This window comes from Leptodactylus fuscus, chromosome 3, assembly GCF_031893055.1.
Source record: "Leptodactylus fuscus isolate aLepFus1 chromosome 3, aLepFus1.hap2, whole genome shotgun sequence".
Taxonomy (NCBI): domain Eukaryota; kingdom Metazoa; phylum Chordata; class Amphibia; order Anura; family Leptodactylidae; genus Leptodactylus; species Leptodactylus fuscus.
In genome coordinates this window covers 104,225,607-104,369,785 of record NC_134267.1, presented here as the reverse complement: position 1 = coordinate 104,369,785, position 144,179 = coordinate 104,225,607, and positions in this window count along the sequence as shown.

The window sequence follows — 144,179 nt, the reverse complement described above, 5'->3', positions numbered from 1 at the left end:
GATGCTAACATTATATTTATAGCTTTTCTTAAGATTTGTGCTATCAGTTTTTCTGTTTGGCTTCGTCCTTCCAAATGGTTTCAACTGAAGTTTTTCCCCCGTTTATAAACACCGACAAACTTGATCACAACAATCACATATAAAATATGGTAAAATAGTAGTAAGGCATTTATATCTGAAAACTAAACTATGCTTTAGAAAAATAATAGCACAGGACGTAGAGTACAGGACAGGAGCTTATTATAGAAAATGTATATTTAGCAGGAGCACAATAGGGAAGGACAGAAGCTCCTTTACATCTTTTGGCTTGGATAGTGGTCCGCTATTGAGAGGCAACATTTCCATAGTTGTAAGAGAGAACATTGAGCTATTAGGCAAATTTAGGTAAATTTTAGCAACTCAGTACCCTCTTGGTCATAAGTAAAAGTAATTTCAGGTAATGAACTATAAATCTACTGAAAGTAACATACATAACAACATTTAGCATCAGTTGCTGCTACAAAACAAAAGTCTATACAAAAATATATCAAAGGATATACATATGCACGATGTAGCCTATGTTACAGGGGTGATATACAGTCCATGGTCATGTAATTTATAGAGATGAGCGAACACTAAAATGTCCGAGGTTCTAAATCCAATTCGAACAGCCGCACAATGTTTGACTGTTCGAACGGATTTCGAACCCCATTATAGTCTATGGGGAAATGCTTGTTTCAGGGGTACGCAAAATTCGATAAAATTATACTTGCCAAGTCCACGAGTGACGGTCGGGCTGGATTCTCCTTGAAGTCTTCTCCTGGCGCAGCGCCCCCGCGGCGTCTTCCGGCTGGAATTCACTCTGCCTAGGCATCGGGGCCTAGGCAGAGCCGACTGCGCATGCGCGGTCTGCTCTGCCCCGCCCGACGCCTGAGCAGAGCCGACTGCGCATGCGAGGGCATGCCCGCGCATGCGCAGTTGGCTCTGCCTAGGCCGGATGCCTAGGCAGAGTGAATTCCAGCCGGAAGATGCCGCGGAGAAGACTTCTAAAGGTAAGAGAAGAACCAGCGTTGATTGGCAGAATGCATCGAACCTTAAACTTCGAACAGCTAGTAGTGTTCGATCGGGTACAAGTATTTTGAATACCGTAGTATTCGATTGAACACCTACTCGATCGAACACTACTCGCTCATCTCTAGTAATTTACAGTCCATGGTTATGTGATGTCCACTGTTAGTCAGCTTTCTAGCTGAATATAATACTGCAGGTGCCATAGGACATGAAAGGTTCTATTTAACTTGGCATATTGTTTCTGACCTTGCATCTAACAGTAGGTCACATGATCAGAACCAGGACCTGGCACCTGGCTCTCTCCTCCTCCCCCTGTATTCAATTGTATTAAATTTATATGGGGACTGGCTTTACTGCCAGCTTTCCCCCATAAATGCATAATACCACTGAAAACAGTGAAGAGAGAGAAGGAATCTAGACAGGAAGCAAGTAAAAAATAGTCTCCAGGTAGCCCTTTTAAACATATTCATAAATGTTTTATTACATGTTTTATTACATTATGTTTTACTAACGTCCCCACAACTGGGCAGCACAAAAAGTGATATTCAATAAAATCAGTGGTCACCGCTGATCATTTAGCAGCGGTCCTGCCGACGGTCAGTTCACCCACCGCTGATTATATTGAATATCAGTTTTTGTGCTGCCCAGTTGTGGGGACGTTAGTAATAGACCCCTGATGAATCTCTCCATTTAGGGAAGAAACGCGTAGGGTCAATAGTAAAAGTTATTTATGTGATGCTCACTCGCTGACAATTTGGACAAGACCCTGGCCAGTGGTACCTTCCCTCTCTGTTGGCGTGGCGTTAGGCCAGTAACCTCGGAGGGGTGGGGGAGAAATCCACTGAGCCTTTTGTATATTGGTTCTGTCCAGAATTAAGTCTGCTGAGTTTGGCACACATTGAATGTTGTAATAGGGAGGTAGCAATAAGTACACTGTAGGGTCAGAACCTACAATAGTATCTCCCTTCCTCACAACAATTGTTTCTGTTAAAGGTGGTTTGGGTGTGGGACATGGTTTTACACTTTTTTTCATGTTTTTAATAATATACTAATAAAAGTGAAGTTTTATCAAAATGCTATTCCTTTGGTGGAATGGTCGATCCTCCTGCTGTAAATTGTGGAGAAGAGGATGGAGCTGAGGACAAAGCCATCCAAAATGGTTTCCCCCACATGAAAGTCCTTCATCAATCTCTGAGCAGCTCAGTTGGCAGGTATCTCAGAAGGGGCTTTCTTAAAGAGTTTTTTTTACTCATTGCTGTGGAAAAGATCAGCTGGTCCTAGAATATACTGCAGAGCAGGAATTCTGAACCACACATCCTATTTCTCAGAGATTCAGGCCACACCCTTTATTTTATTTCTTAAGAGTAACTTCTGATACAACGTTTTTGAGATTCTGCAGCAAAATGCGAATGTGAATTTTATACAACGAGAAAATGTCATAAACATCTATAGATAACCTGCAAGAATATGCTGTGGACTTAAAAATTGTTCTTATTTTTGACTACAGTGCATTCCCTACACTTTAGGTTGGGGCCATGGTGCTACATGCAACCTTTTTATTGGGGGATTTTCAAACTATAGTATAGAGTTGTGTAACTTATAGAATTATTCTAGACAGCAGCTGTAGCTGGATAGCTAAAATCATAAAGTCATATTACAAAAATCTATATGGATTGTAGCCCAGTCTTACCTTTACAGAGTAACAATCGTTGTACGTTTAGGGTCCAATAAGAATATTTACACATACTCCAATATGAAGAGGGTTCTGCACTGTACACTACATAACAGCCTGTCAGAACATGATTTGAATTCTGATGACCTATCCTAAGGATAGCCATTTACTCTTGGACATCCCCATTAAATAGTCGTCCATATCTACTGCATTCTCATAAGCCCATTCCTTCTTTCCAGCAGTATCTATGTAAACTAGTAAACTATGACAAACTAGGAATAAAATGCTAAGAAGATCGGATGAGACATTCCTTATTTAACCACAGCAAACTAATACATTATACTAAGAAAAATCCCCATATGATATTTTAGAACTGGAGTTCTGCTTTAAATCTTACACATAGCACAGTGTGAACAGCCATAGCTGATTGTGCAATCTAATTTCACCCAAGAAGCAGAATTATTCTTGTTATTCTATTAAACATTCTCACATTGTTAAAGCATTTAATTCTTTACAAAAAGCAAATATTTTGTTTTGTCACGTCTACATTTTTATTAGCTTTGGTGTTGTCAGCCTTTGGGAGCGAAGTCCGTTTATGCTGATAACCAGCTTAGCTGATGATATTTGCAAGATTTTAACTTGATAACATCTGCTTTCTTTCTTGAGAATTATTTAATTTTTAAACACATTGCTCCCAACCTTTAATTTTCTGCAAAGCAACCTCATTAATTATTGATTTATCTTTATTTCCTGAAGGCTAACCAGACATAAGGTTTCTTATAAATATTTAACAGTGTTTCTAGAAAATAACCGAAACTTTGACTAAACTTTTAATTGCAGTCCCAACATACAACAATGGCCAAAATGTGAAAATAATAGAATTTTGCATACTATAAAAGCTAAAAGCCTTCTCTTTGTCCTTTTCGTTCCAATCTCTACAGCAAGTTCCTCATTCGTTTTATTCATGTAATTTGATTTTTGGTACATTTCTTTGTAATATAGGATAAATGCAGCCATTATTGCTCCAGATATGTCTATTATGGCTCATTTGGCACAGCACAATAGCCTTGAATATCTTGCTAAATTGTCCTAAGGCTAAAACAAGAAATGCATAGATACAGAAGCAAGAAGCATACAGTAGCTCATTTTGTTTCTCATTTTATTTTGTGCAAATGAGCAAGCATTTTACCAGCTGCAAAAGATCAAAATGATTTTGTCGCATTCATATGCTCTTGGAATCCCTATTAAGATCAAATTGAAGAAATAACACAATTCCTAAAGTCATATGGAGTACATTATGGCACTAATCAATAAGGAAGAGATGGGGGAACACTCGTCGTCTAGTAAAATGTTGTGCTTTTATATACATAAGAATAAATCTCATTTTCTATTTCCTTAAATAATTAATGATATTGCACAACATGTAATTTGATTGTGTTTAGCGGATATGTTATAATTTCTATTAATCAGCTCTATACAGGTTATAAATTGGTCATTGTTCTCAGATCAAAAGTCAAAGCGTCTCTTTTATTCTATAAAAGCCATTCAGCTGTAATAGAATTGAATATGGGAAACTGAAGAAAGCCATTGCAAATAAAGAGGAGGGTGCAGCTCACAACATACCAGATGTTTGTAGATTTTTCATTTCTAAATGAAAAACAAAAAATGTTATGGATTGCTATAGGCAACAGATTATTTTTCATTTTGTTGCTTCCTCTAAAATTGCATCCTACAGAAATGGTATAGTGAGATGATATCATGTTATATACATTCAATGTCTGCTAAATTTATGTATTTAAAGGGATTTTCCCATCTCAAGGATTCTATGTATACTGGTAGCTTATGTGAATTTAAGAGTTTTCCTAAATATATTGCTTTAGAAATGCTGCTTCATTTGCCTGGTATGTGAAATTATTCCTTTCATTCTTTACATATCGTTGTCAAGACACCCAACCTGCTATCTGATATCGGGTTGGAGGACATGACTCTCTGCTCCATTGAGGAGAGAGGGGCTGATTTCTCTGCATTCGTTTCAGAGCTGTTTACATTCTTTGTGGACTGGACAGGTCAGATAATTGCAGTATAGACAGTATCTTTATCTCTTTAAGTAAACGTAAAGATAAGTTTGAGTTTACTGCAAGTTATTTGTCTGTCTTGGTAACATGTTAGTGTTTACCAACCCTGTGTAATGTAATATACATTTACTGTGCACATTTGATCTGCAGTTAGATTTCTATCAATAATAAAGAATAATCCCTCATTGTCCTATCCATCAACAAGTCAAAGCCCACCTAAAAGCTTGTTGTAGAATATAGTATGCGAGAAGAAGAGAAAGCAAGCAAAGCTGATAAGAGAGTGAGATGGGAAAACCTCTTCAAAGTAGTACTGAATCTAGAAATAGGAAATGGATAGAAGAAAAGAAAAAAAGAGATACACTATATGTCCATTTTATTACAGACACTTTTCGTTTCATGACTGGAGCTTCTATCTATGGAAAGTCCAAAATGTTGTCACTGTGTAGCCAGCATCCTAAAGGAGTCAAAGGGTAAAAAATAAAACTTAACATTTAATTAGAACATGAAAAATATACATAAAGAATCCATGGCAGAATCAGTTGTAAGAAATCTCTTATGCATTTCAGGGCAATGAGCCCCTTAGTCATAGCATGGAAATCTATCTATGGAAATCAAACATGATGTGAGCCAAGAGTGCAGCATAAAATGAAGTGAGCAAGTTTATTACTCAGTTTTAGTGTGAATCCACATTAGAATGGTAAAATCATGCTATATGAGGGACTTCCAATGAGACATGGTCATTGGTGGTGTTATTTTTCTTGTGCAAAAATGTTGAGGATATACTGAAAATGATGTAGTATCTAAACAAATAGGATCATATGGTTGTGTCATTTGAACTTGTCCAAGAAGTCAGAAGAGGATGTCAAGAAAAATGCTGCCAAATAGATCGCTCATGCTCTAACTTATTCAACTGCACAACTACATTGATATGGATATAAACCAGGTGACCAATGTGAGCGCCATTGTTGTCTAAGTGAAACTGAAAGGTTAAATTCCAGCAGGCAAAAGAGCAAATTAATTGAATAACTGAGGAGTGGAAAAACATCACTTGGTCAGATGAAACCAGATTTCAGAGAGGGTGTGACGTATCGCGCCGTTCCGCCCCGGCCTCCGGCCCCCAAGGCGCGAGGACTCTGGCCTCCACCTCAGCCACCCGGCCGCAGCCGCTGGCCCACCCGGCCTTTGCCGCAGGAGGAACCCGCGATCGCCTTCTTAACTATACTGTCTGCTCCCACAAACCCAGAGAGAGGACCGGGCCTTATAGGATAATACGAGAAGAGCCTTCTAAAGTTTTAAAGTTTTATTAACCCAAGATGGTCGATACTAGGTCAACCAGAAATATATATAAAAATATACCCTGGCGGTCACAAGCTTATATGGTTACAGAGAAGGTATGTTACAGTGCAGTGAGATAAAACAGATTAAAGAGATTAAAAGATTAGAAACAGAAACAGTCCTTAGGCACCCGGCGATTCCGCAGCCAACTCATGGTACCCACAAGGCAGGAGATACAGTCCATTAAAGACTCTGGTAGGGGCACCCGCAGCACCCCCCATAGCATATAGCAATAAAGAGAGTTTTTCCATACCGATGTAAAAAGTCCATAGTCCATAAGTCCATGATCAGATGGGAGTTACATCATATTCCTCATAAGTCCATTAGCGTTAAAGTAGTACATGGCTCTCTTTCAAAGTCCCTCAGCTGCATGGCATTCTTTGTCTCTCAGCACATGGTCGCTTCTGCCTCGCCCTTCCCCCCAGCAAGGGGGAGGGGGCCACACACAGAGCCTACTTGCTCACATGTGTCCAGATGCAGGGTCAGAGGAGAAGAACAAGAAGAACTAGCTCCGCCCCAGGTCAATCTTATATTGACCCTGGGCTCCACCCTGAAATGACATCATCAGGGCTTTCGGACCACCCTCTATCTTGGCAATCAAATAACTATAAATGGTCATAATTCCTCATCACATGATCATACAGTCAAACCAGTGGCATGATGAAGTTCACAGCGAGTTCCCCAACACATTGACACCAAACATGATAACTCAATTACCGATGAGTAACGAGGACTAGGCCTGGGCTTTTCCCAGGCCCGTAGGCTTAAAGTTTTTGGGTTAAAAACGTGCATCTCACTACTACGGACCAAAAGATATAATTGTCATAATGGTAGCATCTTCCCTCGGAGAGATTATTATCAAAAAACCTATAACTGTTTGAAGTTTTTACGGAGTCAAGCAGTCTACTACTAGGTGTTACTAGAACCCTCAGTGCACTGAGCCAAGATGGCCCCCTGCTAGGATTAACGAAGTTCGCACAGACATGCTAATGCCATGCCCAGGGTGAAACACAGGGATGATCAAAGCCACTTCCAGGGAGTAATCGTGGACACTATCTCTCACATCCTGCTAATCAGGTAGAGGGAACCCATCTGAGGCAAATGGGGAATTACAGACCAGCTAAGCCATCTTGCCCACCACCTCCAAGATATACAGCTCTGAGGGTCAGTCAATACAATACATAGATAATTATATATATACAGCTGAGAATCATGATTGTAGTCCGATTCATCACACTGATACAATACATAGATAGTTATAAATATAGCTGAGAATCATGAATGGTGTCCGATTCATCACAGAGGGTCAACATTTCATGCAGCATGAAGCTATCAACCCTTCCTGTCAATGTAAACAGTTCAGGATGGTGTTTGGTGGAATGTCTGGAATTTTTTGGGTACCTCTGATACCTGTGGATGATGTCTATGTATGCCATGCCAAATTGCTACAGTTCTGAAGACCGCATTACATCCAACGTGCTCTCTTATAAAGTGGCCATTCAACATACACAGATACAAACTATTACTGTTACTTGTATTGGCATGCCCTGATGTTTTTCTACTTCTGTCTCAATAAATCTAGGCCACTCAGTGCCAGACTTTCTGAGAAAAGTTGAGTCTGTCTAACATATTTTCTCATCTATGCTATTCTATATGTCCCTATAGTCTGTCACAGGGCCAGAAGAACAGAAAACCAGACAGCATGGACCCTGGAAATGGCAAACATGATCGCAAAGAATCCCACTGACTATAATGGGGTTTTTGAGGTGTCCATTTTTTTAAAGAAACTGCTGGACAAAAAAGTCAGACTTGCAGGACTCTTTCATCGTATGATGTACTTTGCAACAGAGATGCAGACATGAATGTAACCTTAGATGTTTCTTCTTTACGCTGCTGTTTTTCTTAATACCATTGTAATATTTATTTTCTCTACATGCTTGCTAAGTGGGTGGGCTCTTCTAGATGTAAATTCGGAGCTCTGATCAGTTTCTTTACTGTGGCCGCCCTCACCTCTCACAGCATGAGCCTCACGTATGAGCCAAGGCAAAGAGACTGTCACATCATTTCTCTCCCATTTTCTTCCCTAAGTTTTAAGTTGCTAGCTTTTTATTGACTGGAAAGGATTCTGAGAATTTATTATGCCACTTTCCCAAAACAATATATACAGTCCTATGAAAAAGTTTGGGCACCCCTATTAATCTTAATCATTTTTAGTTCTAAATATTTTGGTGTTTGCAACAGCCATTTCAGTTTGATATATCTAATAACTGATGGACACAGTAATATTTCAGGATTGAAATGAGGTTTATTGTACTAACAGAAAATGTGCAATATGCATTAAACCAAAATTTGACCAGTGCAAAAGTATGGGCACCTCAACAGAAAAGTGACATTAATATTTAGTAGATCCTCCTTTTGCCTCTAGTCGCTTCCTGTAGCTTTTAATCAGTTCCTAGATCCTGGATGAAGGGATTTTGGACCATTCCTCTTTACAAAACAATTCAAGTTCAGTTAAGTTTGATGGTCGCCGAGCATGGACAGCCCGCTTCAAATCATCCCACAGATGTTCAATGATATTCAGGTCTGGGGACTGGGATGGCCATTCCAGAACATTGTAATTGTTCCTCTGCATGAATGCCTGAGTCGATTTGGAGCGGTGTTTTGAATCATTGTCTTGCTGAAATATACATACCTGGTGTAACTTCAACTTCGTCACTGATTCTTGAACATTATTCTCAAGAATCTGCTGATACTGAGTGGAATCCATGTGACCCTCAACTTTAACAACATTCCCGGTGCCGGCATTGGCCACACAGCCCCAAAGCATGATGGAAACTCCACCAAATTTTACAGTGGGTAGCAAGTGTTTTTCTTGGAATGCTGTTTTTTTTTGGACGCCATGCATAACGCCTTTTTGTATGACCAAACAACTCAATCTTTATTTCATCAGTCCACAGGACCTTCTTCCAAAATGAAGCTGGCTTGTCCAAATGTGCTTTTGCATACCTCAGGCGACTCTGTTTGTGGTGTGCTTGCAGAAACGGCTTCTTTCTCATCACTCTCCCATACAGATTCTCCTTGTGCAAAGTGCGCTGTATTGTTGGCCGATGCACAGTGACACCATCTGCAGCAAGATGATGCTGCAGCTCTTTGGAGGTGGTCTGTGGATTGTCCTTGACTGTTCTCACCATTCTTCTTCTCTGCCTTTCTGATATTTTTCTTGGCCTGCCACTTCTGGGCTTAATAAGAACTGTCCCTGTGGTCTTCCATTTCCTTACTATGTTCCTCACAGTGGAAACTGACAGGTTAAATCTCTGAGACAACTTTTTGTATCCTTCCCCTGAACAACTATGTTGAACAATCTTTGTTTTCAGATCATTTGAGAGCGGGCTGTCCATGTTCGGCGACCATCAAACTTACCTGAACTTGAATTGTTTTGTAAGAGGAATGGTCCAAAATACCTTCATCCAGGATCCAGGAACTGATTAAAAGCTACAGGAAGCGACTAGAGGCTGTTATCTTTGCAAAAGGAGGATCTACTAAATATTAATGTCACTTTTCTGTTGAGGTGCCCATACTTTTGCACCGGTCAAATCTTGGTTTAATGCATATTGCACATTTTCTGTTAGTACAATAAACCTCATTTCAATCCTGAAATATTACTGTGTCCATCAGTTATTAGATATATCAAACTGACATGGCTGCTGCAAACACCAAAATATTTAGAACTAAAAATGATTAAGATTAATAGGGGTGCCCAAACTTTTTCATAGGACTGTATTACAAAGTTTTATATATGCCAAAAACATATTTCAAAAGATGACAGTGACTAAACTAACATGAAACACAGAGCACATGAAAATGCAGATGTATTTAACAAACAGCAAAAAGTTTTATTTCATTTTTAGTCTAATTTTTTCAGTAAGTTCATCTTTCAAACTTTTAAGAAAACATATTAAAGCCTCCCAATTTTCTAGCTAAACCGTCAATCAGTTATATCAGCGTCACACAGTAGGAAAACATTTAATGACCCATTCATTATTTTGTAAAGCTTTTCTGCATTATCTCCTTTCCTGATATAATTCCATAATATTTGATATATGTATATTTCTTTTTCACTGAAATCTTTATTGTTGTATTTTGGGGTATGATGAATTACAATTCTCTTCATGGTAATTGTATAATAAGGTATTAAAGGTGGATTATGGTCAATGTAATTTATTGTATTTTCACATTGAATATGGTACCATATGTTGTATGCAGAAGTGCTCATTTCGCAAAACTATTCATATGCATATTCATATCTGAAATATGGTCACACGGCTCGTAACATATCATTCAGAATTTGTTTTATATGCAATACTTTGCCCAAATCAGCTTTTTTTTTTTTTTTAAATACTGGCAAGATTGCAGTATCCCAGTGGATCTGGTGCACTGCTTGTTATGCATTTGTCTTATTTTTGTCTATTATATATATAGCATTTTATGTAACTTATGTATTGCCCCTTAAATGGTGTGGTCCACTGTGAATGGGAGAAACAGAGCTATTAGTAGCTATTGGAGTCCAGCCAGCAAGTGCTGAAAATGCTAGGAGACCTGAAGTTTTCTTCCAGCTTCCAAGGAGGAAGATCGTATAACCTATATTGTAAATAGAGATGATAAACCTCTCAAGATTTGTTTCATTTTGGGTTTGGGTGGTTTGGTCCCAAGATTCATTTCAGGTTCACATTTTAAATTGTTTAAAACATAGTGTAGAACACAGCCAAAGTTATGTCAAAATGAAGTGGAAAAACAAACAGTAAGGGAGCGTTCACACTACCGTCATTGTCCGACAGGTAGTGTCCGCTGCTAGTGTCCGTTCAAAATCTTGCACGGACATTAGCAGCGGACACTAGCTGTGTCCGTGACACTTTTCATTCATTTAACTGGCGATCGGGTGCATTCTTTTGCACTCCGTGCCTGTCCCTAAGTGTCTGTTCGTAAAGATGTCCGACTTTTCAAGCGGACAGCAAAACCCGACATGTAGGTTTTTTCTGTCTGCTTGAAAAGTCGGACATCTTTTGGAACAGACACTTAAGAACAGACACGGAGTGCAAAAGAACGCACCCGATCGCCATTTAAATGAATGAAAAATGTCACGGACACAGCTAGTGTCCGCTCCTAATGTCCGTGCAAGATTTTGAACAGACACTAGCAACGGACACTAGCTGTCGGACACTGACGGTAGTGTGAACGCCCCTTAAGCAGTGAATACAAACTCTGACTTTACCTATACACTGTGCTAAAACTTGCTTTTATGCATTTAGCATTTAAAACACTCCAAAAATTATCCTTTGTAGGTGGAAAAGTTGCTTATCTGTGGTTCTTTAGACACATATGGTGGGTATGTTGCCAAAAGCAATGGTTTTGTAGAAAAAATAGCCCATTTGATGGCTTGTAAGTGCTAGAGTAGTTTATTTTTATTTGGTACACAAATCTGTAGCCAAGTTGATAAGTGAAGAATTGAAGTGACGTGAAGTGAAGTGAAGAAATATAAAGTATAATATGATGTACCAGACCGCCCCTTGTCTACTGCTGCATAACCCTGCCCACCTGACAGTAGAGAATCTATGTAGCATATCAAGCATAATAAATTACTGCACTGATTGCTCTGGAGCAATGAGCGCTAGAGAGGAAAAAAAGTCCAGCTGCTCTGACATCAGTGGAGCAATGCCTATTAGCACATGCTAAGAACTGGAGTTGGTGGAGGCTTTAAGTTACTATTAAATCATAGAAAGTAATTTCTATCATTTTTCCAAATATAGTTTATAACTGATATTTATATATTTTTTTTTTATTTAGGTGTTTCCTACCATGGTTAATGTGGACAGATTACATGCTGGTATGGCTTCTTTGGGGGGATTTATATAGGCACCCTCATTTCAATGAACTTAAGTAAGCATAATGTAAATGACTACATCTATTATGTAACTACATTTATTAGCCTTGCTCACATACAGTCCTATGAAAAAGTTTGGGCACCCCTATTAATCTTAATCATTTTTAGTTCTAAATATTTTGGTGTTTGCAGCAGCCATTTCAGTTTGATATATCTAATAACTGATGGACACAGTAATATTTCAGGATAGAAATGAGGTTTATTGTACTAACAGAAAATGTGCAATATGCATTAAACCAAGATTTGACCAGTGCAAAAGTATGGGCACCTCAACAGAAAAGTGACATTAATATTTAGTAGATCCTCCTTTTGCAAAGATAACAGCCTCTAGTCGCTTCCTGTAGCTTTTAATCAGTTCCTGGATCCTGGATGAAGGTATTTTGGACCATTCCTCTTACAAAACAATTCAAGTTCAGTTAAGTTTGATGGTCGCCGAGCATGGACAGCCTGCTCTCAAATGATCTGAAAACAAAGATTGTTCAACATAGTTGTTCAGGGGAAGGATACAAAAAGTTGTCTCAGAGATTTAACCTGTCAGTTTCCACTGTGAGGAACATAGTAAGGAAATGGAAGACCACAGGGACAGTTCTTATTAAGCCCAGAAGTGGCAGGCCAAGAAAAATATCAGAAAGGCAGAGAAGAAGAATGGTGAGAACAGTCAAGGACAATCCACAGACCACCTCCAAAGAGCTGCAGCATCATCTTGCTGCAGATGGTGTCACTGTGCATCGGCCAACAATACAGCGCACTTTGCACAAGGAGAATCTGTATGGGAGAGTGATGAGAAAGAAGCCGTTTCTGCAAGCACACCACAAACAGAGTCGCCTGAGGTATGCAAAAGCACATTTGGACAAGCCAGCTTCATTTTGGAAGAAGGTCCTGTGGACTGATGAAATAAAGATTGAGTTGTTTGGTCATACAAAAAGGCGTTATGCATGGCGTCCAAAAAAAAACAGCATTCCAAGAAAAACACTTGCTACCCACTGTAAAATTTGGTGGAGTTTCCATCATGCTTTGGGGCTGTGTGGCCAATGCCGGCACCGGGAATGTTGTTAAAGTTGAGGGTCACATGGATTCCACTCAGTATCAGCAGATTCTTGAGAATAATGTTCAAGAATCAGTGACGAAGTTGAAGTTACACCAGGTATGTATATTTCAGCAAGACAATGATTCAAAACACCGCTCCAAATCGACTCAGGCATTCATGCAGAGGAACAATTACAATTTTCTGCAATGGCCATCCCAGTCCCCAGACCTGAATATCATTGAACATCTGTGGGATGATTTGAAGCGGGCTGTCCATGCTCGGCGACCATCAAACTTAACTGAACTTGAATTGTTTTGTAAAGAGGAATGGTCCAAAATCCCTTCATCCAGGATCTAGGAACTGATTAAAAAGCTACAGGAAGCGACTAGAGGCAAAAGGAGGATCTACTAAATATTAATGTCACTTTTCTGTTGAGGTGCCCATACTTTTGCACTGGTCAAATTTTGGTTTAATGCATATTGCACATTTTCTGTTAGTACAATAAACCTCATTTCAATCCTGAAATATTACTGTGTCCATCAGTTATTAGATATATCAAACTGAAATGGCTGCTGCAAACACCAAAATATTTAGAACTAAAAATGATTAAGATTAATAGGGGTGCCCAAACTTTTTCATAGGACTGTAGCTTCTCATCCACTGTATCTCAAATTAAATTCATAGACTCTGTTTGGATGGTGTATGGCCACTTTCTGGTGCCAGTAGACTGTACTTTGATCCATGTTGAGATTATATTTACTTTGTGCAGTGATCTCTACAACAAATATTTTACTCAGCCAATCATAATTTCCTGAATGCTTTGTAGACTAAATATAATATAGAGCGGGTCTGCCAACTTGCATCTGTGTTATTGTTTTCCATTGTACATTTAGATTGGTGGTCATTTTAGAATATTGAGGTTTTTATGTAATATTATAAATCACTTTTAAAGCGGTACTGCAGACTACAATTGAGAGGAAAAAACCAACACGTTTCTATGGACAGATGTTGAACCACCAGAGGACAGATAGTTGAGCAGAACTCTTCTAATTAAAGTAGACAGCTTTATGTAATAAAACATGTGATTCAAACAATAGGCATGCAATGTGACTTTGCTGCTGCCAACACATGATTCTCCAGATGTTCTGCAACAGAAATAGCTTCCTATTATTCCAAATGTTAAAAGTTGATGGAACAAGCCATGTACTGAACAAATATTATAATTCACTATAATTGTCCAGAGAGACAAATATTGTGATTGTAAGGATAATGAATGTAATTGGCTTCTTATACTGTGTGAATATTTTGATGGCATAAATGGATGGTCTGGACTTTTAGTATTTATTACTATTATATATTACATTAGATTCATTGAAGTATACGTCCACATTTTATCATTACATAATCATAATCATTTTTCTAAAACAGAGCTCCAAATTCATGATGACATAGCAACTCACTGGGCAGATTTACTAATACTGTGTAAGTCTAAGGCCCCATATAGAGAGCTGCAGCCAAAAAACACTGCAGAGAAGACAGTGGCGCAAACACATGATGTTATTTTCTGCACAAAATTAGTTTTGAGAGTTTTCTTCTGTGAACTTTCTGCCCCTATTATACCTATATGGAAAACTCCACCGTATCAGTAGGTAAAATTGACATGCTGTGATTTTCAAAAATTCTAGCGTTTTTGAAATTGCAGCATTTCCGCTGTGGATTTTTTTGCAATGTGTGTATGGGATTAGTCAGAATCCCATCTACTTTGCAGGTAATGTAAAACACAGTGGTTTTTTTTTTGCAACACGGGGCCCTAAACGTAACAATTTGAAATTGCACCAGATTTATCAATGTGTTTAATGCAATGCTGAGTAATAAATCTGGAATATCGTTAGATTGTTTAGTCTTCTTTATGCCACCTATTAGTTGGCTTTGTTTTTAACAAAACCAATTTGGGGAAAAAACTGTCCCCTTTTTTCAATAAGCCATGCTCACTTGTTGAGCAAAGCACAAAAAGAAGCTGAAAGTGACTATTGTGTCATATTTTCATTGTTATATTTGCCTTAGTGTTTTCTTATTGAGTTCATTGTGAAACAGTATGCAAGCAAACTTCAAAATATTTGAAGAATTTGAGGAAAATTTTAAAAGAGTGGGCATTGATTGTAAACTCTTCACCAAATAAAACATATGACGCTAGGTTCACACCTGAGTTCAGCAGTCTGGACACAGAGTACTGCATGTCCGACTCTGTGTCCGGATTAAAAAACCCGGTTTCGCGGCGGAGAGCATAAAACGCTCACCGTCGCTCACGGCTGGACGTCTTTCTCACCCATTCAAATAAATAGGTGAGAAAGAATCCTGCAGGTTTCCGTATCCTGCCTCTGTTTTATGCAGGAAACGGAAACCTGGATAACGGAGTGCCGGGTGCAGATGTGAACGAGCCCTAATGTGTATTTAAAGAGGATCTGTCACCTAGTACAAAATACTACGTGCAATATCACATTTGACTGCCCAGTGCTTATGATCAATGTGGCATTTTATTGTTAAAATCCACCCACCCATTCCAAAGCTTTAGTCCCAAATTGCTCAGGGGCTAACAAATAAGTTATGTAATATAGTATTTTGTTCTTGGGGACAGGTAATCTTTGACACATTAGTATCAAAGAAATAGTGAAAAATTCACAGCCCAAAATAAACAAAAAATATTAAAAAATAGCATGTATATCAAAAATGATGCACGAGAACAACTTCCCAATCAGAAGCCTAATGAAACAATTCACAAGTGAAAAAGTTCCAGCACCAAAAAAAATTTTCTTGTAAGAAAAAATACTGTATATTAAAACATAACTTTTAATTAGAAAACACATAAATGAATCATGAAAAACATCAAAAAAATACCAAACAGGGAAAGAAATAAAAACAAAAAACAAAAATTGACAAAAAAAATATGCACAAAAACACTACATACTGGATCTAGATAAGCTTACATGTTTTAGGATCAGTAGTCCCTTAATCATAGCACTAAGGAATACTGATCCCGATATATATATATATATATTGTTTTTTTTGTACAAAAGTTTCAAATCCTCCAATTTTCAGTTTGGGTGATAAGCCTAAAATTAAACTGAGACTAAGCAATTTTATAGGGGTTTTGCTTTGCAGCAGTCATATCATTTACAATATTGACAAGAGAAACAGGATTGAAATAGAAGACAGCACCTCTATAGATAACACCACTTATCTATATAGCTTATGTACTCCCCCTCTCTGCATAGAAACCTATCCTCAATAGACCTTTGTGAGCCGGTTCCAGTCTATTGCTGACCATGGTCAGGAGATTGCTGTTAAAGAAGCAGAGGGAAAGTTCAGGTACATAGTTGTAGTAAGATAGTAGCCTTCATAATCTTGTACATAACATAGAATTAAAGAATATATAGTCAGAGAAGAAACCAGATTCCAAAAGATTTATCTATCTGGTTTGAATAAGTAAAGGAATGGGTGATATATTCCCTTTAAGCCTGTTTTCTGTGTGAAACATCTTCTAGATAATTTGTTTCAATTTTTCTGAAGACAGTAATGTCTTTATGTATAGGACATATTAAATAAAGAGGAGTTTTAATTAGGCAAAAACATATTTACTCTGATATAAGTTGGATTATTGTTGTAATAGTTCATTATAATTAAGACTTAATTTAATTTTGTAGTACCATTTCACTATGGGAGTGTGGATGCATATCTTGTCTGCTTTATGCTTTATATCGTCTGCTTCCTTTGTGTTTCTATAACAAATCATTTCAGTTGTATAAGCCTGTTTAACAATTAATCATAACACTAATTATATTGTGTGAGCTTTATTTAGTATTCTTCATTATTTATTCTTTTATTAGTAATTAGATAAAATAACATTAAAAAGGGAACACTATCAGTACGAATCCAAATGTGCTGAATTAGAAGAAATCCCCTGCAGTTTCTTCCACCCTTTTACAGACTAGTTAGTTTGTAGAAGTTTGCAGGCAATTTAAGCAGTTTTTTTTTTTTTAGAATTATTAATATATATATATTTTTTTTAAAGTTCTGTCATTATCCGGGAATTTTCATGAATTACGCCCTATGTCAGTAGCAGCACTCCTAGCAGTATAGTTATCTACAGTATGGAACAGTAAGATTATGGTATGGGATAGTATGTCGCTAGATGGCAGAGACCAATAATTATTGCCAATACTGACAATGATATCACATGTTACCTACTTCTATTAGATGTAGAGAGGTTGTCTAGAATTAGAAGACTCTCCCAAAGATCTCAACAAGTCAAATCCAGTCTATTGCTGCTGGCCATGAGACTACTGTAAAGCATATCACTAAATTACCTGTAATAGAATAGAGAAAAGGCTCAGGCAATATGGAAGCCCCCATGACCATGTATAGAACATAGAATAAAGCACCACTACAATCAGAAAATAAAAACAGATTTAAAAAAGTTTTTCATTATCAGATTTTAATACATTTTTTTTTAAAAAACTGTCAGTACATTTCTTTTAAATTGTCAGCTTTCCTGACCCATCTGTTTTACTAAGTTCTTTTATAGCTGCTATAGAGGAGGCACTTGAAGACGTATGACACTTGCTATCAGGACACTTTAGCTCCCACATAATATGGCAGGTTCCACACACCTACTAATGCAAAGGTGAAAATGTTCACATTAGAAAACCTGCCTAATTGGGCAATGAAGACACGGATCTCACACCAATATCCTTAGGGCTAGTTCACATGGGGATTCCATATGTGCACATTCCACATTCTGCGACGGGATGCCGGTGGAGTGCACAGCATCCCGTCACAGCTTTCCGCTCTGGATTATGCCCAAATGAATGGGCCTAGTGAAGAGAGTGCTGTCGCGAGGCGGACGCCGGGGCTGAATCAGCTGCAGAATCCGCCTGAAGAAAGGTCAGCTCACTTCTTTTTTTCGATACCTTTTTTTTACAACTCTATGTTGTGCTGATCCTCTGTTATACTATGTTATAGAAATTTACAAATAAATTAACAAATGGTATTACCAACTAGACGTGGGTTCCTACACAAACTAACACTGTCAAATGAGCTTTGGTAGTGTACTTTGGAGAATATAAGTATGTTGTATTTATTACAACAGCCTATGGTGAAAAAACTGTTTTTTTTTTTTTTTTAAATAAAATTATTACCCTATAAAATAGTACATACAAATCCCTACATGCTGAAATTCATACATTGAATTGTTAGTATGGCTCCCCAAACATGCCCTGTTCTCCAATTATGAAACAACTTTTCATAAATGAATAGCACAGGTGAATATAAGAAGCTTTGTGATATATCTTATTTTAATCTAGGTAGAGGGGAGGGAGCAGAAAGAGGCTGCTGGAAAAGACATACAAACAACCTCAGCTGCAATACTCTTCTATGTTGTAAGATTAGAGTCTACCACTGAACAGAATGAGGCAATAGATCAATTATCAGTCTTCTTCTTCTCCTGTCCTCTCTATAAAGGTCTGTGTGCGGTGAATATGGAGGCAGAGTGTTATGTAAACACACAGCCGAAGTGAAGATAAGAAGGAGAAGGCAACCTAATAATTAGAGAACAGATTTTCTTAATAAGACATATTACAAAATGTATGCACTAATAATTTATAAATTGCCTTCTAATTGGGGGTATGCTTTACTATGCTTCCCAAATAGTATGTTTCCTATTAACATTCCATCATCGGCTCTTACTGATGGTGCCAGTGGCACTCCCCAATACAGCGGGAATGTCTATGGCACCTTTACTGTGAATATCAATTTCCAATGCGGTTGCTCTTTGATTACTCTTGTGGAAGATGAAAGCTTTGTGCTTTTATTTTTTCCAGCAGTAAAGAAAGGCTTAACTCTATTAATGTCATTGAAAGACTTAGATGGGTTACAGGATCTTCAAACAGCAATTACTCTCATAATATTTGGATAATGCTCTTATTGCTTGCTGACTTTATTCTTTACATTTCATAGAGTTTGATTTGCCGGAATCTAAACTAACATAAATTATTTAATGAAATATAAGACCTGAACTCCAGAAAGATCAATCTCTAAATATTACAATACTTAAGTTCTGATCTACTGAATTTACACATTTCAGTGAATGCGGTAATGTGCAACCTGTGTTCTCCTTCTGGTGGTGACTCATGGAACTGCAGCTTTATGGTACATGACAGAATGAAAATTTGCATGAGTGTACTGAGGTCCTCCTGTATGGTGCTTGAGATTGAAACACCCTGTTATTTTTGTGATGCAATCTTCCTTCAACTGCAGACTATCTTCAGTACAGGGCCTGCTATAGGTTTGGGTGGCCCTTTGGGCAACAGAGCTTTAGTGGGATCTTTGTGGTGCAACCCATGTGGCGGCAGCCTTTTTCATCCAAAAGCACCACAGCAAAGAACACCCCAAATTTTTTTTATTTTATTGTAATGCAAAGAATTAGAAGTAGATATAACTGTCTATAAGTGTAATACAGAGTCAGTATATAAGTGTTAGATGCGTTCAGCTGTCGGAAAAAGAAGAACTTCTCTTCATTTTCTGCCAGCTGGCTCTTCACCACTAATTAGGTCCAACTAAATGGGCCTAACCACAAGGGAATCTCAACAGACTCTGCGGCTGAATCTGCTGCTTATTTTTACAGTCTCCTTCTCTGATCTCTATCTCCTATTATAAACTATTGGAGGTAGAATGAGGGCTCAATTTGCCACTGACTTTGGGCAAAATCCGCCATGAAATCCGCATGAGATCCTGCAGTGTGAAAGGTGCCTGATACTGTTAACATGAAATGAATGCTCTTATGTATATACACTCACCGGCCACTTTATTAGGTACACCTGTCCAACTGCTCGTTAACACTTAATTTCTAATCAGCCAATCACATGGCGGCAATTCAGTGCATTTAGGCATGTAGACATGGTCAAGACAATCTCCTGCAGTTCAAACCGAGCATCAGTATGGGGAAGAAAGGTGATTTGAGTGCCTTTGAACGTGGCATGGTTGTTGGTGCCAGAAGGGCTGGTCTGAGTATTTCAGAAACTCCAAAGCAAAAACAAATTTCTCCGGCAACTCTCCGATGATAAAGTATAACTTTTAATCAGAAAACATCATAAAATGACAAAAAATTTGATGTCAATCACAAAATAAAGAAAAAAAAAAAGTAAACCCCCTAAAAAACGCAGACGCGTTGCGGAACCATCGTTCCTTCCTCAGTGCATGCTCTGAATAGAATGACCAGGTCATTCTCTTTACAATTTTTTTTTTCTTTATTTTGTGATTGACATCAAATTTTTTGTCATTTTATGATGTTTTCTGATTAAAAGTTATATTTTATCATCGGAGAGTTGCCGGAGAAATTTGTTTTTGCTGTGGAGATATTACACTCAAGGAATAGAGTGTGTTGCCGTGCACCCCGAAGAATTCAACCATTGAAAAGCCGATATCAACCTGTGGGTGAGCTGAACCTTTTTTTGCTATTTCAGAAACTGCTGATCTACTGGGATTTTCACGCACAACCATCTCTAGGGTTTACAGAGAATGGTCCGAAAAAGAAAAAACATCCAGTGAGCGGCAGTTCTGTGGGCGGAAATGCGTTGTTGATGCCAGAGGTCAGAGGAGTATGGCCAGACTGGTTCGAGCTGATAGAAAGGCAACAGTGACTCAAATAGCCACCCGTTACAACCAAGGTAGCCAGAAGAGCATCTCTGAACGCACAGTACGTCGAACTTTGAGGCAGATGGGCTACAGCAGCAGAAGACCACACCGGGTGCCACTCCTTTCAGCTAAGAACAGGAAACTGAGGCTACAATTTGCACAAGCTCATCGAAATTGGACAATTGAAGATTGGAAAAACATTGCCTGGTCTGATGAGTCTCGATTTCTGCTGCGACATTCGGATGGTAGGGTCAGAATTTGGCGTCAACAACATGAAAGCATGGATCCATCCTGCCTTGTATCAACGGTTCAGGCTGGTGGTGGTGGTGTCATGGTGTGGGGAATATTTTCTTGGCACACTTTGGGCCCCTTGAGCATCGTTGAGCATCGTTGCAACGCCAAAGCCTACCTGAGTATTGTTGCTGACCATGTCCATCCCTTTATGACCACAATGTACCTAACATCTGATGGCTACTTTCAGCAGGATAATGCACCATGTCATAAAGCTGGAATCATCTCAGACTGGTTTCTTGAACATGACAATGAGTTCACTGTACTCCAATGGCCTCCACAGTCACCAGATCTCAATCCAGTAGAGCATCTTTGGGATGTGGTGGAACGGGAGATTCGCATCATGGATGTGCAGCCGACAAATCTGCGGCAACTGTGTGATGCCATCATGTCAATATGGACCAAAATCTCTGAGGAATGCTTCCAGCACCTTGTTGAATCTATGCCACGAAGAATTGAGGCAGTTCTGAAGGCAAAAGGGGGTCCAACCCGTTACTAGCATGGTGTACCTAATAAAGTGGCCAGGGAGTGTAGGTGGAACATGAAAATGAGTCTCTGTCTGTCCTTTATACGCGACCAAACGACTGTACTGATCTTCACCAAATTTGGCATATGGATACATCAGGTGTCCGGGAAGGTTTTAGACCAGTTATCAGCTCATTTGGATGTACCATTCCTGAGATACTATATTTCCAAAACAATGGCCTGTATTAACCAATACAAATGTGCAAGTCTTTCATTCATATTACAATTTTCATACACACGGTCACTCTACATGCACACAGCTTTAATCCAGGTGTATCCAACACTGACGGCCGTACCTCTAATGAGGCGAGCTGAGGCGACGGCTCAGGCGGCACTTTGGAGGCAGTGGCAGCTGGGCCAATTTGATTTATCTGCTCCCGATCTAGTCCTGAGTGCCGCAGCACCAGAACTGGCCACATGCTGCTGTGTGATCTGGACACTTGCTTTTCTTGGATGGGACTGCGCTGCTGAGCCGCTGCCTCTTGTACCATAACCAGTTCCATCCAGGGCACACACTTGGTAAAGAAGCCATCACTGGCAGATGCAGGGGCTGCTGATCACTGCTTGTAAAATTTCCCCGGCACACAGCAACTTCCTGTGCCACCCCTCCCCCTTCTCCCCAGCATCAGAGTATGAGAGGAGATGTCCTGTCCTGCTATCTCCACTGCCAGGCAGAGCTGCAGATGAGTTTCCTCCCATGTCCTGTGCACCCAGCAATTCACCCAAAGGTAAGTATATGTTCTTGGGTAAAATATGTATAGATGTTTATATTTGTTTACATTATGTGTTTTATATACTGTGTGAGTCCTGTATGTGTGTATATGTGTGTGTGTGTCTATGTTGTATATGAATGTATGTGTGTGAATAAATGGGTATATGTGTAGGTATATACAGCATATCAATGTCTATCTATCTGTATTTGCTTCTATCCATGTCTACCATTATACATACTAGAATTGTATGTTATAATGTGATGTTTAGGCCCAATTCACATCTGCGTTCAGGTTTCAGTTCGGGGAGTCTGCTTGGGGACCCCCCAAACAGAAAACTATATGCTTTAAAAAGTGGTTACCTTCAGGAGACCCGCGGTCCCCATAGACTATAATGGGGTCCGTGGGGTTTCCGCACAAAAAATGTGGAGAGAAAAGAGCTGCTTGTAGGACCTCTCTTTCATGCAGATAGGGGAACAGAATAGCCCAATTGCAGATGTGAATCAGGCCTCTGTATATTGAGATGTTAAATGAGTTAGCTAGGAATTACAGTTCTCTTGAAGGAGGTTAGGGAAGGTGCAAAATAAGAAAAAGAAAACCCGTACTCACCTGTCCCTGATGTCTCCAGAGACGGGGGTTTTCTGACAGAAGTCCAATCAGGCCAACCAGTAGCTGTTTCGATCTGATTGGATCTCTTCAGCCTGGCATAGAGAAGACTGACTTGGCAGAGGTAAAAGGAGCGCCCTTTATTGGGCTGCATGACTGAGGCACTGTCTTCCTAATTACATCATGGAAGACAGATTTGCATATTCTTCCCATGTTCCTTTGCACAGTGGAGTGCAAATGGATTAAAGGGGTATTCCCACCTCACATACTCATCAGTCTTTACTGCTGTAAAATCTTCTTTCTTCCTGGTTTCTTACATCATTTGGTGGGCGGGGTTTCACATTCAACCTGCCGTTTAGCTCCACCCCCAAATTCACTTTTAGCTCCGCCCAACCATATTGGACTATGAAGTACAGGCAGCAGCAACTCCATTCTGTGTTACATACAGAGACTGCCTGTCTCTGCAATAATGAACACAATTGAATTAGCTAGCCTGATAACTGGGAGAAAAGAAGAAATGAAAGCAGCTCCCCTCTCCTCTATCTGCTAACAGGAACCTAGGTCACGTGGTGTAGACACAGGAATAGCTAGATACACAGGCTTGCTCCCTGCACTTAGCCCCTCCTCCCTTTCCCCTGAGAGCAGCAGATACATCACTTGACTCATGAGCAGCTAAGTCAGGGCTGTGGCCACAAAGAATTGAATAAAGTAAGATAGTGGACAAACAAAGCAGTTTTGCTGAAGCAGTGTATTTAGGAAAAGTCTTAAATCCACATTAACAAGCCGTATAGATAGGATCCTTCTGATGGGACAACCCCTTTAATAAGACTCCACACACCTAAATGGTGGTCTCTCCCTAAGGAGTGATGATATCCCCTTAACCCTGTCTAGAAGCCTCTCACCTCTGCCAAGTCAGTCTTCTCTGCACTGGGCTGAAGAAATCTAATTGGATTGAAACAGTTGTCCTCGGCTGAGAGACTGTACTTGGCAAAATCCCACATCATTGCAGCAAAGACCTCTGGGAAGGTCGGGCATGATGTTAAAGGGAGCACCCTCTATTGGGCTGCATGACTGAGGCATTGTCTTCCTAATTACAACATGGAAGACAGATTTGCATATTCTTCCCATGTTCCTTTGCACAGTGGAGCGCAAATGGCTTAATAAGACTCCACACACCTAAATGGTGGTCTCTCCCTAACAAGTGACGATATCCCCTTAAACATTTGTAACATCTCTGCCTGTTTGGGCCTCTGCGCCACCCTCTGCTCACATGCTGCGGCGCCGGAGGCGTGTGCAGTTTGATAATCTGCTTAAAGTTTTTAGTTGCACTGTGTGAACACAGCTCTAGTTCTGTAATTGGTTTGCACCACATCCGTCTTCTGCCCTTGTTCCCTCTGTCCATTCAGTGGTTTGATTTTGTCTTGCCTGTGATTGACAGCTTTCCTTCCTGTCAGGTTCAGGGCGGGTTCATCTCCCCTATTTAGTCTTGGCTCACAGTCACACTAGTGCCAGTTATTGCCTCTTGCTTGCTGGTTTCTCTTGCTGTTTAATTACTTGTATTCTAATCCTTGACCTCTGGCTTCCCTACTGATTATTCTTTTGGACTCTGATTTGGCACTGCATCACTCTACTGTTACCGAACCCTGGCTAGCTGACCTCCCGTTGTTGTTGTTCGTCTTGTCTGCGTTTTGTGTTTCACATATTCAGGGAGGGACTGTCTTTGTGGTTGTCGCCTATTACCTAGGATATGGTCTGGCAATAGGAAGGGAAAGTTGGGGGCTTCAGCTTAGGGCTCACTGTCACTTGTGCCCCTCCCTCCAGGGTTCGCCAGCAGCTTCTGGGGAATTATCATCTGGCTATTCCCTAACAACATTACAGAAAATAAGATTTTTTGTTGCAGGTTTTGCTGCATTTTTTGTGCAATGTGTGTATGGGATTAGCCAGAATCCCCTCCACTTTGCATGTACTGTAAAACGCTGCGTTTTTAGCTGCAGTGTTTTTGCTGTGGCCAAAACACAGTGTTTTCACATTGTGGGGCCCTGGCCTTAAAGAGGATCTTTCACCACCTGGGGCACATGCAGTTTTACATACTGTTAGAAATTCAGCACACTATTGGCTTTCTCTTTCTGTGCCCACGGTGAAGAGCTATCGGTAACGGTACCATAGCTCTTCACTGTCAGAAAGCATCTGTGTTGCAAACTTTACATTGTAAAGTCACAGCTGGAAGAAGTGGTCATGGTGGTCCAAAGGGAAGAGACAAGGAATGTGGGAAGACGTCTCCTGTAAGTATTACTGCACAAAATATTATATTACTGCACTGTATTCACTATAATGTTACCACTAGAACCCCTTCCCCCTACTGCCTGAGGTGGTCGATCAAAAGATTAACACCCCCCATATTCAGTCGGGGGATGTGTCTTTTGATTATCTGCCTCAGGCAGCAGAAAGGCTAGGTTCACCACTGCCAACACTGTTATCCAAACTGAGAGACACACATCATAGGATTAGATACATAATTCAGTACACACGATTACACATCAGGATATTAGATACCTAGCTCAACACACACGATCACACATCAGAGGATTAGATCCACAGCTTAGCACACATTATCACACATCAGAGAATTGGAAACACAGCTCAGCACACACCATCACACATCAGGGTATTAGATACACAGCTCAGCACACAGTATCACACAAGAGAGTATTAGATACACAGCTCAAAACACACTATAACACATCAGAGGATTAGGTTAATAGATCAGCACAGTATCACATCAGAGGATTAGATACACAGCTCAGCACACACTATCACACAGCAGGGGATTAGATACACAGATCAGCACACACCACCACCCATTAGAACTTTACACTAGGTTTCCATAACAACCCCGCCATTTTTCTTCACTGCTGTAGGTCAACTTTGAAGCGGCATAGCACGGTTGATGACACTGTTACACAAGGTCAGATACACACAGCTTTAATCTTACAATCGATCGCAAATCCCAGTCACTGATAGCCAAACTGAGATACACATGATCACATGACGCTTATGGACACACACACAAACGACATACAAAATACACCAGGGCAAAACTGGGCAATTCTTATGGATCCACTACACAAACAAAAAATGAAATATACCCACGCAAAGCTGAAGCCTTCTACTAGTATATATACTGTATATAACATCTATTTATAGTAGATTTCACTGCACTCGATAGTAGTGGTGCACTGAAAAGGGATCAACCCATAAATTATAGTATACATGCATAAGTATACATCATAAAAGATAGGTAAATATAGAACAATTGAACTTTAGAAACTAAAGTGGACTTCTCTCTATCGTTTCTAGTTCCCTTTTTCCCTCTATCATACACATAATACAACCCATATTCTGACTCTTATTTCCATACCTATCATCTCTTACTTCATTTAGCAATATTGTTTATTAGGATTGAGTATAAACGAAAGAAACATCACACATCAAGGAATGGCTGAATCATCTTCACTATGTATATAACATATGACTAGTAAAAGATGCATTAAGTGAATGATTTCTTTATCTATTTTAGTGTCAGCATTTGACATCTTTTTGACTCCTGGCTGTCTCCTGTTTCATCTGATATATAAAATTATTAGCAATTAAATTAATATTTATCTACAAGTTCGATCTTACTTGAAACTATATTATCTTTTTGTCTGTCTTGGTTCAGCTATTTTTCAGAGATCCTTCTTAAATATGAACATAGGTTTCACATTCGTTGTGTGCTGTTCATGTGAACCCTACATACAGTACAAGAGACAATGAAATGAAAGTGTAAGAAGCAAACTATAGGTCTTGAAGAAATTTCCCTTTTAGAATGCAATAACTTTCTACATGCATGGATGATTAATGGGGAATTCTCACTTCATGGCTTATTAACTATACCACTATTTGAAAGCACTTTCATTTTAAATTCACAATTTGACATTGTAACTAATGAGTCTTGTAAATTAGTAAAAGCGTTGCATTAACTTCAAGTACAAGATAAGGGAAGACTGCTACTTCAATATCCCTGAGATATCCCTTATCTTTCCAAAGGACATTCAGGCCACTAGTTTTAATAACATGCATGAATGAAGATGCTATTTTTTAACCCAAACAGTGGCGGTTAGTTTTCCTCCTATAAATTATCTGACAATCAATTTCAATAGTATTTTAATAACATCTCACAGAATCGATTTTGAAGCAGGATCTTGTAGAGTCTGTTATATAGGTCTTCTTAGTAAAGATCCTAATTTTCTCAAGCATTGCAAATTAGTGCAAGCACAAAAGCAATGCAGCTAATATTTGCTGAGTGTTTCCTCATTGTCACTTTGCCTTTGACTATGTTGATCATTTTTGATGTATTAAATAACAACAGCAACAAACATTTGTAATGCGATGTTCTTAATAGACTCAAAGTGCAGTATATTATCTAATCTTACGGGACTGCGTAATAAGATTCCATATACATGATGAAGCAGTCAGAATATATGATGGCAAACATGATATGAATCTGTAGGCACTCCATGTGCTAACATATGGTGCTTGTATGGGAAAATTCATCCAAAATACAGTATCTGGAAAGTGACACAATTTTTTCAGGAACACACCAGTGATCCGAACACAGGTCTAAGAATCTCAAAGTAGGACAAGAAAAAGCCATCACTGTCACTGTCATGTGGAAGAGGCCTATAAAAAGAAATACTCAACTCATTGAACCCTTGCTTCTCCTGTTTTAATAATATCCAAGTTTAATGCTGGTATTCTGAGCCTGTTTAAAAAAAACAAAAAAACAAACAAACAAACATTCACTGACAGTAAACCCCTTTAATATGCTTTAAGTGGCCTATCTATATTTAAAAATGTAATAGGTTTAGGGAGTTTAGAGCCTATGTTTAGATATGACAGGGTTAACAAAGTCTTAAAAATGCATAGATTCTACTGGAATTCAGTCCTGTTCATATGTTTAGATGCTGAGATTTAGGTTTATGTTAAAGGGGTTGCCTTGGATAAACTTAAATTCTTCCTATAAACTAAACTCCCTCCTCCCACCTAACTTCTAATTTACAACAGTTTAATTTTTTTTATAGTTACCTATATCCCTGGAGCTGTCATGTGACCACCCCAGGGACACTTTCTGATAATCTGGTGATGTTCCATTTAAGCGCTTCCGAAACGGAACGTCACCAGTACTCTCCATCCCCCATCCCCATCAATACTTATGTGTCTTCCTGTGTCCGGAACCTGTCCTCCTTTCCTCTTCTCTTCCAGTGCTTGGACAGTCTAGTATTGAGTTTAAGACTTGCGCAATATAGATGGCAATCCCTCTCTACAGAGCATGCCTCAAAGGTCTCAGGTCTCATTCTGGTCTGTGGTCTGGTCTGTGTGCAATGTCTGCAGGCTGCGCACAGTGAAGAGGCGAGTAGGAGCCATTTCCCACATTGGAAGCTAGGTAAATATGGTGCTATGGGACTGGGGAGGGGGGGGGGGTGGCTATTATTTGTCAGGATAGCCTAGCTTAGCAAAGCTAGGAAGGGTTATGGGCTAGTAGTGGGTGGGATAGCTTAGTGTAGTTTAGTTAGGGAGACAGGGAGGGAGGTGTAACACAGTGAGAGAGGAGGGGGAGAGCAGTGAGAGGGAGGTAGTGTGGAAGGTACACAGGAAGTTACATAATAGGAATCTACACATGTAAACAAATGCAGAACATACCACAGACACCTAGAAATCACTCAAAACTGCTAAAAGTATATGGGTGCACTTTTAACCCATTAATAACATTAAAAGAACTGTTAACAAAAAAAAAAAGATTTTTTTTGCCCAGAAATGCAGGATTTTGTGTCCAGTTAAAAAAAACACGGTTTCACCGCAGAGAGGCACAAGGCGCTCACGGGCGGACACTTTGCAAACCCACTCAAGTCAATGGGTTTGAAAACTGACTGCCAGGTTTCCATCTCCTGTCCAGTTTCTAGGGCCGAAGACAGAAACCCGCAAAGCGGAGACCGGGCGCTGGTGTGAACCTGCCCTTAGTAAACATTACATCTGTGTTTTCTTAAATATTCTTATACAATTGTATCAGTTTGCTGATATTTCACAACTGCAGATATATCTCAGATTAATAATTCAGTTTGCATTTTTATGCCTGACCATTAGGTTATATTATACTTTAAAGTGTCTTTTACTCTAAGCTAACCTGTAAGCTATAAAAAGATTGTCCAGCACTTCTGAACTTGCTTGTAAAGTTATTATTGTCTAGGAATATCTGTGCTTATATGCTGAGTCTGCTACATTGTTATCTGTTTAATTGTGGAAGGCATGAAGGAAAATCACATTTCTTACTGTATATGCATCACATATTTTGCTAGCAGATTGCTTTTCAGATTGCCGGAATAGGAATTGGAAGGTACATCCTGGTATATTTAATTATTGTAGCATATAGTTACGTGCTAAAAGTAGTTTACTATGTAATCATCTGTAGTCAATTACATTGTAATAGGTTACCTAGCTACATTTCCTGGTTATTACTCCATATATTTAATATTCAGGCAGGTTTATGTAGCAATTAAGTTGTTTTTCCTACTAAATTCTACCATGTAATGCGCCTTCCAAACTTTAGATGAAAGTTTGTTTTTCTAACTGCTTCAACTACCTACTGTACACACTCAGGGGCCAGTTTATTGTAAGTTATCATGGATTACTTTTCTGGGCCATTTTTTAATCATCCCTGTTTTGTAAGCCTCTATGTTCACTTTTCCTGTTCATTGAATAGGTGTTGTCCATGGATGGGATATGGCTTGTACTCTGATTCACATTGCAATACACCTCCACTCACTCCAGCATCCCAACTTGTCCCTTTCGATAAGTCCACATTTTTTTTGTCTGTGGTCCAAATAAGTAGTTCTCCTTATAGCATATTTACACCAGTGCTTCATCTACATTCATCTCATCTATAATTTTTTCAGTGCAGTTAGACTTTTAGATTTTTCTAGGAAATAAGAATTATTTTGTTCTATATACAGTACTTATAACCCTTATGTTATAAGCACCATAGTAGTTCTGTTGCTGATTAATTTCTCTTACTCCCTAACTAACATGGGGCAAAAGGGGGCGGATTTTGGCGCGGAATCCACGTCATAGTCCGCCCCCTCACAATAGCGGTCTATATAGACTGCTAGCGCTCACGGAAAAAAGAAGCGAGCTGCCCTTTCTTCAGGCAGATTCTGCGACTGATTCAGCCACGGTGTCTGCCTCACGGCAGCATGCTCCATCCTAGGCCCTTTCATTTGGAAAGTCAGAAGTTGCGGCAGGTGGATTTTGGCCATATTCTGATGCGGCTTCCCGCGTCAGGACCAAAATCTGCCGTCCGTGCCCTGTGTGAATGGGGCCAAGCTCCCCGCTGGAATCAGTGGAGTGGCACCTATTAACAGATGCTAAGAACTTGAATTGATGAAGATGGTAAAAGGTCTTCTTTAATATTAAGAACAGTACGTATAGCATGGGTAACAATTCATGGAATTTTTTGCGTGACATGGTTTTTAATAAACCTAATTTCTATCATATACAGTTTGAGTATTCTTTAGAAGTATTATTGGAAGGAGGTCCTATATACATTAAATATGTGTGTGGAAAAATAAGTTGGAAGAAGATGGTAAATGAAAGGTGGAAGAAATGTGATTTTATTTTTCATTTGCTGTGCAGCATGAGATTACAGCTGCAGGGTCCCCAGCCCATGACTGATCTCTTGTGAGTGTTAGACTTCAAACACGCCAGCTTATCTTCCACTGCTCATCTTCTAACACGTTTTTTTGCAATAAAAACACATCACACTTTCAGACTGTTGGAAATTAAATCTTTGCACGACGCAATTTAGTGCGTAATGTTTTGTCCATGGAAAAGTATTCATGTTCTAGATCAAATGACTTAAGAGTTTTATCTTTAAGACTCTAATTTACTCCAAATACTGTAGTCTGGAAGAGGGAAATTGAGTATGCAAAGATTAATAGCATGATTCTTTCCTATAAACAGCAGATGAAATTAGTTAGAATCTTCTTGTTGAAATAGTTAATTAGGAAACATGACATATATACGTATACACACACACACACACACACACACACACACACACATATATACTATATATATATATATATATATATATATATATATCATATATACAGTCATATCTGATACATATTTACAATAACATGTCAGGACAGAATTAGGTTGAATAAGATCAAAGAGAAAAAGCATGACAAGAATATTTCCATACAACAAATTAGAGGAGTATGTTAATAAAATAATACCTCCTTCTGCTACCCTTTTCTTGTACTAGATTATTTCCCCAAAAAACTTAAGTAAGCAACAGTTCATCTTTATGATGTGGATAGCAACAGCTCTTTGCATTGGCACCAACACTAATCCTGACATGCATGTTCAGATCTTTTGGAGCCATGTAAAGCACTGTCCTCTTATACTATGTGCAAAGCCATATTTACATGACAGTGAATAATGGCAACATAACATCCGTTTTCTAAGCATTGATGGCATATTAGTAGCATTAAATTCAATTTAAGTGGGGGCCACATGGTGGCTCAGTGGTTAGCACTGCAGCCTTGCAGCACTGGAATCCTGGTGTTCAAATACCACCAAGGGCAAAAAACATCTGCAAGGAGTGTGTATGTTCTCCCTGTGTTTGCATTGATTTCCATCCCTTATTCTAAAGACATACTGATAGGGGAAAATGTACATTGTGAGCTCTATGTGGGGCTCACAATCTAAAAAAAAAAAAAAAAAAATCAATTCAAGTGACCGGGGGCTATTCACATGATCATTATTTTTCATGTCCTATTTTTGTCCGTTTTCACAGATCCCTTTATACATTGTATGTAATGCTCCAAAAATGACTCATTTATAAGGGAAACCTGTGTGCCCGTGGTGTTTTAGACATACATGGAGGTTATATTGGAAAAAATAATGGTTTTGTAGAAAAATTAGCCTGTTTTGATTACTTTTAAGTGCTACAGGGGCTTATTGTTATTTGGGAGACAAATTTGTGGTTGGGAACCACATGAAAAGTGATGAATTGGCTTTAAAAAAAAAAAAAAAAAAAAGCCCACAAATATTATCCCATGATGTGAGCAGTTGTCTGAGTGGTGGCAATGGTGGTAGGCACCAGGCAGCTGTGGCAACCTTTGTAGCACTGCAGCAAGGCATAATATGATGGACCATGCCACCATCAGGTCATGTCTGCCTGAGTGGTGGCAGCGGTAGAATACACTAGGCAGCTTTGTCAATATATGTTGCAGAGTGGCCGGGCACACATGACATTGTCTGCTCTGTGTTTCTTGGTCTAACACATGGCAGTGGAAATTATTTTGTTATAGCAGCTGTTTATTGTTTTGTTAAAAACCAATCAATTTGGGATATTTGGGACAAATCCATGTTGTTATAAGCTGATTTGTCTATCTCTAGATATGACCTATGCTTTGATGATTTGTTACAATGAACAATAAAAATAACAGTCATAATAGCCCCATTCATCAATATTGAATTTATCACTCCTGTTAAAAGAAAAACGGACATGACAGGGTCATCATTGACATAGTGTGAATATAGTTACTAATGCTGGCAATATTTTTATAAGTATTACTAAGACAGGATTCCATAAGCTCTCTGCTCTGTCTAGTGGCTTATTATTGTATCTTTTGGATTATTTTCTATACAGGAGGATTGGAGATCTCTATCACAAAACAAAGATCTGAGTAGTATAATGCTGGGGGCCCCACATGGTGCGTTTTACAGACCCTGCAAAGTGGATAGGATTCTAGAGAACCCCATCCACAAATTATGGAAAAATAAAAACAGTGGTTTCTCTAAAGGTAAAATTGAAGCAGAAAGTCCTCAGAGGAAACCTCTGCAGACTTTCTGTGAAAAGAGCTGCAGGAAAAACCGCAATCGCTTTATTTGGAGCCATAGCCTAAAAATATATTTAAAAAGTATCTGGACCTATAAACTCAAAAAAGTTCCAAAAGTTGGACATTCTGATAAAACATGTGTTCCCAGCAGAAGATCTGTTGCTGAAATTTCTGCAACTGTATCATGTGTCCAGAGTTTTAAAGAAAAGTTTATACATATTGCAGAAGCAAGTTCTTTCTGATATGTGGAACAGATTTCTGTCACCTAGCCTATTACTAGCTATAGATTTTGTAAATCTATACCATATACAGACTATATCAGAGGTTACCATGCTCAAAATGTACTGTTGGGGGAACTGTAGCAATTGCTATGGAGCCCTCGACCTTAGGGGCTCGGTGAGTATATGTTGGTGTAACCCACGAGGCCTAATTACAGGATTCAGTGGTCTGTGAAATCATAGAAGAGGCCCAAAGACAAATGCTGGAGCCCAGGGGAGGCAAGTAACATTGTTTTTTATGTTTGGTCACCTCATCTGGACCTCCACTCATTATACTTTGGGATCTGATGTACAGTACAATAGATTGCTCACATGTTAAATAGTCTTTACATAGTGCAATTATTAAGCCACTTATTGAGAACTACTGTCATTGGCTATATTGTTGGGTACTCATTACATCTTTTATACAACATATAAAATGCTAGACTGTTGGAAAATAGAAACTGTATGGAGATAAACAATACTTTCATCCACCATTTAGTAGTGATAAGTGCATAGTAATTGTAGCAAAGAAGTGGGCAGTGAACATATGCTCCTGCAAACGTCCGTAGGGTCTGTAATGCCTGTAGGGTCGTTTGTGTAAAAAAGCCTCTTTCATATAAGAAGTGAATCCAGGGGTAACATTGCTACTGCCATATGAATTCCTTGACATTTGTGTAGAATAGAAAACAAAGACATAATATATGTCATTTTATTTGTTTCTTTCTGGTTTGCATGATTTCCTCTGGCTTTGGAAGTATGTTAGAATAGAGACCTACAATACCTGAATGGTGTCACTATAAAGTGCTTGTGTGCTTAGTCAGAAATAGTCCTTATAGGATTTAATCCGCAAGATGACTGCTGTAATTCCCACTTTTTTTTGTTTCATAAGTATAAATTCACTGAATCCCACATGAAGACGTTCCTCTGAATGTTATATGCTTCAATACATATTAAACCCGTGGGTCCTGTTAACGTTGTCATCCTAATTTATTCCTTCTTGATAGCGAGAACATTGTCTGCATTGGTATGCCTGCTGTCAAAATGAGAACAGAAACCTGATGAAAACCTGAAAGATTTGTTACAAGTAAACTGGGTCCATCAGGATTAATTGGGATCTATCATAGCTATCATGAACAGCAGCCATGTTATTAATGTGAACAGAGCCTAAGGGGGGCGAGAGTGCCTCTGCTGTCACCTTTGGTTCCCTTATATAGTTTGTCTCTAGTTTTGTGGCCAGGTTTCTGTAGCGACTAGGTAGCAGCACTCATCTCTAGACTTCCACAATTAATGCTGAACATGCAGCATGGGCCCCAGGAGGTACAATATTCACATTCACTCAGTTCATCGATGAAGTCCTGTATAATGTTTATTTCCCTTTTAAATTCAAGGTAATTATTTTTAAAAAATGTACATGATGCCAGAAAATATGCAAGAGACTCTCAGCTGGTGATAAATTAAAAAATACATCAATGCACCAGGATACAAAAAATTCCGTTTTTCTTTTCAGTCTAGCTGTTATTTCATGTATAGTTTTCAAGTAACACTGCCATCTGCTACCTTCTTAATCAGAAACCATAAAAGCATTTTACTTTGATAGCAACATTTTCTGTCTTCAGCTTTTATAAACTAAAATAATCCCATTACATGGAACATTTGTGGGATCCTGTAATTAGGCAAGTGCAGAAAACCATCACATTAATATCATTATTTATTTAGCAAGTGTCAAAATGTTGCTTAAAGATACACAGTCCATAAAGCTTCCGAGATGCGGAGAACAGTTAATTACTAGGTACATCCAAATCAAGATTTATTTCTTCATCAAGGAATATGGTTAGATTAAGTTATTATTATACTTTTATATGGGCAGAGCTCTTTTTCCTAATTTGACCAAACCCACTCTTATGTTTATAGTGTTTACAGTGAAGTTTGTCTTGTGCATTCTTTATTTGTGAAAAGCAGAAGTAGATACTAAAGAGTGTATAGATAGATAGATAGATAGATAGATAGATAGATAGATAGATAGATACTCACCAAAAATTGTGACTTTTTTCATGACTCTAAAAAACTGGTGTACAGGACATTATAAATTATCCCTATAGTGCTGCAAATATGTGGTGTTTGCAAATCAGTACTTTTCAGTAGGAAACTGATTAAGACCTAGGCGCACCAGGATGTAACTTTACATCGTGGAAAGACCTTAATTAGTGCACCACAACATACAGTCACGTCCTTTTAATGTCACCTGTTCAGAAGCTGAGCAGGTGACATTGAGAGCGGGTGTCAGCTGTAAGCAACAGCTGACACCCTCGTGTAACACCCACGGCTGGAGCTGAGCTCCAATAGCGGGTGTTAATACCTTAGATGCTGTGGTCAAAGATGAGCGGTGAGATCGGGGAGTTCCAGTACGTGTAATCTGCAGCCTGGGGTCTGGCCAGTGACCCCAGGCTGCTACAAGCCCCCCAGTAACCTTGTAGCTTTGTCCACCAGCTCACCACAGCTAATACAAGCTTCATCTCGGCTTTTGTTGCTGCAGCATGGTCCAAGGGAGAAAAACTAAGCTCTGCCTCTTTTAAATGCGGCCCAAAGTCGCATGGTTGAAAGTTCAACCCATGCCTAAGATTATCAGTCTTAGTAGGTGGCATGGACACAGGTGGTAGTGCCCAGCAAAGATTTGATATAGCACTTAGTTGCTACATGCTGCAATTCTGTGATACAGGTGTATGTCTATGAAGATTGAAAGACCTATGAGCTTGTATTGGTTAATGTGTATCATATATGGAAGAAGGTCTTTGACATGGAAGCCGGTAGCGCTATATCTGAGATGCTGCAATTCTGTGATAATGAAGCTCCTGCAAGTTTCTATTAGGTATTATGGGTTATGTGATGTCCTGATGTGGAAGCCAGTGATGAAAAAATTGCTTTTGTGACTATGTTGAGAACGGTAGGTTCAAGAGAGTTGACAACTAATAAAAAAATCTTTGGAAGCTCCAGATTTATCAATATGCCAAATTTGGTGCATGTTGGTCCAGTCACTTGGCCGTGGATAAAGAGCAGATGACAAACGTCAGACAGTAGACATCAGACCACAGAAATTATTTTTTATTTATATAAGATATATCATCATCCTTGAGAGAAAGATGTAGTTTTAAACTTTGCTATGTCTATACATCTCAAACAAAAATTTTTTATTTTATAAGGATGTAGCCTGTTAAAAGTAGGTTGATCATTTCATTAGAAAACCTATATCCATGGCTGGCAATATATAGCACTCATGCATTGCAAAAGCAAATAAAAATCTGATCATGTAGTAATAACAGTTCATTTCAGTTAATAGCTTTATCAGCAACTTGCATTAAAACAAAATTATACAATTATCATGCCGGAAAGTGTAAAATATATAAGCGATTTAATAGAGGCCCAAAGGCTTGTGTTGGAAAAGTTTTTTTACATTATATCATATATTGCATTTAGAATTATTGATATTAAAACTAAATATGTATTAAATCAGACAGATGTTGATTGTGAAATATCATGAGACAGAGGCTGGAAAAATTCTGTTTGCCCCCCATTGTCTAGCTAATCCCATCCACACATTGAACCGTATAGGTATAAAACAGTCAGAACGTTTTCTTCTACGATGCAGCGTTTTTTGGCAGTGATTTGCTATGTGGTGCTTTAGTCTAACTATGTTTTTTGGAGTTTGCCTCATGTAGATTTTACTGTTTCTAACAATTCCTAATGTAAACCCTTCTGCAGTTAGAATCCCTAAATATAACCCTCCTCTGTTCCCGCTCCCACATTATTCTACATGATATGATGCCGTTTCAGACTAACTTTATCTGTCCAGGCACCATATGCACATTAAAGAACACTGACTGGTAACGGCTCATATAGCTTTATGTTTGTGTAATGTCTGACCACTGTATAAGCAATGCTACCCCTGCTACCTCTTTTGCCACCCCCGCTACCTCATAGATTGTAAGCTCTTGAGAGTAGGGCCCTTAGTCCCATTGTGTGACGTGTCTATTTCTTTGTAATGTATATTTCTGTCTGTACTTGATCCCTACAAATTGTACAGCGCTGCAGGAATATGTTGGTGCTATATAAATAAAATGTATTATTATATAATTACCCCTTACCGACATCTAGTACAGCGGATGCTGGGTGTTTAACTCTGGCGGCGGCCCGGGAGCCGGGTGCCCGCCATAGCCACCGGGTGTTTACTCTTTTATACAGTAGACACCCAGCTATTGAGTTGTAGAGACAGCAGTCAAACCCAGGTCTTGGTGCCTGATGAAGTACAAAACCTCTGTACCACAATCTAAAACATCAGTATCCTATATGGCACAAAGTAGGTACTACAAATTATACAATATGGCCCATGATCTGCAGGCTGCACCGTTGTACATACTTCATGCACTAATATTAAGTATGAGCAAACATTTATATAAGATATTTTAGTTTACTTGATACGCTTGTGAGATATATATACACTCACCGGCCACTTTATTAGGTACACCTGTCCAACTGCTCGTTAACACTTAATTTCTAATCAGCCAATCACATGGCGGCAACTCAGTGCATTTAGGCATGTAGACATGGTCAAGACAATCTCCTGCAGTTCAAACCGAGCATCAGTATGGGGAAGAAAGGTGATTTGAGTGCCTTTGAACGTGGCATGGTTGTTGGTGCCAGAAGGGCTGGTCTGAGTATTTCAGAAACTGCTGATCTACTGGGATTTTCACGCACAACCATATCTAGGGTTTACAGAGAATGGTCCGAAAAAGAAAAAACATCCAGTGAGCGGCAGTTCTGTGGGCGGAAATGCGTTGTTGATGCCAGAGGTCAGAGGAGAATGGCCAGACTGATTCGAGCTGATAGAAAGGCAACAGTGACTCAAATAGCCACCCGTTACAACCAAGGTAGCCAGAAGAGCATCTCTGAACGCACAGTACGTCGAACTTTGAGGCAGATGGGCTACAGCAGCAGAAGACCACACCGGGTGTCACTCCTTTCAGCTAAGAACAGGAAACTGAGGCTACAATTTGCACAAGCTCATCGAAATTGGACAATTGAAGATTGGAAAAACGTTGCCTGGTCTGATGAGTCTCGATTTCTGCTGCGACATTCGGATGGTAGGGTCAGAATTTGGCGTCAACAACATGAAAGCATGGATCCATCCTGCCTTGTATCAATGGTTCAGGCTGGTGGTGGTGGTGTCATGGTGTGGGGAATATTTTCTTGGCACTCTTTGGGCCCCTTGGTACCAATTGAGCATCGTTGCAACGCCAAAGCCTACCTGAGTATTGTTGCTGACCATGTCCATCCCTTTATGACCACAATGTACCCAACATCTGATGGCTACTTTCAGCAGGATAATGCGCCATGCCATAAAGCTGGAATCATCTCAGACTGGTTTCTTGAACATGACAATGAGTTCACTGTACTCCAATGGCTTCCACAGTCACCAGATCTCAATCCAATAGAGCATCTTTGGGATGTGGTGGAACGGGAGATTCGCATCATGGATGTGCAGCCGACAAATCTGCGGCAACTGTGTGATGCCATCATGTCAATATGGACCAAAATCTCTGAGGAATGCTTCCAGCACCTTGTTGAATCTATGCCACAAAGAATTGAGGCAGTTCTGAAGGCAAAAGGGGGTCCAACCCGTTACTAGCATGGTGTACCTAATAAAGTGGCCGATAAGTGTGTATGTATATATATATATATATATATATATATATATATATTTTGTGTGTGTGCGTGCGTGTGTGTGTAATAATAGCTAATGTTATCAATGTGAATCAGACAAAGGCTTGAAATATCTTCCCAAAAGGCCTGGAAAACCAGCGGGACCTTCAAATTAAATTCCATAAATAGGTGAAATTTCTCTCAGGCATTTTCCAGATGGTGTCTGTTTCTACCTATGGGACGAATATTTACTTGATTTGTATTCCTGATAAGTTTTGACCGTAACCACAAAACAATAAGAAGCGCTGCTGCTTTTAAAACATTTAGTGACCCACAGATTAGATTTTAGCCAGGAGACTGATGAGTCTATTCAACCATAGGCAGAAAACAGCACTTACAGCACCTGTGCCTTTAAACAAAGACAAAAACTGCTGACTCCTTCACTACGCTCTCTCTGCTATTTAGAGTCTCCGAGTATCAACAAGATTAGATTTACTGATTAAACATGATGTATAAATCAAGCATAAATGTCTTGAAAATGCTGTCAAGAATGAATGGATAGCAATGAAAAAAACACCCTAATTAAATACATCCGGAGGCTTCATTTGTGTCATTGTCTCGCTGCATCTTAACGGCAAGTCATGGTTTTAGAATATACTATACTATATTATTATACTGTTGTTGTGTTGTCTAGTATAAAGTATAAATTGGCAAGTACTTTGGTTTGCTCCAGTGTGTTTCAACAGGATATAAGAGCATTTGGTTCTATAGAGTATATGTTCTCCTATGTCAGTTATAGGACCAAATCCAAACAATTTTCAGGAACAAAACATTGTTTTTTTCTTTTTAATGCTTAGATGGTGCTCTCCAGCCACAGAATAATACGGTGAAATTTATTAAGACTGACACTCTATACACCAAACACTCTATATATTTTTACCCATAATCCCTAGCGGAGCAGGAATGACTTGTAAGTCTCCGTACTGCCTATGTAGGCGAACACTCTCCCTAATGTGGACGAGTGCCCCCATACTCTATACACTAATCATACTCAAGTTCTCGGCTAGCATGAAATGCCCTTGAATTATTAGGGAGCCTTCTCACGATGTAACGCTGCGCTCATTCTGATTGTAAAAACACGTTCAGAATGAGCGCGTAAAAAGCTGCTCCCATTGACTTGAATGGCAGCCGGCGTATGTGTGCTCCCCATTGAAATCAATGGGAGGCTTTTTTCCCTATGCTTTCAATGTATTACGCGCGTAATACATGAGCTGCTTTTACGCGCTCATTCTGAACGTGTTTTTACGATTAGAATGAGCGCAGCGTTACATCGTGTGAAGACTCCCTTAAGATGCTCTGACACCCTGTGAACAAGAATAGCGTACATTTCCTGTACAGTTTACCACAGTTTTTGTTGTAAGTAACAATAAGTGTTATGTCAGTCCAGGTAGCTGCAATGGGGCTAAGGAATAGCAGTAGGAAATCTCGCCCTACACTACTCCCACTAGCTATCCCGGTCCCTGCCTCACGGGTGTGGGTCGGCTGTACTCAGGCTAAGCCTGACCCCGACGGCTCCTCTCTCACTGATACCGTAGGCCTAGAGGGAAGTGGGAGAAGGAATGCCCTATAAGACCTCTAGGGACTGGAGACTAAAGGGGGTCACCCCTAACGAACAAGTGAAGCTGCTACTGACAGGGACTGACAAGGGTGTGCGCTGACTAACAACACAAGCAGCACACAGGAAAAATGTGGGAAAGGATTCCCCCAAACCAATATGGGAAGGTACCTTACACTAGGAAACAAACACAGGGAAACTGAGTAGAAATCAAAGGATAAGGCAATTCACTCACACAGTCAATACACACAGAGGAAGGATTGGTGAACACAGAAGGGAAAACTCCCACTCCAACTAGTTTACCCAAACCTACCAAAAACCAACCACGGAACTTCCTCTATCCAAGATAACCACCTACTCCTCCTGCTAAGGCCTAGCACTGTAAAAGAGACACTCAGCACAGAACCATGGGAGGCATGGGTTTAAATACAGAGTAGAGACCACTCCTCCCAGGTGCAAATGGGAGGACAGACTAATCAACCAGGAAATAAAGCTGCCTACCAACAGTGCGCGCGTGCAAGTCAGAAGGTGTGCACCAATACCCACGACAGGACAACCCCGCAGCGCCAGGATGCCACCCCAGACACTGCTCAGCCAAAAACTCCCCAGGTAAGAAAAACAGAAAGCAATGAACCTAAATACTCCTAACAATAAGGGTCCATTAACACAGGCTTTTGTGGCGCGGATTCGTCCACAAAACTCGTGTAAAAAAGAAGTGCTGTAAAACTGAATCCCATCGATTTCAATGGGTTCCGTCTGAATCCCATTAAACTCAATGGGAGGCTTTTTTTACCTATTGCTTTCAATGTGTTAACGCGTGTACGCTTAACGCACGTAACACGTTGAAAGCAATAGGTAATAAAGCCTCTCATTGAGTTCAAAGGGCAGCGCGCATAAGCGTGCATAAGACGGAACCCATGGAAGTCAATGGGATTCAGTTTTACAGCACTTCTTTTTTAGACAAGTTTTGTGGTTGAATCAGTGCCACAAAACTCCATGTGAAAGGACCCTAAATTTGTTGGGTCAGGGCATCCGCACCCCAGCCAGACTTGTGATGGCCATTACACATATACTGTCATCATATTTTTAAGGCAATCGTAGGCTGAGTTGCAGAAATGCAGCTGTTTTTTGTTGCAGATTTTGTTTTTTGCAGATTTTGAATGTATACAGCATGCTCCACCGACTTCACCTTTTTTAAAAAAATAATCCTTTATATATATCAAAAATAGAAACAAACACACAAACAAACCGTGCAGCATGGCCTTCATACAAATAGGAGCCAGCTAACAAACTTTATAAAATACAGGAACAATCAATATAACAAGGTGGTAGATAACACAAGGGATAGCTCATAGAGAAGTATATGCATGAACAGAGGGAGAGGATGAAAGAGAGGGAAGACCAGAAGAGAGAGAGGAGAGAGAAGAATTCACAAAGATTGTGGGCATTGTGTGTCAGGACCCCCTGCCAAAGTGGAAAAATACCCCCCCCCCCAGCCCCATACCTTTTAGAGTGCAGCCTTTTATGGCCCAGTAACCAGCCCAGGACCTACACCTGGGGCTGAGGTCTACTCAAGACCCGCCCTGGACCACAGATATGTCAGGAATCTGGGAGAGATATACTGGGACTCCATCACTCTGCCTGTCACCTGTATATTTTTCATGTGTACAACCCGTATGCATATTGTCACCACATGTATATGTATGGTACATACATATGATTGTATTATTGTGTTGTTCCAGCCTGCTGGGTGTTGCCCACCCAAAATGTAGCACTAGAAACTATATGTACTTGTATAAGCAGCATTTGATGAATTGAAATTTATGAGAAATAATTTTGCACTCAAGTTGATGTACAATAAACGCTAAGAAGCATAAGTACCATGGTGTGCTGTTCTATTCTGCATTCACTATACCAGTCTTCCTTTTTACAAGAAAATGTGTGAATGCCAAGAACTGGAAACCTCAAGCTGAAACACCCATTCAAAAACTTTAAGTGGTAATATGTTTTTTCACTTTAGCATAAAAACAGAATAATGTACACGTTTCTAATATACATTTATTTATAATCTCAGCAGTTACATGATGTGTCACATAACAAATGCCATGTTTGATCCTATTTTGTTAACCCTTGACTATATTACACAAGACTGATTTGTGGGCTATATCATTCTACTGTGTAAGAAGGGTCCTGCACTGATATAATAAATATATGTAAGCATGTAAATTCATGTTTATTAGAAAATTGTATGATATGCCATTTTATAGACAAATAAATAAAAAAAAAAATAAAAAAAGGAATTCCTCTTTAAGGCCAGGGCCCCACGGGCCAGAAATGCCATGATTTGGCCGCGGTGGAAACGTCGTGGGAAAAATTGCGACGTTTTACGGTACTTGCAAAGTGAATGGGATTCATGCGAATAATATGTAGAAACTTACTCCTGGTGTCGTATGAAGGAAGAGATTATAATCATTCATGTTACACTAAGGTGCAGTTCTCTCTATTATTTCCAGATCTATCACTGTTTGAAATCAAATTCGGATTCAGGTTCTTTATATTGACCTGCATATAAACCCAATTCAGATGATATTTTCAACCATTGATATTTCTGGAAATGGTACAGGTAGAATTGCAAATTAGTGTTAAATAAATGATGGTTATCTTCTCTTTCAGAAGCAAATATCTGCATTTTATAATGAATGAGGCCCCAATCACACCTGCGTTCGGGTTTCCATTTGGAGAGTCTGCTTGGGGATCCCTTGAATGGAAATCTATACACTTTAGAAAGCAGTTACTTGAGAAACCTGCGGAACCCATAGACTATAATGGGGTCTGTGTGGTTTCTGCTCAGTTTCCATAGGAAACATGTGAAGAATTAAGTCCTGCAAGCAACACTTCTTTCTGGTTGTTTCATGAAGAAACCGAGCGGAAACCATACGGACCCCATTATAGTCTATGGGGTCCGAGTAGTTTCCTTAGATGGGTCATTCCATATCAAGTGATCCAAATAGGAATATTTTTTTTACCTGACGTCTTTAGATTTTTTTTTATTTTTATTTTTTATCAAGTACAACTTAAGTTAATTACAAATAAAAAGTTTTGAATTTTTTTCTTCATCAGTTAATTTTTTATAGACTTCTAAAGTTTTGAAAAAGTGTGAATTTTGGCCTGGTATGGCTTTACATTTTTTAACATATCTTGGGCTAGAATTAAGATAAATAGGTGGGAGAGGCATTATCATGTTTCTCAGAGCGGTACTGGCTTTCATTTGATATGTCACAAGACGATGTTTCTTTATATTTTGTTTTGGAGAAATCAAATTCAAAATTTTGATGCGCAATTGTGAAAAAAACGTATGTTTTAAAATTGTGAAAAAATGCATTTGTGTTACTCGTGTTCTTGGTTATATTTGTACAGGTTTTCAACTTGGGACCGAATTGGGATCAATTTTTTTTAATTTTTTTTTAAGCGTTGATTCATCTGATTTTATGTTTGTGTGAGCTTCTTCCTTTTTTCTTTTCAAATTACAACTTGCTAAATTCAACATTTATATGCAACAATAAAAAAACATAAAAAGCAAATACTGTAAGTGCCAGAACAAATACATCTTATCATCATAACACAGCTTGTTCAGCATTTTCAACCTGAATGCATTGAACAAACCGAAAGAAAAAAAGCTGCTCATATCCTCAAGTGTGATCTTCTAAATAGTCTCATCCTAATTATATGTTAACAAGAGTACAAGAACCAATATTTATAACACCTATTTCTACATGTAACAATTGTTTTTTTATTATATCACTAAACGTGATTTATTAAGAAAAATAGTCCAGTAGATAAATCCTCATTCTAAAATATGAACTAATCAAACAATTAATAGGACATTTTTAAACTACTGGCCTTTTATCATCAATTTGTCCTTTCTAGTGAGTGAAATGTAATCTTGCCATAAGCGCTTACGCTGGGTTCACAGCTGCGTTCATGTCTCTGTTCTATGGTTTCCGTCTTCTGCATGGCAGAAGACGGAAACCATAGACCGGGTCCGGCCGTGAGCGGCGGTGAGTGTTTTAGGCTCTCCGCCGCGAAACCGGATTTTTTAATCCGGACACAGAGTAGTGCATGTCCGACTCTGTGTCCGGATTATAAAACCCGGTTTCGCGGCAGAGAGCGCAAAACGCTCACCGCCGCTCACGGCCGGACACCTTTCTCACCCATTCAAATGAATGGGTGAGAAAGTCTCCTGCAGGCTTCCGTCTCCTGCATCTGTTTTATGCAGGAAACGGAAACCTGCAATAAGGACAGATGAACGCAGATGTGAATGAGCCCTTACTAGCAATGGCCATTTCCTTTTGTGTCAAAGAGTATGTACGGCCTGTCATGGTGTTAGGCTCCACCTGAGTTAATATCTGATTTTTGTTGACTTGTAAAATGTCTGGTTTTCTTGGATACACAAAGGATGGTGCTGGACCAGAAGGATGCAAAAAAGTCAATTTTATGTCTTCATTTTCACAATCTTTGGAGAGTACAGTAGCCAGCCACCAGCGCTGATCATATTCACAGGTCACATAACCAGTTATGTCATCCATTGCCAATCTTGTGCCACCTTCTACCACTTCATGGACTTCACTGTCCACAGGCTGAACAGATCTGAATTCAAGATTTTCGGAATGACACTGTAATAGTTATATTTTAAAATATTATCCCATCGCGATCCCAACTTGAATTTTGGTACAGATGTGGCTAAGGGAATAGCAGGCCCATGTGCATTTTTTTGAAATTTTTAAATAAATCGTTTTTTTCGGAAATGCGTTTTAAAATTTTGCGTTTGTGTTCACATGGGTAAAATATTAACAAAGATACTCTTGTGACATATTTGGTGAAAGCCTGTATAGTTCTGAGTAGAATGGTGTTTATTTTGTTTCTCTATCTTTTTTCTAGCCTAAGTTATGAGGAGAAATGTAAAGGCAGGCAACACAGAAATTCGCACTTTCTGAACTTTGAAAATCAATTAAAAAATCAAAAAAAAATTCTAGAATTTTTTTTTCTTCACATTTTGCATTCTCTGACACACTATTACCAAATAACAAAATCTCAAAAGAATTAAAAATATAGAGGGAAAAATCATTGGTTCACTTGACACGGAATGACCCAGATAACCGCTTTTAATGCATATAGGTTTCCCTTTGGGGGTCCCCAAGCGGACTCCCCGAATGCAAACCTGAACGTAGATGTGATCGGCGCCATAGATATAACTGAAGTAAACATCTTCCACTCTAATTTCCTCTGCATTACAAGCACAAGTATGGCCTGTACACAGTAAAAAGCAGGGCACAACTCTGCAGCAAGTTACAGGATCACACTGCTGAAAGTCAAATGAAACGTTTTACAAGAGAAGTGCAGTTGGTGACCTGCTGCAATACTTCTCTAGCCTTGTTAATAAACAGTCATGTCCATGAGAAGCTATAAATTACCCTTGTAGTGACCAGGCAGGCAAAGTCCCTTTCCCACCATACAGTGTAGAGAATAGCAGATATAGACTTTAAATATAATAGTGGGACAAACCATGTAACATTAAATGAAATGGCAGTGTGTACGAGTATAGAACTGTCCTGCAATATTTGGTTGTATGAAATATTCTATTTTAACTGAAACCACCTACATTTTATGCTTTCTTTGCTAGGGCTTTGTTTGTCCTTTTATCAAAGCTTAATGTCATTCTTGTTCATTAGTCTAGTTACACTGCTTTCATTGTTTAGTATGGATCAAGATAATATAGACATGGATTAATTGCTGTAAGATTTATTTGATTTATACATTACCAAGTCATTCAATAAAAGTTAATTAAATAGCTAATATAAAATGGACACAAAGCACTAAAGAGGAAAAGTATGAGTCTCCAACCCTCTTGACACTTGTATAAATGACCTCCAAGTGTTTCCAGATGATTAGTTAAGTATTCTACTAAACAATCACGTTGCTGCATTTCAACTTTCTAGACTCCTTTCATCTGTTAAAGAAATATTATCATCCACCTGTCATTGGTTTTTGAAGGGACTGATATATGTGTTAGTTTGCAAATTCAAAGGGCAGACAGAAATAAAAAATCAATTTTCATCTAGTAGTTGATAATGAAATAAGTTGGCAGTCATAATTGTTTCAAGCTTATAAGTCATTAAAGGTAGTCGATACTTGAACCAACATCAAAAATTATATATAGTTGTTCAGTATTTACTGCTTCAATGGTCTTGCTTTGTAAAAAGAAACAAACCATTGCATTATATTTATTTACAGTTGTGTTGTCCAGTTGACATCATTGTGTACTTTATTACATTTATCTTTTCTACTGCAATCATTAGAAAACATATACTTAGGCTAGAGACTCATACTCACATCTCACACACAGGTCCCTGCTTTTTTGTTGCAGATTTTACTGTGTTTTATGGGCCAAGAGCAGAAGGGAGAAGTATAAGTGCTTGCTCTAGGGTCTGGCTCAAAAAATCACGGCAAAATCCTCAACAAAAAAAGCAGCTTTTCTGCTTCATGAAGCCTTAGCTTTAAATAGTCACTTTAGTTATTTAAGGCCGGCGCCCCACAGGACTGAAACACCACAGTGTTTAATAGCTGCGTTTTACAGTACTTGTAAAGTGGATGGGATTCATGCAAATTCCGTGCCCACTTTGAGGTAAAAACCGGTGTGGTTTTGGAAATTGCAGCATGTTAATTACATCTTCGGAAACGCTGGCGGCTTTCCTGTAGATATAATGGTAACAGAAAGTCCGTGGAGGAAAACTCTGTGAACTTTCTGTTCAAAGGGTTGCAGGAAGAACCGCGATGCGTATTATCCCTTAGCCTAAGTGTCATTCATATATTAGAACTGGGTATTTTGTATGACAAAACATTCTGTCACATACTTTACTGTATATACATCATGGAAAAGTTCATATAACTTTTGTGGTGAGATGAGGTGATCACCAGGGGTTCAGTTCTCAATCTTGTATCAATCAACTGTTTTCACTTTTGAAAGTTGTTACACTCTCCACTCTATGTCATAAATATGGGTCCAAATTTCTACAATGTCCATGTACTTTAATATGAAATATACTGAACTCTCCCGAAATCACTTGCTTCCCTTGCTTTGTATATTTATTAACATTCAACCCACATCTAAGTAAGAAAAAAGTATTTAGAGAAAACAATATTTCTGAGTTAAGTCAAATCTCATAAATGTATATAATAGATTTGGCTACAGTACTGTTTCCTTCCTTCTTATAATCTGTAAAGTAGAGCATTGTACAAAACAAGGGAGAGAAGAAGTGCACTGAGCCATTAAGGGTTTATTAATACTTTGGTTCCTTATTATACAGCTGTGTGCATCCAATATTACATAAAGGCACAGTGAGGTTTATTTTCTTCACTTGCTCCTTATGAATCTGTAGGAAAGAAAATGTGAAATGCTCCATCACGTTATTCTTAAACAGGCATTGTCATCTAGAAACATTCCTTAAAGGGAATATTATTATGGCTCACATGGACATCATATGGTGACACAATGAGTGTCTAAGGTACATCATACAGACCTTTAGTGCTTAGTGTGTTGTCATATGGAGCCTGTGCTCATGGTATTGCTCTGAATATAAGCCCTTGTCATTATTTTTAAGTCAGTTTATTGAAGTTGAAGCTTGAACCTGTACATATAAATCAGTTCAGAGATACAGAGTTGTAATAACACTGGCTACACAAATGCAATTTACATACATAGCAAACTTTCCTACATGGAAGCATAATTGTGTTAGAGATTGAGATTGCATTAGCAAGCCATAGAAAAACAATAAGTGCTTGAGGACGAGGCTGAGCAAGGCTTGAAATGTAAAAAGTGGAGCAAAGAGTTAGGGGTGAGACGCACCAGGGACCCCAGACTTATCACACTTCTGTTGTCCCTTCCTGTTATATGCTACTTTTTCATAAAGGATTGTTTTGTCAACTAAGGATCACCACTGAGAAAGAGAGGGACCCCCTTGGTTATTTACCAAGGAGGATATATATATATGTGTCACTCCATGGTGTTTGTCCATATTGACCATAGTCAGATATGTGATGAATAATGTTCACACCATCATGGCTGTCAAGGGTCAGGACTGAATCCTAGTATCCAGCAGGTGTGTATAAAGAACCAAAATTATATTTCTCGGTCCCTAGTTCCTGAGGATGCAATGAAAATGCAAAATTGGAAATACTACAGTTGTGACTGCAGAACTCCATGTTCACAATGTGTTGGATCATGAGGTATCTGAAAGAGCAAGTATAGGAGGTGCTGCTTCTGCGATTGCTAAAGAATTCCAAGACTATTACCATTCCTTTTATAGTTTGGACTCCCCTAGCTCTAGTGCCCTAAACTCATCTGAGACTACCTTGATTCTTTAAATCTCCCGAACCTCTCAGACACCCACAGGTATACTCTTTGTGCTCTGTTCATGGAACAGGAACTATAGGAGGTTCTTCTCCCCTTTCCATGTTTGTAAATGGCCTGGCCCAGATGGTTTACCAATCCCTTATTACAATAAATTCCAAGACATCCTTCTCCTCAGATTTTTAGACATTTGTAACGCCCTCGTGTTGGGAGTGCCTTGGCCCAAACAATCGCTTGAAGTGCATGTTTATATTATCCTTAAGGAAGGGAAGATTCTAGAATTATATTCTAGTTATAGACCAGTTTTACTACTTAATACAGACCTGAAATGGTGGGCGAAGTTACTCGCTAATAGTATATTTAAAACCCTTCAGTTTTTGATCTGACCGGAGCAAATTGGTTTGTGTTGTGAAGGGAATCTCAATACCTCTAGATTAATACACCTCATCTACTTAGCTAAGAGACCAAATATTCCACATAAGGGGCAGGTCTCTCTTTACATCCTCTACATGTTACACACAGCTGCTTTGTGCTTCATGTCTATACACTTCTCAGAGAGGAGTCTGCAACTCCTCACAGCTCACAGTAAGTGTAACATGGTGATGGGATATAAGTCATAGACAGCAAGCGACATTCCTGAGTGTCCCAGATTCCTATTTTAGCTGCAACACAACCTGAATTTGGATACCAGTGTCCCTGGATCTCCTATAGTATACTCACTTGTTTTTTTCTCAGTTATTTCTTTGCTCTTTTACAGTTACTTTTGGCAGAATTACATGTAAAGAAACCGGTAGTAGTAACAACGGATGTATTGTACACAACTAGAGATGAGCGAACAGTGTTCTATCGAACTCATGTTCGATCGAATATTAGGCTGTTCGGCATGTTCGAATCGAATCGAACACCGCGTGGTAAAGTGCGCCATTACTCGATTCCCCTCCCACCTTCCCTGGCGCCTTTTTTGCTCCAATAACAGCGCAGGGTAGGTGGGACAGGAACTACGACACCGGTGACGTTGAGAAAAGTAGGCAAAACCCATTGGCTGCCGAAAACATGTGACCTCTAATTTAAAAGAACAGCGCCGCCCAGGTTCGCGTCATTCTGAGCTTGCAATTCACCGAGGACGGAGGTTTCCGTCCAGCTAGCTAGGGCTTAGATTCTGGGTAGGCAGGGACAGGCTAGGATAGGAAGGAGAAGACAACCACAACAGCTCTTGTAAGAGCTAAATTCCAGGGAGAAGCTTGTCAGTGTAACGTGGCACTGACGGGCTCAATCGCCGCAACCCAGCTTTCCCAGGATCCTGAATGGAATACACTGACAGTGTATTCCCGTATACCCCATATATACACCCCGATACCCGTTCCAACGGTGTGCCCCCCCACCTTCACCCCAGAAATACCCTGCAAGTCCCCTAGCAATAGAATTGGGGCTATATACACCCACTATTTTTGCTACTGCCATATAGTGCCATTGTCTGACTGGGAATTCAAAGAATATATTGGGGTTACATGCACCCACAATTTTTACTACTGGTATACAGTGCCAGTTTCTGACTGGGAATTCAAAGAATATATTGGGGTTATAAATACCCTCATTTCTTGCTACTGCCATATAGTGCCAGTTTCTGACTGGTAATTCAAAGAATATATTGGGGTTATAAATACCCTCATTTCTTGCTACTGGTATATAGTGTCATTGTCTGACTGGGAATTCAAAGAATATATTGGGGTTACGTGCACCCACAATTTTTACTACTGGTATACAGTGCCAGTTTCTGACTGGGAATTCAAAGAATATATTGGGGTTACAAATACCCTCATTTCTTGCTACTGCCATATAGTGCCAGTTTCTGACTGGTAATTCAAAGAATATATTGGGGTTACGTGCACCCACAATTTTTACTACTGGTATACAGTGCCATTGTCTGACTGGGAATTCAAAGAATATATTGGGGTTATAAATACCCTCATTTCTTGCTACTGCCATATAGTGCCAGTTTCTGACTGGGAATTCAAAGAATATATTGGGGTTACGTGCACCCACAATTTTTACTACTGGTATACAGTGCCATTGTCTGACTGGGAATTCAAAGAATATATTGGGGTTATAAATACCCTCATTTCTTGCTACTGGTATATAGTGCCATTGTCTGACTGGGAATTCAAAGAATATATTGGGGTTACGTGCACCCACAATTTTTACTACTGGTATACAGTGCCAGTTTCTGACTGGGAATTCAAAGAATATATTGGGGTTACAAATACCCTCATTTCTTGCTACTGCCATATAGTGCCAGTTTCTGACTGGTAATTCAAAGAATATATTGGGGTTACGTGCACCCACAATTTTTACTACTGGTATACAGTGCCATTGTCTGACTGGGAATTCAAAGAATATATTGGGGTTATAAATACCCTCATTTCTTGCTACTGGTATATAGTGCCATTGTTTGACTGGGAATTCAAAGAATATATTGGGGTTACGTGCACCCACAATTTTTACTACTGGTATACAGTGCCAGTTTCTGACTGGGAATTCAAAGAATATATTGGGGTTACAAATACCCTCATTTCTTGCTACTGCCATATAGTGCCAGTTTCTGACTGGTAATTCAAAGAATATATTGGGGTTACGTGCACCCACAATTTTTACTACTGGTATACAGTGCCATTGTCTGACTGGGAATTCAAAGAATATATTGGGGTTATAAATACCCTCATTTCTTGCTACTGGTATATAGTGCCATTGTCTGACTGGGAATTCAAAGAATATATTGGGGTTACGTGCACCCACAATTTTTACTACTGGTATACAGTGCCAGTTTCTGACTGGGAATTCAAAGAATATATTGGGGTTACAAATACCCTCATTTCTTGCTACTGCCATATAGTGCCAGTTTCTGACTGGTAATTCAAAGAATATATTGGGGTTACGTGCACCCACAATTTTTACTACTGGTATACAGTGCCATTGTCTGACTGGGAATTCAAAGAATATATTGGGGTTATAAATACCCTCATTTCTTGCTACTGCCATATAGTGCCAGTTTCTGACTGGGAATTCAAAGAATATATTGGGGTTACGTGCACCCACAATTTTTACTACTGGTATACAGTGCCATTGTCTGACTGGGAAATCAAAGAATATATTGGGGTTATAAATACCCTCATTTCTTGCTACTGGTATATAGTGCCATTGTCTGACTGGGAATTCAAAGAATATATTGGGGATACGTGCACCCACAATTTTTACTACTGGTATACAGTGCCAGTTTCTGACTGGGAATTCAAAGAATATATTGGGGTTACAAATACCCTCATTTCTTGCTACTGCCATATAGTGCCAGTTTCTGACTGGTAATTCAAAGAATATATTGGGGTTACGTGCACCCACAATTTTTACTACTGGTATACAGTGTCAGTTTCTGACTGGGAATTCAAAGACTATATTGGGGTTACAAATACCCTCATTTCTTGCTACTGCCATATAGTACCAGTTTCTGACTGGTAATTCAAAGAATATATTGGGGTTATAAATACCCTCATTTCTTGCTACTGGTATATAGTGCCATTGTCTGACTGGGAATTCAAAGAATATATTGGGGTTACGTGCACCCACAATTTTTACTACTGGTATACAGTGCCAGTTTCTGACTGGGAATTCAAAGAATATATTGGGGTTACAAATACCCTCATTTCTTGCTACTGCCATATAGTGCCAGTTTCTGACTGGTAATTTAAAGAATATATTGGGGTTACGTGCACCCACAATTTTTACTACTGGTATACAGTGCCATTGTCTGACTGGGAATTCAAAGAATATATTGGGGTTATAAATACCCTCATTTCTTGCTACTGCCATATAGTGCCAGTTTCTGACTGGGAATTCAAAGAATATATTGGGGTTACGTGCACCCACAATTTTTACTACTGGTATACAGTGCCATTGTCTGACTGGGAATTCAAAGAATATATTGGGGTTATAAATACCCTCATTTCTTGCTACTGGTATATAGTGCCATTGTCTGACTGGGAATTCAAAGAATATATTGGGGTTACGTGCACCCACAATTTTTACTACTGGTATACAGTGCCAGTTTCTGACTGGGAATTCAAAGAATATATTGGGGTTACAAATACCCTCATTTCTTGCTACTGCCATATAGTGCCAGTTTCTGACTGGTAATTCAAAGAATATATTGGGGTTACGTGCACCCACAATTTTTACTACTGGTATACAGTGCCATTGTCTGACTGGGAATTCAAAGAATATATTGGGGTTATAAATACCCTCATTTCTTGCTACTGCCATATAGTGCCAGTTTCTGACTGGGAATTCAAAGAATATATTGGGGTTACGTGCACCCACAATTTTGACTACTGGTATACAGTGCCATTGTCTGACTGGGAATTCAAAGAATATATTGGGGTTATAAATACCCTCATTTCTTGCTACTGGTATATAGTGCCATTGTCTGACTGGGAATTCAAAGAATATATTGGGGATACGTGCACCCACAATTTTTACTACTGGTATACAGTGCCAGTTTCTGACTGGGAATTCAAAGAATATATTGGGGTTACAAATACCCTCATTTCTTGCTACTGCCATATAGTGCCAGTTTCTGACTGGTAATTCAAAGAATATATTGGGGTTACGTGCACCCACAATTTTTACTACTGGTATACAGTGCCAGTTTCTGACTGGGAATTCAAAGAATATATTGGGGTTACAAATACCCTCATTTCTTGCTACTGCCATATAGTACCAGTTTCTGACTGGTAATTCAAAGAATATATTGGGGTTATAAATACCCTCATTTCTTGCTACTGGTATATAGTGCCATTGTCTGACTGGGAATTCAAAGAATATATTGGGGTTACGTGCACCCACAATTTTTACTACTGGTATACAGTGCCAGTTTCTGACTGGGAATTCAAAGAATATATTGGGGTTACAAATACCCTCATTTCTTGCTACTGCCATATAGTACCAGTTTCTGACTGGTAATTCAAAGAATATATTGGGGTTATAAATACCCTCATTTCTTGCTACTGGTATATAGTGCCATTGTCTGACTGGGAATTCAAAGAATATATTGGGGTTACGTGCACCCACAATTTTTACTACTGGTATACAGTGCCAGTTTCTGACTGGGAATTCAAAGAATATATTGGGGTTACAAATACCCTCATTTCTTGCTACTGCCATATAGTGCCAGTTTCTGACTGGTAATTCAAAGAATATATTGGGGTTACATGCACCCACAATTTTTACTACTGGTATACAGTGCCAGTTTCTGACTGGGAATTCAAAGAATATATTGGGGTTACAAATACCCTCATTTCTTGCTACTGCCATATAGTGCCAGTTTCTGACTGGTAATTCAAAGAATATATTGGGGTTACGTGCACCCACAATTTTTACTACTGGTATACAGTGCCATTGTCTGACTGGGAATTCAAAGAATATATTGGGGTTATAAATACCCTCATTTCTTGCTACTGCCATATAGTGCCAGTTTCTGACTGGGAATTCAAAGAATATATTGGGGTTATAAATACCCTCATTTCTTGCTACTGCCATATAGTGCCAGTTTCTGACTGGGAATTCAAAGAATATATTGGGGTTATAAATACCCTCATTTCTTGCTACTGGTATATAGTGCCATTGTCTGACTGGGAATTCAAAGAATATATTGGGGTTACGTGCACCCACAATTTTTACTACTGGTATAGAGTGCCAGTTTCTGACTGGGAATTCAAAGAATATATTGGGGTTACAAATACCCTCATTTCTTGCTACTGCCATATAGTGCCAGTTTCTGACTGGTAATTCAAAGAATATATTGGGGTTACGTGCACCCACAATTTTTACTACTGGTATACAGTGCCATTGTCTGACTGGGAATTCAAAGAATATATTGGGGTTATAAATACCCTCATTTCTTGCTACTGCCATATAGTGCCAGTTTCTGACTGGGAATTCAAAGAATATATTGGGGTTACGTGCACCCACAATTTTTACTACTGGTATACAGTGCCATTGTCTGACTGGGAATTCAAAGAATATATTGGGGTTATAAATACCCTCATTTCTTGCTACTGGTATATAGTGCCATTGTCTGACTGGGAATTCAAAGAATATATTGGGGTTACGTGCACCCACAATTTTTACTACTGGTATACAGTGCCATTGTCTGACTGGGAATTCAAAGAATATATTGGGGTTATAAATACCCTCATTTCTTGCTACTGCCATATAGTGCCAGTTTTTGACTGGGAATTCAAAGAATATATTGGGGTTATAAATACCCTCATTTCTTGCTACTGGTATATAGTGCCATTGTCTGACTGGGAATTCAAAGAATATATTGGGGTTACGTGCACCCACAATTTTTGCTACTGGTATATAGTGCCAATTTCTAACTGGGAATTCAAAATGCGCAAGGCTCCCGGAAAGTGACGTGGACGAGGCCGTGGGCGAGGTCGGGGGAATGGTTCTGGGGAGCAAGGTAGCAGTGAAGCCACAGGGCGTCCCGTGCCTACTCCTGTGGGGCAGCAAGCATTGCGCCACTCCACAGTGCCAGGGTTGCTTGCCACATTAACTAAACTGCAGGGTACAAACCTTAGTAGGCCCGAGAACCAGGAACAGGTCTTGCAATGGCTGTCAGAGAACGCTTACAGCACATTGTCCAGCAGCCTGTCAGACTCTGCCTCCTCTCCTCCTATTACCCAACAGTCTTGTCCTCCTTCCTCCCCAAATTCCCAAGCTTCACAGAACAATAACCCCAACTGTCCCTGCTCCCCAGAGCTGTTCTCCGCTCCTTTCATTGTCCCTCAACCTGCCTCTCCACGTCACCAGAGGAGCATCTGTGTCCAGATGCTCAAACACTAGAGTCTCCTCCATCTCCGTTCGATTTGGTGGTGGATGACCAGCAACCCACCCTCATCGACGATGATGTGACGCAGTTGCCGTCAGGGCATCCAGTTGACCGGCGCATTGTGCGGGAGGAGGAGATGAGACAGGAGTTGGAAGAGGAAGTGGTGGATGATGAGGACACTGACTCGACCTGGACAGGGGGGATGTCAAGCGGGGAAAGTAGTGTGGATGTTGAGGCAAGTGCAGCACCAAAAAGGGTAGCTAGAGGCAGAGGCAGAGGTCAGCAGCTTAGGCGAAGCCAGGCCACACCCGGAATCTCCCAAGATGTTCCAGTTCGTACCCAGCCCCGAAAAACTCCCACCTCGAAGGCACGTTTCTCGAAGGTGTGGAGTTTTTTCAAGGAATGCGCCGAGGACAGATATAGTGTTGTCTGCACAATTTGCCTCTCGAAATTGATTAGGGGCTCTGAGAAGAGCAACCTGTCCACCACTTCAATGCGCCGTCATTTGGAATCCAAGCACTGGAATCAGTGGCAGGCAGCAACGGCAGGACAAAGGCCGCCTGCCGTTCACGCCACTGCCACTGCCTCTGCCACTGCCTCTGCCTCTGCCACTGCCACTGCTGACTGTGCTGGCGATGCACTCCAGAGGACGAGCCAGGACACCACTTCATCTGCCTCCGCCACTTTGTTGACTTCTCCCTCATCCTCCCCTGTTCCTGTCTTATCTCCTTCTCCTGCACCATCAAAGGCACCATCAGGCGCTTCTTTACAACAACCCACCATCTCTCAGACATTGGAGCGGCGGCAGAAATACACTGCTAACCACCCACACGCGCAAGCCTTGAACGCCAACATCGCTAAACTGCTGGCCCAGGAGATGTTGGCGTTCCGGCTTGTTGAAACTCCCGCCTTCCTGGACCTGATGGCAACTGCGGCACCTCGCTATGCCGTCCCTAGCCGTCACTACTTCTCCCGGTGTGCCGTCCCCGCCTTGCACCAGCACGTGTCACTCAACATCAGGCGGGCCCTTAGTTCCGCGCTTTGCACAAAGGTCCACTTGACCACCGACGCGTGGACAAGTGCATGCGGACAGGGACGCTACATTTCACTGACGGCACACTGGGTGAATGTAGTTGAGGCTGGGACTGCTTCCCAAACTGGCCCGGTGTACCTCGTCTCCCCGCCTAACATTCCTGGCAGGGACACGAGAAGAACACCCCCCTCCTCCTCCTCCTCTACCGCCTCCTCCTCCGCCACCGCCTCCTCCTCCGCTGTTAGATTGACCCCAGCTACGAGTTGGAAACGTTGCAGCACTGGCGTTGGTAGACGTCAGCAGGCTGTGCTGAAGCTGATCAGCTTGGGGGACAGACAGCACACTGCCTCCGAGGTGAGGGATGCCCTCCTCGATGAGACGGCAATATGGTTTGAGCCGCTGCACCTGGGCCCAGGCATGGTCGTTTGTGATAACGGCCGGAACCTGGTAGCAGCTCTGGAGCTTGCCGGACTCCAACATGTTCCATGCCTGGCCCACGTCTTCAACCTAGTGGTGCAACGTTTCCTAAAGAGCTACCCCAATGTTCCAGAGCTACTGGTGAAAGTGCGGCGCATGTGCGCCCACTTTCGCAAGTCGACAGTAGCCGCTGCTAGCTTAAAATCTCTCCAGCAACGCCTGCATGTGCCACAACACCGGCTTTTGTGCGACGTCCCCACACGCTGGAACTCAACGTTTCAGATGTTGAATAGAGTGGTTGAGCAGCAGAGACCTTTGATGGAATACCAGCTACAAAACCCAAGGGTGCCACAAAGTCAGCTGCCTCAGTTTCACATCCATGAGTGGCCATGGATGAGAGACCTTTGTGACATCCTACGGGTCTTTGAGGAGTCCACAAGGAGGGTGAGCTCTGAGGATGCGATGGTGAGCCTTACAATCCCGCTCTTGTGTGTTCTGAGAGAATCCCTGAATGACATCAGGGATAACTCAGATCACACAGAGGAGTTAGGGATAGCATCCGATCCGTCACAGCTGGAGAGTAGGTCCACACATCTGTCCGCTTCACTGCGTTTAATGGAGGAGGAGGAGGAGGAAGAAGAGTTGTCCGATGATGTGATGGTGATACAGGAGGCTTCCGGGCAACTTCGAATCGTCCCATTGTTGCAGCGCGGATGGGTAGACATGGAGGATGAGGAGGAAATGGAGATTGAACTTTCCGGTGGGGCCAGAGGAGTCATGCCAACTAACACTGTGGCAGACATGGCTGAGTTCATGTTGGGGTGCTTTACAACCGACAAGCGTATTGTCAAAATCATGGAGGACAACCAGTACTGGATCTTTGCTATCCTTGACCCCCGGTATAAAAACAACATCTCGTCTTTTATTCCGGTAGAGGGGAGGGCCAATCGCATCAATGCTTGCCACAGGCAATTGGTGCAGAATATGATGGAGATGTTTCCAGCATGTGACGTTGGCGGCAGGGAGGGCAGTTCCTCCAGTAGGCAACCAAGTTCTCACCGGTCCACACAAACGAGGGGCACACTGTCTAAGGTCTGGGACACCTTGATGGCACCCCCTCGCCAAAGTGCCGCCACGGAGGGTCCTAGTGTCACCAGGCGTGAGAAGTATAGGCGCATGTTGCGGGAATACCTTTCCGACCACAGCCCTGTCCTCTCCGACCCCTCTGCGCCCTACACGTATTGGGTGTCGAAGTTGGACCTGTGGCTTGAACTTGCCCTATATGCCTTGGAGGTGCTGTCCTGTCCTGCCGCCAGCGTCCTATCTGAGAGGGTGTTCAGTGCAGCCGGTGGCATCATCACTGACAAGCGCACCCGTCTGTCAGCTGAGAGTGCCGACCGGCTCACTTTGATAAAAATGAACCACCACTGGATAGAGCCTTCATTTTTGGGCCCACCTGTGTAAAGCACCCCAACATGAAACTCCATGTCTGTACTCAACCTCTCCAATTCCTCCGCATCCTCATAGTCATCCACCATAAGCGTTGCACAATTCTGCTAATACTAGGCTCCCTCCACCCTGATTTCCCCCAACTCTGCTGGTTAGAGGCTCCCTCCACCCTGATTTCCACCAACTCTGCTGGTTAGAGGCTCCCTCCACCCTGCTTTCCCACAACTCTGCTGGTTAGAGGCTCCCTCCACCCTGCTTTCCCACAACTCTGCTGGTTAGAGGCTCCCTCCACCCTGCTTTCCCACAACTCTGCTGGTTAGAGGCTCCCTCCACCCTGCTTTCCCACAACTCTGCTGGTTAGAGGCTCCCTCCACCCTGATTTCCACCAACTCTGCTGGTTAGAGGCTCCCTCCACCCTGCTTTCCCACAACTCTGCTGGTTAGAGGCTCCCTCCACCCTGATTTCCACCAACTCTGTTGGTTAGAGGCTCCCTCCACCATGAATTGGTCCAAACTGGGCTGTTTAGCGGCTCCCTCCACCATGAATTGGTCCAAACTGGGGTTTTTAGAGGCTCCCTCCACCATGAATTAGTCCAAACTGGGCTGTTTAGAGGCTCCCTCCACCATGAATTGGTCCAAACTGGGGTTTTTTAGAGGCTCCCTCCACCATGAATTGGTCCAAACTGGGCTGGTTAGAGGCTCCCTCCACCATGAATTTGCCCAAACTGGCCTGTTTAGAGGCTCCCTCCACCATGAATTTGCCCAAACTGGCCTGTTTAGAGGCTCCCTCCACCATGAATTGGTCCAAACTGGGGTTTTTAGAGGCTCTCTCCACCATGAATTGGTCCAAACTGGGCTGTTTAGAGGCTCCCTCCATCATGAATTGGTCCAAACTGGGGTTTTTAGAGGCTCCCTCCACCATGAATTGGTCCAAACTGGGGTTTTTAGAGGCTCCCTCCACCATGAATTGGTCCAAACTGGGCTGTTTAGAGGCTCCCTCCACCATGAATTGGTCCAAACTGGGCTGTTTAGAGGCTCCCTCCACCATGAATTGGTCCAAACTGGGGTTTTTAGAGGCTCCCTCCACCATGAATTGGTCCAAACTGGGCTGGTTAGAGGCTCCCTCCACCATGAATTTGCCCAAACTGGGCTGTTTAGAGGCTCCCTCCACCATGAATTTGCCCAAACTGGGCTGTTTAGAGGCTCCCTCCACCATGAATTTGCCCAAACTGGCCTGTTTAGAGGCTCCCTCCACCATGAATTGGTCCAAACTGGGCTGGTTAGAGGCTCCCTCCACCATGAATTTGCCCAAACCGGGCTGTTTAGAGGCTCCCTCCACCATGAATTTGCCCAAACTGGCCTGTTTAGAGGCTCCCTCCACCATGAATTGGTCCAAACTGGGGTTTTTAGAGGCTCTCTCCACCATGAATTGGTCCAAACTGGGCTGTTTAGAGGCTCCCTCCATCATGAATTGGTCCAAACTGGGGTTTTTAGAGGCTCCCTCCACCATGAATTGGTCCAAACTGGGGTTTTTAGAGGCTCCCTCCACCATGAATTGGTCCAAACTGGGGTTTTTAGAGGCTCCCTCCACCATGAATTTGCCCAAACTGGGCTGTTTAGAGGCTCCCTCCACCATGAATTTGCCAAAACTGGGCTGTTTAGAGGCTCCCTCCACCATGAATTGGTCCAAACTGGGGTTTTTAGAGGCTCCCTCCACCATGAATTGGTCCAAACTGGGCTGTTTAGAGGCTCCCTCCACCATGAATTGGTCCAAACTGGGGTTTTTAGAGGCTCCCTCCACCATGAATTTGCCCAAACTGGGCTGTTTAGAGGCTCCCTCCACCATGAATTTGCCCAAACTGGGCTGTTTAGAGGCTCCCTCCACCATGAATTGGTCCAAACTGGGGTTTTTAGAGGCTCCCTCCACCATGAATTGGTCCAAACTGGGGGTTTTTAGAGGCTCCCTCCACCATGAATTTGCCCAAACTGGGCTGTTTAGAGGCTCCCTCCACCATGAATTGGTCCAAACTGGGGTTTTTAGAGGCTCCCTCCACCATGAATTGGTCTAAACTGGGGTTTTTAGAGGCTCCCTCCACCATGAATTGGTCCAAACTGGGCTGTTTAGAGGCTCCCTCCACCATGAATTGGTCCAAACTGGGGTTTTTAGAGGCTCCCTCCACCATGAATTGGTCCAAACTGAGGGTTTTTAGAGGCTCCCTCCACCATGAATTTGCCCAAACTGGGCTGTTTAGAGGCTCCCTCCACCATGAATTGGTCCAAACTGGGGTTTTTAGAGGCTCCCTCCACCATGAATTGGTCCAAACTGGGGTTTTTAGAGGCTCCCTCCACCATGAATTGGTCCAAACTGGGCTGTTTAGAGGCTCCCTCCACCATGAATTTGCCGAAACTGGGCTGTTTAGAGGCTCCCTCCATCATGAATTGGTCCAAACTGGGGTTTTTAGAGGCTCCCTCCACCATGAATTGGTCCAAACTGGGCTGTTTAGAGGCTCCCTCCACCATGAATTTGCCCAAACTGAGCTGTTTAGAGGCTCCCTCCACCATGAATTGGTCCAAACTGGGGTTTTTAGAGGCTCCCTCCACCATGAATTGGTCCAAACTGGGGGTTTTTAGAGGCTCCCTCCACCATGAATTTGCCCAAACTGGGCTGTTTAGAGGCTCCCTCCATCATGAATTGGTCCAAACTGGGGTTTTTAGAGGCTCCCTCCACCATGAATTGGTCCAAACTGGGGTTTTTAGAGGCTCCCTCCACCATGAATTGGTCCAAACTGGGGTTTTTAGAGGCTCCCTCCACCATGAATTGGTCCAAACTGGGGTTTTTAGAGGCTCCCTCCACCATGAATTGGTCCAAACTGGGCTGTTTAGAGGCTCCCTCCACCATGAATTGGTCCAAACTGGGGTTTTTAGAGGCTCCCTCCACCATGAATTGGTCCAAACTGGGCTGTTTAGAGGCTCCCTCCACCATGAATTTGCCCAAACTGAGCTGTTTAGAGGCTCCCTCCACCATGAATTGGTCCAAACTGGGGTTTTTAGAGGCTCCCTCCACCATGAATTGGTCCAAACTGGGGGTTTTTAGAGGCTCCCTCCACCATGAATTTGCCCAAACTGGGCTGTTTAGAGGCTCCCTCCATCATGAATTGGTCCAAACTGGGGTTTTTAGAGGCTCCCTCCACCATGAATTGGTCCAAACTGGGGTTTTTAGAGGCTCCCTCCACCATGAATTGGTCCAAACTGGGGTTTTTAGAGGCTCCCTCCACCATGAATTGGTCCAAACTGGGGTTTTTAGAGGCTCCCTCCACCATGAATTGGTCCAAACTGGGCTGTTTAGAGGCTCCCTCCACCATGAATTGGTCCAAACTGGGGTTTTTAGAGGCTCCCTCCACCATGAATTGGTCCAAACTGGGGTTTTTAGAGGCTCCCTCCACCATGAATTGGTCCAAACTGGGATTTTTAGAGGCTCCCTCCACCATGAATTTGCCCAAACTCTGCTGGTTAGAGGCTCAATCCACCCTGATTTTCAAAACAAATGTTGGTGCCAACCTCAACTTACTACAAGGGACAAATTCACTGCTGGTGACAAGCTCTCCTCACTGCAAGTGCCAAATACACATGTTTCAAGGTGTTTTCCTACTGTCAGAGAGGTGGTATTGAGTGTGTAAAGTGTGTAGTTGTTAGGCTGTGATGTTGGGGTAATAGAGGGTCTTTGGTGTGTTAGATGCCCCCAGACATGCTTCCCCTGCTGTCCCAGTGTCATTCCAGAGGTGTTGGCATCATTTCCTGGGTTGTCATAGTGGACTTGGTGACCCTCCAGACACGGATTTGGGTTTCCCCCTTAACGAGTATCTGTTCCCCATAGACTATAATGGGGTTCGAAACCCGTTCGAACACACGAACATTGAGCGGCTGTTCGAATCGAATTTCGAACCTCGAACATTTTAGTGTTCGCTCATCTCTATACACAACCCATGAGAGAAGTGCAAAATGTACACCTATATTGGGGATATTAGCAACAGAAAAACTGATAGTAAACCTCTTAAGAATTCTCATATAATCAAAGTAAGCTTTGATGAAAACTGAGCCCACAGGCCAGATTGTGTTCCATAGGGTCATAAGTGTAAAGTCTGACTCATTGCATAACAATCCAGAAAATTAACAAAATTCATTAACTCAATGGCTCTGGGTAAAGCAGTGCAAACATTGGACATAAAGAGTTCCAGATTGTCAGTGTATATGCCAATTCTCTTTGCCCTACTCCCCAGGCCCACTCTGTAGTGACTTGGATCTTGGCGAATTCAAAGTGCCAATGACACATTGACCAGAGCAATAAGGAGCAGAGATAGAGGGAACCCCCAGCAGATATCCTTGCCCAACTCAAAGAAGGATGAGCCAAGACCTACACTGGAACATGAGCTTTAGGGTAGTGATACAGTATAGACCCATTTGAAAAATCCAGGACTAAAGCCGAATCTGGTAAGTACCTCCACAAAGTAGAACCATTCCACAGAGTCAATGGCCTTGGTTGCATACAGACTGCCTTCTTCCTTGGTCTGGTGACTCTAACATGGGAAACCACTTGTACCCTTCAGATGTTCTCAGAAGTCAACTTACCAGTGATAAATGTACCAGTGATAAATGTTAGGATTTTCACCAAAAGGTTGTCATTAGGATTGAGCCGATGCTGACTTTTCAGGATCGATTTTAAAATTCGATTTTCGATCATTTTTCATTCGAACCCGATCTCGATCCCAATTCTGATCCCAATGCAAGTCTATGGGATTTTTTTTATGAATCGGAGATCGGATTTTAAAAGCAATCCTTTTACTATACAGCATGGAATCTAAGAATTGTTAGAATCCACGCTGTGTAGTGAATCACTAAGTAGCCAGAGGATTTTTTTTTTTAATCCTCTGGCTACTTAGTCCCCCCTGGTGTCCACCTACCTCCAGAGATGGCTGGTCCGCTGCTCTTCGCTTCACTGCCGATCCAGCTGGCGTCTTCTCCGCCTTGCTGTTCCCTCCCTGCCAGGTTAGGAGAGTGTGGGCGGGTTAAGAGAGTGTGGGCGGGTACTGGGAGGGGAGACGTCACGTCTCCCCGCCCTGTACCCGCCCACACTCTCCTAACCCGCCCACACTCTCCTAACCTGGCAGGGAGGGGGCAGCGAGTAGAAGAAGACGGCAGCTGGACCGGCAGCGAAGTGAAGAGCAGTGGACCAGCCATCTCTGGAGGTAAGTAGCTTTACTCTCCCATTAGAATGAATGGAGGCAGCCGGCACGCAGGGTGTTAAGACTGTGTGTCGGCTGCTTCCATTCATTCCTATGGAACCGCAGCGGAGCCTTCACACTGAGTATACACTATATACTCAGTGTGAAGGCATTGTGGGAAAGATCACCAATCTCGATCCCACATAAACAGATTGTGTTCGGAATTCCGATCGCGATCGTGAAATTTTCTCGATCGCCGATCGGAATCCGATTTTTTCCGAACACGATCGCTCAACCCTAGTTGTCATCAATATTGAGAAGTGAAATGGGTCTATAACATTCAAACTCCTTAGAGTTTTTGTCTGATTTCAGGATTAAAAGTATAGTTTATACAAGGAGGCTTCAGCCAAACCTCTATAAATGCTGACTCATACATCAAGAGAAGCAAAGGGGCTAGAACATATGAACATTTAGTGTAACCATCAAGAGGAATGCCATCAGACCCAAGCATTTCTTTCATTGCTTCTTCTATGGTAAGATCTCCATCTAAATAACCATGACCTTCTGAAGAATGAGCAGTCAAATAATTAACTTAAAATGAATATACATCAGGTATTTAAATGTACTCTATACAAAACAACCCAGAAAAAGGAAATATACATAAATAAATAAATACATATACAAAAAAAATGTTTTTTTTTTCTAATAACTTTTCACTTTTTTGTTATCTTCTGTTAAAAGATATCTTGCTGCCACAGTTTAACCAATTTCAGAAGTTTGGTTAACTCTGCTACATTTGTATAATCCGTCCTAGACAGGGTACCTCTAAACAGAGTGAAGCACAGATATTCAAGGCGATGTGGGTGCTTCTCATGCCAGAGCTAAATGTACCCTCAGGGTATGTCCCATGGAGTATTTTGCAGGAGGATTTGTCGTGGAATCCACATTAAAATTCACCTGCAAAAAAGTTTCCTATTCATTTCAATGGGTTTCACTTCCTTTTTTTTCCCCACTAGCGATTTTTTTCAGCTAGCGGGAAAAAGAAGCGAAATGGCCTATATTCCCGTGGCTGAGTCAACCACGGCATCTGCGGCTTGAGACTTATTCCTGATTAGGCCCATTCATCCGGGCCTAATCAGGAGCGGGATGAGCAGGAGGGCCATACCTATGAACATGAGCAAAAAAGGGTAATCCACTTGCTTGGCCCTTCTAGCCCATGAATATTTCAGTACATTTTTCTTAGGGGTGCCATTCCAGATGTAAGGGTATTGTATCAAATAGAAGAATAATCCTATTGGTTACAATGTAGTACATGGAGTACCAAAAATGTAGTATACACACACCTCAACAAGCTTTACTAAACAAGACAATCAACCTGTAACTGTACCCATTATGGGCTGTCAAGGCTCTTTTGTACCGTTCCTATGATTGTAGAACTCAGAAATAACAGTGGAATTAGTAGCATCTCATGGTTTCTGGTTATGAAGTACCTGTGTAAAAATGAGTGACACTGAAGAACACAGGTTAGAAATATCATGTGTCTAGTGATAGGGATCAAGAAATGCAGAGTCAAATGCACATACTGGACCAAAGAGTAAAGAGAGATGACGGCTGGAGCAGTGAAATCCATATATGGATATGTTGAGAATATATAGGACCCTCTATGGTAAGAAGTGGTGAGATCCAAAAAAATGGGAAACATCCTGGGATGCAAGTAAAGACAACAGTAGTTTAAAGGAGATACAGTAGTTTCAAAGTAAATAGAAGCAATAGAGCCATTTTACCAGGACAAACAACCTTAGCCTTTCACACAACAAGTTTAGTTTCCCAGGTCTTCTAGAGGTCCAAGAATCTACCTCCACGACATAAAGGTAGACTACAATAAAGGTTGACCATTTCTTCTGGAGTTAAACAAAAAATCTGGAAATTAAGAGATGTGTGAGCTCTCATGCATTCCATGCAAAAGATGAAATCTTGGTTCTACCACTTGGAGGCAAGCAGGCCAGGGCCTCAGTGGAAGTCCAGGTTGCAGTGGCCTGGCTTTCTTCACTATGAAAACAGTGGATAACGGTGCATCTGGGAAGAGGTCTTGTGGCCATTGCTCAACATAGCCTCAAGAAGAGGATGGGAGTTTTCTAAGTCGTTGCATTTTTGGTGACAAATCTCGACTGACTTTTCAAGTGCAGTAATGCAGCTACAAAGGAAGCAATGGTGTCCTCCTGTATAGAGAGCCTCTGCTTGGTCTCTTCCACTCACTCTATAAGTTCCTGTATGTTCTGTCAGATAAGGCCCATGTCTATTCTTACCTCCTTGATTTTTCTTGTCAGGGATGTCACATAAGATGTAATGGCCAAGAGAAAATAGTTAAGGAGTTGCTGGAGTAAAGGCTTGGCTTGGTCTCAGGCTACACTACTTGTATGGAGATAACACTTTAGCCACAGGTTGTCACTGAGTGTGGTGCCATATTGGGATGGCTCCTAGGCAAATTATTCAGCTTCTCTGCTACTGTAATTACATACCTCCCAACTTTTGAAGAACCGAAAGAGGGACAAAATGTGTGGCGCACATAGCGCGCCATGGCAAATTTATCCCCGCCCACTTTGTTGACTCCGCCCACTCATTAATTTATCATGTGCCCGCACACAGTGTAATCCTCCTACAGTCACCCGTAAATTATATGTCCCCCCTCTATCTCTCCCCCAGTTTCATATGCACCCTTCATCTGCCCCCAGTTTCATGTCTCCCCTCCATCTCTGCCCCCAGTTTCATGTCCCTCCATCTCTGTCCCCAGATTCATGTCCTCTCCATCTCTGCCCCCAGATTCATGTCTCCCATCTCTTCCCCCAGATTCATGTCCCCACATCTCTGCCCCCAGATTCATGTCCCCACATCTCTGCCCCCAGATTCCTGTCCCTCCATCTCTGCCCCCAGTTTCATGTCCCTCCATCTCTGTCCCCAGTTTCATGTCCCTCCATCTCTGTCCCCAGATTCATGTCCCCCATCTCTGCCCCCAGATTCATGTCCCCCATCTCTGCCCTCAGTTTCCTGTCCCCCCATCTCTGCCTCCAGTTTCTTGTCCCTCCATCTCTGCCCCCAGATTCATGTCCCCTCCATCTCTGCCCCCAGATTCATGTCCCCTCCATCTCTGCCTCAGATTCATGTCCCCTCCATCTCTTCCCCCATATTCATGTCCCCTCCATCTCTGCCCCCCGATTCATGTCCTTCCATCTCTGCCCCAGATTCATGTCCCCACATCTCTGCCCCCAGTGTCATGCCGTCCTCTCCTTCATCTGCCCCCAGTTTCACGTTCCACCTTAGTGTATACATTACACTTACCTTCTCCTTCGCTCCCCCGCTTCTCTCTGCACGCCTCTCTCTCTCTCTCGCTGACACAGTTGTAGACACGATGTGACTTCATCACATCGCGTCTACACAGCCAGTAGGCGTGTGCAGTGGCGAAGCAAGGAGCTGACCTGACCGAAATCGTGAATGTCCCGCGGAAATTGGGACGGTTGGGAGGTATGTAATTGGTCTCCTGGGGCAATTTTTGTATCTCCTTCGATGCTTGTCTGTTTTATCAGTCCAGTTACTTACATGATAGCAGGTAGAATTGTGTGATATGATGAGTGAAAAGCAGGATCAGCAGCTTTGTACATTCTGCGATGTTGGTAGCTGGCGGTATTAGTAACACTAAATGTACACCTAACATTTTTACTTTAAATAAAAAAAAAACAAAACATTTTTTAAATTTTTCGCTAGTATTAATTTTTCTTTTAGAAATGTCTTCAAGCTTTTAAGACTATCAAAAGCATAAAGGGTCTAAAAGCCTAGAAACATTTCCACGCTAAAAACACTTTCCATCCCAAGATTTACAAGGAGTTCATTTTATTTGCTTAATATATTCCCCAAAGCCTGAATAAACAATGTTGAAAATATAAAACTTCACGGATGAGATGAAAAGTCTGGTGATTTGTTTTGTGAACAAGATTGTTAAATAATTAGTAGTATAAACCTACAAACTAGGAACAAGTATGTGCATTAATTCACATGTATAACGTGCTGAAGATACAACACATTCATAGAATTAAAGGGACAGTTACTGTCTGCTATGGTGTGTTTGTCCTGATCTCCACAGTGACCGTGGCAGAGAAATAATGGAGTCCATAGAAAAATTCATAAGTCAACATCTTTTAAGAATAAAAAAAGAAGACGAATGGGGCCCATAGCAAAATGTGATCCTCTTCTTCCAAAAAGAAAAGAAAAAAAAAGAAGGCTAAAGAAAGGCAGTGGTTGAAGAAATAATATATTTTCTATTGATATCAGCTATATTTTTTCTCAAAATCCTCCCTTATTTCATTTATAAAGGCCTACTGTAGGCCTTAGTCTGTACCATAGGGACATTTTTTTTTGCTGTTCTGTTTATATAATGTACATATATTTAAATATATATATATATATATATATATATATATATATATCACTGCAGAGTATGTATGACCCAGACAGAGAGAATTCTGGGAAAGGGATGAGACCCAAGAATAGCCCAAGCCAGATTGAAAGAAATCCAGCTAGAACAGCCTGGTGTTATTCAGCAATCAGATGATGGGAGCTATCTCTGCTGACTTTGTAGACAAGAAAATGTGCCAGATAAGGATAAGAAGATAAGTGTTATATACAGTGTAGACTTGTTCGCAACCTTAGGTCATACAACGCAACTTGTAGAACCTTGTGGGTCTTTGCGATAATAGGACAATATTATGAAGATTGCCCTAGCAAAGGAGACATCGACTGTTAAGAGTGTACCATTACCTCAGCCCCAGCTTCTAATGGAAAATCTGTAAGAATTGGACCTGAGATATCTGGATGCTGCTTTAACTTAATCAACTTGTAGTAAAAACAGTGAGTTGCTCTATCACGGACAGTTTAATCGTATCAAGTTCAGAGAGGCTTACAACAGCTAGGACGTTCCCTGGGAGAAACTATACCACCTCCATCAGATGCCCTGAAGCCCTCTCAGTACTGCACCATCCCAGGAGGAGGACTTGGTCGAGACTCTAGCCATCATGCCCATTGCAAGTACTACTACTCAAAGACTCCTGGCATTCTCGATTGCTTGCTGCACTGCTGCTAATTTTTCACTATAAGATTAGCAATCTCCTGACAGGGTAAGGTACATGTCTGGCAGACTGTGTATCATAAATCTGAGTAAATAGTGGAGGAGAATAGATATAATATAATATTATATATAATATAATAGGGAAACTGACAGACATGAAAAGAGATCACTGTGTTCTGAGAAGGGCCTGGGGGCTCTCCCACCATGAATCCCTTAGCAATTGCTTGCCCTGCCTCCATGGTATCCTCACCATTGGCGGTGACCTAGTATTGTTTGCTGTCTTTGCATTCATTTCTCTTGCCTTCATGATACTTGCTTACATTACAGTCATGAGCTTATGCTCTCAGTATTGACTTATATTTATGTCTGTGTATGTCATGTTTTATTTAAAGAAAGAAGATTTGTCGCCACTTATCATTTCTATTTAGTACATATTTGTGTTGCCCATAAAATACAATTTTGGAGCATTTTTCTTAGAACTCTGCATGGTGTAATTTCCCTATCATTTCTCCTACAAATGAATGAATGAATTGACAACTGGGTGCTTGACATCTAATTCCCTGTTCCCTTTGATCTGTGGTATGTATTTATCATCTGATGTGGCATTTTCTAAGTCTTATTTTGTATTGTATTCACAAGTTTAGTATTTGGTAATATAACATTTCCATGGAGACGTGTCCCCATGTAAATAATTTGGCTAAGGACTCCAATTTCTCATAAAAACAATTCAACACAATATCATAACATGTTAACGAAGCCAAGGACAACATCTAAATATAATTTGTATTTTTTCCTTGTGTTTGTTTGGGTTTCTTCCAGGTTCTCCAATTTCCTTCCACAATCCCAGGATAATACTGATAGAGATTTTGGGTTGTGTGCGTTCTAATTGGGACAGACGTGTTGTAAAATAAATCAATAAGCATTGAAGACTTCAATTCACCTTTCCCCAGTGGGTGACCACATACAGACACAAATAGAATAGCTCATCACATGTTTACAACAAACCATGTTGTATATACTTTGTAGGAAAGCAACTTAACTTGTGACACACATATCTGGACATTGTCTAGTCATAAGGACATGTAAAGGTGGACACATCTTCCCCTGGGTATCTCTATTTGTTGTTGTGATTAGGGGTTACTAACAGATGCTTTTCATGGTATCTATCCAGAGTATTCTTGTAATTGTACATGAGTGCTTGTTCAGTGTTTTATTCTATGTTTTTTGATCAAATAAAGACAGTGCTTAAATTGGGCTGGAATGTGCCGGAACTTAGTTCTGGCATGATTAAAAAAATATCTTTCAGCATTCCAGTATAAATAAAAGTGTCTAACGCGGAATGTGGAACATAAAAAACACTGTTACTTACCTCTCCTGGCTCCCGAAGGATTCAGGTCTACTTGGTGATGTCCCAGACATCACATGGGCTGGAGCTTCCATCCTTATGCGTCACGAGGCAAGCCCCTGCTCATGTGATGTCCCGTACATCATTGAAGATGGTTGACATCTGTGGGGAGTGCGCTGGAGCCTGGGAGAGGTAGAAAAGAACCCACAGTATAATAATTGTTCATGGGTGTCCACAATGGGGCATAATATTTTGTGCAGGGGCCACTATGGGGCCTAATACTTTGTGGAGGGGCCACTATGGGGCATAATACTTTGTGCAGGGGCCACTATGGGGCATAATACTGTTTACAGGAATGCAGAAGGGTCGTCGAGCAATTTATCTGGATCATCGGGGGGGGGGGGGTGCATTATTCTAGAGTTTCCCCATTTTTTTTCCCTAATTTAAGCACTGAATAAGGACATGTATTTATCGAAAAATCTGTCTTGGTATATTATGATCATTGTTGATGTTGATTTCTACACCTTCCTCTATATTCTGTATTGGGTGTGGTTTGAATTATTTTGGCTATGGCAATGCCAGCCATGTTTAGGATATAACAATTAGGTTTTACCATTCCCCATGTTAAAGGGGTATGTTTGTACTCAGTTTTAAACTGAAAGCAGTGAATGAACAGTGTCTGACTATGTTGGGTCACACCCCAATTTATTACAACTAGGTGCCCATTTATTTATACATATTCTGGAGGAAATACAGAAGAACAGAATACTGAGCTCCAATAAAAGATTTACAGAAGTGTTACGTTATAGAAAATACACTTATTTAATAAAACAGAAATTTCTACAGAGAGGACTGGCCTCTTTAGCCACAACAGAATTAACAGACTGATGTTACGTTCATTTTTATTTATTCTCATGTACTAGTTATTTCTGTAAGACTTCTGTATAGTTATGCATTCTGATTATATAATTAACATTTTACAGCATTTTCTAATTCTAAACTCTTGATAGATTTAGAATCATTTTCATATATATTTAGCTATATATTTGCATGAAGCTTTTGCTGTGCATACTCACTGCTTATTTACAATGACAGTCATCAATTGGTTCTGATTTTAGGGTTGAGATGGTAAATCAATATTGCAGTTATCTTGTACATTTCCTAGTCAGAGCATCTGTGCAAGGTACATTTTGCTGCCTGTGCTTCCATCTGCTAAGCCTTCACGTTTGGGACATTTTCATGTCCTGTCCATCTGTATGTCTGGACTTTGCTGCCTCTCAGCAAGCCCATTTGTGTCTATGACCCTTTGATACATTGCCATATATCCTTTGCCTGTAGACAAGCTTGTATGATTAGCTGGGAGGCCTCGTCAGACTCTCCATTTTAATGAGGAGTGCTAAATGATTATTTCTTTGTCATGCCCTTGTTGAAAGCTTTAGGGAGCTTTAATAACAAGTCTATTTCATTTATTGATAGCATTATGGCTATACTTGGGAAGAGACTGTTTGTGACTCTAAAAGTAATAGTAACATCACATGTAATGAAAGGTAAGCCAGCAATCCTAAACACATTTACAATGTAAATACAATATGTTAGCTAGTACTTTTCCAGTCACCAAAATTTACTTTCTGTTACCATTCCTATGCATCTAGCCAATAGCAACAGTGACTTGACCAGGAGAGTGATAAAGTGTCACAAAATCATGACATAATGGCAATGATATGACTTCATCGTGTGAACATACCTTAAAGGGAACCTGTCACCATGAAAATGCAGAGTAATCTACAGGCATAACGTCTGAGGAAAAGATTGAACTGAACATGTCATTTATATCTCTTATATAGCTCTTTGTATGCTAAAAAACAGTAATTGTGTCAAGGGGGCAGTCCTTACAGTGATTGACCCCCACCCATCTACATAGAGCTAGTGGCCAATCACTGATAGCCCCGCCCTCTTGACTAAATTACTCAGCTGCTGCTGCTCCCTAACACCCTGCCTACAGATTATGGTAACAGGTTCCTTTACTTAATTAGTCACCAAAATGGCTGCCGCAGAAGAAATTTAGTACTAGACTAGGAATCAGTTATATTTATGTCCCAGGATATAAGTTTAAAAAACAGAGAAAAAAGAGGTGTTTGAGTTTTTTCTCTTTTGTGCAATACTTCAAGTACTTCACTGTGTGTAAGCAAGCACTAAAGCTTTTTTTGTATTAAAGTGTTACCCTTGTTCTGCTGGTGGCATTTTTCAAGTTTTGTTTTTGACTCCCCCTCTCTTCCAAACCCCATAACTCTTTTTATTCGTCTGTTCTCAGAGTCATATTAGGGCTTAATGTTTGCGGGACAAATTGTTCTGCATAATGGTACCATTCACTAGTGTAATTAGGAATGGTGGGGCCCCATGGCGAACTTATGACATGGCTCCCCCCCTGAACAATGCCGAAGACCCTGACCCCTCTCTCCCCCTCCCCCCGTATTCCTGCATGCACCATTATGCCCCATAATGGCCCCTGCACACAGTATTATGTCCCATAGTGGCCCCTGCACACAGTATTATGCCCAATAGTGGCATAATACCCCAGAGTATTAGATTCAGGGACTCAGAGGAGATACCAACATAAAAAACACTGTTACTTACCTATCCCTGGCTCCGGCAGCACTCGTCGGTGGTGTTGGCCATCTTTAATGACATCTGGGACCTCGCATGACCCAGGACGCAGGGCCCTGGTCATGTGTTGTTAGGGACATCATACAAGTAGGCCCGAAACCTGTCTGGAGCTCGGAGAGGTAAGTAACACTGTTTTTAATGTTCCCTTACCTCTCCTGGGCCTCCGATCATTATACTCGGGGGTCTGAAAAGATCCCTGAATATAATAATAGTGTTTGTGGTGACCGTGGCATCACTTACCAATCCCGGCCCCTGCCAGGATCGGTAAGTAAATAGGGCCCCTTACTGTCTGGAGTAACTCCAGCCAATAACAGCCTATTAAAAAAAAAAACAAAAACGCAATGGTAGCAGCTGTCGCCGGCCCCTAATGTCCCAGGCCCGGTGGCAGCTGCTACCGCTGCTACCCTGGTAGTTATGACACTGGTACCATTTATTATTCTGTACAAAGTACTGGGAAGCTGAAAACAAATCAGTATGGGATGGAATTCAAGAATTTTATGCACTTTGTTTTTACAGCAGTCTCTATGTAGCCAAAATAACATGTCACCTGTATTCTATGTTTTGGTACAATTCTGAGTATACTAAATTTATATAGTTTATTAACATTTTAACCATTTAACAAAAATCCAAAGCATTGCAAAACATAGTTTTCTACACTAGACGTGATTTACTATTACTTTTAGATTCACAACTGTATTGCAGTCTACGAGAGATTCGCTACACATCTATGACAAACCTGGGAGCATTCATAAGGCTCCCGGCTGTCATAGGAACAGCTCGGTTCCTGTGATCTCGCAGTGCTGGAGCAAAATCAATAGGTGGTGACAGCGTTTATCTTGGGTGCATCGACTGTATTGGGATATGATTTATGCTCAGCTTGCAGTCTGAGTGGAGGGTGAGTGTAAGATTGGGTGAAGATTAACCTGACAGCCATACCCACGTCACATACAAAGACAGTCTGTATGTCACAAATGGGTGGGAAGTAGTGGGAAATTGTTATTTATTTTATAAGTATTGCATTAAATGCCAAGATTAACCCTTTACACTTAATGGTGGGTGGGACCCTTGCGAGCAGTAAACCAGTTCTACAAAGACTAGCACAGAGCATGTTTTTGAGAGATACTTGCAAACAGTTTCCATCATATCCCAATACAGTCTTTTATTTGGCAAAGGTTACTAGCAAATATGGTGACTGTTTACAGAAGTCAAAGCAAGAAGACTCTCATACATCTCTGTGAACAAAGAGGGATCAACAAAGCTGACAAAAGCAAGGACTTGCTAATCTCTGCACTGATGGAGCAGCACTTGGCGCAACGTCCTGGAACAGTGGGGCAAGCAACCATCACCACTCAGGAAGTCCAGCCATGGACCTTGTCCTAGAAGTAATGTCTTTTTGGGGACTAGCAGCCCTAGTTATATGGGGAGCATGGATTTTTCCTTGCAACTGACCTTACAACAGCTGGGCACCAGTGACTCTAACATGTGCCTACAGCTGTTTCTCCAGTTTCATCAGACTGGGAGAGAGACATGTGCATATGTGGATGAGATTGCTACTACCCCGAAAAACAGTAAGTGGTGGGAGCAGTTATTTGGGATGCATGGACTGTTTTGGTGTGAGATATACACTTAATGTCCAGACTGAATGAAGGTTGAGTACACGAATGAGTGAGTGGCGTATATTAACCCCTGACAGTGGCACCCACGTTATGTGCTGGGTGACTTCTACTCTAATATGGGCTAGAGATGGACTGATTGGTTCGCAATGAACCAGATTTGATCAAAATATTCCAGATTGTTTGGTTTTTAGCAAAACCATTCACAGGCCTCAGCAGTGACCCCAGGCTAATGACATCACAGAAGGGACATGGATGCCACAAGAAAACAACAAGAGTGCCAAATCCCGCAAGTAAACCCAAAAGAGGTAACAGAAGGTGAGTATAAATGTTTTTTTATTTTAGTCACATCCCCTGGGCCTCCAGCTTTTATAATTTGGGATCTGAAGAGACCCTAAGGTCAAATAATTTCCCTTCCAGTTCTATTCGAACAAGTTCAGATCAAAATGAACTGGGGTATCTCTTTGTCTGAACACAGGATGAAACAAATCTTCTGAGGTTTGCCCATCTTTAGCATGGATTTTTATTCTTCATTACCTCTTCATTGTGCAATTTCTCGGGTAGTGCTGGAAATGTAAGAAAAAATTGACAACTAGGGCATATAAAGTTTTAAGAGCTTCCATCTTCCAAAAGAGGTCTTAGCGAGGTTTAGACTACTTTCTTAGATCCTTACCTAGGATTATCCTATGTATGTTTTATTGTGCATTTTGTTATTTGTATTGCACTAACACTATCATTTCAATTGTGTATTTGCTAGAGATGAGCGAGTATATTCGATCGAACACCTCCCCTCCATAGATATTGGTGTTAAAAAAAAAAGCGCCAGGGAAGGTTGGAGGGGAATCGAATATTTCCAGTGTTTCCGCGTGGTATTCGACCGAGTACACCAATAACTATGCACATGGAGGTATTCGATCGAATACTATCCGCTCATCTCTAGTATTTGCTGTTTAGTCATAGCATCTACCTTGGTCTGGAGTTTTATGGCAATGAATCTCCAAACAGGTGGTATGTAGTTGTTGTCATTGACTATCCAGTGGATGGTGTCCCATTGCTGTCGCATGATGTATAGTCTTTACACACTACAGCCTCATGTGTTGTAGTCATATTGGGAAGGAAGCCTCTCATATAAAAGGGAACATTTTTCCTTACTAGAAAACCAGATCTCTGTTGTTATTGAACTGGCATTCTGTCTGTGTTGTGCAATTCAACCTGTTGTTTCTGACAATTCCACTGTGTGTCTGAGAAATGGCTATTTTGAGTGCTGAGAACTTCCCGTTGGGAACTGGAAAACACTGTGTATGCCAAAAGACAGTCATTTTTACTCTGAGAGTAATATTGTGTTCATGTTGAATTCTGATGCTGATCCTGGCTGTTTTTTACTGCAGAATAAATGAAGTTAACCCGTGTTATGCTGAACATCATCCACCACAGTAAACGTATTGATGACAATGTACCTGTGCGAGGTATTTCTTGGCTGCAATATTATCACAGTAAAGAAGAAGAAATATAGCTGCCCTGTCCTTGAGTAGGTTGAAGTGGGGAGAGGTGAGCCTAGCCAAGAGTAACAGACATGTCCTACAAGCATTCCAGGCATAGATTTGTCCCTACACAGTCACGCACTGTCAACAATACCTGGACAAAGTTAGGCCACCCATATGCAATAGATAATTGTTGGGCAAACTTGACAATTTTGCTCAGACCAGCCAACTATCTAATGTATATGGCAGGTGGCGATCTCCTGAAATCTGCTATTTGGGATCAGAATAGGGAAGTTGTATTCCCACTGTTTAACCTTTTTTTGCTTTGGAAGATAAGCCAGTGGCAGAGATGTCTTATGTGTAAGGCCAGCATCAGAGTATGTAAGGACACATTGCTTTGACAAAGCTTTAACTACTAATTCTCAATTCATTTATATATTTCCAGGAGGATTAACAGGGGAACATCATAGAATTTTAAGATGATATGCCCTAGTCCTAATAAAGTATGTAAAATGCACTGCAATAATTTAATAAGAATTTATAGTACTTAACCCTTTGACACTCAGTAATAGTATGTTGCACTAAGTTAACCAGCAGCTCTGTAACAGTATGGCATTTTGATGTAGCAGGGACAGAAGCTCAGGTTACTTAGGGGTTGCCATTTTAGCCTGGAGTCCTAACAATGTCTTCAATATAGGAAGAGGACCAGATTACAAAGAGGATCACCGCGCTCAGTTGATGGATAGTAAGAAGACTTTTATTCCAGTAAAAGAAACACAACGCGTTTCGGGCATCGGTGCCCTTTCTCAAGTGTATGTACTGTATCACAATAAATAGAAAATGTATAATAAAATCAAATGCATCTCTATAAAAGTAAGGCTGTCTTGCTGATAAAAAAAATCTCATTAAAGAGTATAAACATGGTAGTTCTATTCAATAAAAACAAAGGTCAATAAATGACTGATTCATATGTGCGAACAGTGCGATTAGTTCACAACTAAACATAATATACCATATAGAGCAATTGGTTATCAAGTGAATAAAATAATTGGAACTCTAGTATAGAATACAGCAAATTCTCTGGATATAGTTCCCAAGATACAAAACAGGTGGTCTGGACAAGTCCCACCAGGCACACAATGTCACATCCAACATATACATTAAAAGTTATAAGATTACTATTGAATAGGAGGAGATTCAGTTCAAAATGCCATATTAGACAGAACAAGCTGTCAAAGGACGATAATAGAAAGAAACCTTGTGTCCTTACCTTAACTCACGTCGAGCTGGATGCTTCTCCAGCCGACGGAGACTAATTCTATAAATACCATTGGTGGTAGTGGATACTCGCGCGCTCTTTCTCCAGGCGCGTGCGCAGATTGCCGCACGTGGAGAAGAGTCCCGGTGTCTAGAAAAAGCCAGTGCGCATGCGCCGGCCCGGCTCGCCCTGTGTACACGTCTCGGGACAAGTCGGAGGGAGCCGATCATGTACCCGAGACGGAGCACAAACCCGCGCATGCGCAACTGACCGGCAGGGCTGAAATAGCACAGCCGAGTCAGTGGCTTGTCCATGGATGGAAAAATTCTTTGTCTGGGATAAATATCCCAGAAATGGTGAGAGGCGATCACTAAGCAACCAGTAAGCATATGGGCATTTAAACCATATGTGTTTCTATTAGAAATATATTTAAATTAGTATTACAATCTATTTTAGACTGCTGGATGTTTAGATGCAGATATTATAGGTAAAGGAGATATATATACACTTATGGTAAGTATACAGGAGATAAATAAAATCGTGATAAGATAGACACTTGGTGCCACCAATAGTTAAAAATATACAAAAATTAATAAATGAATGAACTTATCAAGTCCCTGCATATGTGCTATTTAAAATAATGATAGATGCTGCAACCCAGATTAATCTTTATACTGATGGATGTTTCACTGTAAATAAGGGATATATAAATATAGATATGTGTACAAAAACTACATAAGACCGGGTGTGTATGGAATTACTGTGTACGTTATTGATAAGATGAATAAACCCATCGAGTGTTCACGTATGTTAAATAAATATGAACACTTAAAATGACCCAATGATCTATAGTTGAGGCGACCTTAAGAGGGTAAATATCCTGACACTCGACTTAATTCTATTGCTGGAAAAAGTCAGGTTCCCAGTGCCTGATTAGCCAGAAATGTCTTCCAAGGCTTCATTTAGACCTATTGGAGTAAGTGAATTTATTTTATATATCCAATACATCTCCTTCCGACGTAACGTACTAAATCTGTTTGGACAGGAGATGGGGATATGTTCTATTGGAACTATTGAGAAATTGGCAAAGGATCCATCATGAGCAGAGGCTGCGTGTCTGGATACGCTGTGTTTAAGGAATCGGTTATTCACATTCGAACGGTGTTTTGTAAGCCTCTCCCTCAAGGTTCTAATGGTGCGCCCTACATACTGGAGGCCGCATGGGCACTCCAGGACATATATTACAAAATTTGAATAGCAGGATAGATGTTGTCTAATCGGGAAAATCTCTCCAGTGGAGTTGCTGGTTATATTATGTACGTCATTCTTAATACTTGTGCAACATTTGCACTTCTTGCTGTTGCAGCGGTAGCTTCCCGCTGGTTCTATACTTGGCGGATTGGGCATCCGTATACTGCTCTGATCACGTAGTCTGCTCGGAGCCAAGGTACTCTTCAAAGTGCGGGCTCTTCGAAACGTCAGCTTGGGTTGTTTGGGGATTAAAGGTTTAAGAAAGTCGTCCCCTTCTAAGATAAACCAATGCTCCTTCAGAATTTTTCTAATTTTGGGGTGTAGACCGTTGTAGGTTGTTATAAAATTACAGCTGTAATTCTCCTGATTCGTCTTTCTCTTGGATTGGAGACATTCCCGCTGATTGGAGCAAGAAGCCCGTACTCTGGCTGCGTCCACTAAGCCCTTAGGATAATGCTTCTCCAAAAATCTGTTCGTCAAGACCTTACTTTGTCTTTCAAAATCATTGTCGACCGTACAATTGCGTCGTACTCTCTTATATTGTCCGAACGGGACGTTGTCTTTCCACTTTTTATAGTGTAGACTTCTATAATCCAGTAAGCTGTTACAGTCCACTGTTTTGAAAAAGGTCTTAGTATGTATCTTGTCTCCTTCACCAACCAAAGTGAGATCCAAAAAGTTGATTTCTGTCTTGTTGGATTCACCGGAAAAGTGAAGTCCCCACTGATTGTTGTTGAGATGTTCTGTAAATTCTTGGAATACAACATCAGAACCTTTCCAAATGAAGATCATATCGTCGATGTATCTCTTATAGAAAACAATGTTATTTGCCCATTTCTTGTTATTGAGAATATACTGTTCTTCAAATTTCCCGACATACAAATTCGCGAAACTAGGCGCAAAACGCGTGCCCATGGCAGTCCCTCGTGTTTGGAGGTAGATTTTTTCTTCAAAACTGAAGGCGTTATTTGCAAGAATAAAGCGGATGCCATCTAGGATAAAGTTTTTCTGTGCGTCAGGCATTGTGCTATTTTCGTTCAGAATAGTTGCAATATTTTCCACACCTTTCTTATGGGGGATATTGCTATACAGTGCAGTGATATCCAGGGTAGCCCATCTGTAGTCATCACACCACTGAAGGTCTAATACAAGATTGATTAAATGAGGCGAATCTTTCAGGTATGACCTTAATTCAACAACAAGCGGTTGTAGTTGGATGTCAATATAATGGGACAAATTTCTAGTAACTGAATTGAGACCTGAAATTATAGGTCTACCAGGAGGGTTTTGGCGGTTTTTATGAATCTTCGGGAGATGATAGTAGATTGCTAAAGTCGGGTTCTTCACCCACAAAAAGTCTTTTTCGTTCTTCAACAGTATTCCATCCGAAAATGCCTTTTGGATCAGTCTCAAATATTCTTTGAATTGCTCGGGGGTGGGGTCTTGTTCCAACCTAGTATAATATTCTGGATCCGACAGGATCCTTTCAGCTTCCAATAAATAATCGGTCCTGTTTTGTATGACTATCCCCCCTCCTTTATCCGCGTTGCGGATAACAATGTCCCTATTGGCTTTTAGGGTTTCCATTGCTTTTTTCTCAGGTTTGGAAAGGTTGCTAGTATGTTTCGGGTTAGATTTCGAAAGAGTACGGAATTCTTTCGAGACTAAATTATAAAAAGTCTCTATTTGACTGCCTTTATGATGAGTAGGGTTGAAGAGACTCTTTGGTCTGAGGTTCGTGGTGACCGGACCACCCGGGGTGTTCGTCCTGGATAAAGGGTGAGTAACCTCAGTGGTCTTATCTTGATTCTCCTGGTGTAGTTTCTTCTTGTCCATAATGGCAAAATGTCTGGATAACGTCAATTTACGTATGAAATTGTTTAAATCAATAAAAAGTTGTAAGTCATCCAACTTTTGATCCGGGCAGAAGGACAAACCTTTGGATAGAAGGTTGACTTCTGTTTCAGATAGTTGATGATCTGATAGGTTGAATATATTGGTAGTTATGTCCTGTTTCTCTTGGGGCTGGGACTTCCTCTGGCTTGTTCTGTTCTTTTTGCCTCCTCTACAGCCCCTCCTTCGCCTAAAAAAGGGACCGAGGAGGTAGGCTCAGAGGTTTTCCTTTTAAGACTCACCGGGTGGTAAAAGTCGGATATTTTTGTATACTGGTTATTTTCTTTAATATGGTAAGTGATAGGAGTTAGAGCTGTAGGTAGCTTGGCAAACGATGTGGTTGCTGGAGATTGGGGATGTGTGATATCTAAAAGTCGATTGATTTGAGTGGTGGATAAAGGCGTGCCATATAGGGAATCTTCAAAGATGTCTGAGCCTGTGGTTTCATGTAAAGTGGGAATCGGAGATGTGCATGTCTCGTCCTTCTTGTGATCTGGACATGCATCCATTGTAGCTTGGCCATCAACGAGAGATGGTGAAGAGATGATGGCTGAGGAAGTGGTGGGTAAAATATGGGCTATGAGGCAATCTTCATCTATAGCTGTCTCTTTCTCTCTCTGTGGACTGGTTAGATCTTTGGCCGTGTCAATCTTCTTGTCATTACTCGTGTCGTTATTCTGTCGGACGGCTGCTGTCACAGTGGATGTTGGTCCAGTAGATGTTGGTCCTTTATTCTCAGTGGAAGCAGGAATGTTACTTGAGAGAGCAACAATAGATGGACTCATGATGGATGCCTCTAATGGAGTAGTTTGTGTCGATGACTTCTTTTTGTCCTTCAAATGATTATTCCTATCTTTCAATGCAATATGTTGGTTGTTCGATTGGACATTACTTCTAGACTTCCAATGATTAGAATGGAACTCTAAAGAAGTAGTAAGTCCCTTGGTGATGTTTATTGGGGACCCTTTATTTAGAGTTTGGTGGTGGAGGGTTTTCACCCTTAAAGAGTCTTTGTTGGATTTGAGGCGTTTTCTCATACCCATAGATGGATCAGTATTATTCCTAATTTGCCCATTTTTCTTTACGTTATTATTTGTTCGACCCCTGCTGGTCTGGGGTTCTGCCTCAACTGGTTTCTGTGTCTTGCGCCAGTATTGGACATTATCCTCATTGTAGTCTTTCCTGTCCCTATTTAATTTGTTCGTTTTTAATTCTAAAATTTCCCTTTCTATGTTGAGGGTTTTGGTCCCTAGTACTCGACTCATCCTAATGAAATCAGGATGATGTTGATGGAGCTCAAGGTTGTTAATCAAATTAGTGATCTTAGTGTTAAGATCTATAGCTAGATTCTGTCGCTTGTGTGCCAAACGGTCTAGCAGGCCTTGGCCACAAGTGTGTAAATACCTGTCCCATTCTTTCGTGAAGATCACATCGTCAGGAAAGGGTGAAGTCAACCTTGACCTCAACCCTCTCGGGATAATGTCCTCTTTGAGGTAAATATTCAAAAACCTAAAGTCCAGACTATGGCGGGTTTCTATTGCCAAGGTGTTTTCTAGTTCCCAAAACAGTTTGCTCAGTTCATCACGGCTGATGTCGGTAGATGGTATTGGAACTGTATTGGTGTGAGCTTCTCTTTGGGGATCGGGGATGGTAGCCCGGGTGTAGTGGTCTACTAGATCATCCATTTTTCGTTCACGGTCACGGATGAGGTCCATATTCAACTATAAGTATGTTGACCTTGATGTAGAGTCTTGCTGCTCGAGGTGCTTGGTTGTGTGGACAACACCCCTTGGTAGTGTTGTCCACTTCCTCAAAGGTTCCTGGTCCGGATGAATCAGTGAGGTCTAGCATATATAAAACAAAAACAAAAAACAGCACCGAGCTGCATATGGTGAAGCACTGTGCGAGAATTTGAGATATTAATAATAAGGTAAGATGGCCTCTTACCTCAGATGGTTGTGTATACAACCATTTGTTTGGGTTTTTGAACCACTTAGAGAGGGGGGGTTCTGCCCTTGATGGTGAGACTGCAGGATCCTGTGCCACCTTTGGTGTCAGTCGAGTATAGGAAGAGGACCAGATTACAAAGAGGATCACCGCGCTCAGTTGATGGATAGTAAGAAGACTTTTATTCCAGTAAAAGAAACACAACGCGTTTCGGGCATCGGTGCCCTTTCTCAAGTGTATGTACTGTATCACAATAAATAGAAAATGTATAATAAAATCAAACTATCTGAAGCAGAAGTCAACCTTCTATCCAAAGGTTTGTCCTTCTGCCCGGATCAAAAGTTGGATGACTTACAACTTTTTATTGATTTAAACAATTTCATACGTAAATTGACGTTATCCAGACATTTTGCCATTATGGACAAGAAGAAACTACACCAGGAGAATCAAGATAAGACCACTGAGGTTACTCACCCTTTATCCAGGACGAACACCCCGGGTGGTCCGGTCACCACGAACCTCAGACCAAAGAGTCTCTTCAACCCTACTCATCATAAAGGCAGTCAAATAGAGACTTTTTATAATTTAGTCTCGAAAGAATTCCGTACTCTTTCGAAATCTAACCCGAAACATACTAGCAACCTTTCCAAACCTGAGAAAAAAGCAATGGAAACCCTAAAAGCCAATAGGGACATTGTTATCCGCAACGCGGATAAAGGAGGGGGGATAGTCATACAAAACAGGACCGATTATTTATTGGAAGCTGAAAGGATCCTGTCGGATCCAGAATATTATACTAGGTTGGAACAAGACCCCACCCCCGAGCAATTCAAAGAATATTTGAGACTGATCCAAAAGGCATTTTCGGATGGAATACTGTTGAAGAACGAAAAAGACTTTTTGTGGGTGAAGAACCCGACTTTAGCAATCTACTATCATCTCCCGAAGATTCATAAAAACCGCCAAAACCCTCCTGGTAGACCTATAATTTCAGGTCTCAATTCAGTTACTAGAAATTTGTCCCATTATATTGACATCCAACTACAACCGCTTGTTGTTGAATTAAGGTCATACCTGAAAGATTCGCCTCATTTAATCAATCTTGTATTAGACCTTCAGTGGTGTGATGACTACAGATGGGCTACCCTGGATATCACTGCACTGTATAGCAATATCCCCCATAAGAAAGGTTTGGAAAATATTGCAACTATTCTGAACGAAAATAGCACAATGCCTGACGCACAGAAAAACTTTATCCTAGATGGCATCCGCTTTATTCTTGCAAATAACGCCTTCAGTTTTGAAGAAAAAATCTACCTCCAAACACGAGGGACTGCCATGGGCACGCGTTTTGCGCCTAGTTTCGCGAATTTGTATGTCGGGAAATTTGAAGAACAGTATATTCTCAATAACAAGAAATGGGCAAATAACATTGTTTTCTATAAGAGATACATCGACGATATGATCTTCATTTGGAAAGGTTCTGATGTTGTATTCCAAGAATTTACAGAACATCTCAACAACAATCAGTGGGGACTTCACTTTTCCGGTGAATCCAACAAGACAGAAATCAACTTTTTGGATCTCACTTTGGTTGGTGAAGGAGACAAGATACATACTAAGACCTTTTTCAAAACAGTGGACTGTAACAGCTTACTGGATTATAGAAGTCTACACTATAAAAAGTGGAAAGACAACGTCCCGTTCGGACAATATAAGAGAGTACGACGCAATTGTACGGTCGACAATGATTTTGAAAGACAAAGTAAGGTCTTGACGAACAGATTTTTGGAGAAGCATTATCCTAAGGGCTTAGTGGACGCAGCCAGAGAACGGGCTTCTTGCTCCAATCAGCGGGAATGTCTCCAATCCAAGAGAAAGACGAATCAGGAGAATTACAGCTGTAATTTTATAACAACCTACAACGGTCTACACCCCAAAATTAGAAAAATTCTGAAGGAGCATTGGTTTATCTTAGAAGGGGACGACTTTCTTAAACCTTTAATCCCCAAACAACCCAAGCTGACGTTTCAAAGAGCCCGCACTTTGAAGAGTACCTTGGCTCCGAGCAGACTACGTGATCAGAGCAGTATACGGATGCCCAATCCGCCAAGTATAGAACCAGCGGGAAGCTACCGCTGCAACAGCAAGAAGTGCAAATGTTGCACAAGTATTAAGAATGACGTACATAATATAACCAGCAACTCCACTGGAGAGATTTTCCCGATTAGACAACATCTATCCTGCTATTCAAATTTTGTAATATACGTACTGGAGTGCCCATGCGGCCTCCAGTATGTAGGGCGCACCATTAGAACCTTGAGGGAGAGGCTTACAAAACACCGTTCGAATGTGAATAACCGATTCCTTAAACACAGCGTATCCAGACACGCAGCCTCTGCTCATGATGGATCCTTTGCCAATTTCTCAATAGTTCCAATAGAACATATCCCCATCTCCTGTCCAAACAGATTTAGTACGTTACGTCGGAAGGAGATGTATTGGATATATAAAATAAATTCACTTACTCCAATAGGTCTAAATGAAGCCTTGGAAGACATTTCTGGCTAATCAGGCACTGGGAACCTGACTTTTTCCAGCAATAGAATTAAGTCGAGTGTCAGGATATTTACCCTCTTAAGGTCGCCTCAACTATAGATCATTGGGTCATTTTAAGTGTTCATATTTATTTAACATACGTGAACACTCGATGGGTTTATTCATCTTATCAATAACGTACACAGTAATTCCATACACACCCGGTCTTATGTAGTTTTTGTACACATATCTATATTTATATATCCCTTATTTACAGTGAAACATCCATCAGTATAAAGATTAATCTGGGTTGCAGCATCTATCATTATTTTAAATAGCACATATGCAGGGACTTGATAAGTTCATTCATTTATTAATTTTTGTATATTTTTAACTATTGGTGGCACCAAGTGTCTATCTTATCACGATTTTATTTATCTCCTGTATACTTACCATAAGTGTATATATATCTCCTTTACCTATAATATCTGCATCTAAACATCCAGCAGTCTAAAATAGATTGTAATACTAATTTAAATATATTTCTAATAGAAACACATATGGTTTAAATGCCCATATGCTTACTGGTTGCTTAGTGATCGCCTCTCACCATTTCTGGGATATTTATCCCAGACAAAGAATTTTTCCATCCATGGACAAGCCACTGACTCGGCTGTGCTATTTCAGCCCTGCCGGTCAGTTGCGCATGCGCGGGTTTGTGCTCCGTCTCGGGTACATGATCGGCTCCCTCCGACTTGTCCCGAGACGTGTACACAGGGCGAGCCGGGCCGGCGCATGCGCACTGGCTTTTTCTAGACGCCGGGACTCTTCTTCACGTGCGGCAATCTGCGCACGCGCCTGGAGAAAGAGCGCGCGAGTATCCACTACCACCAATGGTATTTATAGAATTAGTCTCCGTCGGCTGGAGAAGCATGAGTTAAGGTAAGGACACAAGGTTTCTTTCTATTATCGTCCTTTGACAGCTTGTTCTGTCTAATATGGCATTTTGAACTGAATCTCCTCCTATTCAATAGTAATCTTATAACTTTTAATGTATATGTTGGATGTGACATTGTGTGCCTGGTGGGACTTGTCCAGACCACCTGTTTTATATCTTGGGAACTATATCCAGAGAATTTGCTGTATTCTATACTAGAGTTCCAATTATTTTATTCACTTGATAACCAATTGCTCTATATGGTATATTATGTTTAGTTGTGAACTAATCGCACTGTTCGCACATATGAATCAGTCATTTATTGACCTTTGTTTTTATTGAATAGAACTACCATGTTTATACTCTTTAATGAGATTTTTTTTATCAGCAAGACAGCCTTACTTTTATAGAAATGCATTTGATTTTATTATACATTTTCTATTTATTGTGATACAGTACATACACTTGAGAAAGGGCACCGATGCCCGAAACGCGTTGTGTTTCTTTTACTGGAATAAAAGTCTTCTTACTATCCATCAACTGAGTGCGGTGATCCTCTTTGTAATCTGGTCCTCTTCCTATACTCGACTGACACCAAAGGTGGCACAGGATCCTGCAGTCTCACCATCAAGGGCAGAACCCCCCCTCTCTAAGTGGTTCAAAAACCCAAACAAATGGTTGTATACACAACCATCTGAGGTAAGAGGCCATCTTACCTTATTATTAATATCTCAAATTCTCGCACAGTGCTTCACCATATGCAGCTCGGTGCTGTTTTTTGTTTTTGTTTTATATAAACAATGTCTTCAAGGCTGCTATGTACAGATGCCTATTAGGTCCAGCCAGGGGCAGGGCCCAATAGGCCCAGTTATACAGTATAATGCAACATAAAGGTATTGTAATATATTGTAAAGACAATTGCATGTTTAGGCTTCTTCTGAGATTGAAAACTGTAACAAAAAGTTTAAGAACGGGCCACACGGTGGCTCAGTGGTTAGCACTGCAGCCTTGCAGCGCTGGGTCCTGGTGTTCAAATCCCGCCAAGGGCAAAAAAACATCTGCAAGGAGTTTGTATGTTCTCCCCGTGTTTGCATGGATTTCCATCCCATATTCCAAAAAGACATACTGATAGGGAAAAATGTACATTGTGAGCTCTATGTGGGGCTCGCAATCTACATTAAAAATAAATAAATAAATAAATAAATAAAAAAGTTTAAGAAAAGTTTGAAAACTTAATTTAAATAAACATTAAAAGTATTTTTTAGATACAACTATTATTTCCTATATAAATAAAATAAAAAATACTATGTCCAGCCTATTAAAATATAGTTTTATTTATCCCATAAAGTGAAAAAATGCCATGATTATTTTTGGTCAACTTGCCTTTCCCCCAGAAGAGAAACAAAAGTCCTATATAACCAGGATTGGAACCAATTAAAATACAGTTCTTCATGCAAAAATGAAGAGTTCCATCAACCAGAAAATAAAAAATGTATGGCTTTTGAATCTGTTGCCCTCTGTATTCTTGTTTTTTGGAAAAATATGGTTTAAAGTGTTGTAAAGTATAAAAAAAACACTATGTAAATTTGGTGCTGCACTAATCATAAAATAAAATTACAATATTGTTTTTATTGTTGAGTGAGCATCATAAAAATGAAACCTCATAAAACAATGATGAATTTGGAGGATTTTCTTCATGCAGTCATTTCAACAACTTTAGTAATGTCTATACAAAATTCAAAAAGTCATCATTATCAGGTGTAGCCATTTATGTCTAATTGTAGGCAGGCTAGAAGGGTATTTCCTATTCATATGCAATATCGCTATGATTAATGGGCAATTGCCTTGAAATGCATCAGTGGTTCATTGCACTATGTTGGTCCATCTTTGTCGTCTTGGTATGTCTTTTTGAATTTTATCTCATTTTTTGACACTTGTAGCTTGTGATGCTTTTTATGAACCATGTAAAAAAAAATTCATGAATAAAAGCTAAGTTTTACTTATATGGGATTACATCATTGGACTGGATACACATTTTTCTTGTACATTTTGGTTTCTGTCCTCATCCGGGAGGTAGTGTCGGAGCACTGTTGGGATCCTACATAATATTATTTGAATGCTGTCTGTGGACATATTGTAATTTTTTCAACTGTTAGGGTTAAGCTTTGTGTGCTTGTGATTGACAGCTTATCTGCAAATCAAGCCTAGGGAGGGTTCTGGACATCTTTAAATTTGCCATCAGCCCACACATGGTTGCTGGCTATTATTGTGTCTCTGACCTTGCTAACGGTAAGTTCACACGGGTTAGCTGTGACTGAAAGCCAGTGCACTGCATCGGCATCCAGTCGCGCAGTCCACTCCGGATTAGGCCCAATGAATGAGCCTAATCGGGAGGAGGGAGTGTCTTCAGGTGGATTTGAGAGGCAACTCCGCCAGAAGAATGAGCATCTCTCTTCTTTTTCCGGGTGTGGGAACAAACTGGCTCCCAGAAAAAAGAACTGACCAGCTCTCCCATTGATTTCAATGGGAGCCTTTTTTTGGTCAGGATTTTGAGGCGGATTTTGTGATCTTACCCTAAGTATTTCCCTTGCTCTTATATTGTATCTACTGACCTTTGCTTTTTGACTTTTTTGACTACTCTTTTGGATTTGCAATTAGTGTTTTGTCTCTCTGGTTTGACTCTTGGCTTGATGACTCCTCTTCTGTGTTATGTTGTCTTGTCCTGTTCTGTGTATCACTTGTTGTCCAGTTGTCCCTATCATTAGGACAGTTGTGGCAAATAGGTAATAATTTTCACGTTTATAAATAAACAAAAAAATATGATGACCACACTTTACCAATGACATAAGGTATGTCAAGGGAAGATAATCTTAGAAACACTTGAATAAATCAATGCATTATAAAGATATTCTTGTATGAAGTGAGTAACATATGTCAGATTTCAAACAGATTTTACCCTTAAGGCTCAAACAAGGCAGCATCCTTAAGGTTTTAAACATGCATGTCATGTTATTTGTAAGCTTTTCTTATATAATGTGTCTAAACAAAATGTAATGTTAATTTTTTCACTCTCTAACATTATTGCATACATTTAATTGTTGTATGACAGAACATAACTGCTTGTCAAATGAACTTACAGTTGTCATTGTCTCATGTGGTACTCTCGATCACTGAAATTAGGTCACTGAAACTGTGTTTTCCTGACAGTTTTTTTACTACACCACATGATCAAAATCAGCTGTCATTGGCTGATCTGTATGTGGTCTGGTTACTTATTTTTGGTCCCTATCAACTAGGTCAGGGCGTGTTCACACCTGCGCCTGGTCTCCACTATGCAGGTTTCCGTCTTCTGCCCAAGAAACTGGACAGAAGATGGAAATCGGCAGTCAGTTTTCAAACCCATTCACTTGAATGGGTTTGCAAAGTGTCCGCCCATGAGCGTCTTCTGCCTCTCCGCGGCGAAACCATTATTTTTTAACCAGACACAAAGTTGGACATGCAGGACTTTGTGTCCGTTTAAAAAAAAAAAAAAACTGACTTCCTGATCAAACTTGGTCTATGTAACAGATATCGTGTCTGACTTAGCTGTAGTCTGATAGGGGACCACATGATGACAGCCAGATAATGACAACTAATCAGCATTTCAGTTTAATTGGGACAGTTTCAACTTGGATAGAATTTATCATATCTGCTGTCCAATTATCTGGCCTAAAACTAGTTTGAGAGATTCTGAACAAAAGAAGACATTTCTGTACTTTCAGAAGTAGATTTCAAAAGATTATATGAATGGTGTCAACCTTTATGTCAAAGGTTAATGAGAAAATATCTCATGGTGAATATACTGTGGATTAAAGAAAAACAATAAAATCAAATGTAATATTAATAGGCTTATCTCATCCACTATCCTGGATGAGATAAGCAGTTATATTTCCGATTCAAATTCATAACTTAACCACCATAATGGAAAACACAAAGCCTGGAACAACTTCACCTTGAATGAGAGCTAACACTGAATATTTGACATAAGAGGTGTTAATCGCAAAATGAAGAGAACAACGTAACTGCTTTTACAGAGAACCTCAGTATCCTGTCTGTTTTACTTTCAAGGACGAATAAATGCATTTACCACTTCTGCTACAAATCCATTTAATATATGGTGTTAGGTCAGAAAAAATAGTTTTATTGCACAATTTCAATAAAACACAGTATGTTTACTGCCGTTTCAAAGCACAAAGTATAGGTACAAGTGAATATAAAGTATAGAACTAGTATATAAAATATGTGACATTTGGAGGTTACTTAGCATCTAAGAAAGGAACTTCCTGAACTTTCAAGCGGTATTTATGATACATAATACCAAGCAAATAGCTTGAAAGCATTCATAACACATGTATGCTCTATCAAGTTTATAGTAATGTGCATGTGTACGGGGCAGTCAGGAGGAATAGCTGTTATGTCGACCCAACTAATGCTCAGTGTGCCTACAATCACAAAACAACTTTTCATAAATGAATAGTTCATCTTTGCAAGATTTCTTACTATGATACTATAATATTGTGTTAAAAAAAACTTTCTATAAATACGGTTTATAAAACTGCTTTCCTCTCCCTTCCTAGAAATGAGCGAACTAGGTCAAAATGAACGGTTTTGACTCAATTTTTCAAAAGTTTCGGTTTCTGATATGGGCGATCATGAACTGTTAACTATTAAATGGGCCTTTGAAGAATGGCATCAATTTTTGGAGGGGGCTAAACATAAGATTACAGTTCTCACAAGCCATAACAATCTTGCCTTTTTATATATCGTTTCTGTAAAATGTGTCATTTTATTCCATTATCTCAACTCCAGAATGCCAAGGTTTTACCCAGCTGACCATATTGTTCATTTACATGATACTCTGAATAATTTAGTTTTTGACAGAGGTGTTCAATTTGTTTCAAAATTTTGGAAAGCTTTTTTTTTTTTTTTTTTTACTAAATTGGGGATTCAATTATCTTTATCCTCTACTTTTCATTATGAAACCAATGGTATGATTGAATGTTTTACCCAAACACGGGAACAATACCTCAGCTGTTATGTTACTGATCATCAGTCTGAGTGGGTGACCTACTTACCTTTAGAGAATTTACCATTAATAAGCATTATCATGTCTCTCTGAATACTATTATTATTATTATTATTATTTATTTATTTATTTATTTATTTATATAGCACCATTAATTCCATGGTGCTTTAAATTTGCGGGTTACATACAATACACAAAATATACAGGTAGATATAATACTAACAGTGACCGACTGGCACAGTGGGGTAGAGGGCCCTGCCCGCAAGGGCTTACAATCTATGAATACTTTCATTCTCTGTAATACTTTCCATTTCTCTGTAATTATGAGTTTCATCTTCTACTGGAAGTCCAGAAGTGGAATCAGATAAACTGTCCACAGTACAATTGACCATGAAGATGTAACGTTTCTGCCTGCTCGGGTCACTGCGCCGCCCTCTGCTCGCAAGCTGTGGTGCAGGAGTCGTGTGCAGTTTGATTCCTTGCACAATTTTTGGTTGCACTGTGTGAACATGGCTCTAGGTTGGTAATTGATTTTCCACCACACCCATCTGCTTTCACTTTCATTTCCCTCTGCTCCTCTAATGGTTAAATTTAGTCTTGCCCTGTCATTGACAGCTGGCCTTCCTATCAGGTCCAGGGCGGATTCATCCTTCCTATTTATGCTTGGCTCACATTCACACTGGTGCTTGCTATTACTTTGTGCTTGCTGGCTTTCTCTTGCTGTTCAGTTACTTGATTCTTAATCCTGACCTTGGCTTTGACTATACTTTTGGACTTCGATTTGGCACTGCATTGCTCGTCTGTTACCGAACCCTGGCTAGCTGACCTCCCTTTGTTGTTGTTGTATTGTCTGCGTTTTGTGTTTCACATATATAGGAAGGGATCGTCTCCTAGTTGCCGCCTATTACGTAGGATAGGACCAGGCAAGCAGGAAGGAACTGTGGGGGGTTTCAGCTTAGGTCTCACTGTCTCTTGTGCCCCATCCCAGGGTTTCCAGCAACTACTGGGGAATTGCTGTCCTAACAATTCCCTAACAGAAAAATTCCCAATCAATTTGTAAGAAACATGCAGACAAAAGACGGCCAGCTTGTCCTGTTTTTGTTGTAGGGAAAATTGTGTGGCTGTCTTCTAAAAATCTTCCATCTCATAAATTGGGTCCAAATTAATGTATATTGGTCCTTATGAAAATTATTGAGGCTTTTAATCCTGTATCCTGTCATTTATGTCTTCCTTCGTCCTTCAAAATATAGAATTTTTTCATTAATCCCTCCTTAAGAAAGATTTCCCTCCAGTTACTCTATCCAATACACAATACATCCCCTCTCCTTGTTCAAGTGAAAGGGTATCTAGAATTTGAGATTCACAGAAGAATTGATTTATGTAGAGTTAGAAATGATCTCCAATAATTAGTTAATTGGAAGGGGAATAGACCAAAAAATGTACTTGGGTACTGGCTCCTTCTGTTTATGCTGAGATATTAGTTAGTAATTTTTACAGATTTCCAGGGACTAAGGGTGAAATAGAGGTGGGGTGGAGTACAGTCAGGAATCTCAGTTCATCTGCCATTGCTTTACGGCTATTGTGCCAACCTGTGAAGCTTCTCTGGGCTTATCCAAGTAGCAGCTGAGGAGGAATATTTAAACTCCTTCCTCCTCAGCCAGGTGCCTGCAGTTGGTTTTACCTAGTCTGCCTTTCATTGTTTGTGCTGTACAGCTTTATACTGACCTCTGAATTGACACTGGAAAACCACCTGTCTTCTGACCACCTGTCTTCTGATTCTAGGTCTGATGTAACCGCTAGGAACTGACCTCTGGTTTGACATTAGCAAATTGCTTGTATCGTGATGCTGGCTCTGACATGATCTTTAGGAGCTGACGCTTGGTTTGATACTGGAAAACCATTTGTCTCCTGATTTTGGCTCTGACTTTTTCTCTTGAACTGACTATTGGCCTAGACATTCACTCTCCTGATTCCAATCTGCCTAGTAAGTTTATCATGGATTATTGCTTAGTTTCTGATTATTGAGCATTTATTTCTTGTATGGTTTCTGTGGTGATAATCGCTCAGCATTGTATAGGATTTAAATAGCTAATTCTAATGGTTTCTGTTGTCAGACAAATCCTGTTATTTTATGATATTTGCTCCAGGGACTCTTTCATAGCAGCTGATTTTAGTTACAAAATAATAATAATAATAATAATAATAATACATTTTATTTACATATTACCATATGGTTGATCACATCCCTGGGCCTCTGCTAATTTTTCTGTGTGTGAAGAGACTCCAAAGTATAAAAGCAGTTCTGGGTCGGACATACTGTGTCTGAATGAAACTGCAGACAACGTCACAAAAATAATGATATGTACATATCATAGACATTGAAAATTTTCCATTCTAACAATTTAGATTCAGTTCACCTTAGATATCAGTTCTGTTATTCAACACAATTCATGTATGCTAGAACTGGCAAAAATATGGGTAACCTGAAGAGTTTATTCTATTTTTTAAAGAATTTGTTGAATTTTTTTAAACAAAAAATAGGAACAGACAAAGCGTGTAAAGCATCTATAAAATATGCAAGCCCACAACAAGAGAGTTACAAAACACGAACAAGAAAACACAAAGAAAAAAACTAAAATTTAGAAAAGGGAGGAAAATATACACCTGGAACCATGAGGGAGGCAAGTGAAGGGGGAAGGGCTCATCTTCAAACCATAATCAAGGAGAAAAAAAATGAAGCTTGGGGAACATGGGGCCCTACTCTAAGGCCTAAAGATTGTGAAGGTCTCCAGATCTTATCAGACTTCTCTTGCTATGCATAAGGGCTGTCAGGTTCTCGAGAGCTCTAGTATCCTCTAGAGATATTTAGGAAGGAGGCAATGAGGAGATGCAGAATATAGACCTGGAGAGAATGTTTACTAAAGATTCAGATGACATATTCTGTAGGAACATCTTGGGGAGGAGGAGGTGGTAAACCCTCAACAAACCCACCCAACCTGGCTCTGAACCTGTTGGCAATAAGGCTGAAGAATTGGCCATGATCCAGACAAATGGAATATGTCAGACAGATGGGCACTACACTGCCAGCAGTTATCTGGCACAACATGTTGGAAGGAAGGTGTGATGCATGTAGAAGTTTTCTTTAAACTTGACACAATGGGTGGTCTTAGTTGCTCACCTCCTGATGATGATCCACGACAGGTCAGATATGGGTTCTCCCAGGTAATCCTCCCATTTGTGCATGTAGGGATGATTGGGTAACGTCTCAGGGTTTGGATCAGAGAGAATTTGATACATATTAGATATAACACCTGCAGTGGGGCAATCAGACTTACACAGCCTTTCAAAACGGTTAGTGAGGGACACTTGGGGGGCCTTTGTAAATGGAACTTGCCAAATGGTGCATCTGGATACAGGTGAATTGACTAGAGGGAGGCAAAAAAAAAATGATTTTAGTTGTGACAGAGGGGTCTTAGGGATTTCAATGGGGAGTCTTGGATGTATTGATTTTATAGACAGGCTCGCAAACTTTTCCAAAATCATATCTCTTTGAGCCGTCTCAGCAGGGAGTCTCTAATTTGTGCCTGTAGATCTATTAAGGTTTTAAGTATGAGCCAGTGGGTTGTCATTAGCTGCTCCACCCGCCTGAAGCGTCATGTTTTAGCTTAGACTCTATAGCAATACTGTGTCCCCATAATATTGGCCTCCCATAGAACCGACTGTGACAAGGCTTAACCCTTGGTCAACTCAAAAAAAGATTTGAAGAATTTATTCTATTATCTAACATTATATCATTTTACTTTATTTTATATTCCATAATAAATAAATGAATTCACTTGTAAAAATCTCTTTCACAAAAAACATAATTAGCTATTAATTTGCTCTACTGAGGTCAAAAAGTTCAACACATGAACAAAAATTTCCTTAACACAATTAAATTAAAACAGCCAATTTATCCTCCAAGACAACACACAAATTGATTTAATGCTTGTAAAACCTGTGGAGGCTAATTAAAATATGACCTTTTCACAGTCTTATTGTACTTCATCTAAAACATACTATCATATTCATGTATAATTAGGATTTCCAAGAGCAACCAATGCAACATGGATAGTCCATTAATATCGACAAATGTTTAATGGTCTTATAACAAGCTGAAAATATAGAACAAAAAATATTTGATATCCACATATTAAAGACACATTAAAGTATAGAAACACCATTTTGGATTTTTAATTTATGTAGATAAAAAAAATTCTGAGATTCATTTATAAAATTGCTTAAATGCAGCATTTTACAGTCACAGAAAAGTAAATGGCATCCTTGACACTTGCTTTTTCATGTGCATATTAACTACCTTTGTTGGTGCCAGCACAACTTCTCCACTTAATTGTTTGGTCCCAGAGGTTCTAGAGTGCTGCCATTGGTTTCTGCCCACTGCGGATGGTTAACAAGTGGTGAAACCTCATCTTAAGCATGCTAGCTGGCCAAGGTACTCAAGCAGTGACATGTTCCTAAGCAAGTATTGTGTATGTCCATTGATATACTCTTACCTTAGTTGTTTTTGTTTCTGTTTTTGTTTTTAGTAATGTCATGTAACTTTATATGTGAGGTTTATGTTGATTTATGTTATTTTCTAAATTATAAAGCTGTCGATGGTGATATTTGAAAATAAGAAAATTGTTTTCATAAAAAAAGAAGAGGATCAGGTGATTGTAATGCAATCTTAGTATTTACTATTCTGTTTCCTATCACTGAGCAAGTTGTAAACCCAAATGCATAAGTTTTCCACCGGTCCCAACAATCTAATTTTGTATCCCAACCTTTTATGTGAGAGAGTATCAAACAGCGCCGCACCTCTCATGAGGCGAGGTGAGGCGACAGCCTCAGGTGGCGCTCCGGAGGGAGGGGGGGGCGGTAAACTCAGCAAAATTTTTTTTTTTACTTTTTTCCCCCTAAACACTAACGCAGGAGAGCAACCGCTCTTAAAACAACATGAGCGGCCGCTCTACTGTGCTAGTTTAGACCTCTCCATCTGGAATATTATCATACAGGCCCAAAGCCTGCTAGGATTAACATCAGATACCGGAGAGGTGAGTAACACTGTTTATTATGTTCCCTCAGCTCTCCTGGGGCTGCGATTATTATACTTGGGGGTCTGAAAAGACCCCCGAGTATAATAATAGTTTATGGTTGTGTAACTATGGGGAATAATAGAGCTTGAAGGGTCCACTGTGGCCCTGTAACCTCTATTATGTCCCACAGCGCCCCCTCCCCCCTGCAACCTCTATTATGCCCCACAGTCTACTGTGCCACTGTGGTATAATATAGGCTGAAGGGGCTGCTGTGGGACATTATATATGGGGATTGGGTGCGTGGAGAAGTGAGGAGTCAAAGATATCTGTGTTGAAAACTTTACAGAGTCAAGTCACAGCTAGAAGAAGTGGTCATGGCAGTCCAAAGAGAAGAGATGGGAAATGTGGGAAGACGATGTGTCCTGTGAGTATTACTGCACAAAATATTACTGCATTGTATTTATTGTAATGTTACCGCTAGCACCCCCAACCCCCACGCTGCCTGAGGCGGACGATCAAAAGATGAACAAACCTCCCCCCTGCCCCAGACTCAAAACTGGGGGAGGGGGGCTCTTTTGATCGCAGAAAGGCTAGGTTCACCACTGGTATCAAAAGCCTTTGAAAAGGGTTTATCTATCACTGTGTATAATTCTCTCAAAACTTGAGGTTGTATGCTATCTGAACCCAGAAATTTGCCTAGTTTGTTGGTAATTTAGCGGTGGCTCACTTCCTCCTGGGTTAAATAGGTGACATTTAATGGAGAGCTTACAATACCCCTAATCATGTCTTTGGTCACTGGCTTTTCTTGAGTAAATACAGTAAAAAATAAGGTATTTAATAGATTTGCCTTTTCCTCATCCTCCTCCACCAATACACCTAGATTATTTTTGAGAGGGTCCACATTGGCAGCTTTAATTTTCTTATTATTTATACAGTTCATGAATATTTTTGGATTTTTTTTTTTTACTTTCCTTGGAAATTATTCTCTCACTACCTTCTTGTTTTCATACCTTAAATGACTTAATTTTTATCCCTGATTGCTCTGCTTACTATTTTAGTTAGCCACAATGGTTTTCTATTATTTCTAACCCACTTATTCCAATAAGGTATATGTTTTTCACTGGCCATATTTAAAATGTTTTTGAAAGCCTAATCTTTTTTTATGTAGATTGTGAGCCCTATATAGGGATCACAATGTACATTTTTTTCCTATCAGTATGTCTTTGTAGAATGAGAAGAAATCCACAGAAACACGGGGAGAACATACAAACTCTTTGCAGATGTTGTTCCTGGCGGAATTCGAACCCAGGACTCCAGTGCTGCAAGGCTGCAGTGCTAACCACTGAGCCACCATGTTGCGCTCTTTGATATTATCACTATATGGTGACAGTATAGTTGGATATATCGGCTCTACACAGGGCTCTGCGGACATTTAGTTGAATACAGTGCAGTAACATTTTATGACTTACCAGTGATGTCTCTGACTAATCGTTCACATTTCCATTCCATTTCTCGTGTATTGCAGAGCACAGGAAGCAGTCATCCTGTGCAGACGCATAGGATGACAGCTTCCATTCCTGGCAGGATCAACCAGGTAGGTGCAGGGGACAGCATGGGGCAGACCCGAGGTCACTGATCAGACCCCGGGCTGCCCACTACCAACAGCGGCACCCCCTGAAACCGGCGTGTGGGGTGCCGATCGGCACCATTACATTGAGATCCCCGGAGATGCCGGCGGTCATGTTTGACCGCCGGCATCTCTGGGGTTAACACCCGCGGTTGGACCCAGTTCCAACCGCGGGTGTCACAGGGCATAGTCAGCCGTGTATTACTGTTGACACTTGCAGGGCATGGTGTACACACAGGTTCTGTATGCGCACCATGCAGCCGCTGTACTAGTACGGCGGTTTGCGGGTAGTTCTTCCCAGCAGCGCCGTACTATTACGACGGATGTCGGGAAGGGGTTAAATAATGCCCCTTATTAATTTTTCCCCAGGCGATTCTTAATTAAAAGGGTAAAAAAAAATAGTGGAGTTCTAATACCTGGGACCCCCAGGATCAACTGTTTGAATGGACTGTGGTACCTGAGTAAGCACCTTGACTGCTTCTCTGTTTATATAGTATCATACATTTCATAGAGGCCATGTAATGCAACTGCAGCCTTGTCCTACATACAAATAGAGAAATAGAAGAGTATGGGTGGGCACTCACCAATCAGTAGACGGCACTTTTCTTCTTTGTGTAAAAAAATGCTTTTATTGGAAAATAGTAAAACAAATCCTCAGGGAGCGAGAGATGACATAATTTGGCAGAAAAAACAGGCAACAGCCGTTTCGCGTTGTCAAACGCTTTTTCAAGCCTAATATGCAATATGCATATAGATTGCATATTAGGCTTGAAAAAGCGTTTGACAACGCGAAACGGCTGTTGCCTGTTTTTTCTGCCAAATTATGTCATCTCTCCCTCCCTGAGGATTTGTTTTACTATTTTCCAATAAAAGCATTTTTTTACACAAAGAAGAAAAGTGCCGTCTACTGATTGGTGAGTGCCCACCCATACTCTTCTATTTCTCTATTTCTATTATTGTTTTTGCTAAGGGGTGTGAGCACCACCGTTTGTCAGAAGGGTTGCCGATCTAAAAGGACTTATCGTTTACAGTGGATAACTACTTTTTGCCGTGACTATTGAAGTGAGCAGTGCCGTCTACTTTTGTTCTCTATTTTCGGTCAATACACTTGTCCTACATACGTCTATGACGACTGGAATTACATCACACGGTCACTATAAACAGACAGCATGGCTTCCTCATACAGCTGATCAGTGGGGAGTCACTGATCTCTTATTGATGATCTATTCTGAGGAGAGATAATCAATAAAAATGAGGTGGAAAACTCCTTAAGGCCAGGCTGCATGTGGCGTAACTGCTGTGTTGTAGCCGCGCTGTAAATACTACAAAAAAAAACGCAGCTTTTTACAGTTCCTGCAAAGGATTCTAGTGAATCCCATCCACACATTGCAGAAAAATGTGCACAGTGGACATGCAAAACTGTTGTGGTTTTGGAAATCATATCATGTCACTTATACCTACGGAAATGCTGACGGTTTCCCTATAGCTATAATGGAAGGTCTACAGAGAAAACTTATGCAGGCCTCCTATGAAAAGCACTGCAGGAAAAACCATGATTCGTTACGACCACTGTTTTTCTTGAAGTGTTTTTTTTTTTTTTGCTGCAGCCTGCTATTTGGGGTCTTAGCCTTAATAAAGCCCAAGTGCCACCTTAATTAAATTAATTGCTCCCTTATGCCCCTGATTCTCTCTGACATAAATACTGCACCCCTAGTAAACCCTTATATAAATGATGCCCAATAATGACCCCTTATTTAAATAACCTCCCCCCTTGTATTCACAATGCCCCCTTAATAGCCCTTATTTAAATGATCCCCTTATGTGCACACTGTTACCCTTATATAAATACCCCCTATCCTCCTAAGGCCCCTAATGAATTTTCCCTTATATTATCCCCTTATACTATTAAGAAAAAAACCATAACTGCGCTAAGCCCCCCCCCCAAAAAAAAAAAATAAATTATATATATACTCAACTACCTGCGATCCTGATGAACGGAGCCTCTGCTGCCTCCTCTCCTTGACCCACACTCTATGCGCAGGGTCCACATTTAGGACCTCTGCGGCGCGATGTTATGACATCATCACGCTGCTGGCCTATGCAGAGAGCAGACATGCTGTCTGCTCTCAGTGTCCTGTAAACTCCAAGTCTGAAGTGGCTTGGGGTTTACAAGACTGCTAACTTACAGGATGGGTTTTAACTAGATCAGTGTCTACAGACACCATCTAGTTAAAAGTAAAGCATTAATGGCGGCTCCAGGGTGGGCCCTACAGATTCAGTGGGCCTGGGGAAGCCGCCCCTTCTGCCCCCCCACTAGCTATGCCTCTGACTATCTGGAATTCTCAATAAAAGACTAAACCAGATCACATTCCGGCACACAATAAGATCTAGGAGTAGCTTAAAAGGCCAAAATATTAATAATTGTAAGATTGAAGCATGCTAGTTTTTGTGAAATAATACCCAAACAGTGATAAAATGTTGATGAAAAGAGTAACTCTTGTGTTAAATAAAAGATAAATACATTATTCTGTGTCTCAGTTCTGTTGTCGAACTACTTGTTTAATGCACATTGCAATTTATTACGAATGGAATTCACAGTAAACTTGAATAAATATGTGGACTGTAAATCTGTTTGGCACATAAATTGCTTAGGAAGAAAACAGTAATAAATGAAAAAAAAAGTCAACAATATATAACATTTACTCAACAAGCCAGCCAAACATAATTTAGATAATGCCTTAGTTTTCACAGACCTCCATTCTTGGGATTTTATTCCGAAGATAAAGAGTAATTAAGTATATTTCATTCTCATTATAAAACTAGTATATGCATTTATACTACACAATATACCATGAATACAAAATATCCATTACACAGAGATAACCCCAAATAAATACAGTTAAAGAGGACATTTCATGTCCTCGGGCACATGCGGTATTATATCCATAACACTGAGCGGTAAGGAACGCCCCCTCTCACAATATAGCGCTATGGACTCTACTGTCAGAAGGGGTCTTCCTCCTTTCAGAAACGTCCCCGTCTAACACTGAAGAGCTACGGTACGGCACTGATAGCTCTCTACCAGGGGCCCATAACGGGAAAGCCGATAGTGCGCTGAATTCAGCGCACTGTCAGCTTTCTAGTGGTATATAAAACCACATGTGCCCGAGGACATGAAAGGCCTTCTTTAAACATGGTATATAGTACTCTAATATAAGATTTTCATTAAGTTGATGGTCAATTTAGCTAGACTCAGTAGGTGACCTGGTATATCAACTTATCTCCAGAAAGTATTACTACAGTATATATAGTAGCACATTGACCCCACTGTTCCGCTCATACACCAGTCTACCCTTCACAATGCGAATACAGACCCGACACCCTGCGGGTCTGTATTAGCATTGTGAAGGCTAGACTGGTGTATGAGCTTGCACGCAGGGCCGGCGGCATCTCACCGCTTGGCTTTGCATATGTGACCCCGGAGCGGAACAGCATCGCTTCTGCCGCTGCTGTCTTCATGCAGGGCAGAAGCATAGCGATGTGCCTGTGCCGGCGTCTAACAGTCCCCAGCATCCGCCTATTACAGCTGATGCCGGGGAGTTAGATGCCGGCACAGGTGAAGCCAGCAACATTGCTATGTGCCTGCCCTGCATGAAGACAGCAGCAGCAGAAGCGATGCTGTTATTCCGCTCCTCCGCCCCCCCGCCCCGGAATAGCAGCATCGCTTCTACCGCTGCTGTCTTCATGCAGGGCAGTCTGGCTGAATGGTATATAAACTGATAATACTAAGATATAACCTTTATTAATTGCCACTTAGGCTAAAAACGTCCACACATACTACATATATAAGACCCATATATGTAAAAACCACTGTATGGGAGCAAACTTTAATCTCCCACAGTGAACACTTAGCCTATTCTGTGTGTATTAATAAGAATCAAAAAGTGGATACACTGATATGATACATTGTTCCACCATAAATATACACTCACAACTATTCAGAATTGGCTAAGAATGAAGTTACATTGACTCATTGTCACATTACTGAGCCAAATTGAACTGGTAACATATATGGTAAATAAAATGAAATGGGATAACTATAAATTAGGTGCTCTAAGATCATGTGCAGCAGACCAGCATTGCCATATTAGTTCAAGGCAGCTCCAGTGTAACTACCATCTGTGATTTCCTATAGATTATCACTGGTGCCTAACTAAATCCTGTTACCACAAACTCACAGGTATATCTATATATAATTCTTGTGATTACCCTGCGCTTATTGGTGGGACCTAGTAGCTAGTTGGTGGCCGCTAATATCATCAATGAGATCCCAAGGATGCAATATATATCCCTATCTAGGACCTCACAGTTACTACAGACTGGCTCTACGCGTTTCGCCTGCAAACTCAGGCTCGTCAGGAGCTGTATTATGGGTATAATAGTCCTCAAAGATAAAGGAAAGCACCACTAAACGATGTGCAGTAAGAACTGCAATTCTCGGGGCACTGATGGTGTGCCCCGATACTTAGCGTGTCTGACACGCTAAGTATCGGGGCACACCATCAGTGCCCCGAGAATTGCAGTTCTTACTGCACATCGTTTAGTGGTGCTTTCCTTTATCTTTGAGGACTATTATACCCATAATACAGCTCCTGACGAGCCTGAGTTTGCAGGCGAAACGCGTAGAGCCAGTCTGTAGTAACTGTGAGGTCCTAGATAGGGATATATATTGCATCCTTGGGATCTCATTGATGATATTAGCGGCCACCAACTAGCTACTAGGTCCCACCAATAAGCGCAGGGTAATCACAAGAATTATATATAGATATACCTGTGAGTTTGTGGTAACAGGATTTAGTTAGGCACCAGTGATAATCTATAGGAAATCACAGATGGTAGTTACACTGGAGCTGCCTTGAACTAATATGGCAATGCTGGTCTGCTGCACATGATCTTAGAGCACCTAATTTATAGTTATCCCGTTTCATTTTATTTACCATATATGTTACCAGTTCAATTTGGCTCAGTAATGTGACAATGAGTCAATGTAACTTCATTCTTAGCCAATTCTGAATAGTTGTGAGTGTATATTTATGGTGGAACAATGTATCATATCAGTGTATCCACTTTTTGATTCTTATTAATACACACAGAATAGGCTAAGTGTTCACTGTGGGAGATTAAAGTTTGCTCCCATACAGTGGTTTTTACATATATGGGTCTTATATATGTAGTATGTGTGGACGTTTTTAGCCTAAGTGGCAATTAATAAAGGTTATATCTTAGTATTATCAGTTTATATACCATTCAGCCAGACTGTGAAGTAAAGATATAGTGGTTGAAATTAACCCCTGTGATCATACTTCATGCAGGGCAGAAGCATAGCGATGTTGCTGGCTTCACCTGTCCCCCAAAGGGTAAACTACCCCCCCCCCCTCCAGGCTCGCTCCCGTGTACTTAGCCCCTCCTCCCTCCCCCCTGAGAGCAGGCAGACACATCACTTGACTCAGGTCAGGGCTGTGGCCACAAAAAAATGAATAAAGTGAGATAGTGGCCAAACAAAGCAGTTTTGCTGAAGCAATGTATTTAGGAAAAGTCTTACATTCACATTTACAAGCATTATAGATAGGATCCTTGTGACGGGACAACCCCTTTAATGATACATTATAATAATAGTGTACATGAACCCCCCCAAAAATGTAATTGTTCCCTCCTCCTCCCCCTCCAAAAATGTAATCAGTAAATTATGCAGCCCGATGTTATTCCAACTAATAAATATGACCCACATATTGCTACATAGATGTGTGTGTGTGTGTGTGTGTAAGATATATTTTATTTTATTTACTTAGGGGTCGTTCACACTACCGTCAGTGTCCAACAGGTAGTGTCCGCTCCTAGTGTCTGCTCAAAATCTGGCACGGACATTAGGAGCGGACACTAGCTGTGTCCGTGACACCTGTCATTTATTTAAATGGGCATCAGGTGCGTTCTTTTGCACTCCGTGCCTGTCCTTCACTGTCCGCATGTAAAGATGTCCGACTTTTCAAGCGGACAGAAAAACCCGACATGTCTTATCTTATCTTATATTAGAATCAACAATGCATGAATAAAAGCTAACTCCATATAGTGTTACTCAATGCTAAGAATTGTAAGATATATTGGATTATACACTCCCACTGGTACCTATATAAGAAAATGAGGCCCCAACCATAATCATAGGCAATTATTATGTATGTGAAACACAAACACTAACATAATATAGAAATCTGTTGTATATAAAGTGTTTTAGAGTGCCAAATGTATATAGCTAATATATGTGTTAATACGTGTTTTCCCGAAAGTAGGACACCCCCCGAAAGTAAGGCATGCAGGGGGTTTCTGTTGAATTGCTTAATATAAGGCACCCGTGAAAATAAGGCATGCCCAAAAACCTTTGCAGTCGACTGAACACTGTGTGATGTGCTCGGTATGCAAAGGAAATCCGGCTGCCGCCTCTGCTGTTGTGTCCACTGTCCCTGCTGCTGTAGGATGAGCTCTCCCAGTTCATCCAAGAGGCAGAGGCAGCAGCCGGTATACAGAAGAGGCAGCAGCCGGCTTTCCTGTGCACACGGAGCACAGAGTACAACATCCAGCCGGCTTCTGTGTCAATGAAGTGAGGATCGCTAAGCCCCGCCCATGAAAGGCCTACTAAGCCCCGCCCTTAAAGACTCGCTAAGTCCCACCCACCACTGCGGGACGAACAGCAGCACCAGCGCTACTATGAAGATGGGAAAGGTAAGTATAATACCTTCCCCCTCACCTACACTACCTACAACTGGCAGTCATGCTGACGCTCTGCTAAGGAAGTGCCGGCATGACTGCCGGTTGTCATAAGACATCCCCGAAAATAAGACAGGTCATATATTTAGGACGACAATTTAATATAAGACACAGTCTTATTTTCGAGGAAACACGGTAGTATGGGTATCAAACCTCAAAATATAGATAACCAGCCACTCATACAATACAAATACATGAGTGCTGTGTTAAACAAATTGCAACCACCAAGGTAACACTGTGGCCACCTCATACATGTCATGCATAGTCCAAGTGGGATACTAGAGGCAATAAAAAGAAGTGGATATACCTGTAGTCATAATAGAAAAGACTGGAGCCCGAACACACAAGGTATGTGTATAATAATGCCTCCCTACGTGTTTTGCCTGGAATTAGGTTCCTCAGGAAGGCTAAATTCCCTATGTCTTGGAGTGTGGGAGGAAACCAGAGTATTTGGAGGAAGAACATACAAACTTGTTGCAGATGTCGCTCTTGACTGGACTCAAACCTAGGACTCCAGTGTGGAAGCACCTGTGACGCTGACTTTGCCGGCGGCCAGCCGGCGTCACAGGTGCTTCCATTCATTTCTATGGGTGTGTGCTGTTTGGATCGGCTGATCCGAACAGTGTTCGCTCATCTCTACTCCAGTGCTCTTAGAATTATTGATGTTAAGTAATATGTAACCTAATAATGTATCATTGATAAATACTCATCCCACAAAATTCAGCTACATTGATAAACGAAGAAAAAAGTTACTGCTTTGAGAAAGCTACAACACAAAAAACTAACCATTTGTGAGATCTGTAATGCCAAAATCAGCCCAGTTCTTACAAATAAGATGCTATTGAAAATTGCTGTCTCTTTTATTTCATCTGAAGGAACTTTTTCCGAACACTGCAATGGAATTTATAGTAAATTTAAAGCCAGATATACATAAAATAGATTTTACAATGCTTGTATGGGAAATTTGCAAGTATACTACCTATATAGTAAATAACAGACCAAAATCAATTCTATGACCTTTACAGAATAAAGAAATCTTTATTGCCCTAATGATTGTTTATTCCACCTTAATTTCATTTATAAAACTCAATTGGGCGCAGTGTTCCACTTAAAATATATGTATTGAGCTATTCAGTGCTTCTTCCCTACGGGTAGTTTTCTCATCAAAAATGTCAATTAAAGAATCAATTTCTTGTCCTATATTTACTTTATGGATGAGATAGTAATGTTTATTGTCTTTGAGCTATGTTTGCATATCTATTTTGTCTGATAAATTAAAAAATGTATATTTCCTGCATTATTTCATATATTTTATATAGATCAATAAAGAACACTTTAGAGTAAATGAGAACATTTATCATGACGTTAATTTTTATAGTCTGTTTTGTATTGCCATCATTTGTGAAAAATTTATGAAAAGTGTCCTAACAGTTTTGTCTTAAGATGTTACTCCACTTTCTGTGCCACCTTTCTTACTGCAGTGAGATGAATGATGATATTGCCATTTTTCTTGACAGACTCAGTACACCAAATTTTCAAAAGTGGAATTAATGCTATAAAAGTGCAAAATATGACAAATTTTCTGTACAGATTTGCCCAAAAAGTTGAAAAACCCTAAAAACTTTTCAATGTCAGAATTCTGGAGTACAGAGATAGATAAATTGCCCCAATGACGTGGTAAATTATGCTCCAAAAGTGTAAGCAGATGCCATATGGATATTATGGCTCATCTTATGTGAATTTATTTAGATTTTTTGTAAATATGAATAAAGTACTTTCTTGGGCATCTTATGTTGTTTAAGACTTTATTGCACTATATAATGATCCTTATTACTGCTTCATCACAATTATACTCTGAGGCAGAGGTGTAGGCGTAGCTAGGGGTTCAGCATGGGGTGAAGCAGACATGTCTCTATGGGCCCCCACTCAGGTATAATATCACTAAATGATGACCATGAACAGGGCTCTACAGCCTATCTATGTGAATATAGTAGTGATTACAGGTGACATTTCTGAGTGTAATCATTCATTTCTCACCTCCCCATCCTGGCCACCATTACTACTTCTTCCAGCACTGACTTGTCACTGTAAATTTATTAAAAATCTTTAGTTCTTCACTTTTCCAGCTACCATCCCAGATTTTCCTCACCTACATAAAGTCTCTATCCTGCTACTATCCGAAATTATAAAATATATGATATAATCCTCCAAGAATGAATAACTAACTCATCTCCCCTCTCATCATACTTACCTGTCTTCCGCACCAGAGCTTCTGGACACAAGACGTCACGTTTACTGTTACTGTCCACGCCAACACTCTGGCAGGCGTCGTCAGCCAGAAGACATCAAGAAAAGGAGGTGCTGTCTGCCCAGAAGAAGTGACCTCCCATGCCCAGATGATCCAGACCAGAAGGCAGGCAAGTATGATGGGGTTGAGCTAGTTAGGAAGGGTTAATGGTGGACAGGCTAGCTAGGGAAACAGGGCAGGGGTAGTGAGAAAGGGAGGGAGAGCGAGTGAATGAAGGAGGTGGCATGAGTCCAGCCCGGAGTGAAATGCAAGGTATAATGGTAGTTGTAGGAAAACACAGAACAAGAAGATGGCTGTGTAAAGAAATGCAGAAGATGTTAGGAGCTCACAGGGAAACCCAGAAATCATCCAAAATACTGCTTAACCTATTAATTGCACTAAGACCTTTTTTGCAATTTTTTTTTTTTTTTTTTTGCCTAGAAGACCCCTGTAATTAAGTTAATTGCACCCTTATGCTGTGCTCTTGATGCCCCCTGACATAAATACTGCTGCCTTATATAAAGGATGCCCTGTTCTATTCTTATTGCCTACTAATGAACCCTTACATAAATGATGATATTTATATAAATGCTCCCCACCTTATATCAATAATGCCCCTATTGATTCAGCTTCTATTCATAATGTCATAATGCCCCCTAATATAAAGAAAGCCACCACTTATATTCATAATGCCCCCTTATATAAATTATCTTTATTCCCCCTTTATGGTTGATCATATGCATTTGTTATGGTTTATTTTAAGCATGAAGTACATTACAAACATGGAATAGGGAGTACTTTACAAATGCAATAGGGGGCATTCTGTTGTGACAGAAAGTATGCCATTCTTAATGAAGTCCCCAGCCTTTTAATAATTCAGGTGCATACCCAGTTAGGAACTGACAAATTCAGGTATAAACACATAACGTTTTTTTTGGCGTGTAATTTGACGCCTTTGACGCCTTTTTTGAAGTCAATGGGAGTGGTTTTTTTTCACGTGTATTCTATACACATGTATTATGCACGGGCCCCAACACATGCCAGTCTTTTTTTGCATGAGTTATAGTAAATTTTTCCTGCCCCATCCTGCCTTGGTTTTCCCACAAGCAGGGCGCAGCAAGAACAATGTGGTGCGTCTTTGGAACAAGAAGGAGTAGTGCAGTAAACATGCGCCACAATAACAACAATCTACATAAAAAAATTGCATACACAAATTCAGTGGCGTAACTAGGAATGGCGGGGCCCAGTGGCGAACTTTTGGCATGCCCCCCCCCCCTTCCTGACCGACACCGAAGACCTTGACAGACCGACCCCCCCTCCCACGCCGCATTCCTGCACGCTCTATTATGTCCCTCAGTGGCCCCTGCACACAGTATTACACCCCATTGTGGCCCCTGTACACGGGATTATGCCCCATAATGAACATCCATGAATAATTATTATACTCTGGGGTATTTTCAGACTCCAGAGTATAATAATCGGAGACCGAGGGGAGATACAGACATAAAAAAAAAAGTTACTTACCTGTCTCCGGCTCCGCTGCAGTCTTTGGTTGTGTTGGCCATCTTTAATAATGCACGGATGTCACATGACATTTCATGCCCTTCCTCCATCTGCCCCCAGTTTCATGCCCTCCCTCCATCTGCCCCCAGTTTCATGTCCTCCCTCCATCTGCCCCCAGTTTCATGTCCTCCCTCCATCTGCCCCCAGTTTCATGTCCTCCCCTCCATCTCTGCCCCTACGTTACTGTTGCTCCTCAATTGCTCCACACCACACATACATACACACTCACACACAGACACACACACTCTCCATACTACATCTCACATCCCTCTCCCCTTCAGTACAATACAATACAATACAATACACAGAGCGCCCCCTGACTACTATTAGACAGTCATTAGTAACATCAATTGCAGGCAAGTCTGAATACAAACAATGTGTAGAGTACTGATCCATCTACTGACACTCACCTCACCCTCCTCCTAATACACAGATATCAGGACACTGTCCTCTCCCCTCCTTCACAACACACATACATACATACTCACACACAGACACACACACACTCTCCATCCTGCATCTCACATCCCCCTCCTCTTCAGTACAATACACAGAGTGCCCCCAACTACTATTAGACAGTCATTAGTAACAGCAATTGCAGGCAAGTCTGAATACAAACAATGTGTAGAGTACTGATCCATCTACTGACACTGACCTCCCCCTCCTCCTAATACACAGATATCAGGACACTGTCCTCTCCCCTCCTCCACAACACACATACATACATACACACTCACACACAGACACACACACACACACACTCCATTCTCCATCTCACATTAATCCCTCCCCCTCAGTACCTAGCAGCACATCTCTCTTTCTCTTCTTTGCTTGCAGGACTGTACGGGCTAAAAAGACACGCCCACCTAGTCATGTGATGGCTGACGTCACACAAGGTCCTTCATCCACAGGTCCGGCAAGCTTTCTCCCGATCTTATTGCAGTTACAACAGTTTGTCTGTGATAAGATCGGGGGTAGCAGGGGTAGCTGTCACCGGGCCCCTAATGTCCCGGGCCCTGTGGCAGCTGCCTCTGCTGCTATGGTGGTAGTTACGCCACTGCACAAATTCCTCCCATTCCATGAATGATTATTTCATTACATATTTTAAGAGGACATATCTTGTATGTTGAACCCTGTTAACTAAAAACCCCTTTCAACATATTTAAATTAGTCTGATATAAACTACATTTTTTCAATGTGTTTCTTATTTGCCATAAAACTGTTGTGTTTACTCATTTATCTTTGTTGAGTACTTAAGACGTAATCCTGCCTCTTTTCAATGGGATTATACCACTCAACACTCCACCTTTAGTGATAAATCACAAGGCTTCTTATACAGCAATTACAAATGTAAGACCAATTATTTAGCAAATGCTTTGAGTCAGAATCATTTTCTCCCACATGTAGGGAAATATATGGACAAGATGAACATTATATTATACATTTACATCGCTTGCTAAGTACGTCATTGATTTGCAGCTTATATCAAGAGAATAAGTCTTGGCTTGTATTTATTTGGTTGAATTTTTCTATCTAGGTCACTATTATTTTACAGCCACTCATCATATTTCAAGTATATCAGCAATTTATTATTCTGACAAGCAAGAGTATTTCACTATGTGAATATCCTATGTGCCCTTGATGGCACTTACATAGGACTAATTCCTTCCTTTCAGCAAAAAAACTATAATAAGAAATTGAAAGGTGGAAAGTAACCAACAACTAAACATTGTGAGATAATGAATACTGAGCCATAAAGAAAAAAACATCTACATAGAAAAGATTTACATTTGTCACTGCAGTTTAATGGTCACATATATCACAGTATCATAACACAAATGCAAACATTATTGTTAGGCCAAAGAGACTAAGGGTGTTTATAGTCTTTTACATTACAGGGGTTGTCCCATTAAAGATACTCATCCCCTATCCGGTGGATTGGGGATAAATGCTACATGTCTGAGGGTCTGATCAATGGGTCCACTAGTGATTAGTAAAACAAGGGACTGGGCCTATATGTCCTCTTGCTTTCTTATTGTTAATAAAGTGTCAGTGCCATTGTGTAAACAGTGCTCCATTCACTGCTAGGGGGTTACTGGGACTGTAATCTCCAGAAACCCCATAGAGATGTCACACAAGGGCCCTTCATTCACATGGAGGAACTTTTCACCCTTCATTGTCCTGATCACTTGGGAACCCAGTGATCAGACCCTCATCCTTGTTACAATAATCCCCTATCCCAATCGCTGAACTCTAAACTATGTTTATGCAGTAGGGTTGAGCCGATCTTGAGATTTCAAGATCGTTTTTAAAATCTGATTTTTGATCATTTTCCAGCTGATCCCAATCCCAATCGCGATTGTGACATTTGCTCGATCGACGATCGGAATCCGATCTTTCCAAATCACTCAACCCTAATGAAAACCTCTTTTACAGCAGCTTAACCTGGATAGGGGATAATCATACTCATTAGGGAGAGTGTGTACCTACACAGGCGTACGAAGACTTACAAGCCATTTCTTCTCCACTAGGGATTATGGGTGAAAAATATACAAATCTGTTCTCCAGGATGTAATTAGGAGAACAGTGCCTCTGTTTGCTGCCCTCTAGGGGCAGCCCCCTTAACATCATGCATGACTCATTTAGTGAGCCTAATAACATAATGCGGAGATTATTGCCAAGTGAACATCCAGTGCTCCGAGATGGGTAATTAGCATATCAATAAAAGCAGGATAATTCAAAAACGGCTGAGAGAATTAACAAATTAAAGGTATATGTAGAATAGCCTTTCTAAAGGCTATGCAAATATATGCTTAATTAAAAATGAGTTTTCCCAGGGATAGAATCTAGAGATGAGTGAACACTAAAATGTTCGGGGTTCGAAATTCGATTCGAACAGCCGCACACTGTTCGACTGTTCCAACAGGTTTCGAACCCCATTATAGTCTATGGGGGGAAAATGCTCGTTTCAGGGGTACGCAACATTCGATCAAATTCTACTTACCAAGTCCATGAGTGAGGGTCGGGCTGGATTCTTCTCCCTGCGCAGCGTCCCCGCGTCCTCTTCCGGCCTTGAATTCACTCTGCTAGGCATCAGGCCTGGGCAGAGCCGACTGCGCATGCCCGCACTATAAGCGGACATGCGCAGTCAGCTCTGCCCTGGCCCAATGCCTTATATAAGTACAAAAAATGGAGTGCACTGAGCGGATCGACAATTAAAGTGGATATACCACGACTAGATGTACGACCAGGTTCCTATGAGCGGCAGTTCTATTCACGTCCCCTAGGACAGGGGAACGGCAAAACTAAAACAATAAACCAGTTTGGGTAAAAACCAAAAAAATATATAGAAAACTGCGCTGAACCTATATCAGTAAAAAACAGGTTTTTATTGAAGACACTAAATAAAAATACACACGACGCTGATGTGCCAGCGTTTCGGGGTAACCACCCCCTTTGTCAAGTGATACAAGGTAAGAGCAAAGTTGAACCTGTGGTCCAAAGGTAGGCAGGTTTGCAGTGCTCAATCCTGTGTCTGTCAATATACAGACAATATTTAGTGTCTTCAATAAAAACCTGTTTTTTACTGATATAGGTTCAGCGCAGTTTTCTATATATTTTTTTGGTTTTTACCCAAACTGGTTTATTGTTTTAGTTCTGGCCCAATGCCTGGCAGAGTGAATTCAGAGCCGGAAGAGGAAGTGGGTACGCTGCGCAGGGAGAAGACTTCTAAAGGTAAGAGAAGAACCAGCGTTGATTGGCAATGTATAGCATTCTGCCAATCAACGCTGGTTCTGCATCGAATCTTAACTTCGAACAGCTAGTAGTACTCAATCGAGTACGAGTATTTTGAATACCGTAGTATTCGATCGAACACCTACTTGATCGAGTACTACTCGCTCATCTCTAATAGAATCCCTTTAAGACCCACACCTGATTTTGGCTTCTAAAATTCCATGGAAAAAAAGAGTTTCAGGAATAAACTTGTTTCCGTAGAACTTAATGACAACAACAGTTTTTAGAAGCCTCTCTCAGCTGCAATAATAATAATAAGTATATTACATAACACCAGATACATATTTTATATGTTTAGTTGTGTGCTGAAATTCTTTCGAGTAACAGATTTACATTTACATTTTAATTTTGAGATAAGCATTACTTATATACACTGTAGGTAAACAGGTACATTGACGTAAATTGAGTTCTTGATTGAAATAACATGCACATTATAATGCATTACAAATTCTTAAGATGTGGAAATATGAACACCTAGCTATCAAAGGCAATGAATAATACAGTGAAATTCATATTGCTCAGCTAGTTACATTAATTACACTTCTTAGCAATTGACTTGAAGTATATAGCAAAATTAACTAAAAAACTTAGTTTAAAGTGATTTTAGTAGAATATTTTAAACATATTTAAAAAGTTACAAAGAAGAAAAGTATTACTTTATCAATTAAGCTACAGCATATGGAAAGTGGATTTTATTTGTTATTATTAGCTGAAAACATAAACATTCTTCAGCATAGATATGTCCTTAGCACCCTTGTGGTTTCTTTGCGTTGGTCTAAGCCATGAACTCTAAGGAAAGAGAATGAAATTGTGGCTTTGAGGGCACTCAAACCCAAAGAGTAAGGAAACATATTTGCATGAAGAAATTGATGGCTTGACCACTGTGTGACATAAAATGACTCAGAGCTCTGCACTATTGCAGTTGTTCATTCGAAGCAAGTACTTTACAAAATTGTAAATGGTACATTAGGTTTGGGAGATGGGCCGAAGATCACATGGGATGTGATTTAGAAAATTTTGACCTTCACTTGTATCATGAATCTTTTCCAGGCATTCAAACAATATCTAAAGGAAGCATGGAAGTGCTGTCTGTTATAAGGCTGGAATTGCACATGCAGTTTTTGATGAATTATTTATCCATTATTTTATTTTATTCTTTAGAAGTCAAGAGCTGATGTTTCACTTATGTTTTTGGCTCAATTCATACAAAGTAGATCCACTGTACTTGAGGGTGGACGGTACAAAAGTAGGGTTCCACAAGAAAAAGGAACTCTGCAGTCCAAAATTGCTCAATGTTATGATTTATTTATAAGTTAAAGCAATTCAATTTTAGAGTATCATTTTAGTCTAAAGTTTACAGATCTTCCTCAGACACAGATTGCTACAAATGGTAGGAGTGGGAGACTGTTAGACTGTGTAAGACGCTGAGTAGCCGCCACAACCACAGGGCCATTGCTATATTACAAAATGTAAAATCGGAAACAATTCCCATGATCAAAGCCTGCTCTGATCATGGGCATTAACCTCTAGATAAAGATGACCACCATGTTTGTGGCAATCACTGTTCCCTAAATCAAAGAGGGGCGGCAATCTCATACTATGACAGATGGAAGCTTATTTAAGGGTCACCTCCCTGATTGCACTGACCCTAAGATTCACAGACTTGTCATAAGTACAATCCTATTACAGTACAGCTCTATTAATAGAGCTCAATGGATTTTGACAGTTGTTCCTTCTTGATTACAGTTCAAGACTCCTAGGTGATCTAATAATATAAGTAAAAAAAAATAAAACATGTTACAAAGTTTAAAAAACCATAAAAGTTCAGTTTACCCCCAGCTTTCCCTATATCTATTATAAAAATAGACAAAGCAAAACACAAACAAATCAGGTTGTCCCTGCATCCAAAAATGGCCAAACTACAAACTTATCCAAATATGTTTCCTATATTATGAATACTGTAACGAAAAAAAAGATAAAAAAGCAGATATTTGCCAAAATTGTATGAATACAAAGTATGAGCTGGCGAGCAAAAACATCATCTTATGCAACCCTGTATAAGGAAATATTAAAAAAGTTATGGGTGTGAGAATATGGTGACTTTAAGACATTTTTCTTCAAATTTGTATTTTTTTAAAGGAGCTAAACAATAACAAAAAATTTTGATATATTTGTTATTTCCATAATTGTAACAATTCTAGGAATACAGGTAAGATGTCATTTTGGCTATACACACAGTGCTGTAAATACAAAACCAATACAAAGTGACTGAAATGAAATTTTGAAATGAAGTACAATTTGTCCTGCAAAAATTAAGCCCTGATACTGCTCTGTGATTGGGAAAAAGAAATAATAGCTTTCGGAAGGTGGGAAATAAAAAATGAAAATAAAAAAAAGCCGTGGTGGAGAGGGATTAATATGATTGACTCTCAAATGAAAATTTTCCTATTCATAAAGTGTGCTGCTTAGGTCTTGGTCAATCTCTTCTTTTTTTCTTTTTCTAATTCAATACTTCCAATAAGGAAATACAGCTGCTTTTTATAGACAGTTGTTGAAATTGTTTAATGTGCTTAATTCTGTTATGTGGCCTGTTATCTGTGGCCGACCTGGTAATACAACTTTAGTGATTTATGTCACCAACATTTACGTATCCCAAGGGCACTCTCAGTAAAGCATCATTATTTCTTTATTAAATAGTACTTTTGCCTTCTTGCACTTGACAAACAAATCTAATGGCATGAAAGAATTCAATTTCAGAGCTGAATGATAATTTGTCAGGCACTGTTAAATCGCATAATTCAAAGTTAATTATGTTGGAGATATTAGGCTGTTCTATAATTTGCTTTACTTCAACAGTAGATTCTAAACAATTTAACATTCCCGATAATGACAACAAGATGTGTTTGTTAGCATGGCCAAGCATGTAAGTGGAGTAAAAAACATTCTTGCTTTGCACTTTCATTCCCTGTTAATCACTATGGCATTAGGCATTTTTTAAAATGTCTTATTATATGCCAGCCATAGTATTGAATACAATTGGCTGCTTTTTAACATTTAAGTCTTTGTATTTAGGTTATGTTGTATTTTTTAAATAAATGTTTTATATTGAATATGCAGAATTGCACCTTTTTGTGTATTAGGTAAAATAATTTGGAGGAAAAAATGAATTTTACCAAAAATTCTTTCATCTAGTACACAAGAAATGCACAGTTTTTTAAATTCAATATGAAATGTTATTTTTTTTAATCATTGACAGGAAAATAGTTTTCATTAATATGTCGCTTCTCTCTCTGACCGTACAATGCATTGCAAACAGTAATATGGTGGGTGTTGGCAAAGGGTTAAAGGAATATCTGGCTGCAAGTTCCAACCAATAGGGTTGAACTTACTGACGCACAAGAGTAGTGTTGGTCTATGATGTTTCCAAGACGCCTATATAGATGAATGTGAGATATGGAATTACACTATCATATTTAGCTCTGTAAATGTGCAGCTATGGAAACAGCATAGCTTAAGTGCACTAAGCCGCCTCCATTACTCCCATTGACCGTTCACCTGCTCCCATAACTCCCACCCTATTGAATGGGACTTTTTGTTAGTTATTCCCATCTCAGCACTTTATCTATTACCCTAATTTATACAGTATAATATAGTACAAGAACTACACAGATACAGCTCCAAAACACACCTTTTGTTGCATATAGATAGTCTGCAATTGGTGAACACAATATATCATTTAAAAAAAATTACCATATGTATAACTATATGGAAGGTGTGAATTCCATAATGCTCTGCCTAAGGATGTCCTGAAATCCCATATGTCATCTTATATTGTATTACATAAAATGGTAAAAGTACTGTTTTATAGAAAAGATGATCACTGAATTCTACAATTATACAAAAACTAGCTATAGCCCGCGACTTTGTCCGCTGTCCCCTCACCCTTGCACGATCCACCTGCAGCATGGCCTGTGGCCCCCCATGGCCCTTTCCTTGCATCCAGCGCGGTCACCTCCCACAGCGTCGTGAGCCAGGACCCCACGGCCCCGCTGCTGCACCTCTGGCCCTCCTCTTTCCCTCCACCTGCACCCCCGTCTCTTCCCTTACCCCCCACCCGCGTCCCCCACCCCCTTTCCCCCTTTAGAGTTACAGTCACCTCCTACCACTTCCCCCCAGCACCACCCACCTGTGACCTTGGTTACCCCCCCCCACTTGCCTTCTGCCCTCTGGTGTGAAACCCGACCCCCTCGGCCCCCTCTCTAACCCCTACCACCAGCACCTCCCCCAAACCAGCAACCCCACCCCCACCCCCGGCCCCTACCGATCACCCATGCCCCACCACCCCTCTCCCCCTTAAGCAAGCCGGCGATCCCTGTTCCCGCAGCACAGCTGACTAAGATGGCATTTCCTCTGCCAGCGCTGCTATGTTCATGTTCCGCGCCGGCACCCGGAGCAAGCTGACCTGTCCTGATGTCCTCTGCCAGTGCGTGGGCGCTGCGCTGCTCCTTCCCCGCTATATTCCTTCTCCACGTTGGCACCCGGACCAAGCTCCGGGGCCGGCGTCATGTTCCTATGGCAGCCGGGAGCCGTGCGCAGGGTCCCCGGGCTGTCGGTCTTTCGCTCCTACTGCAGCCTATGGCACGTAGCCTGCAGTAGAAGCGCCGGTTTTATGCTATGCTATACCAGCGCTTCTATTGCAGGTTACGTAGCCTAGGCTGCAGTAGGAGCAAAAGACAGGATGCCTTCAGATGTCAGAAGGGGATAATGACTGATGTGGGCCACTACAGGCAAGCAGGTCACCAGAGCTAAGCAGGCATTATAAGTTAGATCAGAGCATGGGGATGGTTATGCCTTTCAACTACATACATAGGTTCCATTATCAGAAACAAGAAGGGCAGGTAGAAGTCACTAGTTGCTGTAGGTTACAAAATTATGTATTTTACAGTCATCATGGCTTGTGTTATCCAGGCCGATAGGCCAGTATATAGTTCTACCATAGAGATCTTCACACCCTACAATAAATATTGCCGGGGATAATTTCAGTGAGTCTCAGTGCCAGGAGGAGTTAACCTGTGAGGATTTCAGGAGAGGTTTAAAACAGCTCAGTGTGGCTATATGAAAGTGTCACAAGAGATCAGCTGGTCAGACCAGAGTGAGTCTAGGAGGACCGAACCTAGTTCTGAGGTGATAACGCTACCTAGCAGCTAAGTGGGTGACTTTACTTACAGCTCTCTTGTGCAGTGGAGGCAAATGCAGGGCTGTGCCTTTGAACTGTGCTGTACTACACTACTCCCTGAGAGCCTGGGAAGACAACGATGGGAATGCAGTGAAGTGGGTTCCAAGAGTTACATAGTTACATAGTAGATGAGGTTGGATAAAGACATGAGTCCATCAAGTCCAACCTATAACCCTACAATCCCCTACAGTGTTGATCCAGGGGAAGGCAAAAAACCCCATGAGGCTCATGCCAATTGCCCTATTTCAGGGGAAAAAATTCCTTCCCGACTCCAAATCTGGCAGTCAGTATAAAACCCTGGATCAACATGTCCTTAAAATCTAGTGGTTTCAGGAACGTTGCAAGCCTAGCACAAAAGCGGCAATCAAGGTAAGTATTCAGGCCTTTGAGTGAGTGTTTCTTAATCACAAAATGGCAGTCTGTGCATCATATTGGGACGCGGTTATGGAGGGAGTTGGATTTAAGTGCATACTTATCTTTTTAATTATGACATTTATAATGTGAATGTGACTCACTATAGGCTCAGTATAAGTAGGAGCTCCCGGTGGGACAACTGACGTTATATCTAGCTGCTCACTAGCATCCAGAGAAAATGCCAAAACAACATAGCTTTAGAAAAGTGACAATTACAGAATTTCAAGAAAGATTTATGACACACTGTATCAAGCTTTGTATACTGATTATACTGATAATATAGCACTTTTGCTTCCCTCTAGGGGTCAGGAAAAAATGTACCATTGATGGCTCGTTCACATCTGCGCCCGGCCTCCATCTGTCGGGTTTCCGTCTTCTGCAGACAGAAGATGGAAACCCGACAGACAGTGTCTGGCCGTGAGCGCTGGTGAACGTTTTGTGCTTTCCGCAGCAAAACAGTGTTTTTTAAGCATGCCCAACTTTGTGTCTGGTTGAAAAAACCCAGTTTCGCTGTGGAGAGCATAAAATGCTCACCGGAGCTCATGGCCGGACACTTTTCAAACCCATTCAAATGAATGGGTTTGAAAAATGCCTACAGGTTTCCTTCTCCTGTCCAGTTTCGGGCAGGAAACGGAAACCTGCAGAACGGAGGCCGAGAAGCAGATGTGAATCCTGCCCTATAATGAGGGTGTAAAAACACAACATAATAAGCTTATCACTATGTAAGCAATGAGGCATACAACCCGCCATGCTTGCAAGTGTGTGCACAGATCAAGAGGCCTGCCATGGTTGGTATTTTTGACTAGCAAGGTCTTGAAACAAATAAGGGTCAGCTTCCTACTTGGCTGTAAAATATCAAGGGCTATCCTTTTTTATTCTAAGGAAAAGCCTCATGCTCTTCCTCCTCTACTATAGGAGTCTCAGGTTCTGTACCACAATGAACCAGTTCTTCATTCTCCTTGTACCATCCAAGCGTGGTGACGATGACTAAAAGGTGGAACTTGTTCTTTTTCTTTTATTCCTTTTTCCATGAGTGTATTTTCTGGAAGATATATGTAAAAGGTGCTGATGGTACAGTTGTTCCTGCTGACCATTTAGGTGACCTCCTCCAAGGGCTTCAGACATGCTTCCCTCATAAGCCTTCAATGACGGATTTCATAATAATGAATAATGTAGTTTTTTTGCACATTATTCACCACTTTCTGCTACTCTTACTTCAGCATATGCAACTGGATGCGTGCTTTACCGTACCCCCATGAAATGAGGAAGGTGGACATTTAGTTCATCCTAGATGAATTGCATATGATTCATTTTGATGGTCCTGTTATGACTCGGTCTTTGTGGTGTTAGCCTGTTAGGTTCAGGTGTGGAGAGTCTGAGCGGCATTCAGCGTATAAATCATCTGACACGCTGCAGGGAATGTTCACACTGGGCATGCTGTTTCTGCGGTAGCACTGATGCATGCATCACGTGATGAGTTGCTTTGTGGGTCAGTGCCTTAGTGTGTCTTGGCCTTTGAAGGGGTTAAGTCCTCTGAAGTGCTGAGAGCCGGTGTTAAACTTCAGTTTCCTGTGTTCCAGATATCGTCTGCCTACCTGAAACTGCTATCTCATCTGTGTCTGAGTCCTAGCCCATTTATCCTTCCTTGCTGCCTATTCATACTATCCAGATATTTGACAAGTATTGAGCTTATTGATCCAAGCATAGTTGTTCCGCGGTGCAGTGAGCCCTAACCTTTTCACTGCTTGGATGTTTGGACCTTTTGTAGGGTTTTTGGTGTGCGATACTAAGTTCTGTTTTTTCCTATCCCTTTGCATAGTGTCAGTATTTCTGTGTTTCACGTTTATTTCCTGCACTATACTTTGTGTTCCCTCATATTTACCGTTAGTCCAGTCAGACACCTGTAGGGGGCTTTTTCTGTATTTTTCCTCTCCTTCATAAATGTGAAACAAGATAGGTTTTCTGTTGTAGGTGAGTTATTTTTCCAACCGTGTTTGCGCTCACTCAGATTAGTTTGTTGGGCCCACAGCTACTTCTAGTGTGCAAGGCAGGGATTAGGAGTATCACACACTAGATATTCCAAACTGCTCATACTCTGGTTTTAGTTTTTTCCTTTTTGTTTTTCCTTACACTTGACTGAGATGTTATCAGTCAGGGGCCCGTCAATGGTCAGAGATCCCCAGATCATAACAGGTCCAGCTGATCACTATGACTTTATTTATAAGGTTCTGCTTATCACTCTCATCATTTTAGTTATTGTGGGTTGACAATTTGAAGGTTTGGGAATCAACAGATGACTATTTGGGAGTTAAAATGGCTTTCTGGGACTATGATTTTGATTACTAAGCACAGTGTCACACATTGTACAGTATATGTGCTTAGTATTACATCCTCTTTGACTTAAGGGGTATTGAGCTGCAGTATGGCTGTTATGGTCCGCAGGCTTACTTAAAGAAACAATAGCCTGCGGAGCCCAACTGGACCCTGAACCGCAGGGCACCCTGGTGTGAACAAGGCCCGACAGTTATCGTCATGGCCGGGCTATACCACCAACTGAGTGATCCTTGTTACCTCACAGAGAAGCTTCCACTGCAGAACAAAGCAGCCGCTTAATGGAATCAGTGTCTAACAGTTACTTCACTGTTAAACTAACAAACTACTATGACCATTTGCTCCCAGTAACCTCCTGGGTTGCACCCACTACAGCCACCTGCTGTTGAAGCATTACAGGTGGCAGAGTAGCTAAGGTAGGAGTTCCCTGGGTACTAAACTAAGGAAACATTTCTATCTAGGGAACAATTCTATCTAAGGACCTACATAGCTAAGGCAGCTTACTGTCAAACTAACGTTTGCACCGATGTGCACAATTCTGATTTAAGGCTAAGGCACTGGGCAAACAAACCTGCCTCCTTAAACAGAGGAAAGGCGGGTCTAAACAGCAAGCCCAGGTGCCCACACCAGGTGCTCATAGGTTAGCATCACTGTCAGGAAACCGGCCATGCCTATTGGCTGCAAGGCAATTAACCCCAGCCATGCTGGACTGAGCAGTAATAGCAGAACAGGCTGTGACCCTAATCCCTTGGCCGCACCTGCCGCACAGTCCTAACACTGGCCTTGTGACTAATGACCATGATGTGACTGTCTTGAGAAGAAGAAGTGGAGTTCACCCAAGCACTGCAAGTTCAGTGGTCATATGTTGGGTACTGATGACATATCAGCAGGGATGTTACTGATACCCAGCCTGTGACCGCTGCTGACATTCACTGCAAGACAACTCTCTTAACATAATCTTCACAAAACAAACTAATATTGTAATTTGAGGGAACTCTACAGTTATTTCGTATAACTAATCTAATGTAGGAATATAGATGGCAATGTATGTATAATGAGTGTATTATAGTGGAATATCATACTATAAGGGATAGTGGATGTTTGGTATTTGATTTTTTTTCTAGTATAAATATATATCAGTCTACAGATTCTATTTTGTAATATTTTAGTAGAAAGACTGATATGTAAGTATTTATTTAAATATGTGAAGTGCCTTCACAACAATACATTATTTTGGGTTTGATACGGGATATAACCATATATTGTAGCTGTATTTTACTGGAGGTGTCTCGCATAGAAAAAACTGATGAGACAAGCGGATTTATACCTGTATGATTTTGTTCTATGTCAGCCTTTTCCAAAGCCTTTCCTCTATAACTCACATATCACATTTACTCAGCTCAGCACATAACATGTTTTTTTCTGCAATGCTTTGTTCACTACTATTGTGCTGACTGCCGCGCTTGTCTAACCATTTCTTGCACACCTGATAGGAATCTCTGCCAGGTAACACTGAGAGAAATGGATGAATCAGCATGCAGATGTTGTTTCTACCCTTTCATCCTTCTGCTTAACCTCTTCATAACGCCTCCTTATTCCACAGAATCCATTCATTAATGTTAGAATATATAATTTATGTTACAATATATACTTTTTACACATGGGACAGGCTACACTCTGTATTGTCTTATGTGAAAGGAAAGGCCTGGTCTGATTTAACTGATTTCCATGTATTTTTATGTACAGCTTAATTCACACATTGAAATAAAATGTATTCTTGATTACAACAGTGAGGACATGAGAATGTATAAGGTATTAGTAAAGTAAATGTATACATAGGGACTAATAGAATACATGTAAACTTGGGTAGGACAGAGCCTACACAAAAGAACAGCTTCAAGCTCAAATACATTCAGGCATAACTGCACAGTGTGAGGGATGGAGGAAAGAAGATCAGTAAGTAGCTAAAGGAAGAGAAAGTGATGAGGTTGCAGTCACTGCGCTTGGCATATGAGTAGGATCTAATATGAGTGGCAGGAAGGTACTTGTAAGAGAAGCTTAAAATGTATACACTATCTCTTAAAGGGAAACGGCCATTTGTTTTTTTCCACTCCAGAAGTTTTAGTGCAGCATCCTGGAGTGCTGCTGCTTTAAGAGTTTGTCTGTTGTGCCTCCAGGTTATGTTGATTTGTCCTGTCTCCTAAGTTCTGTGCTCCATGTCTATATTTTGCAGTTTTCGCTTGTTATTTTTATCCCTCACTGTTCAAAACCTTGCCTTGGTTCAGCCCTGGCCAATTACAGGCCGCTGGGCAGGATTGTAAGAGACTATAATCTCCACAGAAACCATTGAAGACTAGTTCAGAGAGAGCAGTTACCCTAGGCAGTCCATGCTGGGCTGTGCAGGGTGAAGACCAGAACTGGAACTCAACGGCCACCAGTACAGCCTCTAGGACAGCAGTTCTCAACCTGTGGGTCGCGACCCCGGCAGTGGTCGAACAACCAAAACACAGGGGTCGCCTAAAGCATACCTTCCAACCATCCCGGTCGGTGGGAGGTATGTCCCAGTTTCAACTTATCAGCGCCCGGAGGACGCCGATGAGTTGAACACACAGGCGATTAAAGTAGGAGCTGTCACAGCCAGCTCCTGCTTTAACGCTGCGCTGCGGCTTCTGCAGTGTAGCTGCGATGTGATGATGTCACATCGCGCCTACAACTATATGAGTGAGCGAGACTGCGTAGAGAGTGGCGGGGGAGCGTTGGAAGGTGAGTAAAAGAGTTTTCTTTGTTTTAAACATTAAGGTGGAACATAATGAAGGGGCAGATGAAGGGGGGGATGGCATGACACTGGGGCAGATGAAGGGGGGGATGGCATGACACTGGGGCAGATGAAGGGGGGAACGGCATGACACTAGGGGCAGAGATGGAGGGAAATAAAACTCTGGGCAGATGAAGGGGGGACGGCATGATACTGGGGGCAGAGATGGAGGGACTTGAAGCTCTGGGCAGAGATAGGGGAACATGAAACTGGGGAACAGATGGGGACATGAAACTGGGGGAAGAGATGGGGGGACATGAAACTGTGGGCAGATGAAGGGGGGTATGGCATGACAATGGGGGGACATGAAACTGGGGAAGAGATGGGGGACATAAAACTGGGGGCAGAGACGGAGGGGGGACATGAAACTGGGGGCAGATGAAGGGGTTATATGAAACTGGGTGGGAGATGGCGAGGGGACATATAATGTATGGGTGACTGTAGGAGGATTATACTGTGTGGGAGCACATGAAAAATGAATGAGTGGGTGGAGTCAACATAAAAGTGGGTGGAACTAAATTTGCCGCGGCGCGCTGCATATTTTATCCCTTTCTAATCTTCAAAAGTTGGGAGGTATGCCTAAAGCCATCAGAAAATACATATTTCCGATGGCTTTAACCACTGAAAAGCCGCACTACTGTCAGCAGCAGTACTATTCAGCTGGAATGCACCCCCGTTATGGACACACATTACAAACTGAACTGGGTCACCGCAACAAGAGGAACTGTATTGCGGGGTCACGGCATTAGAAAGGTTGAGAACCACTGCTCTAGGAGGTTTAGTTATCACCCCAGGCTCATCCAGAGACAGCCCTGAGACAGGGAATATTGCTGATCATCTCTGTTGGAGCTTTTACCAGCCATGCCAGGAGCGACAACGGAGGACACTGACAGGAGGAACTTATTTGGGACTAGTATCCAGGTAACCAGATCCCTGTCAGGACTCAGGACTCCCTGCTCCACTACTATCCCCACCATTCCAGGTTGGGAGTGGCAGGAGAGGAGGAGTAGTTGTGGACTTCATAGCAGAGCCTGGAAAATCCCTGGGCAGCCTCCTAGAACCAAGGCAGGGGGATTGGACGGTGCTCTACAACACCCATCTACAAGCTGCTGGTTTGTTGCTTACTTGAGTTAATAAACAATTACGTGGTTTCACTGCACCTCCGGACTCCTGAGTCCTACCTGCATTACCATCAGGGCCCTTCCAAACACCACCACATTGTCTCAGAGAGAAAAGGTCTCCCTCTCTAACAGGAAGTGCCCCGGGGAATACTACTACTATCACCAACATCTGGTAGAGCTGCAGGACCACCCTTGATTGTGTCTGGCCCTAGAGTGGGATTGGAGTGTATGTGGAGTGTGCTTGGCTTAGCAAGTGGCACAGCATCCGCCACTATAACTTCCATCCACCGGTCTCCTCCACCGGGTTATGGCAGTAGCATCCAGAAAGGATTTTTCCTAAAGTGCCTCTCATTAAGATTTGTTTCTGAAGAATCAAGTTATAAGCATTTAAAGCTTAGATTGCCATATGCAATTTTACCTTAACTAGTTATGGGGATAAGAAACAGCGTTATTTAGGCACACAGTCATCATACTGATTGGCATGTCCATCACTCTCAGAAGTCAGTCTGATACCCTTATTTAACCCCTGGCCTCTCAAGCCATGATTTAGAGCAAAAAGTTCATGACTAGTTGAAAGTGCTCTCCATCCCTTTGACTAGCTAAGGTATATTTGCATATGCCAATCTAAAATCCAAGTGTGAGGATGTCTGTGTTTACCAGCTGACCACTGAGGCCCAATCATAGGCCTCAGGGTGACTCTGGGGAGTGTGCTAGATGCCGGAAGAGGATGCCAGAAGATCATAAGATGCTGCAAGAAGTTGGAAGGTATGGTTACTAGAGATGAGCGAACACTAAAATGTTCGAGGTTCGAAATTCGATTCGAACAGCCGCTCACTGTTCGAGTGTTCGAATGGGTTTCGAACCCCATTATAGTCTATGGGGAACATAAACTCGTTAAGGGGGAAACCCAAATTCGTGTCTGGAGGGTCACCAAGTCCACTATGACACCCCAGGAAATGATACCAACACCCTGGAATGACACTGGGACAGCAGGGGAAGCATGTCTGGGGGCATAAAAGTCACTTTATTTCATGGAAATCCCTGTCAGTTTGCGATTTTCGCAAGCCAACTTTTCCCCATAGAAATGCATTGGCTAGTGCTGATTGGCCAGAGTACGGAACTCGACCAATCAGCGCTGGCTCTGCTGGAGGAGGCGGAGTCTAAGATCGCTCCACACCAGTCTCCATTCAGGTCCGACCTTAGACTCCGCCTCCTCCGGCAGAGCCAGCGCTGATTGGCCGAAGGCTGGCCAATGCATTCCTATGCGAATGCAGAGACTTAGCAGTGCTGAGTCAGTTTTGCTCAACTACACATCTGATGCACACTCGGCACTGCTACATCAGATGTAGCAATCTGATGTAGCAGAGCCGAGGGTGCACTAGAACCCCTGTGCAAACTCAGTTCACGCTAATAGAATGCATTGGCCAGCGCTGATTGGCCAATGCATTCTATTAGCCCGATGAATTCAATGCATTCTATTAGCCCGATGAAGTAGAGCTGAATGTGTGTGCTAAGCACACACATTCAGCACTGCTTCATCACGCCAATACAATGCATTAGCCAGTGCTGATTGGCCAGAGTACGGAATTCGGCCAATCAGCGCTGGCTCTGCTGGAGGAGGCGGAGTCTAAGGTCGGACCTGAATGGAGACTGGTGTGGAGCGATCTTAGACTCCGCCTCCTCCAGCAGAGCCAGCGCTGATTGGCCGAATTCCGTACTCTGGCCAATCAGCGCTGGCCAATGCATTCTATTAGCCCGATGAAGTAGAGCTGAATGTGTGTGCTTAGCACACACATTCAGCTCTACTTCATCGGGCTAATAGAATGCATTGGCCAATCAGCGCTGGCCAATGCATTCTATTAGCTTGATGAAGCAGAGTGTGCACAAGGGTTCAAGCGCACCCTCGGCTCTGATGTAGCAGAGCCGAGGGTGCACAAGGGTTCAAGTGCACCCTCGGCTCTCCTACATCAGAGCCGAGGGTGCGCTTGAACCCTTGTGCAGCCTCAGCTCTGCTACATCAGAGCCGAGGGTGCGCTTGAACCCTTGTGCACACTCTGCTTCATCAAGCTAATAGAATGCATTGGCCAGCACTGATTGGCCAGAGTACGGAATTCGGCCAATCAGCGCTGGCCAATGCATCCCTATGGGAAAAAGTTTATCTCACAAAAATCACAATTACACACCCGATAGAGCCCCAAAAAGTTATTTTTAATAACATTCCCCCCTAAATAAAGGTTATCCCTAGCTATCCCTGCCTGTACAGCTATCCCTGTCTCATAGTCACAAAGTTCACATTCTCATATGACCCGGATTTGAAATCCACTATTCGTCTAAAATGGAGGTCACCTGATTTCGGCAGCCAATGACTTTTTCCAATTTTTTTCAATGCCCCCAGTGTCGTAGTTCCTGTCCCACCTCCCCTGCGCTGTTATTGGTGCAAAAAAGGCGCCAGGGAAGGTGGGAGGGGAATCGAATTTTGGCGCACTTTACCACGCGGTGTTCGATTCGATTCGAACATGGCGAACACCCTGATATCCGATCGAACATGTGTTCGATAGAACACTGTTCGCTCATCTCTAATGGTTACACAAACGGTACATCAATGATCTGTCCTTTTACTTACTAGGCTCGTTCCCATTGCGCCTGATTTTCAATGATGACATCAGGACCAGGTGAGAAAAGGAATGAGTTTTGGGGGTTCGTAGTACCTTCTTGTGGACCAGAGTTGAAAAAACTGATGACAACTAATGACTTATAGTTTTGTAGTAGAAATTTGTAAATAGAAAAGCCTGATGACAACTTTTGCCCAACTCACATCTTCGTTCGGTATTCCATTTGGGGAGTCCGCATTGGGACCCCCCGAACAGAATACTGAACACATTGACAAGCAGTGAGCACTGAAAGCACACAGACCCCATAGACTATAATGGGGCCTATGTGTTTTTCATACAGTCTCCGCACAAGTCATGAGGAGAGGAAAGTAGTTCATGAAGTACTTTCTCTCTGCATGACTCATGCGGACAGCGCGTGGAAAACACACAGATCCCATTATAGTCTATGGGGTCCATGTGCTGTCATAAGCTCATCGCTTGTCAATGCTTTCGGTATTCCGTTTGGTTGGTCCCCATGCGGACTCCCTGAACGGAATACCGAACGCATATGTGAACCAGGCCTTATACTGATACAATTGATGTACAAATGTAGCACAGGTTTGACTTGATTTCCTACAGTATGATAACTTTCTGAGAGATGATATCCTATCTCAGAAAACAACAAAAGCCATTGAAAAACCATCGAAAGAGTTAACATATGATGAGTCATGTTAACCCTTGCTACGTATGTATGTGAACACACCCTTAGTTATCTTTCTTCTTTTTGGGTTATGTAATCTATTGTTTAGCAAGTATAGCTCTGTACTTTTGGTTATGGATGTTATGGCTGCAGCTCAGTCCCAAAATATATGTCTCCTGGTAAAAAAATAAACGAGACGCACCTCTCCGTGAAGTTACTTAAGTGGCAGTTTGCTTGGGGTTAAAACATATCTGATATTAATAGTCTATTCTAAAGAAAAGCCATTCATTTTGAAGTTCCAGTAAAACTCTTCCAAAATGTAGTTGTAAACACATGTTTAAGTAGCATAACATACACAATTGTTGCTAGCTTTGTTATTTACTGGTCTTTAGGTTATTCTGCCCAGTGGCGTAAATACTGGGTTAGTAGTTGTAGCCGCTGTCACAGGGCCTGGAATCTTAGGGAACCCGTCAGGCTCCTTATGATTTTTTTCTTTTTTAATAGTTACCTGCTGGAGTAATGTATATGTAAAGCCTATGATTTCAATTCTCCACCAGAAAAGGAACATGGCAGCCACTCCCAGTAATTCATGTTTCAATGATGTTCTGCAGACAGCTGTGGGGCAATTGGAAGGCAGCTTACTACTAGAGATGAGCGAGTAGTATTTGATCGAGTAGGTATTCGAACGAATACTACGGTATTTGAAATACTCATACTCGTTCGAATACTATCGCTATTCGCAGTAAAGATTCGATTCAGAACCAGCGTTGATTTGCCAAATGCTATAGCATTCGGCAAATCAACGCTGGTTCTGCAGCAGGCTCGTAATTGCTAGTCGGGAGAGCTGGCAGCTTGCGTTTATGCGGGAGCTGACTTTTTCCTCTAGGAATGCATTGACCAGCATTGATTGGCCAGTGTACAGAATTCGGCCAATCAACCCTGGTTCTGCCAGAGGCTTGTCTGTGAGGAGGCGGGGTCTAAGATCAGACCACAGCAGTCTCCATTGTGGTGCGATCTTAGACTCTTCCTCCTCACAGGCGAGCCTCCGGCATAACCAGTGTTGATTGGCTGAATGCTGTACACTGTATAGTGTTCGGCCAATCAACACTGTTCAATGCATTCCTATGAGAAAAAGTCAGCTCCCGCGTAAACGCAAGCTGCCAGCTCTCCCGACTAGCAAGGACGAGCCTGCTGACTTTTTCTCATAGGAAACATCCAGCAGTCTGGCATATTTGATGACCTGGCACCTTGGTGGTCCCAAATTCACAAGATGAGGGTAATTGAATGAGTTTTCTTCTGGTCCGCTGGTTACGCTCACCCTAAACCAAATGCTTTGCTTCCTGGATCCTTTACATTATCATTATATCAACATAATGCTATCTTGTTAACATCAGAGATCTGTAAGATTTTTTGATTTTTTTCATTTGTTCTGAAATTTTTGGTAAGAGCAACGAATTTAATAAATATACTGAGGTAGATAAATTACCATGTGGTTCTCGCTAGTTTTCTGAAGGAGGAAAATGCGTGTGGTTTTAAGTAAACAGCATGTTTAGCAGTGCAGTAAATAAGTCCTTTGTTCAATCATGGAACAATCTTTGTAGTAAATGACCAGCGTTGAGCCGAATGCTATACAGTGTACTGCATCTGGCCATTCAACACTGGTTCTGCAGCAGGCTCGTCTGTGAGGAGGCGGAGTCTAAGATCAGACCACAATGGAGACTGCTGTGGTCCAATCTCAGACTCTGCCTCCTCACAGACGAGCCTCCGGCAGAACCAGCATTGATTGCCTGAATGCTGTACACTGGCCAATCAATGCTGGTCAATGCACTCCTATGAGAAAAAGTCAACTCCCGCATAAACGCAAGCTGCCAGCTCTCTCGTCTAGCAAGGACGAGCCTGCTGCAGAACCAGCATTGATTTGCCGAATGCTATACACTGTATAGCATTCGGCGAATCAATGCTGGTTCTGCATGATGAGTAAGGGCCAGTTCACATTAGCATCCGGAAGGAGTCCGCAGGAGGACCCCCCCGAACGGAATATCAGCGCAACTGCAAGCGCTGTGCAGTTAAAGCACACGGATCCCATAGACTACAATGGGGTCTGTGCGCTTTAACTGCACAGCACTCCTCCTAAACACTCTCCTCCCGCTATTCGTGGACTTAGTGACTCTTCTTTAGTTGAATAGGGGTTTCCCCTGAAACGAGCATTTTTTCCCATAGACTATAATGGGATTCGATATTCGACCGAGTAGCCGAATATTGAGCCTCTACTCGAAACGAATATCGAATCTCGAATATTTCACTACTCGCTCATCTCTACTTACTACCTGTAGGTATACATACAGTTATGGCCAAAAGTTTTGAGAATGACACAAATCTTCTATTTTCACATGATCTGCTGCCCTCTGGTTTTTATGTGTGTTTGTCAGATGTTTTTATCACATACAGAAATATAATTGCAATCATATTATCAGTAACAAAAGCTTATATTGACAGTTAGAATGAGTTAATGCAGCAAGTCAATATTTGCAGTGTTGACCCTTCTTCTTCAGGACCTCTGCAATTCTCCCTGGCATGCTCTCAATCCACTTCTGGACCAAATCCTGACTGATAGCAGTCCATTCTTGCACGATCAATGCTTGCATTTTGTCAGAATTTGTAGGTTTTTGTTTGTCCACCCGTCTCTTGATGATTGACCACAAGTTCTTAATGGGATTAAGATCTGGGGAGTTTCCAGACCATGGACCCAAAATCTCAATGTTTTGTTCCCTGAGCCATTTAGTTATCACCTTTGCTTTATGGCAAGGTGCTCCATCATGCTGGAAAAGGCATTGTTGATCGCCAAACTGCTCTTGGACGGTTGGGAGAAGTTGATCTTGGAGGACATTCTGGTACCATTCTTTATTCATGACTGTGTTTTTAGGCAAGATTGTGAGAGAGCCGATTCCCTTGGCTGAGAAGCAACCCCACACATGAATGGTTTCAGGATGCTTTACAGTTGGCATGAGACAAGACTGGTGGTAGCGCTCACCTCGTCTTCTCCGAATAAGCTATTTTCCAGATGTCCCAAACAATCGAAAAGGGGATTCATCAGAGAAAATGACTTTACCCCAGTCCTCAGCAGTCCACTCCCTGTACCTTTTGCAGAATATCAGTCTGTCCCTGATGTTTTTTCTGGAGAGAAGTGGCTTCTTTGCTGCCCTCCTTGAGACCAGGCCTTGCTCCAAGAGTCTCTGCCTCACAGTGCGTGCAGATGCACTCACACCTGCCTGCTGCCATTCCTCAGCAAGCTCTGCACTGCTGGTAGCCCGATCCCGCAGCTGAAACACTTTTAAGAGAAGGTCCTGGTGCTTGCTGGTCTTTCTTGGGTGCCCTGGAGCCTTTTTTCCAACAATGGAACCTCTCTCCTTGAAGTTCTTGATGATGCAATAGATTGTTGACTGAGGTGCAATCTTTCTAGCTGCGATACTCTTCCTTGTTAGGCCATTTTTGTGCAGTGCAATGATGACTGCACGTGTTTCTTTAGAGATAACCATGGTTAACAGAAGAGAAACAATGATGTCAAGCACCAGCCTCCTTTTAAAGTGTACAGTGGTGTCATTCTTACTTAATCATGACAGATTGATCTCCAGCCCTGTCCTCATCAACACCCACACCTGTGATAATGGAGCAATCACTGAAACGATGTTAGCTGGTCCTTTTAAGGCAGGGCTGCAATGATGTTGAGATGTTGATGTTGATGTTGGTGTTTTGGGGGATAAAGTTCATTTTCTAGGCAAATATTGACTTTCAAGTAATTGCTGTTAAGCTGATCACTCTTTATAACATTCTAGAGTATATGCAAATTGCCATTAGAAAAACTGAAGCAGTAGACTTTGTAAAAATTAATATTTGTATCATTCTCAAAACTTTTGGCCATGACTGTAGAAATATGTACTTTATATACATGGGTATGTATTAAGAAAGGACATCAATGTGAAAGTTTCTATTTTTACACCCCATCTGCTGTATATGACATACTGTTGTGTACTACAATTCTTACACTCTGCAAATGTGTTTATTTTGTATTGCAAGACTCTTATAGTCTAATTTGTAACTATGAATAGTTAGAATAACAGATGGCAAAGCATATTCAGGCAAATCTTCCATTCTCCGATATTCAGCAGTAAACCAGAAAACAAGGGTCATTGTTATAAATCACAAGGTGAGGAGCATAGACCATGCTGTACAGTGCCCTGTTTTGTTTTGTTTTTATCCCTGTGTGTCTTACAGGTAGAATTTGTATTTGCGAATTGGCCGTAACAATAATTTCTTTATTGCATAATATACCGAGCATAAAATGGACAGTATGCACCTTATTAGGAATAGGAATACAGTTTATATCTGTGTCTGTTTCTGTAGAACATCAGCAAAGAACATTGCAAACACGGCCAAGACAATCTGTCTACTGGCTATACCCTCCTTATTCTCCTCAGTATTGCTGAAGCAGAATTCCACATTGTTCCCTTACCTTATTCAGCTTTCTATCTGACTTAACAGTTAATGCCTTCATGCTTTTCTCAGTCTCACGATGCTGCTGTCTTATGGTAACCTATGATTTTACACTGCCTTTGAAGCAAGTCCTTACTACTTTCAGCTGCCTCCAAAGCAAGAATGTTTTGGTTACTTTTTCCTCAACCAAGTCAAGACAAATACAATTGCATACCCTCATCATCTTCCACCTAAATCATTTCAGCAACCTTTTCTATGGTGTACAATCTAACTCATTTGCACCACTCCAATACTTCTTTAAGGGGAAGTTCAGATAGTGGAAAATGAAGAAGAATTCCTCTTCATTTTCCTCTTCTGTTTTCCATCCACAGGCTACCTGTGTTGCATGCATTAAGTTGCGACTTTCTGCTGCTGATTAGGCCCAGATTAATGTTGTTTTAAGAAAATCTTCTTAAAGAGGATCTTTCAGTACCTCCAACAAGTCCACTATTTGCATCAATAGATGCTACTCCATGCATTCTGGTACAGTTTACATTTTTTTGTCTAGACCCCACCATACCTAAGCAATCAATGCTGTTAGTTTTGGTGCCTGATATGCTATTTAGGCTCTGGCAGACAAGGGGTGGTATTCTGCCCCCTGACATTGGCTGCCACTGATTGGAGCTCTGAATCATACCCTTGTCTGACACTCTACTTCTGACATTACAGAGCTTATATTGCATATCAGACATGAAAACTAACTGTGATTATTGCTTGGGAACAGTGGATACTAGAGAAAAAAGTCCAGCTGGAATCAGTGGAGCAGCATCTAATAACAGGTGCTATGAACTTAATTTAGAGGAGGTGGTGCTCCAAAAGGGGCCCACTGAAGCTCTGTCACTCAAGGGCCCACACAAACCTGGAGCCAGACCTGGTCACTGTCCAAATATTTCTGAACCTAAATGTATACATTGCTGGGGCAACACGGTGGCTCTGTGGTTAGCACTGCAGCCTTGCAGCGCTGGAGTCCTGGGTTCGAATCCTGCCAGGAACAACATCTGCAAGGAGTTTGTATGTTCTCCCCATGTTGGCGTTGATTTCCCCCCATTCTACAAAGACATACTGATAGGAAAAAGAATGTACATTGTGATCCCTATATGGGGCTCATAATCTACATAACAAAAAGAAAAAAAAATGTATACGTTGCTATCACTTTGTTTCTGGGGATCTGTGGCACTGCAGTGATGTGTAGAAGTGTTTAAGAAACAATCAGGAGAAAAGCCAGGAAGAAATTAACTCCAACATCAGAAGACAATCTGACACTGGACAGGTTTTAGTATGGAGGTCTTGTGTGCAATGTTTTATTCCTGCCATGGCTGTAGAGAGGCCCATTGCCCTGACTGCTCTTGTGACTATTTCAGGAGTCTGCACATACAACAGTTGATCACCCCTAGTAGTGATATGAGGGACAGTTAAGAGCTCAGGGATTTGTGCAGGACATCCAGCAGTCATGTGATTCCTCTCATGACAAGGCTTCCAACTGGCATTTTTTAGCACACTACTTACCCAATCACAGCAAGGATTCCAAGTAAGTTGTCCACCAAATTGCAACCCTTCTTAGGCCTTCCTGCACACAAGGTTTATAGCCAATCTAGCATTTATGTGACCTACTAGAAAACACCTTTGGCAAGCTATCATTGTTTTTTATATACCAACAACTCCTTCTAAACGTTTTATTTTTTCGTCACTGAGTACATGTGACCAGCATGTAACACCTACATAGAAGAGCTAGGCACAACAGAGCAGGCTTGTAGAAGGAGGTGCCCTTGGAGGAGCCTGTGCTGGGCTCATAGGAAACAACAGGAGAGGAGTGCACGATGTATCATGCACCAGTCTAATTAGCATATGAATAAAAACGGACTTATTCAGAAACCACTGAGGCAATCTACATACTAAATGTAGGTGTGGAATAGACTTTCTAAAGCCTATGGAAAAATGTGATTAGTTAAAAATGACTTTTCCTAGTGATAGAGCCCCTTTAAAAATGAGTTCACAATGTGAAAAGATCACCGTTATCAGGTTTAGTTTTACACCTTCTTATATGCTGGGTTTTAATATGCAGCACGCTGAACATGTGTTTTTGTCAGTAGGATTTTTTTTCCCTCTACTGGCATAAAACTACCTGTTTATGTAAATCATGAAGAAATAGATATTTTGTCATGAGCTCTATTCTAGTTCGTGAACTTATCCCAGTAATGAGCATGCATTGCCCTTCTGGCGTCTTGCAGTGAATATAAGTCCATGGTAATCCACACATCTCTTGAACACCAGGTAGCAGGAGAAAGCCCAAGGTGTTATTCTTATCTGACTATGATGTAAAACTCACATCATTTTATAGAGGATGCTGTCGTTTTACCCTGTACAATTCATGAAGAATACATACGCTAGGGGTCGACAGCCTTTAAAGTTCAGAAAGTGTGCTGTTATTTTGGACCGTTAACTCCTGACATTATTCTAAATAGCTTCAAGACAGTCTTCTGCGTTTAGGCAGACTCACAGAAACAATTATAAAAACTAATGAAAAAGTCTTAAAAAATGAATAATCCCACTGAAATGTCAGAAAGGTTTATGAAATATCCTAAGAGGAACACATGCTCAATTAAAAGCCTAAAGAGAACTTTGTAAAGGGTTTTTAACAAGGCAATTTGATTTTGTTGTAGTTTTAGTTTTTTTGTATGCAATGTGCGGACTAGGTCAAGACAGGGTTTGTGCTTTTTGGCTTAGTTTGTTCCTTTGTTCATGTTTTGTCCTGCTGATGAAATACAGTCTTGGCCAAAAGTAATGTATTATCTGACAGAATTGCAGGGGTGCCAATACTTTTGGCCAACACTGTATGTATTTCTCATTTGGGACTGTTTTCTAGGCAAAATGGCATGGATTTTGAGTAACATTTTTTTCCTACCTTCACAAAGTGTGCCTATTTTAAAAGACGCACTGTGGTACATGGACAGCATAAAAAAGACTGAAATATTAACAGTGGAATCACAATTTTTATTAGGGGCACGTTGTGTAAGATGTGTTATGCATTTTTGTCTTTTTAGTAAATTAGACATACATATTGGTGGGGCAAAAAAAGCACAATTAAAAAAAAGCGCAAAAAATGTGCAAATAAACTCTCACCATTGTCTGTAGTTTTATAGAAATAGCTAGAATAAAAACTGATAGTGGTCTATAATTGTAATATAACCTGTTGGACCACATCATAGATTTTGTAGGCCATATCTGTCTAGCTGAAAAACGAACTTAATAATAAAGCAACATCAATATCTATTACTGTATGTGCGCCAATTATATCAGAATTATACATATTCCATTTTACAGTCTTATGCAAAAATTTACAAAGCTTTATTGCCCACTGTTTGATCTAACTCACTGCACAGTGGTGTAACTACCACCATACCACCTACCACCATAGGACAGTCTTGCTCAGTTTCCCTGCCAGTGCCACTGGGAATCCTATTTTCCAAAATTAACTGGTGTTCCCTTTTCATGTAAGGACACAGTGACCTCATTCCTACAGTTGTTCTTGTTCTGCCATGGCTAATTTTCTTCTTTAAGATTTTGCACAGTGTCATGGATTTGTCCCTCGCAGGAGAAAACCAAACTGTGTCTGCCAGTGTGACCACCGCAATCACTTTCTCAAGAGTGTTAAACAAGGTCATAAACTTGTAATCATAAATCCGTCTCTCTTTCCTGGATTTAAAATTCCCTCTTAAAAACAAAATTTTCATGTCATTGGTGTCTCAAGAAAGGGATGAATCTTTCACATGGGTTCATGGCATCCTACAGAAATCACTGAACTGAAACAACCATAAAAGACATTCTCTGAACTGATAAGAACATCGCAGACTGATGAATTGTTTAGTTGTATAACCAATAACCTTATTCCACCCTCCTACCTAGAATTCTATTACTGTGTCCCTCTGTACATAAATATGCATCCTTCAGAAATTGTTTTTAGATATACCTGAAGAAGAAGCCGAGAGCTTTGAAACGTTGTAATCTACCATCATTATTAGTTAGCCATTAAAAAAGGTATCACCTGCTGAAGACTCTCAAGTTATTTGTTTTTTTATATTTCCTACCCACTGGCTAACACGGTACAAAAACAAATATTTTCCTTATAGATATAATTGAAGCAGAAAGTCTGCAGAGAAAAAATCTTTAAACTTTCTGTGCAAGGTAGTGCGGGAAGAACTTTTTTGCTGCGAGACGCTATGTTGTGCCTTAGCCTTACTTTGATTTCACCTTGTCAAACTAACCCAGATACCAAGTTCAATCCACACAGAATTATCATATAATGCTACACAGTGGCCCCACACAATATAATATGCGCTCTAGAGGGACCCCCAGTATAATGCTCCACAGTGGCCCCACACAATATAATATGCTTTCTAGAGGGACCCCCAGTATAATGCTCTACAGTGGCCCCACACAATATAATATGCTCTCTAGACGGACCCTCAGTATAATGCTCCACAGTGACCCCACAGACTCCTTCAGTGCTATTATTATACTCTGGGGACACACAACTGGTAGCCCTATGGTTCATTTTGATGGTGAGCTGCTTCACAATAGCTTGTCAGTCAGCCCTCACACACCTTGGCATATGGTGTTCAGTATAGATGAGCGAGTAGTGTTCGATCGAGTAGGTGTTCGATCGAATACTACGGTATTCAAAATACTCGTACTTGATCGAACACTACTAGCTGTTCAAAGTTTAAGGTTCGATGCAGAACCAGCGTTGCTTGGCAGAATGCTATACTTTGCCAATCAACGCTGGTTCTTCTCTTACCTTTAGAAGTCTTCTCCATGCAGCGTCCCCGCGGCGTCTTCCGGCTGAAATTCACTCTGCCTAGGCATCCGGCCTAGGCAGAGCTGACTGTGCATGCGCGGGCATGCCCTTGCATGCGCAGTCGGCTCTGCTCAGGCCCCGATGCCTAGGCAGAATGAATTCCAGCCGGAAGAAGACGCGGGGACGCTGCGCCGGGAGAAGACTTCAAGGAGAATCCAGCCCAACCGTCACTCGTGGACTTGGTAAGTATAATTTTATCGAATTTTGCCTACCCCTGAAACAAGCATTTCCCCCATAGACTATAATGGGGTTCGAAATCCGTTCGAACAGTCGAACAGTGTGCGGCTGTTCGAATCGGATTTCGAACCTCGGATATTTTAGTGTTCACTCATCTCTAGTGTTCAGCAGTTTCCATGTGAATCATTTCCAATGGTACTATCTGCCCATTTACAATACACTTTCACCACAGCAGCATGCGAATAGTTCACAAACTCTGCTGTTTCAGAAATTCTAAACAGTTGGACCCAATGTCAATATTCATCCATTTTTGCAACTCTAATAAAGCATCTCTTTTACCTATGACAAAAATGAGTGCTATGTGTTCAGACAAGCAACTGCATAACTTATATACCCACCAAGGCAGCCCATGGCTGGTCACTTCCTTTATGGGAACTACATACTATCAATATTAAAAATAGGAGATGGTTATAATAATTTGAATTGACTATATATGTGTATATACAGTGTATATGTGTGTGTGTGTATATATATATATATATATATATATATATATATCTCCCTTGGTAATTATCTGCCCAATATTGTATAAATCACTACAATGATTTCTTAGACAATTTATTAACCTGAAGCTAAACTGTTCAGCTGATTTTACAATGGGCACTCCACTCTACTAAGCCTAAGCCCGGACGGTGTACGTATATTTTTAATGTTCCCTACATATCGGTTTTTAGAACAGTGGGAGTCAATGGGTACAATTGACTTCCATTTTGTTTAACTGACAGTGAATAACACATCCTATTTTGTCTGCTTACCAGCTTGATGAACGCAATACATGTCTAGGGGTCAGTTTTTAATGACCTACTCTTGAGTAATGTATCAGTTTCACAGATGTTAAAAGCGGATGACTGGGTAGGGTAAAAAAAAAAAAAAGGCCAATAACGTTCATCTGTTTTTTCACTGATAGAAAATGGATGTTAAAAACTGACACAATACCAGAAAACTGATGAAAAATATAAGATATGCAAATGAAAAATGGCATGACAGTTTTGTAAATGTCATTACACAGGTACTTAAAATTCAATGCATGTGAATGGGACTATTTGTATGACCGTTTCCGTGATGGTCTGTTTCAAATAAAAAAAATAGGGTATGTCCTAATTTTACACATTTTCACATATCCCTCAATAGACTCAAATCTGTGAGGGATCCAAAAAAACAGGTGCCCCTCAAATGCAAAACAGCCATGACAAATGTCAATTCCCACGTTTGTAAGAATGTAGGCAAAAAATGGACTGTCCATAGTCCTTATCCATATGACAGTGAAAAATGGCCATGTGATGGCAAAAAAAAAAAACACAGTCAGCTAAAAAAAAAAAAAAATCGGATATGCTTTATCTTTGTCCATTTTTTTTTTTAATTAATTTTTAATGGATGTAATGCAAATTCATGTTTTAGTTACATCTATTAAAACTAGGTAAGTGGGTTGGGTAAAATACAGATGACTAGTGAAAATCATGCATTTTTTACAGTTCATAAAAAAACAGATGCAACACAGATGACATTTGTCCATCAAAAATTTAAAAACACCCAGAATTTATGCAAAAATGCTGTAAAAAATGAACATTCACGGATGTTTATTACATGATTAGAGCCTTCAAAAATGTCACTGCTGTGTGAATAAGGCCTAATCCTTAAGTCCATACTTTATAACATCTATTTAGTGGATTAACTGATAAAATGTAACCTACATTCTAAACACTTTTTTGTCACAAGGGTCTGTGCTAAAAATAGAAGACTGAAAGGAATTAACCACAGTGAAACTGTAAAGTATTGAATCCAATCTAATAGCTTCAAATAAAGTTGTGCTTTACTGACTTCTGAAATTGAATTTTGTGCAGAGAAAATTAAGTTAAGGAATCAATAGAGATGAATTATATAGAACAGAAAACATGGAACCGAATGGACTCACAAACTGCTCTTTACATGTGTCTATAGTTAACGTCAGAATTCAATTCTTCTCAGTAAATAACTATATTGCAAAACATGGATCTAGAAATGTACATGCTGAAAAAAAACGTACCACCTATCAGAATTAATTATATCTGGAAATATTCTAGTTCTACAGTGTGAATAATAGGGTCATAATCCTACATGTTTTTGTTGCAGCATTAAACCTATTAAAATATAGGAGTACATGTGTACTGTCCATTTGCAAAATAACAAGGAAAAAAAATCATTAGAAGGCACGTATGTCATTCATCAGGGGTCTCCATCAATTAATTATGAGATTATGTTTCATGTGGATGAGTTTTTTCTCTACACAATGTGCTTGGATTTTGTAAATCTCATTCAGATGAGTGGGACAGCTGCAGACATTTCTGGTATAAATCTACCAAATATGAATATAACCTTATAATCACTCAAAACAGCTGCAGGAAAATTCATTGCTTTTGGACCCAATGACAAGCTATATAGCATGTATTGCTTTTTGGGTTTCAGTCTTTTGCAGTATGTCTCGTAGTAGCAATGTCTTACAACAGATACAGTGAATCAGAAATCATGTCAAGCATCATTTGTCAAATGTAGTGTCAAATGTAAGTCCATTCTGTACATTACAGTTTATAGGTATAAACACATGGAGGCCCAACAAATTAGTAAATAAGAGGAGGCAAGTCAAGAGGTATCCTTGCCTTCATAATGGCAATGGTACCATAACAATAAGACTTACATCTGTAAGGAAATGTGCGACCAGTTTCAGTTAGCTGCATCAATTTTTTAAAGATTCTGTCCAGGATTCACAGGTCCTACATACAAAGATGTGGAGAATTATCTAAAAATAGTACAAATGAATTGCAAATCCTTTTTGGCGGGTTGGGGATATGATGGTGCTAAATTACATAAGCCTGATTTTAATTTTTACTATATTTACCCCTGGAATAAAGGGCAAGACTTATTCTCTATATTAGTTTTATTGAGAAGTTTAGCTTAGAATCATGCTTGTTCTTTTCAGAATATTCTGTTGGAACTTAACAGGACATGCTAGTGATTTGTTTTGGCTTATGATATTGTCTGAAAGACCATCCTCTCAATAGAAATAGTTGTCTACTAACAGGTATTTCCTTATCCTGCTCTCAGTTTTTTTCAGTAAGTCGCAAGATCACATGATTGCTGTACCCCTACTCTTAAATTTTGGGGATTCTCTAGTGACTGGTACAGTACCAAGGGACTGGCATAAGAAAAATGTAGCGCTTGTTTTCAAAAAGGTCTCTAGTTCTTCCCCAGATAATTATAGTCCGATGTCCTAGAATTAGAAAAAGTGCAAAAGCCACAAAACTGATAAGTGGAATGGAGGATCTCAGTTGTGAAGAGAGCTTTAAGAAGTTAACCTATTTAGTTTGGAGAAGAGGCATTTAAAGCGTAACTAAGCCACCTCCACTGTCGTGTTTGTCTATAAAATGATGGTAGTTAGAGATGAGCGAGTAGTATTCGATCGAGTAGGTATTTGATCGAATACTACAGTATTCAAAATACTCGTACTCGATCGAGTACCACTCGCTATTCGAATGGAAAAGTTCGATGCAGAACCAGCATTGATTGGCCGAATGCTATACAGTCGGCCATCAATGCTGGTTCTTCTCCTACCTTTAGAAGTCTTCTCCGTGCAGCTTCCCCGCGGCGTCTTCCAGCTCTGAATTCACTCTGCCAGGCATCGGGCCTGGGCAGAGACGAATGCGCATGTCCACTTGTAGTGCAGGCATGCACGGGGACGCTGCACAGAGAAGACTTCTCGGAGGATCCAGCCCGACCCTCACTCGTGGACTTGGTAAGTATAATTTGATCGAATGTTGCCTACCCCTGAAACGAGCATTTTCCCCCCATAGAGTATAATAGGGTTCGATATTCGATTCGAGTAGTTGAATATTGAGGGGCTACTCGAAACGAATACCGAACCTTGAACCTTTTACTGTTCGTTCATCTCTAATGGTAGTCTCACATTTGAAACTGTAGGGGATGTTGAGATATGAAGCATGAAAGTCAAAAGTTCTAAACATTGTTGCCCTTTTGCTTGTCAGTGTATGCCTTTTTTCAATTGTACTATATACCTGTATGACCTCTTTTTTTCGCAGTGTGGATTGCTGTGCAAGCAGAAGGTCTCTCTCTGCTCACTGCGACTACTGTTTAGAATCACCATGTGATCATATATTTATTAGTCCTGTCCCGCAAATCTTCTGTCTAGACTCTTCTGTGACGTAAAAAAAAGTCTCCTTGTTCCTCTGCTTCTCATGCAATTTGCACAAAGGTATATGTTAATATTAGTTCTTCAGTGTTTTACACAAACAGAAAATAGACATGGGTACAGGTGCTAGACATGGTTGACAGCATCAGCAATAGTAGACTTAGAATCTTCTTTGATGACTACCTTGCATAGCTACAAAAAAAAAACACTACAGTGTTGCTTTAAATGTGCATATTGTTGCATAATAATAATAGTAGTAATAATAATAATAATAATAATAATAATAAAAAATTCGGCTAACTCAATCTATTAAATAAGTTTTGCCAGTACTTTTGTACTTATATATAAATAGATTTTTACTACATTTTGAAACTTTATGTGCAGTAAGCCAAGGAAAAAAACTTATGTGAATCACAGAAATGTCGCCTTCAGATAAAAAGGTTTCATCGTGGTCTCTTCTCATACTGTATGCTTGCTTGACTTGCTCCTGTCTGTCATGTTTGCTTTAGGCTTTTTGACAGGGTTAAGAAATCCCTTGGTCAATGCTGTCAAGAATTCATTGTGTTCCCTTCAAAGAAAACACAGCATACTGTCTTGCACCTCTTTCCAAAAGTGTCAGTGACTATATTCACTTTTTGCTACAGGGTACAGTGTATGAAAATATATGAAAAAATGTTCTTATATATATATTAAATGTAGTTAGCTGAACTTATTATTATTATGATTATTATTATTTTCCTTACTTTGGTATCAACTGTTACTTATGGTTTTGAAAGGCCTAAATAAGTCCTTGTACTAAATGTTCCTATACGTATTCCTGTCATTGGTTTAATAAAGGATGTATGATCTGAAACAAATTTAGGCAATACCCCCCATCATCATCACCACCACCATATTGCTACAAAATTGTACTATATTAAACTATATGTTTATAAGGACTTTCAAATATTCCCATACTTCATATATACAACAGTTTTTGCAACACCAGTGTCTCCCATACTGAGTCCGTTCTGATTATCTACAGCTTGTGCTATTCAGATGCATTTTCATGGAACTGAACTGTCCATTGAAAAAGGACAACTCTCAGATGTCATTCGAATGCCTTATGTTAAAAAATGGAAGCCACATGGATTGCAAAAATGATCACATGACCATGGTTTGAGTTTCCTGTTCTCAGCCGTTTTTTGTGTGACTTTTTGAGAATGAATTCTCCTATGTACAGTGGACTTTTTCTTTCTGTTGGAACAAAATAGAAAACTGTAAAAACTGCCAGCTGTTTATTGTGCTATATTTTTCAGCAAATGATTTCACTAACTAATGTCCCGGCTAACGTTTTAAACGGATTACCATTATTTACACATACTGTCTGACATATGCTTTACTCTAATATATCTGATCTTGTTAATTCACAAGTGCAACTTAATCACTGTGTAAACCCGGTAAATGTAACCCATTATTATTCATGTACAATGCTGGCAAAGGGTGACTAATTGTAAAGTTTTATCTTGTGTGCTAGGGCAGTGTAATTTTTACTAATGATAAATGTGGGAGAGGGAGTTTGGCATTGAGGTTGGTCAACAAATGTTGGCATTTGTAATAAAGTCAATTAAATGTACCAGTCCTGCACTGACAATGCTTCAACCTAATATTATAGTCAGTAAACGTAACCTTACCATTCAGTGGCGTAACTAGGAATGGCGGGACCCCGTGGCGAACTTTTGACATGCCCCCCCCCAACCGACACCGACGTTGAAGACCTCGACCGACCGACCCCCTCCTCCGCACTCTATTATGTCCCTTAGCAAGCCCTGCACACAGTATTATGTCCCATAGTGGCCCCTACACACACTATTATGTCCCTTAGTAAGCCCTGCACACAGTATTATGTCCCTTAGTGGCCCCTGCACACAATATTATGTCCCTTACTGGCCCCTGCACACAGTATTATGTCCATTAGTGTCCCCTGCACACAGTATTATGTCCCTTACTGGCCCCTGCACACAGTATTATGCTCCATAGTGGACACCCATAAACAATTATTATACTCTGAGGTCTTTTCTGCAAAGACCCCCGAGTATAATGATAGTGTTTGTGAGGCCCGCGGTGTCACCAGGATCGGCAAGTGAATAGGGCCTGTAACGGCCTATTTAAAAAAAAAAATAAAAATACAGCGGTAGCGGCTGTCACCGGGCCCCCTAATGGCCCGGGCCCTGTGGCAGCCGCCTCCGCTGCCTCTATGGTAGTTACGCCCCTGTTACCATTACCGGTAACAAAGCACCTGTATTTCATTGCTATGTGCACCTACATCTATACAAATGATGTTATTGTGTCTGCACAGTGAATGCTGTAAAAATGAAGCCTGCAAGAAAGTCGCACAAATCCACCCCATTCTGAATTTTTTTCCAGCTTCCCAGTACAGAATAATTATGGGCACCATTATGACGAACAATTTGTCCTGTAAACATTAAAACCTAATACAGCACTGAGAGCAGAAAAATAAAAAAAAGTTCTGGGGTTTGGAAGGGGGAGGGAATCCAAAACAAAAATTGTAAAATTCCTCTGGCAGGAAGGAGTTAAAGGGGTTGTCTGGACTTAATTCTATTATGGTCTATCCTTCAGCATCAATCCTTTACACAGTATGAAGCAGGAAGCAGAAATCTCCGTCCACTTTATAGGAGCCGGGGTACCTTCACTGCATCTCAGCACTTGTTGAAGTCAGTGGCAGCTGAGCTGCTGTGACAGTGCCCAGCTTTCTACTACCCACCATGTATTGTGTACAGAATGTGGACTGGAATTGGCTCATGGGGCTTTGTATCATCCCCTTACCAATTGGGTATTTATGGCCTATCATGATTGATTGGCATTGTGATATTTCTTGGACCCCAAGAAATAATTCCACTGATGGGCCCTAGACATCCAAGCCTCGCACTGCTTACAATTCCAATCCTGTTGTCCCAGATGGTCCCATACATTCTTGATTGGTGATAAATCTGGAGAGCTAGCAGGTTGCAAGTTGCAATCAGGTGGAGACGTTCCATAGAATCCCTTGCTGTGCGTGGG